Here is a 143,607-nt window from a genome sequence, read left to right as displayed (position 1 = left end):
CTTTGGAACTACCCCAAAACAGGCGCATCGGTAAGTTATTTCAACTTCTGTCCATTCCCAGAACCCAACATCTGAAACAGGTATAAAAAAATGAATTTATCTGCAAAGAACCAAATTACTTTTCCTTAGAAAAAAAAAAGTTTGTATTTTGGTAACAATTACCAATTGTCAAATTTAAGAAAACGGATTTTAATTAAAAATTAAATCAGAATCGTGTTTCATATTTCAGTCTTAAGCTTTTAACTTCTCCTCTGACCACAGGCCAGGTCAGTCTGTATGATGCTTTCCAGGGAGACAAGGGATGATGACCTAAGTCAGGCCCTTCAAATGTACCGCAGTTGTTTTACTGATCAATTAGACTTTTCATGACTACAGTGCAGTTTTAAGTTACGAGATTTTTCTATTTATAAAAACATGCTACTTTTAAAAATCAGTCTCAAATAAAAAATATAGATAAAAAAATCCATCTCAATTTCCCAACTCCTCAATTAGATTTATTGAAAATGGAAAACCACTGTTTTCATCCTTCTTGAGCAAGTCAGCCGTCAGTCAAGATGGATGGGGCCTTGGGTTCCTGACTCCGCAAGGCTCAGCTGTCCCACATGACACGAAAACGCCTAAGCTGCCACGTGGGCAGAGCCAACCCTCCATCCTGTTCTCTTCACAAGGTACATTTACATTATTATAGCAACTTTCAACACATTTGCCTACTAGGCCTCCTTCAAGTCAGTGTTCAGACTTAGAGTCGCTCGGTGCAGCAAGGAGGATTACCCAGCAGAAGGGCAGCTCCAGTGAGAGCAGCCAGCATTCCTCCCAGGCACATAAAGGCAATTTAATTGCACACCCTCACTGGGGAGGCCTCATGGCAGCAGTGGGCTTCAGAAGCCTTGGGGAAACACACAATCCTGGAGGGGGACCCCAGCTCCAACCCTACGGCTACACCCTTGAGCAAGTTTGGACCTTCCTGCATTCCTCCCTGCACAGAATTCCCAACTCCTCTCGTTTATTTTTCCCCATTTTTGGTTATGAAACAAAATCAGAGCTTAAAAAATGGGGGGGGGGGGAGTCCCTTCCTCCAGGCTTATCTCCCCAGGTGGATGCCAAGTCCCTAAGAACTCTTCCCTTGAAGTTACCTCCAGCCTGGACAAGAGGAGTTACCTGCCCTTCCTCCAGGCCTTTCTGGACATGCAATCCTGAGGATGGGGCTAACAGGCCAGTCACCCCAGCTACCCCTTGCACCCTGCAGATTTAACCGCCTGTCACAGCCCGTCAGGGCCCCAAGATGAGCTCCATTTTATAAGGAAACTCAAGCACAGGGAGGCAGCTTAACAGGTAGAGCTGGGATGTGCAGAGGACCCTGCTACCCAGACGCACACCCCTACTCCTCCAAAACATCCAAACTCACTAAAACCCTCCCACAGCACCTACCTGGAGTCTCTCCCACCACAAGCTCCCAACAAAGCTTGGACAGGGCAACATCCCAATGACACGGTCACCTTACTTTGGGGGCTCAACGGTCTCTCAAGCACTAGGAACAACTTTCTCTAGGATTTGTAGATGGGAAAGAGAGAGGATTTCAATTTTAACAAAACATTACTACAAGGGTAGGCTCCATTTTTATTAGAATACTGGATCTGGGATTGCCTGCGGAACTTGAAGTTCGGTTGGGCCCCAGAATCGCTTGCCTTGCTCCTAAAATATACCTAATAAAATCAGGTTAGGAATAGCTATAAATCAGTTTGCATGAACGAGATCTCTGACCTTCCCAATGTCTAGCTGGAAACACCTGTTAGACAGAAATATGCACCCCTGCCACTCCCAACACTCCCGGAGCCAACCATTTACAGAGTTTAACCAAGTGACAACTCCCCGAAAACTCTGAACACTCACCCTAACTCAACCTGTGATACTCAAGGATGACACCACCAAAGTTTCACATCATTGCAAGGCACCCACGGGAAGGGAAAGCCATCCTACAATGTGCAAGCATTTATGTTATCAGAACCACCACCCTAGACCAGAACAGTAGTTCCCAAATTGGAGATGGGCATTTGTTAAAATGTATGCATCGTGTTTATTTAAATGTGCATAAGGAAAAAAACTAGTTTATCAAATCTGCAATGATAAAGATATTGTTGCTTAAGATAAGGTGAAGCTAAAAGCTGGCTTGTTGACAGGTGGCACTTGGGAGACGGAGCACAAATCACGAAAGCACAATGCAATGCTTTCAGTGTGGGACACAGGATACAAGAAAATTACGAACTCCTCCTCTGTGGTTCACAGCATCTGTCAGTGACTTACTAGAGTTTGTTACGATTCCATTTCCATATACATTTTAAAGGTTTCACTTAAGCAATGATTTGTTTTAAATGGAAAAAAGAAATTCACGGACCAGTGCCCAAAGGAGACCCATCTAATTACACACACTGGCAAGGAAAGCCCCCATGACAGGTGTTGTCCTCCTACAGGAAGCATGAGGCCATGTCAGCTTTCGGGTTTTGTGCAGACTGCCCTCGGTCACATACACACAACAGAAGTCAGCATCCTCCTGCACACAATCAAACGAAGCAAGGGGACAGCCGGGTGCTCGAGCCCCAGTGAGAGGCTAACTTCCCTCTGGTTTCTCATGGGAACTGCTGACTTTTGCACCCCGTTCCTTACTCTACTGCCAGACACTTCTGTGGAGCCTCAACCGCCCAGACTGACAAGCTGGGAGAACCTAATGAGGGGGACATGTGTCATGGGCACTGAAGTCTAAGAACCGTGGAGGCGAATTCAGCCACCGGCTTAAAGTGCACCCAACAAAGGCCTAATGGGGCAACTATTTTTTAAACGTGTGAGATTCGGGATCTAAACTACTGTTGAAATTCTCATGGACCTCAGGATGTTCTCAGCCTATGTAAGGGCTAAATCAGCGCTTTTGATAGAATGATTAAGTTGTGGTGCGTAACACACTGACAGCACCCTCATGCCCGGTTCTTCTCCCTGTCGTGAAGAGCGTGAGGGCAGGAACACACTCAGGAGAGCCCATCTTCCTCTGAGCTGCCGCTTGCTAACACGCCCCTGGTACCTTCTGAAACGAGTTTCCGAATCTGCTGAGCCCTACGTCGCCTCTGCAATCTCACCGGAGCCATGCGCAGGGATGCGGTCAGGAACACATTTTCAGTTGAATTTTTCCAAGCTGTAAAGAGATCTTTGGCCATTGAGGGGAGCCACTGGTTTGGTATATGAGCTGTTCTAAATATGACTGTGGATTTCCGACGCCATCAACCTTCTGCGTCTTCTGAAGCCTGCCTATTTCTTAGCTGCTACAAGGTGCCCACAGAGTATGAAAAAGAAATTTAAAGTAGGTTAATTACTATATATTTAACATCACTATAAAAAAGACAGTTTTACACAAGTATTTTTAATCGGATTTGAAGATGTTTATTGCATACTGGTTTGATGAAAAACAAACAAAACATACATGTATTTATTTAGCACGAGCTGGTGGGATACACCGAGCCTAACTGGGTGCGCAGCAGTCTGAGAAAGGAGTCGTGAGCCGCCCCGCTGTGACGAAGGTTTCCTGCAGCAGTCAGGCACCGAGTGTAACAGTCCCTAGTTCTCTCCTTTCAGCACTGGCAGCAGCTCACCGTTGTCTCTCAGTTCCTAACAACGAAAACAGAAAGCAAAAATAACATGTATGCATAGAGATGAAAAACAGAAACCTCCGAACCATCCCAGATTGCACCCGAATCCAAGAACCAGAAGAAATACTGGACTGGAATAAAACTCCAGTCTACCAATACACTGAAACCAAATATCACGCCATAAAAACGGAGCGCACTATCAGATTACAAAATTGAAGTTAAAAGGCATTCAGAAACCAAGACTGTTCAGCATTAACGCACACAACAATTACAGCCTCCTGTCTAAACAGCAATAAACAGGGGGGACAACTGTGAGTAACGTGGGCAAACGGAAACGTGGAAGAAAGCAGCAATGTGCTCACCTGACTTCTCTCCGTCTGTGTCCCCTCATCTCAGGGTGATGTGAGGATGGCCTAAGCACTCGGGCAGTGTGGCTGGCACGCGGTGGGACCCTCGTCACCAGCACTAGCATGAGCTGACCTGAACTAAACATTCCCACTCTCTGAACAGTCTGCAGGGTTGAAGCAGGCACTGACTACTACAAATTAGCTGCCGTTCTTCTCAGGTCACTAGACTGACTGAGTCGTTGAATCACTGGGTAACTCCTTTATTCAACCATTCAACAAAAAAGGCTCTCAGTGCTCTTAAAGGCCAGCCAGAATTAACTCAAGTGGAACATCACTTATGTTTCCAGTGAACTAAAGATGAAGAACTGAACTCTGCAGGAAACAGACCAAAGTGGCAACCTAACTGTCCCCGGCTATCTTCTTGGGGGAAAATGTTACCAGCATCACACCTTCCCAAATGCGTGTTTTTAGCAGGTGAACAAGAGTCCTCTAACATCCCGTTACAGACCTACAACGAAGCTGCCTGTGAAGCTCAGCTTTAGAATTAAACGAGACTGACTGATTGTTATCTCCCCAGAGTCAGCGATGGCCCACCGCTACAGGCTATAAAACACTCACACAATACAGGCTCAGGAGTATTTGGGGTTTGAAGACTGCTTGGGTCTTAAACAAATAAAAAGTATATATAACACAACAAGTGCAGGTGTATTTTTGTTGCTTCCAGGCTATTCAAGAGCTACTATGTGAAACCTTGTTTTCTCCTCCAGGAATGAGACACTTTACGAGGAAAACTGCCTCTCCCCGTCCTGAGAAGTGTGAAGTCAAACAGGGAATGCTGCGGCAGCTGAGCTGCGTGGGGGAACAGCCGATGAGCAGCCTCTGCAGGGAATGGCGCTCGTGCCAGTGCCGATGAGACGTCCGGCCCACAGAGCTGGGGTCGCTCAGCACTGGGCTTGAGTCATCTCACGATATGAAAATAGAAGCTAAAACTTACTTTAAAACATAAGTAGAAGCAGCGCTACTTACTACTTGCTTTCCACTTATGAAGTCAGACATCTGCCCTCGGAGAAAGTTCTCCAAGCGGCAAGGCAAGACGAAGGCCGGCCGACACTGGAGCAGCCCCACCTTCCGTGGAGGCCCGAGCTTCCCGAGTGGAGCCTGGCATTCCTCCTCAGGCCCCGTCCTGGCCCCGCCCACTGCCCCCTCCTCCAACACCAGGATGCCCGCCTGGGCTGGAGGCTTGGAGGGAGTGGCTAAGAAAGAGAGCCATGGTGGTATCGGGCGGGCGTGCCCAGAGAAAAGTCATGCCCGCTGAAAAGTCACTGAGAGTTTATGGAAAGTAAACCAAAGAAGTACGCTAATCATCAAAGATGTATTCTCCAAACATGCTTACAATCTGACAGACCTAACCAAGCTGCAGCATCTGAGACCAGAGGTGGACCTGCAGATGGCCCACCGCAGTCTCACACTGTTCTGTGGGACCGGGGCCCGTGGGCTCAGGTCTGTCACATAGCTGGCAGGCCAGGCAGCACTGGGTGTCAGGCCTGCCCCCGGCCTGGTCCTCTCCATTCCATCACGCAAGTGCACACAGGCAAAATCAAAGAACACGAGAAATAATACAATATAAATTTAAAAGGACAGAAGAACTTCAGGAGCAGGAGCAAAACATTTCTATAAATGATTCAGAAACAAGAGGGGCCCTGAAGGACGCAGAAAACGTAAGTATGGAACATGCCAGCTATCCAAAGCAGAACGGATGAGGAAAGAAAAGCTAAAAACATGGAAGACTTAGCAAAGTGGGAGTAAAAATCAAATTTTGAGTTTGGCCATAATCAGAGCATCTCAGAATGCCAAGTTACAGTTTGGCCCTTAGTGGGCAGTCCCTCCGGAGATGAAGGAGGTCATGCAGAAGGCCCCACAGTAGGGGGATGATCTGACTGGCTCAGGGAAGGGGTGAGAACAGTCTGATCCACCAGGGGCAGTGAGAGAACACGGTACTACAGACAGAAATGGCAACGCAAGGTCAGAAGTGACTGGACAGGAGGCCAGGAAGGAAAGCACTCAAAGAAGCCACATAGTTACTGTTCAATATAAAATGATAATTTTCAAACATGCCAACATTTTCCGTCTTTAGGATACCAGATGAACTCCGACCTTACCTTAACAATATCCAGTCCTCCAATGAGCTCCCCTTTCACATACAGCTGAGGGTACGTGGGCCAATTTGAATAAGTTTTTAACCCCTGCCGAACCTACAGAAACAACAGGAACTCTGAAACCTTACTATAAGACCCTAATGAGTAAAACTAAGGCAAAGGACAAGAAACATAAAATACAGAACTTACTTCTTCATCCTCCAATATATCAAATGTCTCGTATTCAACACTACAAAAAGGAGAAAACATTTTAATAGGCAATAGTTTTATTAAACAAAAAATTGTAAAACCTACTTGGTGTTTTAAAAACAGTCAAGAAAAGTAAACAGTTTTGTTGCTACTGACACTGACGATGAAAAATGGAAATGACTTTACGTTTCAATCTGTCAGGTACCCCACAGAACAAGTCAGCCCAAGATACAAATTTATCTGGATTTTTCTCTAGACAACATTGGGTTAGAGAGGGGTCAGCAAACTTTGTCTCAAGGGCAAGACAGTCAACGTGTGGGCTCTGTAGGCCACGGTCTGCTGCAGATGCTCTACCCAGCTGCACAGCACAGAAGGAGCCTGACAAGGCAGACATGAGTGGGCGTGGCTGCGTGCCAATAAAACTTTATTTACAGAAGTCGGCGGCCAACTGCAGTGTGCCAACCCGCAGATTAGACTTGTATCCAAAGTTCACCCAAGTCTATCCTTAATACTGCGTTTCCAGCCCTCATCCCTGGGGCTGCTGCCTCTGACCTACTAGAAACTGCTCAGGGAGCAGGAGGGAGCAGCTCTGAGGCCCAGGGACACCCAGGGACACCCACAGCTGGACTGGAGGCTCACTAGCAGGACAACTACACTGCCAACAAATGCCACCTCACGGAGCTGTGCTTCCCCACATGAAAACAAGCTGATTTCAAAGCACACGTGCTGTTCTCGGTATGCATAAACCAGTGAGAGTGGTGTGGCTGCATGCTGTATAATGAACACCATTTGTATAATGAATGCAAAATCACTGCATGGAAACCCAACCACCACAGGTACTCGGAAGGACGGCACTATCAGGTATGATCAAGGAATTAGTATGAATGTCGGACTGATTCCCACAGGGAGACTGTGGAATAGGTGCAGTCCCAAAAACTGGCCAAAGAAAATGCCACATGTAAAAAATAAATTTCAGTTTTCATAAAACCAAAACCATCTTCGTAGGGAAATCTTGTTCACTTAGTAAACAAGTTTCCAAGAAAATTGTCCATGGTGCAGAAAACAGTCAAAAAAAATAAGATGACAGGATAAATCACCAACTACCAAAAAAGGAATGTCTGAAAGGGAAAAAAAAAAAAAAAAAAGACCCAATGGAAGTCTCCCTTCAAGGTGAGCTAAAGGAGGCAGATCCTAATCTGAACAGTGTGATAAAAATAGTAAGTTACAGAGCCATCTGAGGGACCTAGGATGTCCTGGGCCTGAGTATATGTAGGTGTGCCATGTAGTCACGATGGCCAATGCATCTCTGAGCAGTTCTTGTAAAGAGATGCATTGGCCATTCACACCTCAATGGACACTTGGCACACAGCCCCTCGAGGCATGTGTCGCTGGGCCAGTGAAGGAAAGTGTAAGAGTGGAGGGGCAGGAATACAAAGCCAGCAGTTTTTTCTCCACAGACTAATGGCTCTCAGCAAGATCACAGTCTGTTCAAGCTAAAGAGTCCCGCTCATCGCAAGTCTGCAGCTGGGAGGGCTCCATTTCCAAAGAAGCCCCTCTGCTCTGGGATGACCAGGACTTGCAAATCCAAACAGCATTAGACAGATGGGGGCAGAAAGCAACGTTATGGAGACCTTCCACCAAACACACAGGCTGAGACGGCCCAATGCTGTGCTGTTCTGTCCTCAACCTTGCAGAGGGACACCCTGAGGGACACACTGTCACGAGGGACAGGCAGACTGAGCATACCACGCCAAGGAGCTGTCACAGAAGGAAGACGGGGAAAGGGGGCCATAAAAGCTGACGACCAGAACCAAGCCGGCCTCAGACAACCTCGGGCAGGGTGAGCAAGGGGCAGGCGGGAGACCAGACTACAAAAGACTCTAGACTCTCCTCTGTAAAATGTCACAATCTGCTTTTGAAGAAATCAATCATTTTGCTTTTTATGTCCCTAGAGTTGTATTTAACATGTGCTACTCAACTACTTTCAACCCTGCCCATGAATATCTAAATATTTCAAAGATTACCTTCCCCATAACCTCATAGGTTTCATTAATCTATTTAAAGCTATGGCTAGGATACTTATAATATTAAAAAGAAGCTCTGGTGAGATAAGAAATAAGAAAAAAAAAAAAAAAAGCCAAAACATTTGATAAACTACAGAACATGGGTGAAGTATCTCCAACCAAGTGGTTTTGTTTTTAACCAGAAAAATCAACGCAGTTTTCTTAGCTGGCAGCGTTGCCACTGAGCAGATCAAAAGCATGAACACAGCCATTTAATTTCCCCCACGTCTCAGATGCACATAACGACCTCACATGTGCTCTAGCCATTTCATAAACTGTTTAGAAATGAGAATATTTTTGTAAGGAAAATTAAAAGCCTCTGATACACTTTCCTTAAAATATCTTAATGCATCTTAGTTAAGGACTTTCTTCTGGGAAAGTAGACAACTAGTTATTTTAATGATCGCCTTCTAAGAAGCTCCTTTATGTTACCAATCGGTTGACACTGGTCAGAAAATCCTGTTGTGGTCTCAGTTAAAGCATTCACAAAACACTGTAGCAAAAATAAATAAAAATATGTGGATATAGATGTAACAACAGACAGGCATCAGTGGCAGAACTGAAGAGTTGGAATTTCTTAAACACACCATTTGAAATCAGGATTTACGTACCCAGTATTATTTAGTATTTCCAGAATTTGTTTGCTGAATCCACATTTTGCTTCCTAAATTTATAAAAAGAAAAAAAGAAATGAGTAAAGATGTATTACATTTTCTACGCAGCCCCCCAGCATGGTCCCAAGGAACATCGCTCACCGAGATGGCATGGACCCGCCACAGTGCACTTCAGGCTCTGACCACCAGAGAGGACACGTGTCCTGGAACCTGACAAGCTCTATGGTCAAACGTTCCTCTGAGTGGAACCTCGGCGCTCCACAAAATTCAGTTCCTTCTCCATTTCACTCTCACAGATGACCTCAACTCACCTAACCTTTTTGTAATGATTGGGATCCCATCTTCCTGTTCCCAACTAAACGGTCACCCCCATTTTTTAAAATTTATCTTTACATTACAGAGCACCAACTTTTTTTTGAGGTTATGGCACTGTGACACATTTTTGTCAGGCCCCAAATCCCAGCAATCCCATGGGAAAGGCCAGGCACCACACAAACGTAACAGCACACATGATTCTGCTCCCAAGATGTATCAATACTGGCTGGGCTTCCAGAAAAAACTGTGTTTTGAGAATAAAAATCTGCTTTAAATAATCACCAAGAAAACATAAAAAGATAACTTTATCCTACTAAGAAGTATTAATTCCTCTATTTTGTTTTAATAAAATTAGTGAACCAGTCAAAGAATCTAGGTCCTAACCTAGTGATCCCAGCATGCTGAAACCTTTATTACCAGTTCCCTAGTCATTACCTTCACTGTAATAGTTACACTGACTAGTTAACTAGTTGGTTTCACTATATCAGTTATATTAACTCTCACACTAGTTATCACAACCTCATTCTCAATGACTCATGAGGCGCACCGTCCATTCACACATGGGGCAGTGAAGCCAGGGAGGTTAAGCAGGCAGCCCACAGGCCTGGGCAGCACCAGGGCCCGGGGGGAATGTAAATGCTCATCTCCGTTCCATCAGCCTCACCTCTCAGGGCTTTGGCCTCCCCTGTTCCCAAACAGACCAACCACACTGTCCCCCCTTGCCCACCTCCGTAACTGGTTGAGAATAAAGACAGGTAACAGAACCCACTGTCTGGAGATCTCTGTTCTGGTCCAAATATAAATGATCATCCTTCGTAAAGGCTTTTAATTTTCCTTACAAATGATTGCTCAAGCTGTTGGTGGGAGTGATCTATCAAACTTGATATTCAAAATGATGCCCAACCAATATGTACCTTCATCCAAAAAGCTACAGGAACCACCCCATTATAAATAAGAACTGCCAAACCATTTCACCATTCATCAAATGGTACTGACCACACACAATGCTGCGGGGTTTACTTCTCCGTCGCTGACTTCTTAAAGGGCAAGAGCTTCGAGGCTCCCCGTACTCGGGAAGTATCTGGACCAAGCTGCCCACTACATGAGCCCACAGCCTGGAATGGTGCCAGGACAGCAACTTACAGAACCAGGACCGAGTGACAGTGTTGACCAAGTTTGGCAGCAGAAAGAAATGCACCCCACTGAGATGCTGATGATAAAGTCAAGCAAAATGTAGATTACTTTGTTTGATCTCCATAAGCACCAATTAGGCCTGGATAACTTCCTGATGCTACTACAGCTTCATTAGCCATGGCTAGGAAAAAAGATTTAAGTGTCCTCTTGTTGCAGATGTTAACATCAAAAGAAATTACAAATAAAACCATTTTTGAGTTCTTTACCTGTTTGTTTCCTTTCATAAAGAGCATCACAGAAGCTTTATTTGTCAGTACTTTGAGCCTAAAGAGAGAAAATTGATATAAAATGGCTCAGCTCAATTATTAAACACCACTTTTGCTCCGCTTCAGGAGTAACATGCATATTTGAGGGATAGCAGGATGATAGTTCACAGCTCTGAGTGGCATTAAACAAGCAAATGCACTGACATTTTCCTTTATTTCATTCCCTCCCTGAGCCACCATAAAACACAATATGGCTTTTAAGGCAACGAATGTTCCTTCGAGTTGCAATTCAAGCCCATCAACTCACAGCACTAAAAAAATAATAATAACCAACTCAGTAAGGAATTGTTCGAGAAGGGGCCTGTCTAGGAGCCCACCCACAATTTCCAAAACCAGATCTCGTGTGCTCCCTTCTCCACCACGAGGCCGCACCCAGCTCCACACTCCCTGGCTTCCACAGGGTCATTCTGGGAGGGAAGTGCTCCGGGCTGCAACACCAGCCACCACCAGCCGCTCAAGTCAAACGCTCCCATCCTAACTTTGTTTCCCTCTTTCTGCAAGATTTCACACCCCGTGCTCTCACTTGCTGTCAAGAGCGCCAGCCGTCTGTGTCTAGCCTAAGGCCCAGTCACCCATCTCAGAACAGTCCGTGTCAGGAGAACGGGCTGAAGACCCTCTGAGCCCCGTGGTGGTCACATCACCGGATCTTCCTCCCACTGGTGCTCTGGGTCACTCACAGCTCAACACCCCTCAGAGAACAAAGTTATCACAAATGAAACACACAACTCATGCTCACAGCTAAGCCCCGTCCACTTCGGGGAGAGTACGCTAGGCTGATTCTCAGAAAAAGAAGAATGTGGTGCTGATCATCATCCATCACCTACAGTAACCCAACAATCTGAATCCAGGAAACCCAGATACTTCCCTCCGTCCCACATGCAGAGACATCGCCAGACCCGGAACTCAGGCTCTGGCTCTCCGCACTCTGGCAGCACTTTAGATGATCACTCAAAATACAAGAATATAGATCTCTACAGAATCTAACTAGCCAGTTAAATTGTGGTGCCTGAGGCCACAGGAAATAGACACGGCACACTAGGAAGGAGAGAGCAGGTGTGATGAAGACAGGGACACAAACGATAGCAAGAGTGTACTCAACAGAGAAAAATGGACTGAAAGCAGATGCAAGCACACACCAAGCACAGAGGACTTCGGAGGAGCACCGCCTCCATGAGCCACCCAGGGGATAGAGCAAAGAATGCAACTGGGGACACGCCTGGGCGGCTCAGTTGGTTGAGCATCTGACTCTTGATTTCGGCTCAGGTCATGATCTCAGGGTCGTGAGATCGAGCCCCGCATCGGGCTCTTCATTCGGTGCACAGCCTGCGTGAGATTCTCTCTCCCTCTGCCCCTCCCCCAAGAACGCAACTGGGAGCGCAGAGTCACAAGGGACTAGGAGCATCACTGTCCTATCAAAAAGGCAGGAAAGGGTACAAATCATTGGAGAAAATGTGGCACTTACAGGTCAGTTGGACATATATGGGATACTATTTATTAATCAAGGACAGATAAATGAGGTGTTTATTATTAAACAATTTTAGAAATTCTCAGAATGCTGAATAGCAAGAAAATTACAAGAGAAAGTTTCACCTCACGAACTCAAGCCCCAACTACGAATGGCTGATACGCTGATGTATTTCAAAATAAATTCTTCTTTAAACCTCTACATTAATTCAAATTTATTACAATAAAAATCCCTTTAAGCCTCCCTACAGGCCAAAGTCCAAAATTTCCATAAGATAAAATCTTTAAAAGCTGATTGAGATCCTACGTAAAACAAAGACCAATTTACAGCTCCAAAATCTCCTTGAATTCTAAGTTACCATGATTAGAAAGGCAGTGTGACAGCCCGAAGTGTTTACACATACCACACACACAGCCTGCACTCCTCAAACGAGGCACCCCTCACGCTCAGTGCTCTGACAATGCCGAGCAGGGACTGCTACTTGAGGACCAGGATTGCTGGATCCCGGCTCAGAAACACAGAGAAAGAGTAAAACTGAGTCATGCCACTGAGAAAATGATAAAATGATATTTCTATAAAAACAAAGAATACCCTCCACCTAATCATTAATTTGGTGTAAAAATTTCCCCAGTGCAAATGAGACCTTCCCAAGTTTGCATGGCTAATCTGACTGCAAACAACACAATTATGACCTTGGCACACAAAAACAAATCCCTGATTTCTATATGGAAAGAATAATGCAAAAACCAAGAATTAAATATTTTTGAAGTACTAAATGGTAGACTATTTGAAACTTTTAAAACACTTACCTTTCCTCTAATTTGGGAGCTTTAGGGCAAATTGTATCTAGTTCATCAGACGCTTCAAGCTCCTGAAATCAACACATGTGTAAGTTTAAGAAAACATTCACATCCATCTCCTTGGTTGTATGGTATTACAGAGTATCAAGCATCTCATCAGAAATACTTTATATTCCAGGTTCATTTTTGTAAATGCAGAGATTCTTAAGTAATTTATACTCTAGATTCATTACTGTACTTAGAAAAGTGTGTTCTAAATGAAAATTCTTTACAAGGTACAGACTTCTCAGTTCTAACCTTAATTATATCAAGTCCTCCTATGAGCTCTCCAGAAACATAGAGCTGGGGATAGGTGGGCCAGTTGGAATAGGTTTTGAGGCCCTGACGAACTTCTTCATCTGAGAAGATATCAAAACTGCTAAACTGAATATTATGTTTGTTAAGGATTTCCACCATCTGCTTGCTGAAACCTGCATAAGAAAAAGAAAATCAAGAACTTAGCTTCTCTCTCTCATACCCGTGATTTCATATTCCTTCACAGCACACATTAGCTACTGACCATAGAGTCTGCCTGTTTCACCGTGACTTAATCAGTACACCTATACAGCATGTAAAGAGAAAACAAATTCCAAGAACCCCTAATCTGACGTTGAACTATACCACGTGTTCAAGTATGGCTTAGCGTTTAGCACACTTGTGAGTTTAAAAAAGTCTGTGTATATTTATCAATGTTCCTCTTAATATTAGGCACATTTTTTTGTTGTAGGAGAAACAATGCTGGCCAGAAAGCCCTGGCACCTGCTCCATCCAGCAGGGAGACGAACAGTTGAGCCCTGGACAGGCCCCCTCCCCTCCCTGCACTTCCCCATCAATCAGGGGACTGACCTGGATACCCCAGACAGTCCCTCCCAGCTCTGCTGTCTGTGAATCTCTAAGAATCACCACTGGATGGAGGAAAAGCCCCACAACGGCCATCATTAGCCACTCCTTGCGCACGCAGACTGGAAACCCGACTGTTTGGTTTCTATTGCCTTGTATCAGGTCTGTGCGCTCGGTCTAGCACTTCTCCGTCTTTCGCCATCTCTAGTAGAATAAATTAAAAGTCAAGGAGGAATGTGTTCTTTCAGTTGAAACTGGTACATTGAATTTCAAAGCTGTCTTCTCTGTTGTTATATAGGCACTGTCAATAGACTGACAGTGTTCTTTCTCATCTGGTACCGTAACTTGACAGTCTCTTTTTTAAAACTATTTACATTCCCTAAAGTATGTAATGTGATTTTTTTTACTGCACTGTAGTGACAATCTTATGTTCCATGATTTTATTATACTTTTGTGACACATTTTTGTCCTGTACTTTTTTGACATCATTTTCTGATTATGACATTAGTACTGAAGTATAAGAGTGTGAATATCAGTCTTTTATAAATCTATTAGTCTTGTCTGAAAAGAGGATATTTTTCTTTCCATAAGCTAATTCTTCCCAATTGTTTTTCAATACTTTGTACCACTCCACTTTCACATTCCATCCTTCTTTTCAAACACAGTCATAATTCACTGGAAAATGACCTATTCTTTATGTGCAAAATTCCTGCAGGATTTCACAGCATCAGCATTTTGAAATCAAATCAAATCATAAAATTCAGTATAAGATTAATTGCAAGAATAGGCTTCACCTGATGCCATGCAAAAGCACCTTTACTCTTAAAACCTGGATGTATTACTGAGCTCCAGACATTTTTCAGATCTACAGTTTATTAAGATAAAGCACTGGTATTTATTTGTACAGCATATAAGTTGCTTTTCCTACAACTCAAGTGTTAAGTTCATGTACAGCCTGAAGTAAAACACTGATTCTGAAATTTTTTTCATTCATCTGGGAGTTCATTAGTAAACAGCTAACGGCTGATTGCTGATGGTTATTCTGCTGCCAATATATTAACTCATTTCTACTGTAACTGGCTGAGGAAAAGCTTTCCTTTAGCTTTAGGCAATTACATGCAGGCTAGAAAGATTGATGGGTAATGTTTCGTTTTTAAGGGTTAAAGTGGCAGACTGGAAATGTTATGCTTAAGGATAAAATAGTGAGAAGGCTTCCTTCTAATAACACAATATTTACACATTTTTTTTTTTTTAAGAAAAGTGCATGAATGCAATAAAAATATTTACAAGTGGAAAAACCATGTTTAGCTGCTACAGAACCAGCATTTCGGTCTGCAGTCGTTTGTACTCATGACAGGAGGCATGAATAGTACACCTAACTGGGCCATTTCATCACTATCTAGTCACAATAAAACCCTGAAGCCCACTTATGAACCAACGATGCTTGTGTCTGATTTAAAAAGAAAAACCTGCTAAGATAGACTTTTACTGCAGAAGAAAGGTCTGTCCCACGGTTCAAATACCCTGCTTTGCTAAAAGCTTTGTTAACTGAAACGGATACAAGAATTCCCAAATAACTTAATTAACCTGCATGTTCAAGGATTTAACATTCTGTTTAAAAAGATGGACATCTCGGTGCTTCTTGAAAATCTGCCTAAAACATGAGAGTCCTCTTTCCTGTCCTCCTGAGGAACACAGAATAAGGATAATCTAATTCTTTGATGACAGACACCCTATCAACGTGTCAGGCTCATAACACACGACACACTTCTGCCGGTAGAGCCCAAAAGTGAAAGCGACGAAGACAGAGTGTGAAGCGTGCAAGGGTCGGGCTGAGACCCAGCGGGCTCCACGGCAGACCCTGAAATGGCTTTCAGGGTTTCCTTGAGAGAAAATGTAATGTTATTCACTCATGGCTTTTGATTAATTGACATCAAGGTGGGGGCCACTGCAAAAATCAAAAACCACCATAGCGCCACTGCACAACGGGAGCCCAAGGGGAACACTGGGCGCTGCTAGCGGCCTTCCAAGGGAATTCTGTACAAAACACGGAAATACCAGCCAGTCGCGTCCAGGAGCACGAACGGTCACGGCTTTTATAAAGGAGGCTTTGCCTACACCTCGTCTCTGATGGGCCAACACAGAGCAAAACCTCTTTCCCACTAAGCAGCTCAGAAAGGAAGTGGGTGAAAGTCAAGTATGCGCCTATGTGAGAGAACAGTTTAAAGATGCAGACGGTGTGTGCGGCAGGGCACAGAGGAGGGGAAACAGAGCCAGGGGCGCAGCAGTGGAGCGAGTGGCCGGGAACAGCCACAGCAAAATACCTTCTACTCGATCCTTAAGTATTTTTTTAAAGAATACCTACATTCTAAAATAATCTATTCACCATATGTCACATGTTTATTGTATCTGACAGAAAGACATGCTGTTACAGAAATCAAGATATCAGGAAACAGAAAAGCCTGTTAAAAATGTAGTTCTAAAAATCATAAAGAATAGGGGCACCTGGGTGGCTCAGTCAGTTGAGTGTCCGACTCACGATTTGGGCACTGGTCATGATCTTGGGGTCGTGGGATCAGGCCCCCGAGTCGGGCTATGCGCTCAGCAGGGGGGTCTGCTTGAGATTCCCTCTGCCCCTCCCCCCAACTCAATCTCTCTCTCTCTCTCTCTCTCTCTAACAGATAAAATCTTTTTAAAAAATTACAAAGAATAAAACAAGTACTTGTTTGGAATGAAACTGTAACTGTTAAATCATATATATCTAAAAATCTCTTTTGAATTCCCTAATTATATCTTTTATTATCTAAATGTCTATAATACTGTGTTTTTCAGATTGTTCTAGCATGTTGTAAAGCTTCTTTTTTATTCTACCTTGTTACTTATAGTCTTCTAAATGCCAGTTAACATACAAATGGCTAGAAATATATTATAAATTAAGTCTAATAAAAAGGTAAGCAGGAAAACGACTATTTCTAAGTGTAATTCTAACTTACTTGAATAATCATACAACATCTGATCTGAAAAGGATCTCCAAGTCGGACTCTAACCCCAACACCACCAAGGAAGGACTGGGTGCAGAGGGAGAGTCACTCACCTGTACCTACATCCCCAGGGCAGGGGCATAAGGTGGTGTTGGGATGCGGCTCATCTGCCGTGACATCGGGCTACCACGCTTCCCAGTGCACGACCTCCCCCTCTGCTGCCTTAGCACCCCTTCCCAAGCTGCACTTTCACCACCTGCCAGTCTTGTTAGGTTCCCATTCAGAAAGGAGTGAGAGAATGCTCCTGTTCCATCCCAAAGAAGAGAGTATTCTGTCGGTTTTACTGTAGGTTTACTGCATAGAACCCTTCCTACAGGTTCATCCACATCTGACAACAGTTCACCCACACTTCAGATTGCAAGAAAGGCACTGAATAAAACCCATCAGACTCATGTTGTAAGTCCCTCTTCTCAGGTCACCAAAGAAAGTACCAGAAATGATTTTCCTGCCTGATGGGAGAAAGTAAACCAGTCGTAACCACTATTAAAAACAAACCACCACAACAAAGATGGGCTGTTGCTATCTGGGGTTAACTCCAGTAGAGACCAAGTTAGTTTTTCAACATACAAACAGCAGGCATTATCTGACATGTAAATACTAGCAAGGATATTTTTCAAGTAGAACTGAGAGAAAAAGGAACCATTTCTTTACCTTTTTAAGACAGGACTCAACATGAAACTTTATTTTTAAAACTAGACTTTCATAATCTAATATGTAATTTGTTAACCATATAGGGAAGAATTTACAATTAAATTTACACTGGAAGCTAGGTTATTTTTATAAAGCCACACTGGACATGCAGTAATCATATCAATAGCACACTCCATTTTACTGCTGCGTATCTTAATAAACTCCCTCCTGTATAGTTGAAACAAATACTCTCAGATTCTCAACAGCAACATCAAGGGGCATTAAATGCTCAATTATGAAGCATAATAATGTTGTACTAGGCATAGTAAAAAGAAAATAACATAAACCCAATACCAGAGGGGTCAAATAAACTCTAAAACTCACTTAAGGACAAAATTACAAGCATATATGTACAGAAAATAAGAGTGATTATAAGCCACAGAATTCAGAATCTTTCAATTATTAGCACCTATAAACAATAGGTGAACACTGCAGTCACATAATTCAACGTTGGGACAAGAAGGAAGGCAAAAGCACAGGGGGAGACACAGGAATGCCACCAAAATTCTGTAAATTTTTAAACTGTTGAATCTGGACTACATGAATCAAGAGAGACTGCCAAGAAAGACAGGAAACTGTTAATAGCAAAATGAGCAGACAAAAGCCCATTCAGGTGACAGCAATGTGATGGCTGGAACCTAATCCCAACTACACTCCGAGGTGACCTGAGCAAACTCCCCCTCTTTGGGTACTTAGGTATATAAAACAAAAATCTTCAATCAGATGATTTCTAAGATGCCTCTGGGTTCCAACATTCTCTGTGTGTGTGGCGCAACCTAATTCTCATCACCTCACGACAGAATGCCAGTGGGACTTAGGACCTTCCTGATTTTCTAAAGGTATCTCAACACAAGTGTAAGAGGAACGGACAGCAGGAACAGAGATGGGCACCTAGCCGCACCCCACACTGGTCAAGCACCCGTTCTGTCTGCGTCCTTGTGAAAGCAGCTTCTTACCGCAGCGCGGCTCCTGAGGAGTTCCTTTCATAAACAACATGCAAGGGGCGGCATGAGTTAATTTCTTCAGGCGAAGGTTGAGATCTTCTTTAGGATGCTCGTTACCACTGGGTGGGAAGGAGCCGCTAGATGCATGGCGCTGAACTTTTTTGGTCAACTCTGGGGCATGTGCACCATCTAATCGGTCAATTTTCTGAGAATTCTGAAGTTAAAAAAGTCGTTTAGAATATGTGTGGCATTCTTTCATCATCCCTTTTAAGATCCAAAATTTTAACAAGTATGAACTCATAGCTCTAGCCAATTTTTAAAGGGGTCAACACTATTATATGTTTTTAAAAACCTGATTACCAATTGCCAGATGCATCTTAATTTTAGAAATACGTAATTGTCTTCTTTTTTTCCCTTTTTGGGAACATACTAGGAAAACATCACAATACCTCAAACTCAAACCAGATCAGAGTCTAACCAAAAACAGAAAAGATTTCCCCACCCTCATGGGGATGAATCTATTACTAAGTATAAATGCGGTATTGGGGGGGAACTGTGGTAACACTCAGGGGTGCCCTAAAGCACAGATCTGCACCTGCTTCCTAAGAGAGTCATTAATCAAACCAGGACCAGCCAGATGTTCCATTACGCCCAGGCACATGCCCTAAGCAACCAACTTTGACCCAACTCAGGGAACATTTTGGGTCTATAGCCAAGTATCCGGATTGTTGTCTAGAAGCCCCAACTCTGACTGCCCATGACACTTCTGCAGGAACCCCAGGCCAAGCTTCGGCATCAGTGCAAACAAGGAGACTATGAGAAGACAGGGCAAAGCCAGGAACAACCAGTGCCAAGTGTTCAGGGATCAGGGGAGAGGGTAAAGGAACCAAGACAGAGCCCCATGGCCCACGACAGAAGCAGGATCTCTTGTGCCATCTTTATCCTTACCTTGAAAAACAGAAAGGTGGGAACAGAACTAATTTCATATTTTTCAGATACTTCAGGAACGGCTTCAGCTTCCAACTTTAAAATAAAAGAATTTAAAGCTTGATTATAAAAAGGTCCTTTCTTACTACTTCAGTATGTAAGTCAGCTTCACATGCATCATCCCTTCGAATAGTTGATGTTTTTAAAAAGTATGGTATAAACGTTTATGACACATTTACATTCAAATGAGACTCACTGGGCTGGCATGTCATCCACTGAGTCTGCAGTGTCAAAACAGGTTCAGAGGTTTTTATTTTGTTGCACATTTCAAAAGATGCCTGGAGGCTGTGAATAAAATTTTTGGTGCACTAGTGACCTAGTAAATTTTCAATCATATGCAGCTACTACTATATTGAAATCCATAAATCACTGACCCCAGTTATGTCATGATTACAGTGTTTATTTTCTGCCCACAGCAATTCTTGCTGTTTGCTCTATTGACTAATTTCAAGAGGCAGTACATCATGACTGACAGTTGTAGCCTTCTGCAAATTATGAAGCAAAAAGGAGTATTTCTTCAATAAACTATTGATGTCTGATAAATTTTACCGTTAACTCCTGCAAGGCTGCTGGACACTAAGCAGGTATCTTGCTAGGTTATTTGCTTCTGGGTCTATTCATACATTTAAATGCATTTTAAATAAGATGACTGCATTTTGCTTGATAATTTCCTTGAGGCCCCTCAACCAGATATGATGTGCTATCTGACATATGAATTTTAAACGTATTTAATAACTCAATTTCTAAATAATTAGAACACAATTCCTGTAAGCTATTTATGTAGGACTTTGTAAACCGTACACTTTGAGAAAAACCAAGACATAATATTATATCCTTCCCTCATAGGACTGTCAATTTAATATAAACTTTTTAAAACCAATAAAAATCTGTATTCACATTATACCTGTAGGAAATAAAATTTATTGATAAATTATATTGTTAAAAGATTTAAATATATATATCCTGTATTTTTCCAGGAATGAAAGATTTCCACTGGGCTTAAAACACTATTTTTATCTAGCACTTTCCCCGACCCGGTATATATCTATCCAAATGAACCTTGACGGTAAGTGGGAGGCAGAGTCATTTGTCTTTGGTTTGTATCTTCCATCTCATATATTTCTTGGGTGCTCTTTTCCTACTTTATTTTTTTTTTTCTTTAAAACACCCTTTTGAAACAATATTTGTAATTACTTTCATTTTTCAAAATGTACTAGGTGAAAATCATATACATTTTAAATCAACATCAACTGTCCAATAAACCCGAAAAAATGAAAAAAAGAAAAAGCATTTGGAGAGAGCTATTTAGAACACACTTTTTAAGTTTTTAAAACTTTTGTGCTGCTTTCTTTTATACAATTGCACACTCAGACCAAAGAGGAACAGAAAAGGCAATGATTAAGGCAGTTCATTATTTTCTCTCTTTCAAATAATCTCTCAAGTGCCCACCACATGTGGGCATTGGGTTAGGCTCAGTTACGATCCCTATCTTCGGTACTACTGGATTCTAACAGCAAATAAGACAAATTTTAAAAAGGGGCAATACTAAGAAAGAAAGAAAAAAAAAAAAAAAAAAAAAAACCCACAAGATAATAGTCTTAAGCCAAACCAAACCAGGAAGTATCTGGAGTCAAAAACACAGTCCTCTGTGTGGCCAAAAGTTGACCTCTTCTCATGTTCCTGCTGGTTTCCAACAGTCTCCCTTAATGACAATTCTTCCAGGAAGCAAACAATCCTCTTGAAATTCCTAAAGCCAGGAAGATCACCACATGCACCTCTCGAAAAACAGCTCCCAGGAAGATGAGATCTTAATAAGACAAAGGCAGTGGTGACAGACAAATCCTCCCGGGCACTGGCCAGGAGTGCCACTGAAGGCAAACCCATTCCCCCAGAACAAGGTTTCTGAGGTCCTAAAACCTTTGCACACTGAAATTCTTTGGGAACATTTTTATTGGATGTAAAACAACATGACAGTTCTATCAAAAGAAATAGAAAATACTGAAAACTGATCTGCATTCAGGAAAGACCAAAGATGATCGATAAGAGCGATCTTTCATGGAAAGCCTACCCTGTGCCACAAACCATGACAGGCCCTTTGCAGACAATGGCCTAAACTACTTAAAACCTGGAAAGGTGGGTAGTATATAATCAACTCAAACTTACAGGTGGCTAGGTAAAGATGTAACTTGTCCAAAGACACACAGATAATAAGTAGTAGAGCTGAGAAACAAACCCAAGTTTGTTTGACTATAAAACCTATGCTTTTTTTTCACTATACTGTGGTATACTTTTTCTACTGTATCAATCAAAAAGAAAGATTAAATTTCAAGATAGGATTTATACATGACTTTAGCATCCACCAAACATGAACATTTCCAGAATGGAATCTCAGACAGAACGAATGCCTTCGGTGGGAACCACTTGCTTGCTGAACCACGATTCTCGAAGTCAGACCCTTCCCCTGAGGTGTGCTGTATGTCTGTGGAGTGGGGTGAAGAGAGGCAGGGAGGTGTTACCACAGCAAGGTAAATCCAGAGGTAGGGAATTCACTCTCTCCAGGGTCACCAAAGACCACTACGACAGTAATGGCTAACAGCTATGATTAATCTAGGCCAGACACTGTTCTAAGTGCATTTTGTGTACTGACTCATTTAATCTGCCCGATAATGGATGCTGTTATCACACCTGACTTCCAGGAGAAACTGGAACTTAACAAGGTTAGGTAAGTCAGCCAAGATTACAACACTGTTGGCGGAGCACGGCAGTATGGCTCCAGAACCAAGCTCCACTCTACACTACCATGCTGCCATTTCAGCAAATCCAATGGCTACCCCTCTTTCCTCATTTTACTGACCTTTCAGTATCATCAGTCTGACCACACCCACCTTCTCGAGATACCACCTTCTCGACAACCCTTCACTTGGCTTCCCGATTTTTCTTTTTCCCAAATTCTGAGACTCAGTCTCTCTGGCTTCTTCCTTCACATCTGGCTAACCTCTACATGGCTGGCACATCCCAGGACTTGATGCTGAGTGCACTTCTCTTATTTATACTCATTCTCCCTGAGTGGTCTCATCCAACCCTGTGGCTCTAAGTAACACCAATATGGCAACAATGTCCAAGTTAATATCCATGCCAGACCTTCCCCCATCACCTCTCCAAGCTACACACTCAACACCTGCACTCAGATCTCTACTAAGTATCTCCCACTAAACCTGTTCCTCCCCAGGGCATCTTGATCTCTATAATCCATCCAAAGGATCAGATCAAAAAGGAGACAATTTTGATTAATCCATTTCCTTCACCGGACATCCACTCCATCAACAGGTCCTCCAGGTTCCCCCTTCAAAATATAAGCCAAATCAGAGCATCATCTCGATGCTCCCTCTCCACTAGACTCCAAGGCATCTCTAACCTGGCCTGTATTTGAAATAGCCTCCTAATGAGTGTACTTGCTTCTAGTCTGCATCCTTTCTTCCCCCACTTCGAACCACTGCCCACAGGACAGCTGGAGGAATCAACTTAACAAGAGAAATCCAATTGTGTGTCACTTCACTGCACTCAAAATAATACCCAAACTCGGGGCACCTGGGTGGCTCAGTCGGTTAAGCATCTGCCTTCGGCTCATGTCAGGATCCCAGTGTCCTGGGATCGAGCCCAACATCGGGCTCCCTGCTCAGCAGGAAGCTGCTTCTCCCTCTCCCTCTGCCTGCCTGTCTGCCTACTTATGATCTCTCTCTCTCTGTCAAATAAATAAATGAAATCTTAAAAAAATAGTAATAATACCCAAACTCTTCCAGTGCCCACAAGGTCATCTGGCTGTTGCCTCCCTCTCCAACCTCTTGCCAGAACCTCTCCTCCTTCACTAGCTCCACTGGCCTTCTGCCGGCCCTCCGACAGTGTTCACTTGCTGATCCACAGCCTAAAAGTTCATCCCAAGCTCTCCCAATGACAATTCCTTTTCACTTTCCAGCTTTCCCTTACCAGATACACCTCTCCAGCCCAACCCGAATAAAGTACCCACCCGCCGCCAAGTCCTCCTCTTCTACCACCTGTTTCTTTCTTTTCAGAACTTACTAGGATGTAAAATTACCTTGGTAATATGTGACTCGATGGCCCTACTGTTCTATACCCCCAGTGACTAGCATAATGGTGGCATATAAATAAGTGTTAGATAGATAAATTCTGACACACTACTGAACAAAGGCTGGTCACTATTGCTAAGCCTACAATGGGAATGACCACTGGCCAGGGTGGCCCTGAGAACAATTAAACCTCACATTCAGAGACATCTTGTTAAACTTCATTCTTTCTAACTCTGTGACATGATCTAAAAGGAAAATTTTTCATAATCAAATTCTCTGTCCAAAGAGATATTTAAATTAATGTTTTGGGTAGCTTTTTAAAAGACCTTTGCCAAACTTAGCCCAGGAACGGCTAATAAACTTTGTTAATTATTAGTATTTTATTATCAAGACAGCATAAATAAAAACTAGAATATTTTTAAGATTTAGCTATTCTACTTGAATTATGTGAGAGGCATTTATAGAGCTCCCCCAAAATGGAATCCTACATATGTTCTCTTTAAGTGCCATTATTAGTATTATTAGTATCATGTCAGTATTCTCTGCTGCTGAAAAATAGGAATTCAGCTAACTGGTACCTAGCTACACAGCTGGTCGTTCCCTTCTGGAGATTGCCCTGCATTGTCTGTTTACACAAGCTAATTGTACAGACATTTAGAATTAAACATTTCTATAACCATATAGAAATCATCTATACTGATTATGTAGACCCTTAGAAATTAAATACTATGAACTGTATTTTAAGATGCTTACACATTCAAGAATAAATCAAACTAAAACAATTCCCATTTTTTGAGAATCAAAAAATACAAATTTAAATATATAACTCCTTCTATACCTTTGCCTTTGTACCTGAAGTTACAATGGACATAATAAAATGCAAGTACACCGGTACTATACAAACAAGATCACTGCGAAATGAAACACAGTGGTACAAACCTCACCAACCAGGTGGCCGGTAAGCCTGACTTTGAGAATTTACGTACTAAAGTGCATTATAAGGTAAGATGATTACCACAGCCTAACTGGATCAGAATACCAAGCTGGAAGAGGGGTGGGGGAGGCTGACATAGAAGGTGGGAGCCACCTACACAAAGGAAAGCAATAAAAAAAATGAAAACAAGGTAAAGTAAAGGTCCCTATTTCAAGTATCCCACCATCTAGTCAAGAAGCCAATCAAGGGGCACCTGAGTAGGTCAGTTGGTTGGGTGTCCCACTCTTGATTTTGACTTACATCACAATCTCAGGGTTGTAAGATCAAGCCCCACATTGGGCTCCGTGATGGACATGGAGTCGGCTTGGGATTGTCTCTCTCCCTCCCCCTCTGCCCCTCCCCCCAAGTGCTCTCTCTCTTAAAAAAAAGAAAAAAAACAGCCAATCAAAACAGGGAATTAAATGACAGAACAGACAAAAACACAAGATATTCTCTAATAGTTGAACCAATGGCACAAAGTTTGGAGATGAAAGAAAAAAAAGCCACAGGAGTACACAGGAGACTTCATATAAAATGGATTTGAATTGAATCATCATGTTGTGCACCTAAACATACAACCTTCATTTGAAGAAAAATAAATAATAAATTTAATAATAAAAAACAAATTGAATAAAATTTCAATAATTAAGTCATAATAAAACCAAATGTAAAGTAAAAATGAATGGCCACTCCTATAAAAAAACGAATTTGATCTAGACCTCGAACAGAACTAATGGTACCCAACTTTCCCATCACAAAGAGCCTTGTGCTTCTCTTCCTCCTTCCTATCTTGCCACCAGACACTAGATCTTGAAAGATTCTATCTCTCAAACAAGTGATTAAATGATAAATGTGTTTTCCCATTTTAGTTAAAGATAAAGTGCTAACAAACTGACTTAACGTAATTTGAAAAGGGCATGTAACATTTTAATTAGCCATTTAATTTTATTCTGAACAAATGTTAAGTTTTCAATAAGATTTTTAGCAATAAGAATAACTTGTGTATCTCCTCTAAGCCCTGGGAGGCAGGCAAACCTCGGCATGGGGCCCAGAGCCTCAGGTAGGTCTAGACAGGGTGGCCAGCACAGGAGAGTGCCACCCCACAAGGCACAGACATGGTGCCGGGGAGCATTCAAGCACTCTGTCACTACATCATCAGTACAGGTGAGAGCGTGCTCATTCAGATGCAATAAACCTAAGAGTCCTGCCTTTCAGCAACCTGTTCCAATGAGCAGGAACTACTCAGGCCAAATGTATGCTCACTTTTCTCAGGTATTGCTTTTCCATCATCTACAAAATAAGAAATTGTTTATCGTCACAAAACTTTACACTCAAACTCTTAAAAACATCATGTTTAAGATCACCTACATAATGATTTTGTAAATTTAAATTATAGAATCAATTGATCTCTATAATTCACAAGTCAAAAATGCCAGACTAGGGGCACCCGGGTGGCTCAGTCAGTTAGGCGTCTGCCTTCGGCTCAGGTCATGATCTCAGGGTCCTGGGATGGAGTCCCATGTCAGGCTCCCTGCTCAGTGCAGTCTGCCTCTCCCTCTCCTTATGCCCCGCCTCCAGCTCGTGCGTGCATGCCCTCTCTCTCTCTCTCTCAAATAAATAATATCTTTAAAAAGAAAAAAACTAAAATAGAGCTACCATATGATCCAGCAATTGCACTACTGGGTATTTACCCCAAAGATACGGGATCCGAAGGGGTACATGCACCCCGATGTTTATAGCAGCTATGTCCACAATAGCCAAACTGTGGAAAGAGCCCAGATGTCCATCGACAGATGAATGGATAAAGAAGATGTGGTGTATATATACAATGGAATATTATGCAGCCATCAAAAGGAATGAGATCTTGCCATTTGCAACGACGTGGATGGAACTGGAGGGTATTATGTTGAGTGAAATAAGTCAAAAAGAGAAAGACATGTATCATATGATCTCACTGATATGAGGAATTCTTAATCGCAGGAATCAAACTGAGGGTTGCTGGAGTGGGGGGTGGGGTGGGAGGGATGGGGTGACTGGATGATAGACACTGGGGAGGGTATGTGCTCTGGTAAGCGCTGTGAATTGTGCAAGACTGTTGAATCTCAGATCTGTACCTCTGAAACAAATAATGCAATATATGTTAAGAAAAAAAAAAAAAAGAAGAAGAGGGTAGCGGGAGGGGAAGAGTGAAGCGGGGGAAATCGGAGGGGTAGACGAACCATGAGAGACGGTGGACTCTGAAAAACAAACGGGGTTCTAGAGGGGAGGGGGGTGGGAGGATGGATTAGCCTGGCGGTGGGTATTGAGGAGGGCACATTCTGCATGGAGCACTGGGTGTTATACACAAACAATGAATCATGGAACACTACATCTAAAACTAATGATGTAATGTATGGGGATTAACATAAGAATAAAAAAAAAAAAGAATGAAGACAGGAGTTTGAGGACTAGGAATGTACATATTAAAAAAAAATAAAAACAGAAATAATTAAAAAAAGAAAAAAACTGGGGCGCCTGGGTGGCTGAGTCGTTAAGCGTCTGCCTTCAGCTCAGGTCATGATCCCAGAGTCCTGGGATCGAGCCCCACGTCGGGCTCCCTGCTCAGTGGGGAGCCTGCTTCTCCCTCTCCCTCGCTCCCCCTGCTTGTGTTCCTGCTCTCGCTCTCTCTCTCGGTCAAATAAATAAATAAAATCTTTAAAATAAATAAATAAATAAAAAGAAAAAAACTAAGAAATCAAATTAAAAGACACAGAGGTGGCAGAACATCAGTTCCCTACCCTAGATGGCTCAAAAGCTCTCATTAACAAAAGCAAGCTCTCTTTAAATGAACTGCATCCTCTCTTACTGGGGCATGCCAACAGATCTCCCAAATATTTTACTTATTTACTCATCATTTAAATTACCTACCTTACAAACTCCATGCAAATTATCTTTGCCGTTTAAAAGAAACACTGCTGGGGCGCCTGAGTGCCTCAGTCGCTTAAGCGTCTGACTCTTGGCTTCAGCTCAGGTCATGATCTCAGGGTTGTGAGATCAAGCCCCATGTCAGGCTCCATGCTCAGTGCAGAGCTGTTTGAGATTTTGAGATTCTTTCCCCCTCCCTCTCTCTCCCCGCTGCAGCTCCCCTCCACTCACATGCTCTCTCTCTAAAATAAATAAAATCCTTAAAAAAAAAAAGGGTGGGGGGGAGAAAAGAAAAACTACTCCACAGAGTAAATTTCCAGAAAGTAATGCCTCCTGGAAGAACTACCCACCTCATGCTGTCAGCCTTCCCACGAACAGCAGGTGCGCTCAGGTTCAGGTGTCCCCGACAGATAAGGACTTCCCAACCCCTGGCTTACTCAGACACTTAAGCACTTGAACAACTTAAAATCTCACTGCCAAGTGTGGTACCAATGTGAGAAGTAATTCTACAGTTGCCTTAAATAAATCATTCAGATGGCAGCTAAGAACAATGTGTTACCTAAACCAGAAACATTATACACATAAAAGCAGACATGCAACAATTACCATCATCTTGACTAATCTTATGATTGAAATGTTTAATCATTCATTTCACTGGTAATCATTATCTTTTATCACTGACCAAACATGCAGTTTTAATGTCTCCTTCTATATTATTTATATTGGACATTTTAGGGTTACATTCTAAGGTTACATTACACATTTCATTGGAATTTTAAGTGAGTCCTTAAATTTTTTTTTTTTTTTTTTTTTTGATAGAGAAATAGCGAGAACAGGAACACAAGCAGGGGGAATGGGAGAGGGAGAAGCAGGCTTCCTGCCGAGCAGGGAGCCCGATGTGGGACTCGATCCCAGGACCCTGGGATCATGACCTGAGCTGAAGGCAGACGCTTAACAACTGAGCCACCCAGGCGCCCAAGTGAGTCCTTAAATTTTAAAAAGCTAACTATTACATCTATATTTGCTCTGTCTTCATAAAAAAAAAAAAACACTAAAAGGAATCATGCAAAATTAATATAAGCAGTCCCTTCTTCACAGGGTGGGACACCAGGGCTGGCAGGGAAGGTGTGGGGGAGCATTCTCACTGTACACCCCTTTCGCTGTTCTGATTTTGAGACATCTAACTGCAATACCTATTCAAAGCACACTTACCTATATAGAAATTGCCTGAAAATTACATCACCTATTACACGGATGAATTAGCCTGTCAGAATTCTGTTTTCAGTTTACATAAAAAGTGGAAAATACAGAAGATACCACTTTTAGCCCCATAAATGGGTATATTTGCCAACATGTGCTCTGAACTCACTAATTATAGTTTTAAAAAATAAGGATTTGGTACTTTTTGTTTCTTTAAATCCTAAGGATTTCAAGTCTTTGAATACAGGGTGTGCCTCCCTTCCCAAAAATTCATTTCTAAGATTCTTGACTCCTATTTGGGCTTTGTTGCCTCTAACCAAGACTAAGTCCTAATTGACAGCATTAAATGTGCTAAACCAAGTGAGCTAATCTACAGCCTCAACTATCACCTTCCTAGTACGTGCCCACCCAAGAGACAAACTAGGAATGTAGAGTGTGCACAGCCACGTGGAAACAAGGCAAGGCAAGGAGATGCTCGATTCCTTTCTCTTCTGCTTCCTAAAAATGTCAGAAAAGCTTTCAGTTTCTCCTCTAGGTCTGCATTTACGTGATCCAAGAAAGTTGCTTCTTCCTGTTCCCCTGGTTCCTAGCGGCCTCCACACACCCTTCCTTTACTCGCTTTCCATATCACACCTTGCTCTTCAATGAAGCAAGCTTTGTTAATATTTTTACTATATTCAAAACACGATGATCCACAGTGAATGATCTAGTTGCTTCTGCTGGCGAACATCCCCACTACCCATCCTGCAATTTACTAGTTCTGTCCTCCCACCACACACATGTTAGGGAAAGTGTGGTTGTTGTCACAGTATTTCATACTTGAGAAATGCAAAACAATTTTAAGGTTTTTAAGAATAATCTACTGCAAAAATAATAAAAAATAACACCAATTATAAACATGTGGAATTCCAAATCCCTCCTCCCTTATGTTAATAAAATGCAATCTGCCTCATAAAAGACGTGACACCAAAAATATAATACCTTCACAAACGAAACTTGAGGCTGTTCTTTGGCTAATTCTGCCATCACATCGTTCATCTGAGCACATTGTGGAGCCCACGGCGCCCAAAAATGGACCACAAGGAGGGACCTGGAAATCATCAAAATGCAATCTTTTAAAGTTACAGTATCTTTAGAAATAAGGAAATACTGACATCGATTAAATTCTATTACCAAAACAATCTTTACAAGAACTGCCTGAAATGTTTTTCTACTGCTAGAATTCTATCGTATTAAACCCAGACTGAAATATAAGGCTTATTACAAGGTCTTGGTAATCTTTTGGAGGAATTTTCAAGTTAATGATATTTCTTGAGTGAAGACTTAGCTCGTATGAAGTGGTTCTAAATATTCATCCATCTCAACTAATAGTCCTATAAATCAATTATGTTTTCAGACCCTTAGGAAAGGTGGAAACTAGACTTCTGCAGCCGAGGCACCACGTCTGTGACAAATGGCTACAGGTGCACAGGTACGATGGGGTATTCACGTTTTAAGCACAGTACTGTGATGCTGGGCTCTAACTGTGACCATAGGAACAGGAATAAAATGTTGAAAATGGAAGGCACACAGGCAGAAAACAAGGGAAACAAATGGAACTGATTTTCACAAAGACAGGCTTTTTTTATATTCTACCACAAAAGATTTTCTAAAAATTGATGGTATGAACAGACAGAACAGTGGATTAATAAATTATTGACTAAGTTCTTAGGCATCTCAGTATGTACTTATCAACTATTTTCATATAAAATGGTCTTGGCTAAGGTATCTTTTAAGTAAGTCTATCTTCATATTGAACTGAAAAACCCTTCTATAGGAGTCTAAGTACAAATTATAATTATCCCCAACCAAAAAAACCTGAAAAACCAGGAAGGAAACACATTGAAAAATATGTCACATAGAGAAAGGAACTAAGGACAACTAACCTGTGGGCAAGGAAAGGAGTGGCCAACTGTAAACAGTACAGCCACGAGAAGCATAAGCCTCCCACCCAGTGCTGGCGAGCAGAAGCAAAGGGAGGACTTCAGAGGTAGGAAGGACAGGATTTGGTGACCTTGGAAGCATGGTCTAGAGCCAACTCCAAGTTTCTGGCTCAGTGACTGATGACTAGTGGTGGCACGAGCCACGCATCATGTATAGAAGCTGCTAACCTGAGAGGAAAGGAAGCCTGAGGGGGGTGGGGGCTGTTAGTGATGGTCTGGAGCTCAGGAAAGAAGTCTGTGCTTCATCTGCAGATAGATTTGGGAATCAAGAAATGGAGCTGGCACCAAGCTCTCCTACCCTAGAGGATAAAAGACAGAGGTCAGAGCCTCTGAGCTCATCGACAGTAAGTTAGGACAGATGGAGGAAAAGGAACCCAGGCAGTAGACCAGAAAATGGAGCCTAAAAAGCACAGCAAGGTTAAAGGGCCTCCCAGAAGTCAAGAGAAAGATGTTAAGAAGGAAGAACTGACAACCATCCAATGCAGCTGGAAGGGCCCCAGCAATGCTGGAGGGCAGAAGAAGCACGCGTCAGACTGCAGGATGCGGGGACTGAATCTAAGATGAGGCTGTAGGCTGCTAGGAATCTACACTTGAAGAGATCTGGCTGTGAACAGAGAGAGTCCTAGGCAGAGGGAAAGACAGGATCAAGGGATTTGTGCTTTTTAATACAATAAAATCTTTATGTTTGTTTCATAGAGGGTAGTGCAAGTGGAGAGGGAAAGGATAAAGACACGAGAGGCTGAGGATGCAAAGGTCTTCGGGGGTGGCAGGAGGGGAAATCTAAGAGCAGAGAATTCACCATGAGGGAAGGGACAGCCTCCTCTGGGTCAGGAGTGAAGGAATCAAGAATGGGTAAAGCTACAAATAAATGTCAGATGTGTCCCGCATCAGGCTCCCTGCTGAGAGGGGAGTCTGCTTCACCCTCTGACCCTCCCCCGCTCATGCTCTCAAATGTCCACAAACTGGAGAAACTGTTGTATATTTATACAACAGAATACTACTGGGCAATAAAACGAAACCAACTATAGATGCATGCAACAATGTGCATCTTGAAAACATGATGAGGAAACCAACCCAGACATTCAAGACCATGAGCTGTGTAACTCCATTTACAAAAGTACAAAGAACAGGCAAAACTAACCTATAGTGCCAGAGAGTGGGTCAGTGGCGGGGATTACAGGGAAGGAGCTAAAGAACATTCTGGGGCTCTATATTGTTTTGAATGGTGGTTACTTGTGTATGTACAACTGTTAAAATTCATCACACCTAGCTATTAAAATCCGTGCATTTTATCATGGTATGTAAGTAATGCCTCATTTTTTTTAAAAAAGCTGGGATACCACTTCTAACTAAACTGAAAAAGGACTTTTTAAATAATAATATTCCACGATAAAAAAAAAAAAAAAGATCGAAGGAGCCAAGCATTTCCATATTCTACTGGTAAAAATTAAATTGGAACCTTTCAGAAATTTCTTACACACTGTCAAGTATCTATCCTAAGGAGTAAAGACACCTTCCCATTATCTTACACAGCCAAATAACAGGAAGAATCAATTCTTCAACAACACTATAGCTTTTTTAATGGTCCTATAACAAAATATTATCAAGTCATTAAAAATTTTATTTTTAATGACATGGATTTTAATGACATGGAAAAATGCTCACAATATGATTATATTTTTTAAAATTTAAATGTTACCAAATTTTTAACAGTATGAACTGACCTATGCAAAAAAGATAACATCTGAAACTAATATACTATTGTGTATTAATTATACTCTTAACAGTTTAAAAAAAAAGAAAAAAGGTATACCCACACAATTTAAATTCCATTACTACTAATATGGTTTTGAAGAGTAATTTAAATCATAATTTAAATGTGCAATCTTAACTTCCATATTGTAAAAGAGCAATAACTAGGGGCGCCTGGGTGGCTCAGTAGGGTAAGTGTCTGCCTTCGGCCCAGGTCGGGGTCCTGGGATGGAGCCCCACATTGGGCTCCCCGCCCCGCAGGAAGCCTGCTTCTCCCTCTCCCTCTGCCTGCTGCTCCCCCTGCTTGTGCTCACGCTCTGTCAAATAAATAAAATCTTTTAAAAATATTTTAAAAACAAAATAAATTAGAAATAACTAATACCCTGGGATACTGGGAAGATCAAACAAAAATATAAAAATATTTAAAAATAAAAGCATATTAATAGTAATTGTACATTATCCACAACAACCTCCTATTTAGATGCTCAGCTCTCTAAGTACACACTGCCTAGTAGCATAAGGACATAAACCTGAAACGAATATAAATGCTGCTACCCTCTCAGGTTACATGTCTGCATGAAGTAACCCAACTTGCATGGTGCACTGTTTGAGGAAAAACCTTAAAGGCCAGGTTCAAATCCTAACTAACATGATTTTAGACAATGTAATGAACGTCGGTTGCACATCAACAAAATAATCAGTGCGCAATGAAGAGCTGTCTCTCTATTACTAGGTGTTCTGCTGCTGCAGTTACTCGTCTGCAGGTAACAGCAGCTACAGTTTATTAAATGCTATCATACGCTAGACTCTTAAGTATTTTACAAATGGGTATTAACACCCCCACTGTATAGACCAGCTGGGGTTTCAGTGATATACAAACACCTGAGACGCTTTACGCAAAACAAAAATTTCTTGTTTAAGATTTTATCCATTTACTTGAAAGAGAGAGAAGGAGAGCACGAGCACAAGTCGGGGGAGGCAGAGAGAGAAGCAGACGCCCAGTTGAGCAGGGAGCCTGACACAGGGCTGGATCCCGGGACCCGGGGATCACGACCTGAGCAGAATGCAGACATTTAACGACTGAGCCACCCAGGTGCCCGCAAAAATGCCAATTCACATAAAATTTTAAAACTGAGAAATGGTATTTAGGAAGTAGATTTTTAAATGACTACGGTAACAAGTACTGTTTAATGTTTTCCAGTGCTTTCATTTTCACGAAATCGGCAGAGATTTATTCCTTCCAAGATGCCATCCATCATTCCAGGTGCCCTGTTTCAACTAATCACTACGGAAAAGGCACGCTGTTTTCTGGATCACTTCGAGTACAGACCACCGGGAAGAACACATCCAAATCGTATGGACCGTGTGACTTCAAGGATTTTTAAGATAAAGAATGAAACATAGGGGCGCCTGGGTGGCTCAGTCGTTAAGCGTCTGCCTTCGGCTCAGGTCATGATCCCGGGGTCCTGGGATCCAGGCCGGCATCGGGCTCCCTGCTCAGCCGGGAGCCTGCTTCTCCCTCTCCCGCTCCCCCTGCTTGTGTTCCCTCTCTCGCTGTGTCTATCTCTGGCAAATAAATAAAATAAAATAAAAAAGAAATTGGCAAACGGGGGGCGCCTGGGTGGCTCAGTCGTTAAGCGTCTGCCTTCGGCTCAGGTCATGATCCCGGGGTCCTGGGATCGAGCCCCACGGGGAGCCTGCTTCTCCCTCTCCCACTCCCCCTGCTTGTGTTCCCTCTCTCGCTGTGTCTCTCTCTTCAAATAAATAAATAAAATCTTAAAAAAAAAAAATTAAAAATCTAGGGGCGCCTGGGTGGCTCAGTCGTTAAGCGTCTGCCTTCGGCTCAGGTCATGGTCCCAGGGTCCTGGGATCGAGCCCCACATCGGGCTCCCTGCTCGGCGGGAAGCCTGCTTCTCCCTCTCCCGCTCCCCCTGCTTGTGTTCCCTCTCTGGCTGTGTCTGTCTCTGTCAAATAAATAAATAAAATCTTTAAAAAAAAAAAAAAAGAATGAAGCATAAAGACCAAAACGTGCAACACACGAGGCAAAACAGCCTTTCAGGCGACAGTAAGTTGAAACATTCAGGACGGGCAGGTGCACACAAGCCCGGCTCCTTTCGAGTCCACCTCTGGCGCCGTCCCTCCTTGCGCTGCCTGCACGCAGGGGCTGGATGAATCACCACCCACCCTTCATCATGAGTAATGGTCATCCCGCCCTTTCCCCCCTAAACAGTCTTCGAAGTAACCCTGAAACGTCAAACGGGCTGCTCTGGCTGACGCCTTTAGCTCCGTCACCTCCGCAAAGCGTGACCGACCAGAGTACGGAGATCGCCGTCGCCCCGCTCCGTTTCCAACACACACGACGCCCCGGTCCCACTCGCTCTGCCAAGCGGGGCACTACCTGCCGCTCCTCCAACTGGGGGGCACAACGCCACTGGCTGGGAGCGCCACGCAGGCACTGGGTTCCGCGCTCAAGAGCCGCGGGCCAGGGCCGCACGCGAGCCCAGCCCGGCGCCCGCACCGTCCCACGCACGCCCCACCGCCCCGCCCGGCGCAGCCACGACTCCCATGCGTTTCACCGCTGCGCAAACTGAGGCCCGGTTCCGAGACCTGCCCAGGGCTCCCAAGGCCAGTCAGAGGCAGGGCTGGGGCCGCCTCGCAGGCAATCGGACCTGGGGCCCCGGGCCCGGCGGGCTGCGGGCTGCGGGCTGCGGCGCCGGCCCGCAAGCGCCCCTCCCCAGCACGGTCCCCGTGCCCGCCCGGGGCCCCTCTGCACGGCGGCCCGACAGCCGAAGCACGCGTGCCAAGCCAGAGCCGAGCCCGGCCGGCAGGGGAGCTGCCCGAGCGAGCCCCGCCGGACTCCCCGCGCGCCGCGGACGCTCGGCGCCAACCGGGCACCGCCGCCCAGCGGCTAGGCCTCCCTGGACCGCGGGCCGCTGACAAAGCGGGCCGGGGGGTCTGCTCGCCCCCTCCCCCCGGCCCCGGGGCCGAGTCACCGCGTCGCCGGAGGCCCCGGGCCGGGGGCCGAGCTCGGGCCCCCGGCCCGCTCCCCTCCTGGGGCCAGGGGGCCGGCATCGGAAGCCGGGGACCCCACAAGTCTGCCGCCCCAACAGGCCCCGCCGGCGGGGCGCCAAGGAGCCGGGCCGCAAGCCGCCGCCGCCGGGGGGCCGCTCCCGCGCGCGTCGCCCCAGCCCCGCCGCCCGCCGCGCCGCTCACTTGGCTCTGAGGCGCAGCAGCTCCTCAAACTGCTGGGCCGAGCCGACCTCCACCACCGCCGCCGCCGCCGCCTCGGCCGCCCCCGCCGCCATGCTGCCGCCGCCAGACAGGAGCAATCGAGCGGGGCGGCCGGCGGGGGCGGGGCCTCGGGCCGCTGCGCGCGGAAGCCCCGCCCCGGCCCCGCCCCGGGCCTGCGCCAGCCGCGCGCGCGGAAGCCCCGCCCCGGCCCCGCCCCGCCCCGGGCCTGCGCCAGCCGCGCGCGCGGAAGCCCCGCCCCGGCCCCGCCCCGCCCCGGGCCTGCGCCAGCCGCGCGCGCGGAAGCCCCGCCCCGGCCCCGCCCCGCCCCGGGCCTGCGCCAGCCGCGCGCGCGGAAGCCCCGCCCCGGGCCTGCGCCAGCCGCGCGCGCGGGAGCGGGGCGGGGCTTCCGGGGGCGTGCCCGCGCGCCGGGCCCGCGTGCCCCCGGCTCCCCGGGCCTGTGCGCCCGCCCGGGAGTCCACGGCGCGGCGGCGGCGACTACAGCCGCTGGAGGAAGGGGTGCGCGCGTGGGGCGGAGTGCAGGTGAGGTCACGAGGTCTGGACGCTCAACGAGACGACGTCTTAACCTAAATGAACTTAAGTAAAAGGCGGGATGTTACTGAAAATGGGAGATCGCGTGCAGTAAGAGCCACGAGGAGCCGCTTCGTGTCCCAGCTGTGGCGGTACATATGCAAACCTAAACACAAAACCCGTGGGACAAAACCCATACACACGCAGATGAATTCAAGTAACGCTGCGCAATCCGAAGAGGAGGGGCGGATGGCGTGAATGGCGATCGACATCCTGGCTGTGGTTTTGTTCCATGGCTTTGCGAGATGTCGTCTTGGGGGGAGAATGGACACAGGATCTCTATTATTCCTTACCACTGCGCGTGACGCGAAATTATTTTAAAATGTAAAACAAGGTTTTTTGCAATAAATAAAATCTGGAGATTACTATACAAAAATGCAGTAGAAGGTGGGGGGAACAGCACCTTGCAAAACAGGGTGTATATACTCCGATGGCCACTTTAAACGGAATTACAGGTAAATAAAATAGCATAGCTCTATATAGATGAACGTAGCATAGAAAAAAAGGTCTTCAGAAGGATATGCCCCAAAGTGTTAGGAGAGCTCGCCCCCAGAAAGGAGGGGAGTCAAAGGGAGGACATTCCCTTTTTACATCATGTACTTCTTAGTATCATTTGCATTTTTTCAAAGAACATGGACTGGCTTTGTAATTTAAAAACTAATGAAATTGTAATGCACTAGGGAAATGTGCTGTAGTGATTCTTTTTCAAAAAGCAGCAGTATTCACTCCCTCTAATGTTTTAAAAATTCTGACTTTCCCTTCAAATGGAATTTGCTGAGAGCAGCGCACACCAGCTACAGAGCACCTATCTACTTTCAAAGAAGAATGTTAGGGAAACTCCCAGATTACATTTCCACTTCTGCCTCCTGCTCTCTCTGCAGCTCTCACTATTGACATCAACACGCCTAACGGTTAGAAGCTGACCTCTGAGCTTTAAAATGCTCTGACTTTGGGGCGCCTGGGTGGCTCAGTTGGTTAATCGACTGCCTTCGGCTCAGGTCATGATGCTGGAGTCCCGGGATCGAGTCCCGCATCGAGTCCCGCATCGGGCTCCCTGCTCGGCAGTCTGCTTCTCCCTCTGACCCTCCTCCCTCTCATGTGCTCTCTCTCAAATAAATAAATAAAATCTTTTAAAAATAAATAAAATAAAATAAAATAAAATGCTCTGACTTTGGCCACAAATACCACTCCACTGGGCCCTGAGCCCAAGCAGTATTTGGCTGTTGTGTCTGAGCTACAGGTCTGTACCATATATACATGCCTGTGGTGATTTTCAGCCTGCCAAAGCCTTCAACATGTGTCTGTATTTATGTAAAAACATCACTGCCTACCTACACCTTATAGCTAAGGCAACAACCAGACAGACCCACAGCAAGGAAGGGGCCGCATCAAGACTCGCCCTAGGCTTTCTGTTACTACCTCACGCCCATCTGGTGCCCCACCACAGCACCCCATCCCACCCAGGTGCTGTTAATACCCTGTCCTCTCTCTAAGCATGTTGCACCCAAAGGGAAAAACTCATTATCCTATCAAACTGGTGTAGCCTATTGCAGAGTACTCTGGACTTGGCTCTCCCAAAGGCCGCTGTTGGTGCTCAAAAGCTCAAAGACACAGGAAAGCAAGATATTGGGGCTGATTTTGGCCAATGTCCCCAATGTGTGTTCATCCCAGGCACCGAACTTCTGCTGACCTCGTAGGTAAGCATCACGTAGCCATGTCCTATTCCTTCAGGGCATCCCCTTTGGGAGCCCAGTGACATTTTACCTGAAGTGTCCCCTGGGTAGGAGCCTCTCCTAGGCTTCCAGACCCTGCTCATTCAGGAACCAGGAACAGCTCTCCCAGCACAGCCCTGAAAAGGACGTTAGGTTTCCCCAAGGGTGCTGTGTGGCAGCTCAGGGACCTGGAACGTGGGGACCCATGCTTGGGTTCTGGGCTGTGAAGACTGAAATCCTGGTCTGGGAGAGCCAAAGTTCCAGACAGAGCTGCAGGGGGCCTTCCTGGCAGCAAAGCAGCTCCACCCACTTGATGTTGGTAAGTTGACCCCATTTTAAAGGAGGGAGTGTGTGAGAGAGAGATGGAGGTATAATTATTTTTCCAGGTAATGACAGCTAACATTTGCTGCTCCTAAATAGGCAAGGAAATATTTTTTTTTTAAGATTTTATTTATTTATTTGACAGAGAGAATGAGAGAGAGAGCACATGAGAGGGGGGAGGGTCAGAGGGAGAAGCAGACTCCCTGCCGAGCAGGGAGCCCGATGCGGGACTCGATCCAGGGACTCCAGGATCATGACCTGAGCCGAAGGCAGTCGCTTAACCAACTGAGCCACCCAGGCGCCCTAGGCAAGGAAATATTTTAGCTGTGCATTTTTAATGACACATCCTTCCTTCCCGGGGCCAAGTGTCACTCCCTGGCAGGGCACAGGGCCGAGTGCTGGGCAGACGCCAATGAGCCACGGTGGAGAGGAATACCCGGTCACTGTAGAGGAGGACTGTGGAGGACAGGGAACGAAACCCCCGCCTGGCAGGGGTTTGTAAACCTCACCTCAAGGAGCCCAGAGACACAGGAGTACTGAGAGGGAGAGAAGGAGCCAGCATTTTTAATGGGCAAAGCATGGCATTAAAAAGTGTTGTTATTCAAGTGAAATGGCCAATGTTTCCTTTCTTTTAAGAGAGACTCTTAAATTCCAATTACTCCGCCCCTGAAGACCAGTTGAGAATAACCCCAACTGGAGGGAATTAATTTCCTTAGGAATTTCCTTGTTACAAGATTAATGGAGCCCCCCTGCAGAGAAACAGTAAAACTGTAAGTACAGTAGATTTGCACCTGAAGGATACATATTTTAATTTCTGTTCTCAAGCTGGGATAACATCTTCTCCAGCTACTATAAAAAGCATAAATGAACACCCGCACGTCTGCTGAGAACCCGCGAACATGGAGCTCCCCAGGAGGAGTCTGCACCTGGCTGGGGATGCCCAGGGGCCCATTCCTCCCCCCTCCCCCCACGGGCTCATGCTCTCTCCACACGCACTGGTGGCCAGGGCTCCTAAGAAGGGGCACAGTGACGGCCACTGGGTGCAGGGCTGGGAAGGACCCAAATAAGGCACTTCCAGAGAGCCCCGACAGGTGGACTAAAGGTGACCAAAATCCAGAGGAGAATCCCTGGGCCAGATTCTGCGAAATCCACCCTAATCCCTGTGCCCCCGCCCTGCCATCGCCCTGGTACCACCCTCTCGAGAGACCACAGCGCTGGATGCAGGATAGGGAGAACCAAAAGGCAGAGGGTCTGTGTCCTGCCCTGCAGAGCCCTCCAAGGAACTTCTCACCCCACTGTCCAACAGCTTTGGTGGCCCCTTCAAGAATGGGCCTTGGGGAGGGTGTCTCACAAACCATGTTGAAATATGCCAGCAGGTGGGATGCTCCAACTGTCCCCAACAGTCAGGGGCTATCCCAATGGGGAAATGGGAATAGGCTGTGAGGGTCTGTCTGTCAACCCTTAGGGACCCCAGCCTTGGATCTCGGCACCAGTCGGCCAATTTTCTGTGTTCCTTTCCTTACCAGAAACTGCTTTTATTGGAAGAACTCTATGTATATGCTGGCTGTAAAGGTTGTTTATGCTGTCATAGCTAGATTTTTATTGGTTGTATTTTTGCTGCACTTGTTTGAAAAATAATTATTTTCAAAGAAAAGAAGAATTACATATCCAGTAAACTAAATAAGACTCATGTTTATTAGGGACCCCTGACAGCTCCTCAAACGTGAAAAAAAGATTTCGAAGCAGTGAATGGACAATTTATGTGCAAGTTTATTTGTAAGACAGATTTCAAGACGTACTTCATCTTGGCTGTGCCAATAAAAATACATTCTATTTCTTTTCAGAAGTGTGCGTTATCTGATGGTTCCGCAGCAATCTGGTTTCTCCTAAGATACGACTACATGGATAACCATGTACCCGCTAACCTAATCTAGAATTGGGTTGAATGTTTTGGGCTTGCTACACACACAGAGACATGGGCATATCTCATAAGGTGCTCTCTAGAAGAAATATATTTATAAGAAATGTATTCACAAATCTTAATCCAATTACTGTGATCTCCAAAAACACTGTAGTCAGATAATTTTTAAACTCATGTTTAATTATTTATAATTTATCAAGAAAAAAATTCATCCTGAGCATTGACTGCCCATTTCCCTCCCCAGCATCAATCTAACCTCTTGTCTTCCATGGAGGGCCGGACAGGGTGGCCGGATCGGATGCAGAGCCAGTCTGCAGGCTGTAGGTGGCATCAGCTGCCTCCTCAGGCTGGGCAAGGAGCATCCTTTGTTGGTGGCTCCTTTATGCAACCTAGAGAGGCCACAACTCAGAATTTACACAAACTGGTTTCATATCTGTAAACACTCTGCTGATCCACCAAACAGGTGCTTTTCCCTGACCTGCCAACTTTGAGCACCTTCCCCCCCGCTTCTCAGTTGACATTCTGTAACAGTTACTAGGTCTGTACTGTACAGGGAAGGCATGCCAGGGCAGGGCTGGGGGAGAGGAGGACTCCATTGTCACTTGCACGCTCACATGCGTGCAGGTGCAGAGTCCAGGACACCCTGTTGATGATGAGTGTTCATAATCACTGTGTATGTCTATACGCAGCTGCCTATTGTCCTGGGTCAACCTTCTACATTACAGTATTGTCTGTGTGCCCATGTGTGTCTGTGTATGTATTCTCTAAGTCCATTGGTGTTAATTCTCTGCCCCTATTTATAATTCTTGCTTCAGTTTTGAGAAACTAAGGACACAGATGAACTTGATCTGGTGTCACAAACAAGATCACTTCTCAATCAGAAGTAATTCTTAAGGGGCGCCTGGCTCAGCCGTTAAGCGTCTGCCTTCAGCTCAGGTCATGATCCCGGGGTCCTGGGATTGAGCCCCACATCGGGCTCCCTGCTCCAAGGGGAACCTGCTTCTCCCTCTCCCACTCCCCCTGCTTGTGTTCCTTCTCTCGCTGTGTCTCTCTCTGTCAAATAAATAATCTTAAAAAAAAAAAAAAAAGGTAATTCTTAAGAGAGCTATGAAGTTTTAACCAAGCGAGCTCCTCGGGCTGTGTGGCTCCCACAGCTGACGTCTCAGCAAGCACCCTTCAAGACACTGGCTCCCCATCCGTGTGGTCTCATTTGAACGCATGGGCCTCTGTCCCGCCAACCTTGGCATTCTCTCACGGTCTGCCCTGGCATGGAGATGTCACGGCTGTCTGGAGCGTCCAATGGGCACTGTGAGTGGAGCTGGCCCTTCCTGCCCATGGAAGAAATTCAGGGTACAGAGGTCTGGGAAACACTGGGAACACACACACGTGTTCCTTAAAGACACAGCTCCATGACGCACAACTCATAGTCACTGGTTCTCAACACACGGCAGATGCCATCCCAACCTGGAAAGCTGATCCGTTTGGCTTTAGTTAAATCAATGACCACAATCTTACCCTTGCCTAAATTCCTCGAAAGTCGGCCTGAACGCTTCCTGCACCTTTTTTTTTTTATTATGTTATGTTAATCACCATACATTACATCATTAGTTTTTGATGTAGTGTTCCATGATTCATTGTTTGCGTATAACACCCAGTGCTCCATGCAGAACGTGCCCTCTTTAATACCCATCACCAGGCTAACCCATCCCCCCACCCGCCTCCCCTCTAGAACCCTCAGTTTGTTTCTCAGAGTCCATAGTCTGTCCTGCACTTTCTATTCTGTGAAACAGAACAATGACATTTTCCCCCAGGTGCAGGACAAAGGGACACCAGGATTCTGTTTTGTCATCTGAAATGTGTATTTGGACCTTTTCCAGAGTTGCTGTGTGAATTTTGGCCCAGCACAATGGCCCCCCGCTAGATCTGGCGGGCTGGTCAGGGCAGAAATGTAGGATGCTCAAGGCACCTGTACCCAGCCGACTCGGGAGCCTCCGCAACTGCCTACGGCAGCTGCTCTCCAGGAAGTCCGGGGGCAGTTTCGGGAGGGGGGGTGGCAAAAGAATGACATAACTCTGGGTGCGGGGACCAAATCTGGGTTTGCTTCAAATCCAGAAGGGATTCCCTGTTCGGTGGTCTCCAAACTGGCTTGCCCCTGTCGGCTTTCAATGGCTGGGACGGTTTTCCTGTGAAATCACTACTGACTTTAAATTCCTTCCTCCAGAACCAAACAAGCAAAAAAAGAAAGGGAAAAAAAAGCACACCACTGATATTTACACGCTGCATGGGCCCTGTTGCCCTGTAGTATGTATATAACATAAATGAGTCAGTGTTTCATGTTCTCATGACGAAGTAGCTAAGTTGACACCTCCATGGATGTGTCCTTCCATCAGGGGAAAGCAAACCTTGGGGTTAACTCCATCCCCAGTAGCCTACATTAAGTCAGCATCTATTACTCATTCATATGAAATACACTTTATTATTTCTTTAATACTTATTTAATTTATTGTTTATTTATTACTTATTTACTATTTAATTATTTAATCAGAATATCTCACTTAAAAATTCCAATGCCAACACCCCCTTTAGACTTTCCGACCAAGACATACATCCTTTTCTCAGTTCGATTGTGTTGAACTACAGAATGAATAACAGGAGATAGAGGTGAAAGTCTCCTTCCTAGGATAAGATGAAGAGGTATGGGAGCCCGGAAAGAGTAGCCCTTGATGCCCCATGTCTGAGGGAGACGGCACCGCTAAGCCGCATCTGGCCGGTTCTGCAGACCCTAAGGACAGCTCTGCCAGGTACCGAGCCTGGCAGAGGTCCAGCCGCAGCCGCCCTAGGGGCTGAGATGGAAGAGGACAGAGCTATCTGGCATCCTTGGCCCCTCCATGGGGGGAGCCCTGTCAGCCCCACCTTCTATCCTGCTGCGCTTTATTCCTATTGTCCCTGACTCTCGGGCTTTCTCTCAGGACTGGGGCAGACCAGGAGGGATGCTTTCCGCTATTTGGATGAAAGCCCAGTTTTCTAGTTTTCCATGCATTTTTTTATCCTTGAATCACAAGGAGCAGTGACTGGACCCCTCTTCAGGATGCACAGTGGGTTTCTGGGCACCCAGTTTTCTCTCCCCTTGAATCATCATTCCTCCACAGGACTGAGTTATTACTGGCCATACCGTATTTACCTTACAGAAATATGTCCTTTTATGATGGGACATAAATATGAAATGACAGTGTTCTAGCATACTTGGTCACTAACACGGCAGGATGAAGCCGAATTCCAAAAGAATCCCAAGGCCTAATCATATCCTTAAAGAGAATGTTCTAAGGGATGGTACAAACCTTTAACACTATTTAGCAATCTCTTCGGAGAGGGTCTGTCTCTTATTTACTGGAAGATGTAGTATATGAGCTTCCATGGTTTTGCTTTTGTTTTGAAATTTCAAATTGTATATAGTCAGGAAATATTGCATTCATGGGCAATCAATTTATTTTGATTGATAAAAAGGGGTTAATAAAAACCCCCTTAGAAATAACAAGAAAGGGCAGTAATATATCTCTCATAGTGCCTTCTTTCATGGTGCATAAAGAGAGCAAGCTTCTTTACTTCTCCTCAATAAGTCTTTTCCTTTATTTTCTATACCTAGTGAGTCATTTATAACCCTTATTACTTCCAACCCACACACAGTCATATTTCCACATGCAGGGGGTTCCCCTCGCTAGGTCGTGAGAGCCAAGAGGCCAAAACACCCTATAATTTATATGAAAATACATGCCAAAAATGGATTATCAAACGTAAGCAATGTGACTTCACACACTCGCAAATAAAAGAAATTTAGGATGAAATAGCAAACATCATGCTAAAAATTCAATCTATTGTTGAGACATAGCGTAGCACAGAGAGTACGCTGGTGTCTGGCGCCTGGCAAACATTGCCAAGTGATTAGGAGCAGAGATAAGTTAAGATGGGATACAATTAATACTTCCATTCAAACAGAAAGCTATTATTGACTTTATAAGGCACAGTTGTGGGTTTTTAATGTTTTTATTTTTTTACAGCACCTGTAAAGAAAATGCAAAACGACAGACCATGAAATGCTTGCCTTCTATACGTAGCAAGTGTTTACACTTACGTTATGGGATGGATTGGGGCACAAACATTGTATAGCATCATATACATCTCTAATTTGCACTGGTCATAAAGTCTTTCAGTATTAAATAATTATCTATTGTTGGTCACCCCTGAAGGGCACATTTACAATGCCAGGAAATAATTTAGGGAACTGGCTTAGATCACAAAATTCTCCATGTAGAGATATTATTTTGAAAGTTGAAATATGGTGGGTTATTTTTTTTTTTTTTTGCCTCAATGAAGTATTCCTGGATCATTATAAAGACTGCATTTAGAGAAATCTTACACCAGGTCTTGCCATAAAAGAAAATAGAGCCTGAGCTAAAAGGGCACTGGAGCAAACCCATGACCTGCAGGAAAACAAACATGCGCTGATCTTCTGGAGAGAGGTGCATCTCTCAGATTTGAATCCTCTAGGAATAAAACAGCCTGTCCACAGTGAGAGACCCTTACAAGTTGCCTGTTCACTGTAGAGTTGAACACCAAGGCTGACAACGAGGGCCAAGAGATAGGAAAGTTTGTCATTCCACTTAACATCCCAGCAACAATAAATGTTGTCAGCTGATAGCAACCCTGAAAAGGCAAGAGGCCACGGCACCTCTCTTGAAGGCCTCCTGGCCACGGCTGGAGCAAATAACACATTCACTCATTCATTGGCTTTGTTCTGAATCCCACCCTGGGTCCTGTCTGTGCTGGGTGGTGGGGACATAGAGATAAACACACTCCTAGAGCTTCCAGAGAACGGAGGGACAGCCACTGAGTTCACGGATGACAGATCTACATCTACTCAGAGAACCTTCCACTTTGTAGACAATGGAATGTTTCTGAATGGGTGAACAGGTGCACAGCAAGCGAGCCTCAGTCGCCCATCAGTACTGAACCTTTGCCCTTCTAGTTCTGTCTTTGTGATGTGCCCGAAAATGGTCTCACTTGTAAGATGGCTTCTTTCATGGACGGAGAGGAAAGCATCCTCAAGGCTTCCATATGAAGCACATATTCCATGTTAATTCACCAAGATGAACATTTGTCATATGCCAGCTCTATGCAGAAAACATCCAAGTCCAGATGGACGCAGATGGGAAGATAGGGACAGCATGACAGAAAGAAGGTGGCTTCTGTGAAGGACCAGGCCAGTCCCCACAGGTGGAGGGGAGGTCCCATGGGAGAAGATGGACAGCAGCTGTATCTCGAACAATGAGGAGAAAGAGAAAGGCAGGGAGAGAGAGGCCAGACATGCACAGGGCCCCTGGTCAGTGAAGGGGCCAGGTGGACCCAGGCTGCTAGGGCAGGAGGGACACAAGGAGGCAGAGACCTGACAGGTTCTCAGGGAGGAGAAAGCCCCTGACCACACACTCCCATGCACAAGCCACTTCTGGCACACAGGTGGGAATGCAGAGTAAGGATGTACAACAGAGCTGCACCTTGCAAAGGCCACCTCTGGGGGCCTGCACTTTACAGCAGGGGGCCTGGAAACTGAGCTGTGAAACCAAGGCCCTTGGGGTGAATAGCAGACTGGAGCCCTTGCGGGGGGAGGGTTTCTTACTTGTTTGATCCAACTCACCTGGTTTTCGGGAAGACCTGCAGCTTAATAAGGAGGCTTTCCGCAGGAAGGAAAGGCTACAGGGCAGCAAAAGGGTAGGCCATCCAGATGGAGCTGTGTCAGAATTCAGGGCTGCCACCCAGGCCTTCTGTAGCCCTGGGCACCGCGCACAACGTGTCTGAGCCTGGTTCTTTATCTGAACACGAAGATGGCCCAGCAGTGTTGCTGTGGGGATTCACTGACATCAGGGATGCCAAACAGACTGCTCTAGGCTCCAGGGCCTGTGTCCAGCTGCAGGCCTGTCCCTGGCCAGTGGAGAACAAGCACTCTGCAGTGGGGGAGTACAGAACCCCAGTCGTAAAAAAGAAAACTAACCCCTTGCGGCCCCTCTGAGACAGTTCAGTCGACATCTGAACAACAAGAAACAAGCCACTGCAGATTAGGGGGTAGTGTTTCCAGGCAAAGATGATGACCATTATTGTTATAATAATATCTAAAAACTGTAGATTTCAAAGAAAAAACATACCTTATACTAGTGCCCAAGGAAGTGTCAGGAATTTCTTTTAATAAGCAGGCAAGAAGGAAAAGAAGGGACATTTATTAAACACCTACTATGTGCCAGGCTCTGTGCTAGAGGCTTAATATGTTTTGCCTCTTTACATCCCAGCAAGATAAGCAGAGGTAGTAATTTTTAAAAGAGGTCATTGGAGGGACCTTGAAAGGGAGGATATTTAAGTCAATGGAAAAACAGGCATAGCTTTGCAACAAAACTGTTACTCAACCCTCTCCCTACAACACCACACACACATACACACACACACACACGTCTCCCTTGGCCAGGCTAAGCTGAGCATGTTTTTCTTTTCTTTTTTAAAATATATGTTTTATTTATTTACTTTCAGAGAGAGAGTGCATGAGTGGGGAGAAGGACAGAGGGAGAGGGAGAGAGAGAGAATCCTAAGCAGGCTCCATGTCCAGCGCAGAGCCCGAGGCGGGGCTCGATCTCATGACCCTGAGATTATGACCTGAGCTGAAATCCAGGGTCGGACACCTAACTGACTGAACCACCCAGGCCCGCCCTGAGCATGTTTTTCAAACAATCTGCAGCCACTCCTTGAAGCTCCCTCTTTCCTGGAAGGCAGGGGACAGGAGCAAGCTATTTTATTCCTACTGTACAGATGGGGAAACTGAGGCTCAGAAATGAACAGTTGCCCCAGTGTACATCACTAGTTAGGTTCTGCAGCCATAAGCAAACCAAAGCTCCAGAAACATCCAGCGCTCAGATGGGGACAGACCAGAGGTGGTCAGGCAGCTGCAGCGAGCTGACCACGTACTGCGTATCCTGCATCATGCCCTCCACTCTACAGACAGTATCTCACCGAAAACTCACAGCGCCCCATTGAGGTAGGCACCTCTCTTAGCATTCCACCTTTATACACTGAGAGGGACGGGGAATGAGAAGTTAAAGCAGCCTGCCTGGGAGCTGGAGATGAGCAGGGTGGAACTGGAACTCAGGTCACCTTCCTCCTGAGAGCCATTTCCCTGGAAGGCAGTGTGCAAGTGATGGTAAGTGGTGCACCGAAAAACACTTCACTTTTACTATTTAATATATTTATCTTTTTGTTGTGGTAAAATATACATAACATAAAACTCACCATTTTAAACATTTTCAAGTGCACAGTTCAGTGACATCAAGCGACCATCACCACCATCCACGTCTGGAACTCTCCACGTCTTTCTAAACTGAAGGTCTCCACCCATGAGCCACTGACTCCCCAGTCCCCTCCCCCAACCCCTGGAAGCCACCATCTGTCTGTCTTGGCGAGTTTGATTATTCCAGTACTTCATATAAGTAGGATTATACTTTGTCTTTTGTGACTGGCTCATTTCATTGAGCATAATGCCTTCAGGAGTCCATGTTGTAGCAGGTGTCAGAATGTCCTTCCTTAAGGCTAAATAATATTCCATTGTATGGACGGTCCACATTTTATTTATCTATTCATCTGTCTATGGACACTTGGGTTCTTTCCACCTTTTGGCTACTGTGTCTAGTGCTGCAATGAACATGGGTGCTCGAGCCCCAGCTTTCAGTTATTTTGTGTTATGTACCCAGAGGTGGAGTTACAGGATCATAATTTTATTCTTAAGTTTTTGAGGAAATGCCATATAGTTTTTTGTATGTTTTTAAGTTTTTATTTAAACTCTAGTTAGTTAACATACAGTGCAATATTGGTTTCAGGAGTAGAATTCAGTGATTCATCACTTACATACAACCCTCAGTGCTCATCATAACACCCCCTTAATGGCCATCCCCCATCTAGCCCATCCCCCACTCACCTCCCTCCATCAACCCTCAGTATGTTCTTTAGCGCTAAGAGTCTCTTACAGCTTGTTTTCCTCTCTGGTTTTTTTTTCTTTCCGCCTTCCCCTGTGTTCATCTCTTTTGTTTCTCAAATTCCATATATCAGTGAAATCATATGGTATTTGCCTTTCTCTGACTGACTTACTTTGCCAGACTGTTTTTAATAGTGCTGCACCATTTTACATTCTCACCAGCAGTGCTCAAGGCTTATAATTTCTCCACATTCTAGCCAACACTTGTGTTTTTATGATAGGCCTCCTAATGCGTGTGAGGTGGTATCTCACTGTGGTTTTGATTTGCATTTCCCTGATGATTAGTTGATGTTGTACATCTCTTCAAGTGGTTATTGGCCATTGTATATCATTTTTGGAGAGATGTCTATGTAAGTCCTTTGTCCACTTTTAATCAGGTTGTTTGTTTCTCTGGGGTCCAGTTGTAGGTGTTCTTTATGTAGTGTAGGTGTTCTTTATGTATTAACTCCTTATCAGAGACATGATTTGCAAATATTTAATCCATTTTGTGGGTTGCCTTATCACTGTGTTTATAGTGTCCTTTGATGCACAGAAGTGTTTAATTTTGATATAGTCCAAATTATTTTTGTTGTTGTTGACTCTGCTTTTGGAATCATATATATGCAAGAATCCGATGTCATGAGGATTTTCCAGTTTTTTTCCTAAAAATTAATGTATTTGCTTTAGTATATTAAAATGAGCACTATAAACATCATTTAACAGATGTTTTATATTATTTTTAGTTTAAAAAATTTACGACATTAAACAAATATACCAAGTTAAGTAATAGCAGAGTTTTGTATACATCTTGTAATTGGTACCCAAATGCTTGGTGTTTGGTAAACAGTGTATTACACTAAATTGCAGTCTATTAGATATATCTATTTCTGTACACAGTGCTAAAGAAAAAATTATTCATGACACTTGACATGAAGGTAAGGCAGACTTTATTCAGGGGGACCACTGTGACAGTCTTATTTCTAATAGTTAATGTATTGTGACAGTTATAGGAACTACTATATTGGAGTTTTGCAGCAGGGGAGGAAGAATAGGATCAATTCCCAATACAAAGCAGACTGGGAATTTATAGCCAAGGAGTGTGATGCGGGCAGGGGAAGGTCGGTGGGTGAAAAATTACTAGGAGGAAGCATCTGGGGTGAGGGACAATTCTTTTTAAATCAGCCTAACGGGATTCTTGCCGAAGGCAGGCCGGGTGATCAGACATCACCTAGGGGAATGTGGGGAATGAGGAGCCCCATCAGATATTGAGGCTGATCTCGCATCAAGGATAGGGGATTCTGGCAAACTGACTTAGCAGGATTCTTGCTTAAATTGGACAATGCAGAGACTAACATGGAAGCCCAAAAGTCAGGGACTGGTTGAGAAGAGAGTTCAGGGGAGCCTAAGCGCAGTTTGGTCAAGGAGAGTATCTGTCACTAGATTGTAGGCTAAGCTTTCCCTCATGACCCAACGGTGGACTCAGCATCTGAAAGAGCAGCGCCAACCACAAAGACCAGTGGTACTGAAATCAGGCGACACGGCACATCATTTAATCTAAACTGCAAGTCCGAAAAAAAAGTTTTTAAGGTAGAGGTAGTCATAGAGGTTCATGATAGCACCTTATTTTCAAAACTGAAATGCAAACAGTTCTAAAAATTCATTCTTCCTAAGGTTTGCGCAAACTCACATAAATATGAGACTAAAGCCGCTGTACATCCCACTTAGGGTGAATATTTGTGAACATTCACACATTTTGCCACAGAAATATTGTGTTTGACTAAAGGATGTTATCCCAGGCCCTGCTGAAGGTGTTTCACACGATATATACACTGCCCTTCAAAAAAACAAAAAACAAACAAACAAAAATCCTAGGGATTCTTTTTTTTTTTTTTTAAAGATTTTATTTATTTATTTGAGAGAGAGAATGAGAGACAGAGAGCACGAGAGGGAAGAGGGCAGAGGGAGAAGCAGACTCCTTGCTGAGCAGGGAGCCCGATGCGGGACTCGATCCAGGGACTCCAGGATCATGACCTGAGCCGAAGGCAGTGGCTTAACCGACTGAGCCACCCGGGCGCCCCTTATTTATTTATTTGAGAGAGAGAGATAGAGCATGAGAGGGGGGAGGGTCAGAGGCAGAAGCAGGCTCCCCGCCGAGCAGGGAGCCGGATGCGGGACTCGATCCCGGGACTCCAGGATCATGACCTGAGCCGAAGGCAGTCGCTTAACCAACTGAGCCACCCAGGCGCCCCAATCCTAGGGATTCTTAATTCCAAAAACACATCTGGCCCCAAGGTCCCCCCCCCGGCCCAGTTTATTGAGCTATAACTGGCATAGAACATTGTAGAACTGTAATGATGTGACATACATTTATTATATTTGATACATACTTATATTGCAAAATGATTACCATAACAGGGTCGGTTAGCACATCTGTTACCTCACACAGTTAACTTTTTTTTATGCTGAGAACTTTCAAAACCGACTCTCAGCAAACTGAGGTGGCTGAGCTCCCTAACTCGCCAAAGATCCAGCGGCAAGTAGCCCGAGGGAGGGGGGCTCACTCGTTTCACCGGAGTGGTTCGGAACTGGGCAGAGCAACCAAGGACGTCTTCGCTTGCAGCAGGGCACTCGGTGACTCAAAGAACAGAAACACAGCCATTAGTCTGGAGACTGGCGGGCACTTAGTTGTGGGTTGGTTCACAAGCTCAAAGGGTTCGGCCTCGGGGCTTTCCTCCCTTCCAGCAAGTTTCCCGCCAGCCGTCCTCATGGGGGCAGGAAGGCTGCAGCAGCGCCGGGAGGCTGACGCCTGGCCAGGAGAGGACGCAGCGCCCACGCGCCCTGTCTCCGTCCACCTCTGTCCCGGCGCCCTGCCCTCCGCAGACCAGCTTTACTCCCCGCTGGCCACAGCTCGGTGACCTGCCGCCGCGGGCCAGCCACCGACAGAGTCTCGGCTCAGACAGGTGTCTATTAATCGGAGTGTCGCACGGCCCGCTCTGGGCAGAGACGCCTGCTCCGGGCCCGGCTCCCTGAGGACGCGAGCGCAGCGGCGCCCCGGGCGGCGAGGCCTCCACCTCCCCTCTGCAAAGCCCCCCAGCCTGCGAGAAAGCCCCCGCCCAGGGCAGCACCCGGCCGGAGACCCGGAGCCGCCCCACGGCCGCGGCCGCCCGGAAGCGAGGCCCTCCCCGGGACTACAGCTCCCAGAGACCCGCGCTCCAACAGCCGCCCGCGCGGACTGGCTCGCTGCGCCATCCATCAGCCACCAGCCCGAGGACGACGCTGCCGACGGCGCCAACGGCCAATGACGAGAGCGAGGAGGCGGGAGCTTCCCCCAGCCGAGCCCCCGCCTGTAGACGAGGCGTGGCCAGACGCTAAAGGAGTAGGTTCTTCGGAGTGGTCCGAGGGGTGGCAGCCTGGCCCTCCGCGAAAGGATGACCTGGGACAGCAGCCCCCTCCTGCCCAGAAGACTCTGGCCTTCACTGCGCGGGCCTGCGGCCCCCGCGGGGCCACGCCCATCGGGCTTCTCCCCGCCCCCGTCTTTCATTGGCTCCCCCGGGACACGTGGGGAAGGAGGCGTGGACATAGTGGCTGGGACCGGCGTCCGGCGTCCGGCGGGGATGAGAGGCCCGCGGACTCGGGCTTGGGCCGCATGGACACCCTGGTGCCGGCTCGGTGGCGACGGCGGAGGGCGGAGGAGCTTCAGGTTCCGGGGGACGCGGTGAGCCCCCCGGGGCCTGGGCGTGAGGAACGGGATGGCGGAGTCCCTGGGCACGCCCCACTGGGCCTCGCGTCTGCCCGGGGGCCTTCCCGGGAGGAGGCCCGGCCGGGGTCGCGCCCGCGCCCTCCTGGCGGGGTGGGTGAGGCCAGGGCCAGGGGGCGGGGTCGGGGGCGCGGCCGCGGCGCTCCCCCCCCCCCGTCCCCGTCCGCCCGCGCCTGCGCGGAGGTGCGGGAGTTGGAGCTCTTGTTCCCCAGTGTCCGAAGGAGCGGACCCAGAGTCGTTCGCAGTGTCCCTGACCCTAGCGCGGCTCGGGGTGCGCGCGCGGCGCTCCCGAGTCACGCCCCACGTGCCGGCGGCGGACTGGGCGGGGTGGGGCTGCGGGGTGAGCAGACACGCCTGGGTGGGGTGCTTTGGGCGGAGAGAACTGGGTGAGGTGAGGTGACTGGTGGTGGGGGCCCCCGATCAAGGTCCGGCGGGCGCCGGACCTGCGCAAGCCTGGAGGGGAAGCAGGATGGGAGACCGGGGAGTGCTTAGCCTTTTAGGGAGCTGGAGGAAGTCCCGTCGGGGTGGAGCAGCGCTCTGTGACTTCCACCTTTGCCTGCGAATTGGCTGGTTCTCACCCCGCCTTTATTTCTCGGTTCCTTGCTGAGAGCACCGAGGAGCCGCCAACATACCCAGCGTTTGAGTTCCTCTGTTTCTTCTGCACCTACAGTCTTGATAAGCCCGGAACCTGCCCCCCGAGTTAATGCAGGCACTGTTGTCTCAGATGTTTTGCACAGCATAACAGAAGTGGCTAGTCTCCTTCCCTGCATGAGCTTCCTCACCCCCCACTGCCTGACCGCGAAGCCACTGTCACTTGAGGCCCTGTCACAGAAGCACCCCACTTCCAGGGTCCATGTTACCAGGGCACAGGTTAAGCTTCTGTAACGGAAGCTTCAAATCACATTGGCTCCAACACGGTGGAAGCTTGATTCTGCTGCTCATAATGTGTGAAGGTGAGCAGTCCAGAGCAGTGGAATGGGGACCCTAAATACAGGTATGGGGCTGGTGCTACCCGGCCAGAGACATCCAGGGACCCAGATTCCTCCAGTCTCCTGGCTCCTGCAGTCCCCAGTGTTGTCCTCTTTTGCGAGGTCAGCGCTAGGTCATCATTACATTGCTCACATTCCATACACTGGGAAGTAAATAGTGAAGTGACATGATCATACTGACATTTCAAGAGCTTATTCTGGGAACTCTGGGGAGAATAAAGGGTATGGTGGTCAGAGTGAAGGCAGGGAGGCAAGGAGTGTCTGAATTATGAGAGGTGACAGGCTTGGACAGAGAGGACAATGAGACAGTGAATGTCAACAGAAGGCTCTGTATGTTGCAGGAACAATGCACAGGTCTTGCTGATGGAGTGGATGTGGAAGGTCCTGGAAGGGGAGGAGTCTGGGCTGGCTCCCAGGGCTGTGACTGGAGCACCTGGGTGGGCAGTGGTAATGTTACTGAGAGAAAATTGGTGTGGAACTGCAGGAGAAAAGGAGCTCTGCTTGGGACACATGCATTTTCCGTCTTTGGGACGGTTAACAGGTTACAGATACTGCTAGGCATTGAGTGGTTACCAGGTGGATTATCTGAATTTCACAGTAACCTGTTACTGTTGCCAGATTACAAGTGAGGAAGCTGAGGCATAGAGAGGTTAATCAGCTGGCTTGAGGATACATAGCTAGTAGGGAAATGGGGCTTAGACCCCACCGTCTGCCTCCAGAGCCTGTCCTCTTAGCTATGGGGCTCTGTAGCCTCCCACATGGGGTTTCGCAACAAAGTCCTAAATTGGCCATAAAATGATGAATGAAAAGTGTGATGCCACAGGCTGTCAGGGACCAGGCACCAGAGGTCATTATTGATCGGAGAGGAAGAAAGGCTTAGAAGAGAAACCTGAATGATCTTTCAGATTGCAGTGCTGAAACTAAGTGCCCACCTTGAGGCTGCAGTACTTCCCTGCTGTTACCCAGGAGTAGTGAGTTCAGTGTCTAATTGCCAAGGTGTGTATGGCCTCTTAATCTGATAAAGTCCTTGTTTATATTGTGTTCTGCCTTGGTCTTTGTGATCTGATAATCTAGATTGAGTTCAATAAATTATCCAAGTCCTTGTCCCGAGTTTTCTGTTCTCTCTCTCACACACATACACACACACGCACACACATACACACACACGCCCCCTTCCAGAATTTGGTATATGGAAAGTGCAACCCATTTCCTACCTACAGATTAGTGACTCTACACCCTGTGCATGAGAACCACCAGTGGAGTTTTAGAAACTGCAGCTGCCAGGATCCATCTCTGTAATAGCTTCACAAGTGATTCTCAGGCAGAGCCAGAGGCAGCCACCTCCTGTAACCCCCCAAGGGTCCCGATTGTGGGAAGGGCACCTTATGTAGTGACGTGTGGAAGTGTTGGTAGGGTTTATCATTTCTGTTAGGTAGACAAGTTCTGAGCACCTGTGTGTAGCAAGCAGTATTCTAGGCTCTGCAGAAAGAAGAGTGAGATCCTTGGTTAGATTGACCCTGAGACCTGGGGGCATCCAGCGCTTGGCTCTCTCAGGCCCCCTGCCCACGGCACAGTCACCACACTACATGTTCCAGAAGGAAAGCGCGTGCCCGGGACACCTAGAGTCATGCATACTCAGCCTGTACCAGCCGTCAAGATGCTCTTTCCAGACGACCTCTGTAAAAACCAAGTTCTCTGGGAGAGCCAACACCGCAATGTCTGGGCTCACAGTCGACTTGGTATCTTTTCCGGTTTCCTCTGGGTTGATCCAAGATCCCATTTTCCAGCTTTTGATTTCTAGGGATAAGTGGCCATTTCCTCTATTGTAATTTCCTTTGAATCTTTGTCAATATCCAGTAGAAATAACATATCAGGATGCATTAATGAATTGGCTATTGACAGGCTTTTTTGCTTATCACTTGTTTTTTCTTTTTAAAAACATTTTCACCTTAGTATTTCTTTTTTGATATGTACTTTTTTTAGTTAATGAAGTATAATGTACATACAGTGTTACATTAGTTTCAGATATACAGTATAATTATTCAACAATTCTGTATGTTAGTGCTCATCACAGTAAGTGTACTCTTAATCCCCTTTATTTCACCTTTCCTCCCACCCACCTCCCCTGTGGCAACCACCAGTTTGTTCTCTTTATTTAAGAGGGTTTTTTTGGTCTCCTTTTGTTTGTTCCTTTGTTCTGTTTCTTGAATTCCACATATGCAAAAGCATATGGTATTTGTCTTCTTCTGACTTATTTCACTTAGCATTATATCCTCTAGGTCAATCCGTGTTGCAAATGGCATTCTTTTTTTGTGGCTAAGTAATATTCCATTGTGTATATATACCACATCTTCTTTATCCATTTGTATGTGGATGGACACTTGGGCTGCTTTCATATCTTGGCTTTTGTAGATGATGCTACTGCAAACATAGGGGTGCATGTATCTTTTTGCATTAGTGTTTTTTATTTCTTTGGGTAAATACCCAGTCATGGAATTACTGGATCATATACTAATTCTATTTTTAATTTTTTGAGGAACCCCCATACTGTTTTCCACAGTGGCTGCACCAGTTTGCATTCCCACCAATGGTGCACAAGTGTTCCTTTTTCTCCATATCCCTACTAACACTTGTTATTTCTTGTATTTTTTATTTTAACCATTCTGACAAGTTGTAGTTTTGATTTGCATTTTTGTGGTGATTAATGATGTTGAGCATCTTTTCATGTGTCTGTTGGCCATTTGTATGTCTACTTTGGAAAAATGTCTATTCGTGTCCTGCCCATTTAATTGAATTATTTGGGTTTTTTGTTGTTGAGTTGTATGAGTTCTTTGTATAGTTTGGATATTAACCCTTTATTGTATATATCATTTGCAGATATCTTCTCCCATTCAGTAGGTTGCCTTTTTGTTTTATTGGTGGTTTCCTTTGCTGTACAAGAGCTTTTTATTTTGATGTAGACTCAATAGGTTATTTTTGCTTTTGTGACCCTTGCCTCAGGAGACATATCTAGTAAGAAGTTCCTACAGCCAATGTCAAAAAGGTTGCTGCCTGTGTTTACTTCTAGGATTTTTATGGTTTCAGGTCTCACATTTAGATCTTTAATCCATTTTGAATTTATTTTTGTGTATGATGCCAGGAAGTGGTCCAGTTTCATTGTTTTGCATGTAGCTGTCCAGTTTTCCCAACACCATTTGTTGAAGAGGCTGTCTTTTCCCCATTGCATATTCTTGCCTCCTTTGTCATAGATTAATTGACCATATAACTGTGGTTTTATTTTTGGGTTCTCTAGTCTGTTCCATTGATCTCTGTGTCTGTTTTTGTGCCAGTACCATGCTGTTTTGATTACTAGAGCTTTGTAGAATATCTTGAAATCTGGGGTTGTGATCGCTCCAGTTTTGTTCTTCTTTCTCAAGATTGTTTTGGCTATTCGGGGTCTTTTTTGGTTTCTTACAAATTTTAATATTATCTGTTTTAGTTCTGTAAAAAATGTTCTTAGTATTTTGGTAAGGATTGCATTAAATTTATAGATTGCTTTGGGGTAGTATGGACATTGTAACAATATTGGTTCTTCCAATTCATGAGCATGGAATATCTTTCCATTTGTTTGTGTCATTAATTTCTTTCATCAGTTTTATAGTTTTCAGGGTACAGGTCTTTGACCTCTTTGGTTCAGTTTATTCCTAGGTATTTTATTATTTTTGGTGCAATTATAAATGGGATTGTTTTCTTAATTTCTCTTTCTGCTACTTCATTATTAGTGTATAGAAGTGCAACAGATTTCTGTATATTAATTTTGTATCCTGAGACTTTACTGAATGTTTTTGATGCAGCTGTGGAAGTTTAGATGTGAGTAAATTATGAAGTTCCAATCTACCATTTTCACCAATTTTTGGTATTATGAATAGTTGCCTCTAAAATCAAGGGCTGAGGATATCTTATATCCACTCTGCTCTGTTTTATAACTTTTAGACCTGCTTTTGCTAATACTTGAAAAATTATCCAGTAAATTTAGCTAGTAGTCCTTGTCAGCAAAACCACTTAGACATGTTGATGGCTTTAATTCCATTCAAGTAACCCTATGGGGTCTAACTTGTAAAGAGAGAAAATCCAGAGTTAAGTTTGGTTGTTTCACCTTGTAGGATGTAGATTTTATAGCTCATCTGCTAAGCAAGATCCCAACTGTGAGAACCTAAGGGGTATTGGCGGTGTGCTGACCTCAGCAAAACCTTTCACTCTGCCTTTCTGTGGTCACTCTTTTCATTCAAGATAATTGCAACCCATGCCTCAAGAAACAAGTTATTTAGTTCTCTCACTCTTTTGTAGTTTTAAGGTTCATCTGTTGAGCTACTTTTACTGTCTGTTCTACTCAGTTTAATTGTATTCAGCCATCTTCCTACCTAGATGAAGGGAGCTTACCAATAATTCACCTTTGGTTACATCTCTGATATACATGTTCACGCTGCCACCTGCATATAGCCTCGATCATGTCTAGTTTTTGGCAGATTTCCTTACATACAACACACAAAAGTCAAAATGAGGTAACGGTCACTTGGTGGGGGTACTTGACCATGCTTGGGGGGGCTCCGCAGTCATGGCTGGAGGACCATGATGTGGCTTCTGCTGCTTCAATTATCAGATGCCCAGAGTTGAGCAAGGCATGTAGTAGGTGTTCAGCAAATACTTTCTGACTGGTTAGCATGTTGGGGGTGGGTGTGTGTCCAACTGAAAAGAAACAAAGGGAGGATTACACTAATGCATAAATCCTTGGTGCTTTCAAAGTATCATTTACTTAGGGAAAACTATAACTCAGCTGTCAAAGCCCCAGCAGTGTGCCCCATCATCACCCTCACGGTCATGACTGCGGCTCATGTCTTTTCAATTTCTCTCGTGTTTATTATCAAAACAATGTTGCTTAGCTGCTTTTTTTCTTTCAAGTGTACAAAGAAGTGATTTTTTGGTAAACTTGCAATTGTGCAACCATAACCCCCAGTTTTAGAGCCCTTCCATTGCCTCATTTGTGCCCATTTTGCAGTAACTCCATCCCCCCCCCCCGCCCCACCCCAGCTCCAGGCAACTGCTAATCTTTTTATTTTTCTAGATTTGCCTTTTCTGGACTTTTCATATAAACAGAATCACATGTGCTTTTTCTTGCAGCTGGCTTCTTTCACTTAGTGTGGTGTTTTTCAGGTTCCTCCATGGTAGAACATGTATCTGTAGCTTGTTCCTTTTTATTGCTAAATAATACCCCATTGTACAAATATACCACGTTTTGTTTATCCATTTTTCATTTGATAGACATTGTGTTGTTTATCCTCTTTGGCCGTTATGAATAATGCTGAAAATTCGGAAAAGTCACACGCAGATGTTGGTTCCCTTTCTCTTAGACACCCAGGACTGTGGTTGCCAGCGCGTGTTGCCAGGGGAGCTGCAGGCTGTTTTCCGTAGTGGCACATTCTGCATCCCCACTGGCAACCCATAGAGGGCTCCAGTGAGTCCGCATTCTCTGTTGTCCTCTGTTGTCTGATACAGGCCTAGTAGGTCTGCAGTTGGGGGTCTCACTGGGATTCTAATCTGCATTTGCCTAGTGACTTGCTGTTGAACATCTTTTCATGTGCTTTTTTTTTTTTTTTAAAGATTTTATTTATTTATTTGAGAGAGAGAGAATGAGAGACAGAGAGCATGAGAGGGAAGAGGGCAGAGGGAGAAGCAGACCCCCTGCTGAGCAGGGAGCCCGATGCAGGACTCGATCCCGGGACTCCAGGATCATGACCTGAGCCGAAGGCAGTCGCTTAACCAACTGAGCCACCCAGGCGCCCTTCATGTGCTTTTTTATCACTCATAACTTTTTTTGGTGAATTATTCAAAACTTTTGCTCATATTTAAAAACAGCTTTGTTTATAATTTACATACCATAAAGTTCACTCTTTTAAAGTACACAGGTCAGTGGCTTTAATATATTTACAGAGCTGAGTAAATATCTCCATAATCTAAATAAAGAACATTTTCATGACCAAAAAGAAACTTGGTTCCCGTGGGCAGTCACTCTCTTTCACCCTCCCCTAGCCCTTAGCAACTACCTATTGACCTTCTATCTCTATCAGTTTGTCTATTCTAGACAATTCATATACACGGAATCACAATATTTGGTATTTTGTGACTCGTTTCTTTCAGTTGGCCTAATAATGTTTTTGAGGTTCACCCCTATTGAAACATTTATCAGTATCTTATTCCTTCCTGTTAGTAAATAATATGACATGATATGGCCATACCACATTTTGTTTATCTGTTATTCAGTTGGTAGACATTTGGGTTGTTTGTACTTCTGAGATTTTATAAGTAATGCTGCTGTGAATATTCACATACAGGTGTTTGCATGGGCATATGTTTTCATTTCTCTTGGGTAGTTGTTTAGTTGTGGAATTGCTGGGTCATATGGTAACCAGATGCTTAGCATTTTGAGGAATGGCCAAACTGTTTTCCAAAGCAGCTGTGCCATTTACGTTCCCACCAACATGGAATGAGGGTTCTAGTTTCTCCACAGCCTTGCCAACACTCATTACTGTCTCTTTTTGATTATAGCCATTCTAGTGATTGGGAACTGCTATCCCAATGTATTTTTTATTTGCATTTTTCTAATGACAAATGATGTTAAATGTCTTTTCATGTACTTACTGGCTTTTTGTATATCTTTGTTGGGGAAATCACTATTAAAATCCTTTGCCCAGGGGTGCCTGGGTGGCTCAGTTGGTTAAGCGACTGCCTTCGGCTCAGGTCATGATCCTGGAGTCCCGGGATCGAGTCCCGCATCGGGCTCCCTGCTGAGCAGGGAGTCTGCTTCTCCCTTTCCCGCTCCCCCCTCTTGTCCTCTTTCTCTCTCTCACTCTCTCTCTCAAATAAATAAATAAAATCTTTAAAAAAAAAAAATCCTTTGCCCACTTAAAAAATTATGTTGTCTTGTTGAATTGAAAGACTTTTTTATATAATCTGGATACATGTCTTTTAACATATAGATGATGTGTAAACATTTTCTCCAAGAATGTGACTTGTCTTTTTACTTTCTTAATGGTGCCTTTCGAAGCTCCAAAGTTTTGGATATTGATGAAGTCCAGTTTATCAATTTGTTTCTTTATAGATCATGCTTTTGGTGTCATATCTTAGAATTCTTTGCCTAAGATCACAGAAATCTTGTCCTATGTTCCCCTCTAAAGATGTTATGCTTTTAGCACTTATATTTAGCTCTCTGATCCCTTTTGTGTTAATGTTTGTGTATGGTGTGTAGGTAGGGCCTTAAGTCTCTCCTATTGCGTGTGGACCTTGAATCGTGCCCATATACCATTTTTAATGAAGACTGTGTTTTCTCCATTGAGTTGTCTTGGCACCTTTGTCAAAAGTCAGTTCACCGTAAGTGTCTGGGTTTATTTCTGGATTCTTCGTGCTGTTCCATTGATCTGTATGTTTATCCTATGCCAGGACCACACTGTCTTGATTATTGTAGATTTTTTTAAGTTTACTTTAAACTTTGAAATCTTTTTTCTTTTTTTCTTTTTTTTAAGATTTTATTTATTTATTCATGAGAGACAGGGAGAGAGAGGCAGAGGCAGAGGGAGAAGCAGGCTCTCCACAGAGCAGGGAGCCCGACGTGGGGCTCGACCCCAGGACCCTGAGATCATGACCCGAGCTGAAGGCAGATGCTTAACCCACTGAGCTACCCAGGTGCCCCTCGAATTCTTTTTCATACACTGTTTGGTTTTTAGTGCTTCTTTGGTTGTATTTTTCAGTCTTGTCTCCCCAGTTAGACTGAAAGCCCACTGAAGACCCAGCTCTGTCATTTCAGATCACCAGCCTCCACACAAGTTAGTTCAGGTTTTTGGATTTCATTTTTCTCATCTACAAAATAGAAATAAAATTTCTTACCCTTTCTATGTCATGAGGTTGTTAAAAGGATCAAATGAAGTAACAAGTGTGGAAACGCTCCTAAACTGTAGTTTTTATCATTGTGAGTGACCTTCATTAGCCCCACCTGTGGTGAGTAAATTTGTATACCTGCGTTCCTAAGATCCTTCACTTTAATCAGAGTGTAACTTCGGTTTATAGTGGACTTCGTAACTCTCGCAAGCCTGTGCTTGATCCTCAGTAAGTCTAGTAAGTTCATTCATGTTTTTTACTTTAATTGGAAGTATGAGTGTGGCTTTTTTTTTTTTTTTTCTCTGTTGTCTTCCTCTAGGTCGCTAGCCCGCCAGGAATTAAGTTGTCCCTCTTGCTTTTGACTATGGTCTTAGACTGCTCCTCTTCCCTAAACCTCCCTGTGTCCCAGCCAGACGGGGTGGAGGGTGTGGGCTGGGGAGCTCATGTACGGTAGGATGACACATCTTCCAAAAAGTGGTAGCAGCTGAGTGAAGCACAGCATCAAGATGTAAGATCCATGTGGTTAAAGTTTTAGTATGCCCTGAGAGCATGGAGTGGAGAGGAGGAATCCTAACTTCAGGTCTCCGTAGTGGACACTGTCAGGTTTCACTGTCCTCAACTCCCAAGAAAGCGACCCTCCCAAGAGGGCAAGATTGTTTTCCAAATGACAGTGTTATTGAAGAAGACTCTGTGCTTGATGGAAACTGTGTTTTCTCTCTAAATGACAGTCTGTAGGGCCTTATTCATCTTGCTGTTCCAGCATTAATAGTTCTGTATTCGGGGCTGGTGGACATGCTCCTCCAGCGGAAGTAAACTGTCTTTGCTGAACTATACAGTCTCACTCAGCAAACTGTTTCTGGTAACTAGGACTCAATTAGCCAGCATTACACATTGCTAATACAAATGATCTTTAGAAAAAAAGGCCATTAGTCAATAAAAATCCCCATAATACCTTCTGAATGAAAGATTAGATGTGTGTGTGTGTGTGTGTGTGTAGAGAGAGACTCACATTAACTGCATTCTGAGTTCCAGTGATTTACATTGGTATTCTGTCTGGAGTATGTGTGCGTAACTCGTATACTAGTGTATGTATTAAAGATGCTTAATTCAAGGTGTTTAATTTTTTAAGAATTAAGCCATTTTCTTGTGCAGATTAGAGAGAATACAGGGTGTTTCTCTGTAGAAGTGTTCAGGAAGTTGGCATCTTTTTTCTTCTCCACACTCCTCTGGGGCATAGAGTGGAGGAACAGGTTTCCAGAGGTGGCCCAGGCCTGTGATCTGTGGGCTTGTGCCCCCTCTTCTGGCTCACCAGTGTGTCCCAGGTGCGTCATGAACACATCCCCAGTCTGGTTTCTACAATTCTGCCAAATCGTGAAGCCTGTAACACTCCTCCCTCCCCCCACTTATCCAGCTGGGCCCCCATCGCTTCTAATAACGGAGAAAGTCCACGGCAACAAAGGTGGGCTTGCGCCTCCTCAGTGGTGGGCACCTCGTCTTTGCTGAGACCTGCCAGGGGTTTTGTTCTGTCATTGAGGCGACACAATACATATTTTATACTTTAATTTATGCATCTTATCAAGTGTCTTTTCTTAGCCAACTGTGTTTCTGTTTCAACTGTTCTCTAGTGTGGTTGCTATTCGATTGATATTCAGTTATTGTTAAGTAATGGGGTCTTTGTGTATACTTGGGATTTTAGTTTTGTTTATACAGTGCAAGTGTCTTCTTAGTTGGTTGGTAAATCTTCATCTGCCTTTATGAAGGCTGACATATCCTCTCCAGGAGGGAGTAAAAGTGAGCCATGTAACAGAATCCTAGAGTGAAATGTGTCTGCAGGCTTCATTTTCCTTTGGTCCAAGCCAATCTACAATAACTGGACAATTTGCCAAGTAAGTGTACAGGGCAATGGCATATGCAGTCAGCTCTCAATAATCCACCGTAAATAGCAGAAAATATGAATAATTTAATCCACTCAGCTGGTCGGGAGCCCCCAAGCAGGTAACCCCCACGTCCCCTAGAGGAGCCCAGCTCTTACCGACCACCTAGGTACCAGCATGACTCCCCCTTTTGCCTGCCCCCGGGTGTGGGGACCCAATTCCCCAACCGCCTGAGCCACTTAAAGAATGTCAGCTTGTCGCCATGGATGATCACAAGTCTGCTGACCTTAATGTGACAAATGTTATTTGACCCCACACAGAAATGGTTTAGAATGCACTTCCAGTGTTTTAGGTTTCATCCAGAAAGTATGGGTTCTAGCTCAGAGCCACATGTCCGTGCCCTTTTGCTCTCCTTTCTGGCAAGTCTGATGTTGTTCAGAAACAAGCAGGGAAATAATATCGCTGTCAGCCCGCTGTGGTGTAACTGTTGGGGGAAGCTTGAAGCCTGTGTGTAAAATGACGTGGGGTGTATTTAATATTTCCACTTTTTCCCTTTAGCCCAGATTGTGGGAAGTTGGCAGTAAACCAGTTTTATACATCGAGCTTGTGTTGACAGTGTAAAGATTGAGTACATCCTGAGTAACCGGAGATCTAGGTCCTCGGTCTTCCTGGGTGTTTTCTCGGACTTGGGCAAAAGCACAGAGGCTGCATTCTTTGCAAACGTCTTGAAGATGATTAGTAGGATTACTGCAGTATCCGGGAGAAGAAGGATTGGATGTACTCCGATAGACCGGAAAACCACACAGGTGTCAAATTAAGGTTAACGAGGGCGCCGAGGAGAGCCCTTCCATGCAGAGAAGAACACTCAGAAAGCACCAGGGCTGGGGCAGGTGCTTCACACGGAGAAGACTCGGGGGCCGTGCGGGATGCCCGCCTCTCTTGGACCTGCCACGCCATGTGGCCACTGCGCCAGCCCACTAGGGTGGGTTTCTTCTGTGCAGACACACTGGCTGAGCCACGGAAGGCGGTCATTCTTCTCTCCACGGTGGGGGCTGCTTGACTTTGCAGGTATTTTTTATGGTTTATTTTAAGAGGGATATTGACAGTTTAGAAACTCTGGAGCAGGATGTCTAAGGATGGGAAAAGTCTGGAATACATCTCAGGTGTGGGACAGTGAGAGGCAGTAGGAATGGTTGGTTGGAGAGAGGAAAGCTCACAAGTACCTGAGCGTGATCTACAAACATCTGGAAGGATGTTTATCTCCTGCTTGAGGGACTATTTATTTTATGTTGCTCAAGAGGGGAAAATTAGAATTAGTGGGTTGAGATTATGGGAAAGCAATTTGGCTTAAATCAGTATTTCTAGAAGTATGCTATACGCACCACCAGGGGTATGAGAGATTGTTTTTTCTTCATCTTTAAAAATCTTTATTTCAAAGTAGTTATAGATTTACAGAAAGGTTCCCCCCCAAAATAATATAGAGAATTCAGGTATGCCATCAGCTAAACAGCTTACCTGATGATAGTACAGTGAGCGCACTGTGAAATTAGCCCTGGTGAAGCGCTGCTAACTCTGCTAGACCTTCTCCTGTCTCACCTGTTTTCCCACTAACAGCCCTTCTCTGACCCAGACGGGATCCAGGGCCCACACTGCACGTAGTTCTTGTGCTTCTCGGTCTCTTCCAGTCTGCGTGTGATGCTAACCGGTGCTCATGACCTTGACACTTTGAGTGAATGGTAGTCAGTTACTCTGTAGAGTGTCAGTCAGTCTGGGTTGTCTGACATTTTCTGTGATTAGATGAAGGCCACGTGTTTGGCATGAAGACCACAGAGGTAATGTTACGCCTTCTCAGTGCATCAGATCAGGGCTGTGCGGTTCCAGTCATTACTGCTGGTGTTGACCTTGTCCCTCCATGACGGTCATTTCATCCACTGTAAAGCCACTATCTTTCTCTTTGTAATTAGTAAAAACCTTGGAGGAAATGCTTTGAGGCTGTGCCAATATCCTGTTTCTCCTTAAACTTTTGCCCAGTGATTTTAGCATCTACTGGTAAATCTTGTTTGAAATAACTTTCACTGTGGCATTTACTTAATGGTGGTTTTGTATTTTCCTCATTCCTTTACGCTTGTTAATTAGAATTGGACTGAAAAGGAGAACACTAACTCTTCTCCCCCAGTGATGTATTCATTTGTTGATGTCATGGTTAGACTCCCAGGTATTTACTTTATTCTCTGGATTACAATCCAGTGCTGTTGTTACTTATTTTATTGCCCAAGTTGTTCGGCTTTGGCTTTGGCCATTGGGAACTCCTTCAGGATGGCGTGCGTTTGTCTTTTTGACGTGTCCTCATCCTTTTTAAAGAAACTTATTTTGGGTGACACAAAATGTCTCAGGCTCATCTCATGCTTTCCCTGTTCCATGCCTGAACCAACGCCTCTCCATGAAGCCTAGATTCCTTCAACGGGAGAATGGTATTTAGAAAGCAGTATCTACGTGCTAGGTATAGTCTTGCTACCACCAGGATGCCACCATGACAGCAGACATAGCTAGAAAATGTACGTATGGGTGTATGCATACATCCTAGTGTGTAAGTATTCATATTTATGCTTCATATCATGTGCACATCCACACAGCTGTATGTTTTCTCTGCCACTGTCTGGATACCTACTGAAAACTGCATTCATGCTAATACTTTCAGTCCTGATCCAGCACCCCTGGGTTCTTTTTTTTTTTTTAAGGATTTATTTATTTGAGGTGGGAAGGAGGAGAGGGAGAGAGAGAATCTCAAGCAGACTCCACACCCAGCATGGAGTCCGATGTAGGGCTTGATCTCACGACCCTGAGATCACTACCTGAGCCAAAATCAGCAGTCAGCTGCTCAGCTGACTGAGCCACCAGGTGCCCCACCACTAGGTTCTTTAATAGCCTTCTCCCTTCCCTTATTTGTGACTTATCTCTTCAACAGAGAGAAACCTGGCTCTCCTTATTTACAATATGTTTACTTATTTATTCAATCCCAGTATACCAATAAAATAGTTTCGAAATTGCTAATCTGTGAGAAACAGATTAGCTAACTAGAGTCAGTATTTGCATACAGCTCTTTTTTGTCCTTAGACTTAAGAGTTTCTAGTGAAAATAGTATTTTCCAGAATTACTGAGGATCGTTCTGTATTTCAGTGTGACTATGTTATTTGTCTGTAAAATAGTTTCATTTGCTACCATTTGTGTTCCATTTGGGACTGATGTCCTGGTTGATTTAAATTTGGTACTTATTTTCGGGTATGTGAAGTGTTACTACGGTTCTAAGACTAGAGCTGTAGAATTTGCATCAAGTGTCTGCCCCCACTTTATACCTGTCGTCCCCCTTCTTTCGTACCTTTTCCCACCCACTCTCCATGGAAATCAGTGTCTTTAGTTCCTGGCACCTCCTCCCTGTATTTCCTTTGTACAGATGAGCAGATGGGTGCAGGTGTTCTCATCCCCCTTCTTGCATTGCACATCTTCTTTTGCACTTTGTCACTGTACGTCCTGGGAATCTCTGTGAGCCCATGCACAGAGGTCTTCCCCTATTTTTTACAGCTGCCTGGAGCCGCGTTGCTGAGATGGGCCGCGCTTCTCCAGCTACTCTCTAGCCTGTGCCTGTTCAGGTGGTTTCCAGTATCTTCCAGCTTAACCAGTGGTACAGGGAGTAGCCTCGTGCATTCTTTTTTCCCATGTCGTTGTAGGTATGCCTACCCGACAGGTTCCTGCAGGCATAATTTCTGGGTTAAAAAGTCTCTGTAGCTTTTGTTAGGTATCACCAACTTTCCTACAGGATATGCAGCCCAGGAGACACCTGTTTCCCTACAGCCTCGCCAGCAGAGTCCGCACCATGCCTCAGCATTTTGCCAGTCTGACAGATGACAAGTGCCCGGTGGGGTCTTCTCGTTTGCTCTTCTCTAAGTGTGAGTGAGCTTGAACTTGTAAACTTTTTTGTTAATTGTCTGTTCATGGCTTTTTCCCATTTTTCTTTTGTGTGTTTGGTCCTTTGTCCCTCATTTTCTAGGAGAGTTTCATATATTAAGGGGAGTGGCCCTTTTCCTGTGGTATGTGCTGCAAACATTTTCCTCCAGTTTGTCAGTTATCTTCTGTTTTGTCTAGGGCACCGTTTTGTTTTGTTTCATTTTGCCCAGCAGACATTTTTATTTTTATGTAGTCAAATTCATCAATTTTTGTTTCATTGCTTCTGGGTGTGGAGTCATAGTGAGAAAGTCTCCCTATACTAACGGCTCACCCATGTTTTCTTCTAGGAATTCTATAGTTTAATTTTCTTACATTTCTAGATCCTTAATACATTTGAGGTTTATTCTTATATATGATACAAAAGACACATCTGATTTCATCTTTTTCCAAATGGCTACCCAGTTGTCCCAGCACCATGTATTAAAAGGTCCCATCTTTATCCCAGTGACTTGTGATGGCAAATTTCCATATATATTCAGGCTTATTTCTGGACTTTTTATTCAGTCCCATTTGTCTATTTGTCTGTCAACAGCACCACCCTTTTTACATATAGAGTCTTTATAGTATGGTTTTATGTCCAGTAGTTTTAATTTTGTTTTTTTATTTTTATTGATAAAAATATTAGTCTAATGAATTTTTCTCTGATTACTGCTTTAAAGGCATCCCGTAGATGCTGATTTCCCCCCCTAGGGTTTTCTTGGCTATTCTTGCATGTTTGTTTTTCCACGTGACCTTTAGTATCAACTTGTGCAAGTCTACACTGTAGTCTATTGGCATTTTTACTGGCATTACATTGACTTTATAAGTTAACTTACGGGCAACTGTCATCTTTCTAATGTTAAGTCATCCTAACCAATAATAGATGCTTTTTCATTTGTTCATTTCTGCTTTCGTTGTCTTGCAAGAATGTTTTACATTATCCTTGTATATATGGGTTGAGTGCAATTACTATTAAACTTATTCCTAAACATTTACTCTTCCTTGTTGCAATGATCTAAAATGGGGTTTTCTCTAACACCTTATTATTTTATATTTCAAGGCAATTTTTGTATGTTAACTTTGTGTCCTACTATTCAATTGATTCTTTCATTGTTTGGGTTAGTTTTATCACTGATTCTCTGGGGGTTTCCAGATATATATTATGATATCTGCAAATAGTGATAGTTTTACTTCCTTACCCATTCTTATGCCTCTGCTTGATTTATCTTTTGTAATTATATAGGGTAATGTAATACGTCTAGGGTAGGGCAGTGGTAAGCAGAAATGGAGACTGGGCATCCTTGCCTTGATTTTAGTGGAAATGCCACTAGTCTTTTCCCATTAAATAAGATACTTGCATTAGGAATAAAGTATGTATATCTTATCATGTTAAGAATATATCTCTCAATTTCTGTTTTCTGTAATTTTTATAAATGGGTTTTAAATTTTGTCCAAGGGTTTTTCAGTATCTGGGTAGATGATCATATGTCTTTTCCTTAGGTTTATTAATATGAAGAATGATACTAGATTTCCTAATATTGAACCCAACTTTCATTTCTGGAAAAAATCCTACTTGGTCATGGTGTGTGGCTTCTTCCTGTGGTGTTAGATTCTGCTTGTTAATGTTTTATTTAATATTTGTGCATTGATATTCGTGAGGGATACTGGTCTGTGGTTTTCTTTCTTTGTTCTTCTTTATCTGGTGTATCAGTATTACACTTCTTCATAAAAGGACTTGGGGAGGGCGCCTGGGTGGCTCAGTCGTTAAGCGTCTGCCTTCGGCTCAGGTCATGGTCCCAGGGTCCTGGGATCAAGCCTCGCATCGGGCTCCCTGCTCCGCGCAGTAGCCTGCGTCTCCCTCTCCCACTCCCCCTGCTTCTGTTCCCTCTCTCGCTGTATCTCTCTCTGACAAATAAATAAATAAAATCTTTAAAAAAAAAAAAAAAAGGACTTGGGGACTTTTCCATCATCGTCAGTGCTCTTTAGTAGTTTATGTAGAGCATTGGAACTCTGGGTCTTGAGCATTTGGTAGAACCCCCTGTGAAGGTGTCTGCCCTGGTGCTCCTTGGGGAGGTGCCGCTTAGGAACCTTTGTCTTCTCTGACTTTCGTCTGGTTCGGCTCTCTCTAACTGCAGTGGAGTCAGTCTTGGTCGTGGCCATCTGAGCTCCTCGGGGAGTTGTCCATGCCAGCGACGTGTTCAAGTCTGTTTGCATGAGGTCTATAAAAGAGTCTCTTAGGATTTTTAAAATTTCTTGTTTCACTGGCCACTTCCCCTGTGTCATCTCTTATTTTCTGTAACTGTGCTTTCTCCCCTTTTTTCTTGATCAAGTAGCTGGTAGATTGTCTACTTTGTTAATTTCTACCCCCACCCCTGCAAAAAACTATAAGACTTAGAATTACGGGTTAGCTCTGATGTTTTTAATGGAAAACCTCCCCTCATGAGTCAGCATTTCCCTCCATTGTTTCTTCCTTGCATTTTCTTCTGGGTTACTAACAAGCTAAGACTTATTGATTGATTGATTTTATTTTTTCATTTTTATTGGTAAAAATATTAGCATAATGAATTTTTCTCTGATTACCACTTTAAATGAATTCCATGGATTCTGATACATAGCGTTTTCTGTGTAATTATTTTTTTAAAATTCTATACTTTTAGTTTGTATTTACTCTTTCACTAAAAGTCAATAATAGGTTTTTTAAATATCCAAGTGGAGATGACTTTGTTGTTGTTGTTGTTGTTGTTGTTAATAATGTATACTTCTATTGCATTGTGATCAGAAAGTATTGTTTGCAGTATTTCTACATTATGGAAATGGTTGATGTTTTCTTTGTGACCTAATATATGACCATTTGTAGGGAATGTGCGATAGATTCTTTTTTTTTTTTTTTTAAAGATTTTATTTATTTGAAAGCAAGGCAAGAGAGAGAGAAGGAGCTGGGGGAGGGGCAGAGGTAGAGGGAGAAGCAGGTTTCCCGCTGAGCAGGGAGCCCGACACGGGGCTTGATCCCAGGACCCTGGGATCATGACCTGAGCCGAAGGCAGACGCTTAACTGACTGAGCCAGCCAGGCGCCCCTGTGCTATAGATTCTTGAGAAAAATGTGTATTCTCTATTATCAGGGTACGGACTTCACTGTATATCTATGAGCTCTACCTTGGTTGTTGGTGTTGCTTAGATCTGTCTCTGTGCTTATTTATTGTGTACTTGCTCTGCCTTGTATGGAGATGGTGTATTAGATCTCCCATTTTTAGTACGTGCCTATGTGCATCTCCTTGCATATGCTGTCACCTTTGTTTCGTAAAGGTGGTGGTTATTTATTTATTTATTTTTAAAGATTTTATTTATTTGAGGCGGGGGGAGCACAGAGGGAGAAGCAGACTTCCCGTTGAGCAGGGAGCCCGACGTGGGGCTCCATCCCAGGACCCTGGGATCATGACCTGAGCCGAAGGCAGACGCTTAACCGACTGAGCCCCCCAGGCCCCCCAAGGTGGTGGTTGTATTACTTGGTGTGTAGATGTTCGTGAGCATTATGTCTTCGTTGCAGACTGTGGCTTTTAACATTAAATATATCCCCTTGTGTTTAACCCTTTGTGACGTGAGTTCTACGTGGTCTCCTTCTCTCTCTTTGTTTCATTTACCTTGGTCTGGCCATTTGCTTTCTGGCCTTTCTGACTGACTTTATTTTAGGTACGTCTCTTGTGTACAGGATACAGTTGGGTCTTGTGCTGTGAACTCAATTAAAAACCTTTTTCTCTAAATACATAAATTAAGTCCATTAATATTTTTTGACATGACTGATTTATTTGCTTGTAACTATCATAATATTTTATAATATGCATATTTTGTTGTATTTGCCATTCCTTTAGGAGATCTATATTCTTTGCTTTTATATTTTTGATTTTGGATTTAGATAGATTTGTATTTTCTAGTCATTACCTGTGTATTTAAACCTATTTTTATGTCCTTAGTAACCCGTTTTGTTAAACTCTTTATTGTCTGATTTGTTTTTTTCCCTCGTATTCTTTAATGCACACCTGTTTCTTACACAGTAATGACCTATACATTAATCAGAGTTTTTGCTCTTTACCTCTTCCTTCATCTCACATTTAGTTGAATAATTTCTGTTTTGTCACTGTATGTAATATTTGCACATCAGTCTTCCACCTTAATTGCACCTTTATTTTGGTCTAATATGTACATCTAAATATTTTTAAATGTGTCTCATAAATCCTTTTGCTGAAATTCTCCCACTCATCACTAGGCAGATAAAGTTTACCCTCACATAGAATCCTCAAGAAGGGCTGACTGGGTGTAGTATTCTCCAAATTCATGGATGTTAAAAACTGATTTTCTGTAGTCTTCGTAATTGAAGGATGGCTTGCTGGATTTAAAATTCTTGGTTCATACTTGCATTGAATTTATAATGTTGCTCCATTGTTGCCTTGCTTGTGTGTTGGTTTTGAAAGTCTGCTGTTAGTCTGCTTCCTTTGCGTATTCATTGATTGGTGCCCCGGGCCTTGAGGACTTTGTCCTTACCTTTGAAATCCCATAGTTTCATTAGGCTGCATCTCAGAGTTGATCCTTCTGGGTTATTTTTCCTGGGTACCCAGTGAGTCCTTTCTTTTGAAGATTTGGGCCTTTGTCTATTCTGGAAATTTTCTTGCAGAGTTAAATGTTAGCTTTGCTATACTGTTTTGTTTTCCTCTTTCAGGAAGTCTGATTTATGGACATCACTCCTTTGTCTTCTCTCCCCGCCACTTGCTTTCCTCCCCTTTCCCGTCTTTCTCAGTGTCGCTGTCCTCCTCTTGGTTGTGGTCCTGTCTGTCCTCAGTGCCCTTTGTTAGTTTTCATTTGAATTGATTCTCCTTGGGTGCTCTGTAATTGATTCCTCATTTCTGAGGTAATTTTGTTTTCCTTCCATAACTTCCCTGAGTCTGCTCACCTCTCCCCTGCTTTCTCTGTTTTTGTCCTTTTCTGTTTTTAATTCTTTTACGTTTCTAATTCAGGGTGGTATATTTAATTATGTTTTTGGGAGTGTAAATTCCAATTTTCTTTTGACTCGTGGTAGTTTTCAGGAGGACATTTTTATGGTATTGAGTGTTTAAAAGATTGCGAGTCTAGCAGCAGCCTCTTCGGTTGGTTTGGCCAAGTGCAGGGGCCGCCGAGGCAGCTGTTGGCTGGCTGCTCGGCTTTGGTGAGGACAGGCCAGGGTGAATCTAATGATATTCCTCTTTACTCCTAGGACCCTACACTTTTCCTCTTTCTCTTTTAGCTTTACCACTCAGTTGCCGAAGGGTGCTTCTCCCCTCCTCTTTTGTCTGTTTTCTTCCCCGGAATGCCTCTGTAAATGGTGTCTGTCCCCTTATGCTGCATGTGTGGGCCTTGAAGTCCCTTCCCTGACACGGGCAGTCAGGCATGTCATAGCTTCTTCATGTTCGTATGGACTTTCTCACCCTTCTGCTGTGTTCCTCTCTGTCTTGTGGTCTTTCCTTCTGCCCTGGCTCACCGGAGCTCATGACGGCCGGTGTGAGCTGGGGGCACGAGGGGCCTACACCAGGACCTGGTGGCTTTTCTCTTACCCTTTTCTTCGTATTTCACATTATCTGGCTTCATGTTATGCCCGGGGTGTGGTTTGTTGGAGAATTTGTAGTTTCATTTGGGGAACCATAAGGAAGTCAGTGACTGCGTAGCCAGCCTTGTCTTCAGCCATCCAGAGGTCAAGCACTCACCCAAGAAATTCTTCTCAGTGGGCTGAGGGGCTCAGAGCTCAGCATTTTCCAGTTTAATCCTAAAATTTCCATGTAATCTTTAAGGTATATTAGAGAACAGTAAAACTAGCACTCTAAACCCATGATATAAGGCTTCTATATTGAATAAATCCATTAAGGGAAAAAAAGTCAATTTAGAAAATACAAATAAGTAATAGTACGGATAAGAAACAAATTTGGTAGAAACCATGTTAATGGTTTGCAAGAGACCAGAGAGGCGGAGGGAGCCACAGTGTGTAAGGGCCATGTTTACTGCCCTGGCGGGAGCTGTCCAGCAGCAGGGCCCACAGGCTGGCCCAGGGAGCAAGGGATGGACTTCACGACCCTTTGCAAAGGTCTTCCGGCTTCTCAACTTTGTGTCACTGAAAACATTGTTACCCTTCAAAATGCACAAAGTCTTGGGATTTTGAGAGTGAATAATTTTTTTTTTCCTTTAGCATTAGAGGATTGCTTTTGTAATTTATCTTTTTTAGTTCGTGGGAAAGCAAAAACCAAATGCTAACTTTCCCAGAGGTTATCAGTTATGGAGTATATGTGCAACCTGAAAATAAGTGAAATTAATGTACTCTTCAGTGTCAGTAAGACAAAGAATTATTCACATGTGAATTATTTACATTGTATTAAGAAAGTATGGAACTCGAAACTAGGCAAAATGTGTTGAAGCATGTAACTAGTTTCCTGAACAAAATTGATAGATTTTGTATATTTTCAATATCAGTAAACCAGTCACAATAGTTTATTATAAGAGTTTTGACCAAAATTGTTTCAAATGTCTATTTTAAATCCATAAAGCCAAGTAAACCCCAAACAGTGCTAGAAATAATGAGGTTAAATGTAATTGATGGAACGCGTTCCTGAAAGATGATGTTTAAAGTCACCCCTCAGATGTCCTATAAACTCCCTCAGCTCTACAGGGGTCTGTGTTTGCAGCTTAAGTTTGCAGAAAGCAAATCCAATTAGTGTCCTGTGCTCCCGGAGCCATCTCCAGTGAAGTTTCGTGTCTTTCAGAAACGGGCATGCAAGAGAGTAGAAGCGGCCGGGCCGGAATGGGGCTGCGGCCCCGCGAAGCTCAGCGCCCTGGTGTCCTGGAGTGGCGGGGGGCTGCCACGTGTGGGGGTAGGTTCCCGTTCCCACCAAACCAGCTGTGATCCGTTTAAATATTTTAATAAAAAGTGTAAATAATGACTGTCCTGATGCATCTGCGGCTGTGATTTGTTAAATAGATTCCTCAGAACGGTGGAAGGAGCTCAGCCCAGCCTTGCCCGAGATGTATTGCGGGGGAGTCTGTAAGTGCATTCACCTTCTTGCTGTGACATGAAAGACAGACTTGCTCTTAAATATTAGATCCATAAAACAAAGTTAATAAAAACAGCAATTACATTTCTAAGGAATGAGGGATGTAAATAAAAAGATGCAGATTGAGTTAAGCTTTTCTTGGCATTGTGCTGGGGTGCAAACTGATTTGTTTCCAGGTTCAGATTGGAAATAGAAATGAAAATACACTTAAAATTTTTTCTTAACACAGGGTTCAGGGGAGGGAACAGGCCACTGGATACAGTTAATAGAGATCATGTGAGGACATCTTGAAGAGAAGCCCTGACCTCAGTTAATTATCCAAATAGGAATGGATGTTGTTTTCTCCTTTCCCTGGTTAAGCTTTCTTTGGTGTTCCCATAAACTTCACAGAAACCACAGATTTCAGAAGGAGAAATGCAGTGTTCACAACATTAATTCAAAGTAAAGGAGGTCTAAGATGACCAGAGTCAGATTCTCAGTTTCCTGAGAATATTGGGCAGAATATCATAAAGAATACACCGGCATAATAATACCTTTGTTATTAATTTTGCACTTACTCTAAGAACAAGTTAATGTCTTTGATAACCTCTGTAATTCTTGTTTTTTTATTTTAAATTTAGAATCTTAATATTGTAGTAAAATAGAATTACGCTTAATTGCCACATAGAAACCAGGAGAGAGAGAGAGTGTGTGTGTGTGTGTGTGTGTGTGTGTGTGTGTGTTTAGAAACCAGGTGTGTGTGTATCTCTGTATATGTGAGTATTTCTTGGGTTGCCCTCTAAAGAGGTTAGAGAAACGTATTGCTCTGCTTTTGATCAGCAAAAGATTGAGTTGATCCATCCTAAGTTTTTGAATAGGCATATCGCCGGCTACTGTGTTTTACAATGAGAGGCAATGATTTTGTTTTAAATGAAGACCTAATGCTGTGTCAGTTATTGCCCACATGAACCTGATTCTCTGAAGTCACTGGAGAAATACAAAACAAAGCTTAGTGTGCGACTCATTCCACGAAGGTGTGCTTTTCGTACTCTTCAGGAGAATGTCTGCATGTTACGCGGCATTCCATGGTGTAATCCTGAACAATGGTGAAGTCAAAGATCTATCAGTTGGAACTTACTGTATTTTAGGTTGATTCCTATAAGAGCCACATATGCCCTAGAATACAAATACATAATGTTTACCTTGAGAAATGTGGCCTCATTATGACTAAAGTGTGTTAGTGTGGTGACTAACTGGTAACCTTCCTTGTTCTCATCCCATTTCCATGGACTGTGTCTTTCAAATCCCCCCGTCTGTTGGGCAAACACTTGGAACGTAATATGGATTCTTTATGCTCTGAGACGTTGAGTTCTGTCATGAATGGCTTAAAGAAGAAAATTTGGCTCAAGCAACTGATTGGATCATTTTAGCTAATATTCTGTTTGAACAACAGTTTCTATTTGATTAGGATTTTTCCTTCCTTTGTAACTCCCCAAGCTTGCCTCTGTTCTGTTTCATAGGAAATGAATCTGTGAGCAGAGAACCTATATTGATATGTAAATATATCATTTTTTCCTTAGTGCTCAATATTCTTTTCATCTAAATTTCAGAAACCGACTTTAAAAAATCAGTTTCCCTTTATCTGTAGTTATTCTCAATAAAATTTCACCCAGGCTTGGGTGATTTAATATTTACACCCACTGTTACAGAAGTCTTATGTAAATAAAGATTGAAATGTGAATTTGAAAAGTCACACCTTTGATATTTGAACAGACTATAGGTGCATATATCTTCTTTTTCTAATAATATGGCTAGTTTGTCTCCTAAGCTTTTAAAATAATAAGACACTATTTTTATATTCTGGAGCATCAGAAGGTTCAGTGCTAAATAAAAAGCAAATAGTATTTTTAGAAATGCGAGATCCCAGGGAGAAGTGCTTAACAGTAAATCACCGATGGGCAGCAATTCCAAATTTCAGAAGACTTTATTAGACACACAGCTCCATTCACAAATGTGCACCTGTGTGCATTAGTGTGCCCCGTCCTGTACCATTGTTCCTAGAGCAGACCCAGGGTGGTGACCTGGGCTCAAAGACAAAGGTTGCATTGAGGGGTCTGTGGAGTCCTAACAGGAGACTTGCCTATGAGTCTCAGCTTCTTTGGTGCTTCGCTCACCATAACCTCCCTTGGTGCTCTCCCCCAGCGCCTCCCTTGGTGCTCCCCCCCATCGCCTCCCTTGGTGCTCCTCCCGCATCGCCTCCCTTGGTGCTCCCCCATCGCCTCCCTTAGTGCTCCCCCATCGCCTCCCTTGGTGCTCCTCCCGCATCGCCTCCCTTGGTGCTCTCCCCCATCGCCTCCCTTGGTGCTCCCCCATCGCCTCCCTTGGTGCTCCCCCATCGCCTCCCTTGGTGCTCCTCCCGCATCGCCTCCCTTGGTGCTCTCCCCCATCGCCTCCCTTGGTGCTCCCCCATCGCCTCCCTTAGTGCTCCCCCATCGCCTCCCTTGGTGCTCCTCCCGCATCGCCTCCCTTGGTGCTCTCCCCCATCGCCTCCCTTGGTGCTCCCCCATCGCCTCCCTTGGTGCTCCCCCATCGCCTCCCTTGGTGCTCCCCCATCGCCTCCCTTGGTGCTCCCCCAGCGCCTCCCTTGGTGCTCCCCCAGCGCCTCCCTTAGTGCTCCCCCCATCGCCTCCCTTGCACCTAGTTTTCTGGTGTGCTTCTGATCCGGCAGGTCCTGCTCTGAATCCTCACACAGCTGTCAGCTCAGTGCCTGAGCATCTGCTGTCTCTCCTGAGCTTTTCCTCATTTTTAACATGGATCGTTTCTCATGCATGCAGGGTCATGGCTTCTCAAGTATGCGGGGACGTTTTTAGTTGACCTCCCCGCCTCGTTTTCCAGGTTGGCACATGGCCCCCTCGCCGTGTGGTCTGTGCTGGCTGCCTTTGCAGTGACCACGGCTCCGACCCGCCATGAGGTTCCTGCCGGGGCGTGCGCGGCTCCGTAGAGGTGCCTCCTCTTAGCCCTGCCTCGTCCTGCTCAGGTTACTGACAACTGCAGGGAGACGGTCCCCGTCCTTGCGGTGGGACGTGGTGCTCCATCCTCCAGGGTGTCCGCGCTGCCCCTCTCTGCTGCCCCATCCGGGGCTGCGAGCCTAGAAGCGGTGCTGATGGCCGATGGCCGCCGTCCGCGGGCCCCCTTTCCCTCACAGGTGGTTGCTCAGCTGGGCCCGGCCTCACCAGCCGCTTCCTTCCTCGGGTCAGCTCAGCTGGCCTGGCATAGGGTGCGCCGCGGCCGCAGGGAGGGTGGAGACCGCGCCGTCCTTTGCAGATTCTGACCCACTAAATGAAACCTGACAGGGCTTCACAAGCTCTCGAAGCAACTGAATGAAGCTCCGTGGTGGTGGTGGTGGGGGGGGGTTGCAGTATAAGGCAGAAAACTCTAGGAAGGACAGATTGCCCTCGTTTGCTGAGGCAGAGATGCTGGGTTCCCGCCACCATGTTTTCCGAGTGGTGTCTGGTCTCTGACACCAAAGGTGCCCAGTGCAGGAGCCCTTCAGGAGCAGCGCCGCCCTCAGATTTTATTGGGTCAGCATGATGGTCAGCTGCCTGTTCTGTCTCAGCTCTGTTCCCCACCGTTGCTCTGTCTTGTGGAGACTCCTTCTCCTTGGCTTCTGGTTTCTGACCCTGGACGCTGGAGTGGGGCGGGGGGTGGGCTGGGAGCCAGAGCATCTCTCCCTCTGTCCCCTCCCTCCAAGGTGCCAGCTTCTACAGAGTTGTCCCCCGTGGTCCCAGCTCCTGCGGGCAGCATGGGCTCCCGGGCTCTGGGCCACGCTGCTGCCTCCCTTGGTCCTCCCCACCGGGGGAGACTGTGGCTGTCTGGGGGGGTGGCAGTATCTGGTTGCCTTGCCCTCCCCCACGTGGCTTTTCAGCTCTTCCATTGTTAGTGTGCTGGAAGCCACATTAAATTCCATGTGAGGTACCTAGATTCCTCTCTGACTAGACCCTTTTGGCCTTAATTACCTAATGAGTGGACAAGTCCTCCTGGGACAAAAAAGAAAGAGATTGCTGTTTTAAACCTGGGCCTCTGGATCTTTGTTGCTCACCCTCAGGTCTCTGGGTGGAGTCCAGCAAGCTCGGCGTTCAGGAGTGTGAGCAGAACCTGCCCCAGCTCGGAGTCACCTGGGCGGTGTGGTGAGCCTGGGTGTTAGATTGAAAAAGAGTCAGGCCCTTTCATATTGCTCACTTGTGTGTTGTTCTGTTATCTGGGGTTAACTGGGTTTTATTACCCAGACTGGTAGTGAATTGCCATATAAAGGCCAATGTGCAAAGCATGATGTTTTGGTTTTATGGACCCCCCTCCCCCACATACACACACCAACAAGTTAATTTTGGATAGCAGCCCGTTCATTAGCGTTGAGGGCAAATACTAAGGGAGAAGTCTCAATAAGCCTCTATACTACTCACTTTTTTTTTTTTTTTAGATTTTATTTATTTACTTGAGAGAGAGAGAATGAGAGAGACAGAGAGAGCATGAGAGGGGGGAGGGTCAGAGGGAGAAGCAGACTCCCTGCCGAGCAGGGAGCCCGATGTGGGCTCGATCCTGGGAGTCCAGGATCATGACCTGAGCCGAAGGCAGTCGCCCAACCAACTGAGCCACCCAGGCGACCTATGCTACTCACTTTTTGACATTGAAACACACTGCCTGACCGCGGTGAGGAGGGGCGGGAGCAGAAATCGAGGGCAGGGCATCCAGGATTTGGTCCATGCCTGCTGGCTGGTGGCCCCGCAGGGACAGCAGGGGCAGCCCACATGTGATTATTCTGATTCTAAAGGGATACACTTGTTTTCTTTGCACTTTTTATCTCCAAATGGGGGACCTTTAAAGTATTTGTTTTATTTTATTTACCTATCTGACTTACTGGTAATTGCTTCCTGCATCTGTAGCATCTATAAACAAAGCTCTGGAGCAGGAACCGCCCAGAAGCTGGTGTGCACGAGTCTGCCTTTCCCCGGGCCTGCGTCACAGCAGGGGGATGGGTGTTGTGGTCAAGCTCAGTGGCCCAGGTGTCAAGCTGCCGACGAGGCGGAGATGAAAACGTAATGTTCTGACACAGATTAGGGAAGATCGATGTGCAGTGGTTTGCTCTTTGTGTCCTGTTTCAGCAAGAGCTAGTCCTTGTCAGTCCTTTATTCTTACGTCCTGAGAGGAGAAAACACCATCAGGTGGGATCAAGGGAAATTTCATTGATTCTTCTGTGAGAATCAAATTGTACTTGTCCGTTTTCCCCAGGTTTGTCAAGGATCCTAGAGTTCATTGAACCCCGTCCATTTACAGATAAGGAGAGTCAGGTCCGCCGTGGTTGATGGGCAGGTTCCCGGCCCGCTCTGCTCCTCTTGGCTAGTCCGCGGGCTCGTGGCCAGACTGCCAGCCTCCCTGCCCCGCGCCGGGCGCACCGAGCGGCCGCTGTGAGGCGCTGCAGCCAGGGTGTGGGTCTTTGCGGCATCACACCCGACGCAGGGAGAGCTCCCTGGCGAAGGCACAGCGCTGGATCGCTCAGACGGAAGAGCACGCCGGCCGAGGGAAGAGCCCGGCTGTGTTGGTACAACCAAGTGTGAATCCCAAAATAGAGGCGTTTGAGTAGACTTGCTTACAAAACCTTCAGATTTAGCTTCTGACGGTAAATGTTTTCTCTAGAGTATGGGAACCAGGAAAATAGTTTTGTTTGTTCTTTTTTTTAAAACTATGTTATTGAGATCATTTCCAGGCTCTGAAGGAACACAGAGCCTTCAGATGACTGGAAAAACAAAACGAATGCTTCGTTCTCTATAAATAAAGTGAGTGAAACTATGAGGAGATGGTGCTGTGGATTAAAAGCACTTTAAGGAAAACGTCACGTAGACTTGCTGGGAGCCCGCTCAGCTGCGCGGATGGATGCTCACCGCCTTCTGCTGCGGGTGGACCACGGTGTCAGGTACACAGTCAGTCTGTCGTGAGTGCAGGCAGAGCACAGAGCAGTGCGTCCAGACACATCCCTGGTGGCCATGGCGAGGTTCTCCTTTGTTGGGTTTGGTCCTGGAATGGGCTGGGCAGGGGGGCTGGGGGCTAGGGGTTGGAATTCTAATGCCCAGAGGCAGATGTGACTGACTGGTGGAGGTGTGGGAGCCAGAATCTGGACCCTTGCAGAAAGTTCTGAGTCTGGGAGCTCTGCCTGTACCTTAAGGACATTAGAAATTAAAATACCAGGCCATACACGGGTGTGGGTTCCAAGCTTATTCTGTCCCAGTGGTACGAGAACCGAAAGGAAAGCATGAACATAAAAATAGATACAGACTCTTGAAGTCCTTTAAGGCCTTGGACAGTGGCAAATGCAGAATCATCTTGCGGGCACATCTCCACCGTCCAAGGCACACGGGATTCAGAGCTGAGACCGTCTGCACAGAGAATGTCACATCAGAACAATATAAATAACATAACATCTACCACTGCAGGTGGGGGGGGGCACATCAGGAATTATAACAAACAGGAGAACAAACCTCCAAGATTCTGAAATGTATTATAAAAGAACTTCACTATATGAAGTTCACTATAAAGTTAATTATTTTAAATTGCAAAAACAAATGATTAAGAAGAAATAGAGCCAGGGGCATCTGGGTGGCACAGTGGGTTAAGTGACTGACTCTCAGTTTCGGCTCAGGACATGATCTCAGGGTCATGAGATCAAGCCCCATGTTGGGCTCTGTGCTCAACGAGGACTCTGCTTGAGATAATCTCTCTCTCCCTCTCCCTCTGCCCTTCCCCCTGCTCCTGGACTCTCTCTCTCAAAATAAAAATAATAAGATTTAAGATAGAAGAAATAGAGCCATAATGAAAGGAGAGGACAGTGTGAAAAAAGAATTGGAAGGTCAAAAAAAACCCCAAAAATCCTTCTAAAAGTGAATGATACAATCATTGAAGTGAGACATAGTTAAAGACAGAATTAGTGAACTAGATTTATCTGGGGAGGTCATCCAAAACAGCATGAGATGGAAAGATATGGAAAGTATGAAACTGTGATTGGGAGTCAGAGGAAAGAATGGAAGGTCTGTCAGGAAATCCAGAAGGAACGAATTTACAGAACAGGAGAGGAAAGGATAATGAAAAGACCTGACTTGAGAAGACTTACAGCTTTTGAAAAGATAGTGGCTGAGAATTTCCCAGAATTGAAGAAAGACATGTGTAGCCAGACAATTTTGAAGCAGAAGAACAAGGTGACAGAGATTACCTGTCAGATGTCAAGATACATTACAAAGTTGTGAGAATTCCAACAATGTGCTGTTGGCCCAGGGACAGGGAAATAGACCAATGCAATAAATTTGAGGGCTTTAAACTTGGGTATATGGCAGCTCAGTGCATTGCAGAGATGGTATAGCAAGTCATTTGAGAAGGACAGGGTCCTCTAACTGTGCTAAGATGTGTGACCATCTATATGAGGGAAAATAAGATTAGATCTCTACCTCACACAAATCAATCCTGGGAGGTGGGGGGAAGGTTAAAGACCCTAAATGTGCAAAGTACAAAATCTAATAAAGCCACAGGGAAAAGATTGATATATTTGACTATGTACATAAGACACATTGCATACCAAAATTCCTCATCACTAAGAAGATCCTTCCATAAAGCAGGGAAGACATTGGTGACATACCAAATGGAGTGTAGCAGATACGTGGATAAAGTCTATGAATTGGCAATTCAGAGAAGAGGAAACCAAACTAGCCAGTAAACGTAAACGGACGTTAAGCCTTGCTAGTAATCAGGGGTATCAACTCAAAGCATCAAATTATCAGGAAAAAAAAAATAGTAACAAAGCTCCAAAGTATGGAGAAGGATATGGGACATCCTCTATCCTCTGGCCCTAGTCCACCTCCCCCCGTTTCAGTCCTACCCACTTATCCCTTCCCCTGATCTAAAAGGAATTACTTGCCAAACCTGAGCCCTTTAAAGATGATCCATAGGAGACTGAGTATGAACAGTGTGCTGAGTCGCTCGTTAGAAGCTGATGATGGAAGTGTGGGCAAGAATGTGGAGTGAAAGGATCTGCCCACCTCGTTGGAGGCCGTGCACCTTGGCTTTGTGACTTACAGAGCAAATACCTACTAAGGGTGGTGGTAGATGTTCCCTGTGACCCAGGAGATTCCTTCCTGAGAAGGCACCGTAACAGATGCCCAAAGAGATGTGTACAAAATAATTACAGTGACATTGTTTGCTTAGCAAAAAGCCAGAAACAACCCACCTGTCCAATAGGACAATGGATAAGTCAGTTTGGGTATATCAATTCAGTGAAATATACACAGTAAAAATGGATGAATTAAGGAAATGGCAGAAGACTGTGTATAGAATGATGCCATTTAGATACAATTTTAAACATGTAAAACATTGATATTAACTAAAAGAGTAAAAGATGGTTCTGAGAATGAGAGACCTCAAGTTTAGAACTATGAGCTTACTTCTCCTTAGGGCGTGAGGGCTCAGGATATGCAGGGTGTTTCATTCGTATCTCAAATGTGCTCTCTCCCAAGCTGTGCGGTGTGTTATGTTTTTGTCTATAGCTTTTTTGTTCTCCTGAAATCATGGCGGGTGGGACTTGGGTGTGATGTCTCTGCAAATCCATCATGGTGAAGGGGAAGGACAGTAAAGAGGAAATTCTGTGGAGCTGCTGGGGAGACATGATGGATTATCCAGGGTGGGATGATGCTTTGACCACAGGCCTCAGAAGACCTTGGCATGACATCTTTGATGTGCTCAGGGGACAGTGCCTGTGTGAACGTGTGGGCCGGCTGTACGAACCACAGGGCCAGGACGACCAGCGCCAGTGGGAGCCCCCCTGCCCCCCACATACAGGAAGTGCGGCCACCAAAATTGACTCCAGAAGAGAATATAAACGGACCAGTAATAGTGATGAGTGAGAAGAGCTGGGAAAGTGATCCAAAAGCTACCACCACAGATGGCTTTATAGGTTAAAAAAAATCCTGTGAAGTAACACATGGGTGAGTTAACATTAGAAAAACTACTACATTGATCAAAGGAGGAAAAAAACCCCAAAGGATCATCTAAATTGATGCAGAAACAGCATCCAGTTACTCCAAATCCTACCCATGATAAAAACTCAGCAAACCAGAAATAGAAGTGTTTATCCTGGGGAGGTTTGGGGTTTGTCCTACTTCATGGAAGCATTTCCGTTGACGAAGAGGGAAGCACGGGTTCGCTTGCTGTCTCCACTTCTGTCTAGTGCACTGAGTGTGCTCGTGTGCTGGGGTGCCTGACTGTCCAGGGAGGGATGATGCTTTGACCTTTGGCGCGTTAAGACAAGAAAAAAGAAGCAATGGTGTGAGAATTGGAAAGGAAAAACATAAACTGTTATTTCCAGATGATAGAATTATCTACACAGAAAATCCAAGAAAAGCTATAGATAAAGTGCTAGGACTAATATTCATCATCCTTGTTGGATATAAGATGAACATTCAAACATAGGATGGATGAATGAATAGAGAAACTGTATATATACAAAGTGGATGTTATTCAGCCATAAAAAAAGAATGAAATCCTGCCATTTGCAACAATACGGATGAACCTCAAGGGCATTATACCGAGTGAGATAAGTCAGAAAAAGACTCCTACTGTATGATCCCAGTTATGTGTGGAATCTTTTATTTAGAAAAAGAAAAAGTGGCTCGTAGATACAGAGAGCAGGTGGGTGGATGCCAAAGGTAGGGGATAGGGCGTTGGAGAAATGGGTTAAAGGGGTCAAATGGTGTAAAATTAAAATTAAAACAAAAATTTAAAAAGACAGCAGCAGGGGCACCTGGGTGGCTCAGTCGGTTAAGCAACTGCCTTCGGCTCAGGTCATGATCCTGGAGTCCCGGGATCGAGTCCCGCATCGGGCTCCCTGCTCGGCGGGGAGTCTGCTTCTCCCTCTGACCCTCCCCCCTCTCATGTACTCTCTCTCATTCTCGCTCTCTCAAATAAATAAATAAATCTTAAAAAAAAAAAAAAAAAAAGACAGCAGCAGCCCCGGTAAGTGGGTTCTTTTAAAGTCCTCAGGCTCCTCATGGGGGAGCCAGCTTGTGACATCAGCATCCCCTCCGAGCGCCAGATGCCCCTCCACTAGAGCCCGGATCCATGAGTTCGAGCTAAAACGATTTTATGTAAAAGAACAGCCTGATAACTGGATTTTGGAGAGTCTGGCCTTAGTGCCTGCTTCCAAAGTCCACGAAAGCTGTGCGTGCAATTTGTTTTTTAGTTTTAAACTCCAGGCTTTTCCTAGAATGCACATTCCTCCACATACCCTGTTTTTAAAATGACCTGTTTGTGTCCAGCTCAACAGTATTCTGTGATACTCCCGATCCTCGCACATCTGGGATGTGAGTGTTGTAAGTCGCCCTGCTCGGGCAGGTGGAGCTGTGCCCAGCTCGAGCCTCAGCCTGGATTCAGCCCTAGATCTTCTTCCCCAGCGCGAGCACCTGACTCAACCTCAGAAGCGTGAGCAAGGTTATGGGATGCCACCTGGCCAACTCCACCTCCCCTGACTTCAGTCCTACCCACTTACCCTTCCCCCTGCTCTAAGTGGAGTGTTTCTCCAACTTGGTCCCTTCGAAGATAATCAGTGGGAAACAGGTTATAAAGTTTGCTCACTGTTGTTCTAAGTGGCTTGCTTGAAGCTGTTACTGAGTACTGCCAAGTACTGAGCTTTGTTCCTATTGTCCACTCCCACCCCCTAGAAGGGTCCTACATGGATGAGGCTAGGGCAAGTTCCAGGGCCTCTGAACTATGGGAAAATCTGGAACGGAGGCCAAAAAAAGGTCATCTCAAGAATCAAGTGTCCTTTGCCTTGATGTGGGCCCTGCTCTCCTCAACTACTTCAGACACATGCTGACAATTAAGCCTTGAAGGAAGGCCAGGAGTAGGGCAGTAATGGGGTGGTCTGCCCTCAGGAGAACATACCTGGAGAAAAGGCTGGCCCCAAGAAGTAGGCTCTGGAAGAGGAACAGGGGCTTTGGGTGGGGACATCCTATTGGCCCTGTGGATTCTTTACCCCATGGAGAGGTACAGCCGAAATGGGCCAAATGGGGGCCCTCTGCAGCATGAGGCCCAAGGCTGTGGGTGCACTGGAAGCGTAGCTCGGATGGAGGGAGAGATAGATGAACTCTACTCTGGTAATAATTAGGAAACAAGTCGCATTCATGCTATTTCTTCCTGATGTGAGGAGCAGCAAATCTTCAGATGATTAGACGAACAGAACAAAATCTTCTCAAAGAGTAAAATCTGTTCCACCCCGAGGAGAGGGTGAACTGCGTTAAAAGGCAAGTTAGCATTTTCAGAAAAATATGAAGGTCTGGCTTTGAGTTCCTGACCAGTATCCTTTCAGTTGGGCCTGCAGGATTCCCTTCAGCATTTGTCGCAGGCTAGGTCTGCTAGCCACAGCTTGTCTCTGTGCACCTGGGGCTGGCTCAGGGGTGCCTTCATTTCTGGGGGCTAGTTTGACTGGATCTAGAACTCTCGATGGACCATCATTCAGCACTTTGCATACGTCCTTTCACTGCCTCCTGACTTCTGTGTTTCTGATGGGAAGTCAGCTGTTAATCTTCCGGAAGTTCCCTTGTATGGGACACAACGCTTCTCTCCTTCTGCCTCCAAGAGGGTCTGAGCTTTGACACTTACTCTGCTGTGTCCAAACGTGGACACCTTTGGGCCTGAGGCCTCTTTGATCCTGGTATTAGAAATGAATAAAAGCTATGTTCAAAACACATCTTTCTTTGGTGGAAAACTGATGGAAGTGTATTTTATCAAAAGTGATGTGTTCCTACTGTATCTTACGAGATGACTTTTCAAGCCTGATCAGGCAACAGGGCATCGTCAGTGAGCACAAGCCTATGGGCACAACTAACCTCTTCACTCCTGTCGAGTCGGAGACGCAGTCAGTGCCCAGACCCCACTGTCACACGCGCCTCTGGGGGCTGGCGTGCGCCACAGGACGCTGCAGGGTCCAGGGGCTGCACTCCCGACCTCTCGGTCAGGGATAGATAGGCTCCTCTTTGGGTGTCACTGTGGCTCTGTGCTGCGAGAGGGACGTTGACAAGCAAAGGTGTCGAGAGGAGTGAATAGGATGGTGTGGGAACCTGACAGGGCACTGGGAGGCAGGCTTTAAGGAGCAGTTTCTGCAGGTCCTTTTGTGCTTGAGATCCTGGATCTCAGTTTTCATAGTGACATGGCTCTATGTAATTGTTAAGAGTCTGGTCATTCTCGCTCCAACACATCTTCAGATAACCCCATTGCATGGGGAGGGTGGGGACAGGGGCTAGATGGAGACCTCTCAGTGAAGACCTTAAAAGGAAAATTTGGTTTTTGAGCCACATGCTGGTGGTGCTATTGGCAACAGTGATGACGACGAGGATGATGATGATGAAGTTAATTAAAGAGCATTGTCCAATCCCCCCCCCCCCACCAGCCAGTCTCACTGTCCCTCCCCTGAGAGAGGCCCCGTCCTCTCTGGAGTCTGGCCTCCTGAGCCTGTCCACTGCATTCCTTCTCCCACAGGCCCTGAGAGGGAGCTTCCCAAGCTCTGTCTGACCTCATCACTGCAGTTTCCTGTGTCTGGAGCAGTGCTCCCTCACCCAGGCTCCTGCTGCCAAGGCTCTCACGACAGGAGCTTCCTGGCCAAAAACATCTGGGAAGTGCTAAGTCCTTTCCCCACCTTTTGGAGATTTAATGCATAGTAGATGATTAAAGAACCCAAGAATCACAGTAAAGACATTCGTTTAATTTTATTCAATCCAGTGTTTGGAAAATGTCCCTTTTATGAAGGGATGCCTGTTACACATGCATTTCTGGGACTGTTTTGGGAAACACCGGCCCGTTGAATAAATTCAGCACCTGTATTCACAATCTGGGCGCAGCCTGACTATCCAAATAGATCCCCTGTCCCTGCCTGTGTGTGCCGTGAACCCTGCCTTCTGTCATCCCAGATGGCTTCTCTCGTTCTGGAACATTCTCACCTGCTGTTCTCATTGCCTGGGAGGCTCTCTCCCACCTTGTAAGATTCTATTCTGTCTTCTTGGTCCACTCAAGATACCTCTCCTACGTGAAGCCTTCCAGACCCCTCCTTAGGTAGAATCAGCAGCCTCCAGAGCATCCCCTTCTGGTCCACCTGAATGATTCATCTTTGTGACACACGTGCTCACAAGCCTGGGTGCCACCTCCCTGACTCTTTGCCAGTCCCAGGTCTCTCAGGCTGGGTCCCCATGGCTCAGGACAGCACCGCCTTCTAGGAAATGGACACCTGGCCCAACCCAGCCTTCCTGGCCTCCACCAGCCTAGGGAGCCCACTGGCATCATGATGTGGTCTTGGAGAGCAGGGCTCCCCTGCTGGCTCCTGCCATTGGGCCACAGATCCACTGCTCTCTGCCCGGATCATGGCCAAGTGGGATAAAGGTTTCTAGATGCTGGACATCACCTCTCATTTCACAGTGGCTCAGTGTCTGGCCACCTGTCTGCCCCTAGCCATCTGGTCCTCCCAGTTCCTTCTGTGGGTAAAGGTGAGGAGGCATGAGACGAGGTGGGCAGAGGACTGTTACAAACCTGGGTCACTTCCAAAGCCTGGTCCGCCTGAGAGCGGCTGCTACAGTGCCTTTGTGTTGGATCCCTACTCAATATTTAGACATCATTTTAAAAAATTCTGTTTTATGAATATATAAATTATATTTTCACTCTTTTTTTTCCCCTCATAGCACTGTAGGGGAGAAGAAAAATAATGTTTATTGAGAACATTCTATGTAACAGGCACTGTAGGAAGTGCTTTAAATATCTTTTTTATTATATGTTTTATATATAGTCTATAAATGTGTATTTACCTCAGAAATAAAACATTCTTTACAAGTGGTGGCCCTGTCATTTTAAATGCAAGTGCTGCGTGTGGGTGAACAGACAGCCTCGGTAAATCCATTCCCATGATGTGTTTTTGTATCATTGTAGGGACATCTTAACCACACCGAGAGCCAATAGAAGGTGCAAGTTGGAAGGTTCCGTCCATGTGCCAACGAGGGTCGCCCTCATGATGGACCTGGGTGCCCACCTGTTCAAATCACAGCCCGTGTCCCCTGTCCAGGAGATCCCACCACCTGCTGTGTGAGAGCCAGGAGGACCCCGTCACCTCAGAGGAGCCCTCAAACCGTTGTCCCCTGCTACACCTTCCAGATGTATCTTTCTTGACAAGGAAATCGTTTGCGTCATTTAAAAGTTAAAAAAAAATGTCACTATCAACTTTCCTGTGAGGTTTGAGAACCGTGTGGCTTCTGGAACCACGTATCCAGATGCAGCCCTGTTTTCACACTTTCCAGTTGTTTTGTGGATGGATTCAGGGCTGCTTATGTGTTCTTTTTTAATTAAAAGACTTATTTTTATATTTAAAATGCTCTATAATCTTACACTGAATTTCACTAAATGCTGGTATCCAATCTGTTCTGTGTAATTCCCCAAATGAAGTTATCAGGCACGGGCCTCTTTTGTATTAAAATGGAAATTTCTCATTTCTCTTGGGTTTTCCGTGCATCGTCTGATGGCGTCCTCTTCCCTGGGTCTGAAGGTTTCCTGAGATGTCCCAGTACTTAACAGACAAGGTCCTCACAGAACCGCTGGGTTATAGGGCTGTGCCAGGTTCTTCACCCTTCCAAAGCCAGAGGGGGACAGAGACCCCGCAGTCCCCGTGTTGTTCTTGTGTCATCCCCAGGGCCCCGTTCTCTGCCAGTGGCCGCCCCTCAGCACGACGGTCTGAAGGGCCAGTCCACCCATGGCCACGGCACGTGGTCGTGGAGGGACTTCATGTGGCACGGAAGGGCAGAAGCCCGCACCGTCCTAGCTGGGATGTGGGTTACCCGGAATCGCAGGGCACGCTGGTGTGTTGGGGAGCGAGATGAGCCTTTTCTGCCCCCGGCATCTTGGGAGGTCACCGGCGTTCGGCCCCGGGTCAGGTCGCCGACCGCCTGAGACGCGGCGGCCAAGGCCCCGAGCAGCGAGGCTCAGGTCCGCGGCCTTCGGTCTGTGCTGCTCAGCAGCTTTCGTGGGCCCCTCTCTCCAAGAGCAGACACATCTCGGTTCGCAGGGAGGCCGGGAATTGGGGCGTTCTGAGGTTCGCAACATTTCTTTGTGTGTGTGAGCTCCCCCCTTCCCCCAGAGCCGTGGGGAGAGGAGTGGCCCCGCACGGACTGGTGCTTGTCCACCGAGTGGCTAGAGGGGAGTGGCGCACCGTCGCTGGCCACGTGGTGAATGGAAAGCGTCTTCTGCGGGGACGAGGCCCCACGCGTCTTCCTGCCCGCGGGGAAGCACGCCGAGTGGAGCCGGGCACTCGGGGCGCGGGGCTCACGCCCCCCAGCGCCTCGCCGCGTCGCCCGGCCCCGGCGCCTTGGAGCCTCGGCCCGTCTGTGGCCGGGGGACGGCCCACGGGGCCTGCGGGGGCAGGGGACACGCACGGCGGCCTTGGTGACGCTCCTGTGCGGCCCCAGGCCCCAAAGCAGGCCCTCCTCCGGAAAGCCCCAGGGCGCGCAAGGTTGGGGCCGCGGTGACAAGGACAGAGGTGGGGCTGACGCTGGAGCCGGCCGCGGGAGCGCGAATTCCCCGGGTTCCCGGATGCGGAGGGAGCGTGTCGGCCGGGCGCTTGCGAGGTGTGGCCTCCGTATGGCCTCACCACGTGTGGTCCGCCAGGCCGGGTCGCTGCAGGCCGCAGGCCGCCGCGGGCCGACCAGAATCCCCTCCCAGCCCGCCGCCCGCGCCCGGCCGCCGCCCGCGCCCGCGGCTCCGCCCCGCGCGCCTCGGGCTGCGCTTGGAGCCGGGAGGGAAGCCCACGTGAGGCCGGGGCAGTGGCGGGCTCCGGGCTGTCCGCGCGCTGCTTGTTCGCTGTGGCGGAGCGCGGGAGGCGGAGCGGCGGGCGCAGACGCGGCGGGCGGCGCGGAGGGCGGCCGTGGGGCGCGCGGGGAGGGCGGCCGTGGGGCGCGCGGGGAGGGCGGCCGTGGGGTGCCCGCGGAGGGCGGCCTGTGGGCGGCGCGGAGGGGGGGCCGTGGGCGCGCGCGGAGGGCGGCCGTGGGCGCGCGGGGGAGGGCGGCCGTGGGGCGCGCGGGGAGGGCGGCCGTGGGGCGCGCGGAGGGCGGCCGTGGGCGCGCAGGGAGGGCGGCCGTGGGGTGCCCGCGGAGGGCGGCCTGTGGGCGGCGCGGAGGGGGGGCCGTGGGCGCGCGCGGAGGGCGGCCGTGGGCGCGCGGGGAGGGCGGCCGTGGGGCGCGCGGAGGGCGGCCTGTGGGCGGCGCGGAGGGGGGGGCCGTGGGCGCGCGGGGAGGGCGGCCGTGGGCGCGCGGGGAGGGCGGCCGTGGGGCGCCCGCGGAGGGCGGCCTGTGGGCGGCGCGGAGGGGGGGGCCGTGGGCGCGCGCGGAGGGCGGCCGTGGGCGCGCGGGGAGGGCGGCCGTGGGCGGCGCGGAGGGGGGGCCGTGGGCGCGCGCGGAGGGCGGCCTGTGGGCGGCGCGGAGGGGGGGCCGTGGGCGCGCGCGGAGGGCGGCCGTGGGGCGCGCGCGGAGGGCGGCCGTGGGCGCGCGCGGGGAGGGCGGCCGTGGGCGCGCGCGGGGAGGGCGGCCGTGGGCGCGCGCGGGGAGGGCGGCCGTGGGCGCGCGCGGGGAGGGCGGCCGTGGGCGCGCGCGGGGAGGGCGGCCGTGGGCGCGCGCGGGGAGGGCGGCCGTGGGCGCGCGCGGGGAGGGCGGCCGTGGGCGGCGCGGAGGGGGGGCCGTGGGCGCGCGGGGAGGGCGGCCGTGGGGCGCCCGCGGAGGGGGGGCCGTGGGCGCGCGGGGAGGGCGGCCGTGGGGCGCCCGCGGAGGGCGGCCTGTGGGCGGCGCGGAGGGGGGGGCCGTGGGCGCGCGCGGAGGGCGGCCGTGGGGCGCGCGGGGAGGGCGGCCGTGGGGCGCGCGGAGGGCGGCCTGTGGGCGGCGCGGAGGGGGGCCGTGGGCGCGCGCGGAGGGCGGCCGTGGGCGGCGCGGAGGGGGGGCCGTGGGCGGCGCGGAGGGGGGGGCCGTGGGCGCGCGCGGTGAGGGCGGCCGTGGGCGCGCGCGGTGAGGGCGGCCGTGGGCGCGCGCGGTGAGGGCGGCCGTGGGCGCGCGCGGTGAGGGCGGCCGTGGGCGGCGCGGAGGGGGGGCCGTGGGCGCGCGCGGAGGGCGGCCGTGGGCGCGCGGGGAGGGCGGCCGTGGGGCGCGCGGAGGGCGGCCGTGGGGCGCGCGGAGGGCGGCCTGTGGGCGGCGCGGAGGGGGTGCCGTGGGCGCGCGCGGAGGGGGTGCCGTGGGCGCGCGCGGAGGGGGTGCCGTGGGGCGCCCGCGGAGGGCGGCCGTGGGCGGCGCGGAGGGCGGCCGTGGGGCGCGCGGGGAGGGGGGCCGTGGGGCGCGCGGGGAGGGGGGCCGTGGGGCGCGCGGGGAGGGGGGCCGTGGGGCGCGCGGGGAGGGGGGCCGTGGGGCGCGCGCGGAGGGCGGCCGTGGGGCGCGCGCGGAGGGCGGCCGTGGGGCGCGCGGAGGGCGGCCTGTGGGCGGCGCGGAGGGGGGGCCGTGGGCGCGCGGGGAGGGCGGCCGTGGGCGCGCGGAGGGCGGCCTGTGGGCGGCGCGGAGGGGGGGCCGTGGGCGCGCGCGGAGGGCGGCCGTGGGCGCGCGGGGAGGGCGGCCGTGGGGCGCGCGGAGGGCGGCCTGTGGGCGGCGCGGAGGGGGTGCCGTGGGCGCGCGCGGAGGGCGGCCGTGGGCGCGCGGGGAGGGCGGCCGTGGGGCGCGCGGAGGGCGGCCTGTGGGCGGCGCGGAGGGCGGCCTGTGGGCGGCGCGGAGGGGGGGCCGTGGGGCGCGCGCGGAGGGCGGCCGTGGGCGCGCGGGGAGGGCGGCCGTGGGGGGCGCGCGGAGGGCGGCCGTGGGCCGCGCGGGGTGGGGGGCCGTGGGGGGCGCGCGGAGGGCGGCCTGTGGGCGGCGCGGAGGGGAGGCCGTGGGCGCGCGGGGAGGGCGGCCGTGGGCGCGCGCGGAGGGCGGCCGTGGGCGCGCGGGGAGGGCGGCCGTGGGGCGCGCGGAGGGCGGCCTGTGGGCGGCGCGGAGGGGGGGCCGTGGGGCGCGCGGAGGGCGGCCGTGGGCGCGCGGGGAGGGCGGCCGTGGGGGGCGCGCGGAGGGCGGCTGTGGCGGGGGGCCGCTCGCGGCCCGCAAACGTCGCCCGGGGCGGCGGCGGGGACGCCGTCCCGGAGCGCGCGGCGCTTCGTTTTGGGGGCTCCGGCTCCGAGTCCGCCCGTTTTGCCGGAAAAGGTTGCTTGTGGAGTCTGTAGGTGAGTGTGGCGGTGCCTTTTCCCCCTTCGGAAGGGAAGGCCGGGACGCGCAGCGCGGCAGGCTCGAGGCCCGCCCGTGGCGCCGGATTCCCCGGAGGACTGTCGGGGCGGCCCCACGCCGCCGCCCGGCAGCCCCCTCCCGGCCACCAGAGCTGTCGCGCCCGAGTCCGGAGCAGTCGGCCGACCGGCCAGACCTGCGCGCACGCCACCCGTAAGGCCCACGGCTGTGCGCTCATCGCTTTAAAGCGCTTCATCTGTGTTTTCCTTTTTTTCTTAAGTTTTATTTATTTGAGAGCGCGCGCGCGCCAGTGGGGGGAGGGGCAGGGAGAGAAACAGAAGCAGACCCCCCGCTGAGCGGGGAGCCCGCCGGGGACTCGATCCCGTGCCCGGGGATCACACCGGAGCCGAAGGCAGAGGCTCAACCGACTGAGCCACCGGCGCCTGTCTGTTCTCTTGTCAAGAGTAGACAAAGACCTGCCCGTGTCCCTCGAGGAGGCCGACTAGCGCCTGTGTCCGCGCAGTGCCGTTAGATTCGTTTTCAGTTTGTCCTTGAACCCACAACCCCCCACTGTTCGTATTTCGGCATGTCCCTCTTGTCATTTCACAAAATGATCTATGGTGGCTGAAAACCGACCAACTCAAGCTCATTTCGGAAAACTCAAAGGTGTGGTAAGTGGTGAAGGAAGAGATACTAACATCCTTCGAAATGTTTGCCTCCTTTTAAAATACAGTATATTCACAAATTTCCTTCTAAAACATTTAAAATTTTGCCTCAAATCCATACTGAGGACAGAAAAAATTTAAGACTATACATCAAGGAAAATGAAATACAAATATGAAAGTCCCCCAGGACCCCATCATCCCAGTCCCACCACTGATGGTAGCATGTGTCCCTGTAAAACTTTCTTCATAAACATATATGCCCATAGACGGTGTCCTTCTGATGTTAACACCATGCGCGTGTTTTCATGTTCATGAATGTGTACGGGGTCCTCTCCTTAAATGGCTGCACATCGTCCCCTTGAATGGAAGTGCCCCAGTGCCTTTGTCCAGTCCCTCTGGAATGTGTGTGTATGTTCTTCTCATTCCTTCATCCGTTTTATCTACCTGCTATTACAAAAATTGCTGGATAACCATTCTTACACGTTTTTATAAAGTTTTCCAATTATTTTCATAAGAGGACATTCTACAAGTTGAACTGGTGGGACGGAGGGTACATTCTGGTTTTCTGCCCTCTAGAAAGTTGGTCCCAAGAGCCCACCTCCCTTCTCTTTCACCAAGACTAGGTAGAGCCTGCTCTGTTCTTTCTTTAAACTTGGAACATTATGAACGTGCCCAAAAGTTGGCAGAAGAAACAGTACAAGGGACTCCTTCAACCGCGTTCATCTCTGGCAATGCCCAGCCCGTGGCCAGCTCTGGCTACCCACCCGCTCCACACACTGGAAGCAGGTCCCAGATGTAATGTCAGTTCACCTGTAATTATTTCCGAGTGGCCCTCCCAGAGGCATTTAAAGAGCATAACCACAAAAGATTGTTAGTCCTCAAAAAAACCATTTACAATAGTTCCTTCTATAGTCTCTGCTTAAATTCCTGTGTACTTTATCAATTTCATAAATGATTGATTTGGGTTTTTTATATGACTTATTTCGAATTGGGATCCAAATAAGGTCTACATATCCGATGGGCTGATGAGTTCTGTCTCTTCTGATCGAGGGTCTCCCACTTTTTTCCCCCTTGGACTGTGTTTTCAAGAAGCTGGTTTGTTCATAGAGTTTGTCAAGATTTTGCTAATCGTGTCTCTCTTGTGTTTTACCTAGTCCTCTGACCTCTGTGTTTCCTATAAATTGGTAGTTGATCAGAAAGCTTGATCAGATTCGATTTTGATTTTTTGGCAAAAGTTGTTTTTTGATCCTTGCCTTTCTGATCTTTGCTGCTGACATTGTTCTTTTCATCTGGGTATCCTGCATTCCGTTTCTGATATGTTTATTGGTCATGTGCATATCTTCTTTTATGAACTTCCCGTCTTTGCCCGTTTTTCTATTGGGACCTGTATCTTTTTGTTATTTATTTTTAAGACTTCTTTATATATAAAGGCTAATAAGTATGTTTTTCTCTCAAATACAAATATTTTTCCCACTTTATAATTTTTCACTTTCTTCTCAGTGATGCTTATGGTCCCCTTAGCTGCATGTAGGACTTTCCTGTCTGTCAGCCTCTTTTTCTCTGGTTTCTAGCTTGAGATTTACTCAAGAAAGGCCTTCCTTTCCCCCAAATTCTGTACAGTGTTTACACTGATATGTAATTATGCATCTTCAACTTTGCATGATTTTTCTTTCATTCTTAACATTTAAAACTTTGGTCTACCTAAAAATTTGGGGGGGCAAAGGATATGTCTAGCTCGATTTCTTCCCCAGATATTAACCAGTTATTCTAACACATTTTTCTCCACTGATTGTAAATTCCATTTCTACCATATATGGGATTGCTTCTGTGCTTTCTCTTCTGTTCTTTGATCTGTCATTCTCATCTGGTGGCTGTAGCACTGTGTGTGTGTGTGTGTACATGGGGGGGGGGGCGCGTGCATGTATGTGGATTTATTATTAAAACATAACACATGCAGAAAAGTGAAAAGTCAGGGTCCAGGCCCAGTGCACATCCTCATGTGGACAGCCTACTTCTCCATTGTCCCCTGTTATTTCTTAGAAAGCTCCTGGCTTTTTTCACACGCTTATTCGTGCAAATCAACCTCAGAATCATTTTATCAGATTTTAAAAATAAAAGCCACATAAGACATCGATTAGATTTCTGCTGAATTTACTGATTAATTGCAGGATAAGCAGTAGCTTTCCAGTCTTGAGACTTACCACTCAGAGACACGGAGTATTTTACCATGATAAATACTTTTTATGTATCTAAGGGCTTCCTTTTCTTTCTGTTTTTGGTTTTTTGTTTTGTTAGACAGGTCTTGCACTTGTAGCTCAACCCTAGGTATCTTTTTTCCATTACATTTTCTGATTATAACTGTTTTACCAGATCATTTCCTGGAATATTGCTGTTTAAAACTGAACAGTGCATTTTTTCCCTCAAATGCAATGAGAAGGAAACTACTCTGTACTTAGTGACACTGTATGTCAGTGTACTGAATGGTCATTTTTAACAATCTAAAACCGTTTGAGGGAATAATTATCCTCACTCTACTATTAAGGACAGAGGCTTGTCCAAACTGGGCTTCTCTGACCCCAACAGCTGCCTCTCCAGACCCATGCTCCTCAAACTACACATGGGTCTCAGGGGTAGGAGGGTCTTGTTAACATGGGGACACTAGGTCTGGGAGGATCCCTGAAGTCTGCCTTTTTTTTTTTTTTTAAAGATTTATTTATTTATTTGAGAGAGCGAGAATGAAAGAGAGAGACAGAGTACATGAGAGGGGGGAGGGTTAGAGGGAGAAGCAGGCTCCTCGCCGAGCAGGGAGCCCGATGCGGGACTCAATCCAGGGACTCCAGGATCATGACCTCTGTATTTCCTATAAATTGGTAGTTGATCAGAAAGCTTGAAGCTGAAGGCAGTCGCTTAACTGAGCCACCCAGGCGCCCTGAAGTCTGCCTTTTGATAAGCTCCCAGGAGATGCCGCCAACCACGTTCTGAATATCTGGGCGTCCCTGAGTCATTGAGGTTGTGAGAAAATGGGACCTTTGTGGAGGGGCAGGGAGTTCCCTTGTTCTATGTGGGAAGTACTTCCGATTTTCCGGAGAAATTTGAATAGTATATTTAGCCAGACGAGGCAGGCCTCAAACCCAGTACATGAAGTAGTGGTGTCTGGTGGATCGCAGGGCTGGGGTAGTTGCCTGCCTGGGACTCCCCTGCTTCTCCCATCACTGACCCTGTGCCTCGGTTTCCTCTTCTGGAAAAAGCAGTGAGCGATGGAATGATGCATTTGAGGTGCTTTGAATGGGGCCTGGCAGTAGTGACTGCGACTGCATATCTGTGCATGGGGCCTTGGAGCCCAGCGCCCTGTCCCAGGATGTCAGTGACAGGGTGTAAAGCTGGGCCCTCTCTGCCTCTGACGTTGACCTTGACCCCGTGGTGAAGCCCCCTCCCCTTACAGGGGCAGGCCGCGTGGAGAGCACCATTCCAGACGTCATCCCGGGGCCGCTGGCCTCTGCTCATGTCTAGTACTCGTGATTTCTGTGCACATTTTAAAGCACCTTTAGAAACTTCTGGCCCTCAGTTCCTTACAAATCCGTATGCATATTTGTTGAGGATTTCCGGCCAGCCATCACACAGGATCTCGTACTTCTGCAGCCTGGCAGGAAGGCAGGGCTGTCTGGCTCAGACTTAGCAGGGCTCAGCAGGGCGGGCGCTGAGTTGCTCCTCGGGGACAGACTTCCAGCTGGAGAAGATAAAACAGCTCTGGGGACAGGTGGAGTTGCTGTTGTGCAACAGGGTGGACATGTTTCATGCCACAGACGGGGATGCTTAAAAATAGCACAATTTAGGTCCTGTGTATTTTACCACAATAAAAAAAAACAAATCCAATCAAGGCTTACAACAGCTCAGTCTCTTCCCTCTCTGTGAGAAATGGAAGCATTTCTTCCTCTCGTCTCCCGTGATCATCGGCTGTGGATGGTCCCGACACTAATCACTCATTCTCCAGTTCCCCTTCTTCCGCCAGCCACTGGAAACCCCGGAATAATCTGGGGACTCAGGCAAGCCCCCCCACCCCAGGTTCAATGGGCAGATGGTCAGAGAGAGTTGGGGATGAGTCTTCGATCCCCACGTTTGGGGATCTGGAGCCAGGGTGGGAAGTAGGTTGGATTTACTGAGCTGTTTCTGAGGAGCCCAGACAGTGGGCTGCTTGGCAGCCGTGTGCACGTTCCCTAACTGGAGGTGGCAGGTGACTGGGTCCCTCATTGACCGATGGGGGTGGAATGCAGAGTGTGCGTTTGTGCTCCCCACCTCCCCCGGACTCAGCAGGGGCTTCTGTCTGACCATCCCTTTCTCCACTGTATTTTGGGCCTACCGTCTCCTTACAGAGGCATGGTCAGCTGTGAGCCGCCTCAGGGGAATGCCTGTGCGAAATGCTCCCCGCGGGGTAACTGCCACTTTTGAACCGTGCACGTGTGGCTCCCCGGGGTGCCCTCCCTGTCCTACTGGTGACAGTGCTCCCACTTCCAGCTTCCCGGTGGACGGGAGAGTCTGGGAGCTTTGGAGGCTGGGGAGCAGCCCTGGGAATGGCTTGCTCGGGTCAGTCAGGGTTAATTGTACGTTTACAAATACACAGTGACTTTTTAGCTGAAATTCAGGACAGACAAGATTTGGTTAGTGACATCTAAATTCACTTATGTGAAAATAATTACACAAATACAAACTTAAATCACATTTAGTTATGACCTTTATTAAAAAAAAGAGTAAAATCATAAGAAAAGATGGAACCATCAACCACAAATGTATATATCAATTAAAGTGATGTTTTTGGCCGTTCTTCTGGTGAGACCCACTTAGTCATGTTTCAGGAAAGCCAGTTGAGTGATGAGCTAAATCTTTTAATTTTTAAAAACATTCTTGACAAGCCTCTTAGTAACTAATTTGAATTAGCAAAAGAAATCTCACCTCAGGGCTCATAAAGGCCTTTGCCGGTCCCTGAAAGTTGTCGATCGTGAAAAATGACCTGTGGCCGTTTGCACGTCTCCTTTGGAGACGTGTCTGTTCAAGTCCTTAGTCCATTTGCAAATTGAGTTATTAGCTTTGTGCTGTTGAGTGAGGTACTGAAGTCCCTTACTCATCTTTGAAATTAGCCTCTTATCAGATGGGCGGGGTGCAAACCTTTCCCGCCCTCCTGCAGGATGCCTTTCCGCTGGGCTGGGGCTTCCTCTGCTGGGCAGAAGCTGTTTAGGTTCGTGTGCTCCCACTGTTGATGTTTTCTCCGTTGCCGGTGCGCTTGGTGTCCTGCCCACGCCATGTGATGTCATCCCCAGAGTCAGTGTCCCGGTGCTTTCCTGGTGTTCTCCTCTGGAAGTTCAAGTTTCAGGCCTTACCTTTGGGTTTCCAGTCCATGTGGAGTGGATTTTTGTGTGTGATGTAAGATAGGGCTGCACTTTCGTTCTTCTGACCGTCGTTTCCAGTCCCCTGAGCACCGTTTGTTGAAGAGACTTCCCCGTTGTGTGTTCTTGGGGCCGCTGGTGAAGGCCCCTTGACCGTATATGTGTTTGTTTCTGGCTCTCTGTTCTGCCCACGGGTCTCCATGTCTGTCTGTATGCCGGGGCATACTTTCGTGGTGCCTGTGGCTTTGTAATGTATTTCGAAGTCAGAAAGTGGGATGCCTTCAATGGGCACGTGAGAAGGTGCTGCACGTCACTCATCATCAGGGAAATGCAAACCCAAACCACGATGAGATCTCACCTCACGCCTGCTGGGATGGCCGTTCATAAAACAACAGAAGACAATGAGTGCTGGTGAGGATGTGGAGCCACCTGGAGCCTTCGTGGACTGTGGCTGGGGACACAAACGTGTGGCCGCTGTGGAGAACAGTACAGAGGGTTCTCAAAAAGTTAAAAATAGAGCTGCCACATGACCTGACAGCTCCACTTCTGGGTATATGCCCGAAAGAGTTGAAAGTGGGATCCAAAGTGATATTTGCACTCCCACATTCATAGCAGTATGACTCACAAGACATGGAAACAGTCCTAATGTCCATCAACAGATACATGGATAGAGAAAATGTGGTCCATACACACAGTGGAATATTATTCAGCCTTAAAAAAGAAGGAGATCCTGCATTATCTGACAACTGGGAAGAAGCTGGAAGACATTATGCTGAGTGAAACGAGCCAGTCACCGAGGGACGAATACTGCACGATTCCTCTTAAGGGAAGCGTCTACAATAGACTCCGGGAAGCAAACGGTAAAATGGTGCTTGGACATGAGGAGCTGTTGCTCAGCGTGTTCAGCTCCAGCTGCGCAAGACGGATACACTGGGGAGCTCTGCTCCCAATGGCGTACCTATAGCCAATAATACGTGTTGCACACTTAGACATCTGAAAGGCTAGAGCTCATGTTAAGTATTCTTACCACAATAAAAATTTAACCCCCCCACCAAAACAAAAAACCGACCGGTCACTGCAGCAGCACTCTGGAGAGAGGGTTGTGCTCGCTCTCTCCGTCTTTCCCTTTAGATCCAGACACTGCTGCTTCCCCGGGAGGGTCCTCTGTTCCGTGGTCACCGCTGGAGGGTGTTCTCCCACTCCCCGGGGCCAGCAGCTTCTCCCTGAGGTTAGGGCAGCACCCTAACGACAGAAGAGGGGGAGACTTCTCACAAAGACCCTTTGTCTCCCCAGATGGTTCCACTTACAGTGCGGTTTCACTGGCATCCCGGGTAATTGATAGATGCACTGGAGACCTGTGGTCCCAGAGTTCAGGCTGCAGAGAAGCCCACGTTGGCTGCCGCCCCATCTAGACTGTAGAGTCCCGCAGCTGGCCGTGTGTCCCCTCAATCCTCACGTCCCACAGCAAAGTCCTGACACGAGTGGAAAGGCTCCCACCAGGCCCCAGCGGGCTCCGGGCCTCATTCTAGAAAACACCTCCCTGGACATAGAGGCTAGACCCGGAAGACCTGACTCAGTGTCCCCGAAAACCCCAAGAATGGCAGTTGTGGCCTCCACAGCCTCCAGATGTCCCACAGCAGCCGAGCAGTGTTTACAAGCTGTCTTGGTCTGCACCAGTCCAAGAACCTTTGGGTCTTAACAAGAAGGGACATTTTGAAGCAATTCGTATAAATTGTAAGATCGTATGATCTGCCCCCAGATGTGGTATTCGGATATGGTGGCAAATGTTTATTACACAAATGATCTCCACCAATATCTGACTGGCATTTTAGCAAACATGCTTGGAAAATGTTCTTAGGACATGTATTCTTTCCTCAAAATTAGTGCAAGAATTGTCAAACACTCCACTGATACTTAATTTATCTATGAGGCTGTTGGGACTCCTCTGATCCTCAGGTGTCCTGGTCTAAACTCCTACTTCAATCCTGTATTCTAGTAGGAATACTCGTAATATGGGAATAGGCGGTGGTATCTAGGATTACACCGGCCTGATGAGACCGTGCAGACCGGAGGCCAGGCCTGGGGCTCGGGCGCTTAGGCACTTCCTCTGGGGCATTTTCTCCTTCCACTGCCTGTCCTGGGGAAGCCCTGGATGTCAGCGGGCTGTGGCTAGTACTCCTGCCTCCCGCCGGGGCTCAGACCCAATGACTGACCTGTGTGGGGTCCACAGACCCCTGCTCCCTCACCGTCAGGTGCTCAGACTGCAGAGCAGGTGCCCGAGCTCTGGGTGGGATCAGGCCCCGACCTCTTCTGCTGCTTTGCCCCGGCTTCTCCCATCTTGCCCCTACTCCCACAGGTTTCTCCCAAGGGGCCTGTCCACACTCCCTGATGCAAGTGCCCCTGCCTTGGGCTCCTTCCCAGTGGACCTGGCTGGACGTCAGGACAGAGCAAGTTCTGGTGGGTGGGAAGGATGCTGTCGGCCGGGCAGCGAGAGGGTGGACAGCAGGGGACAAGCGCTTGTGATTAAAGGAACCTCAGCTGCTGCTGTCATGATTAACTTAATTTAAAAATCTAACACAAATGTAACCCAGTGCTGACACTTAATTCTGGTGAGAACGTGCATGTGTGTGATGCACTGTATTTTTCTTTTGTCTTTTTGTATTTCTTAAGATGTTCTTTCACAAATTAACTTTGAATAAGGAGCACATTGGCTTCGTAGTACAACCCAAGGTCTGCAATGAGAGCTGCGCCTGGCTCTGTCCATGCAAGTCCCAGATGCTTTGCACGGAGCAGCTCAGGAAGTCCCCACACAGTCCCCTGAGGCAGGAAGGGTCATCCGCTCTGGAGACAAGGAGGCCAGGTGTCTGGCTGAGGCCGCGGCGCAGGCGGCGCAGGTCGGTGCTGAGGGCAGGGCTTGCCCCCTGGCTGAGGGGCTCCGAAGCTCCTGTTCACACAGTTTTGCTTGCCGCATGCTCCCTGTATTGAAAACAGTCTCTTAGAGTAATTTTTAAAATGGAATCTGAGTGCCAACTCATGTTTCTTTGGTAGCTTACTTGAACTTAATTCAGATGTCCCCTGTGTTATTTGAGGTAGAAAATGTCATGTGTTGATTTCCAAGTTTCTTTAAAACATGTTACAAAGCTTTACTAGGATTGCATTTTTCTTTTCCATAGTTTGCCTTTATTTTGTGGGTGAACTGACTTTTATGTTTCAACGATGACGACAAGGTCGCCGTCCTGCTGCCCCCACATCCAGTCACACTGGCCCAGCCATCTGCCTAGGACGGCCCCCACCCCGCCTACCCAGGTCCTCCTCCCAGACACCCGGAGGGGGCTGCTGGTAGCTCTGTTCACCCCCTATGGGCCGGAGGCAGGTGCTCTCATCCATTTTGGAGATGAGGAAGTGGGTCGTAAAACCGAATGGCGTAGCTGAGCGAGGTTTGCACTGGGCTTGAAGGGGAGGCAGGGAGCGTGCCAGGGCTGGGAAGAGCTCCCTGGCGCCCACGCAGGTTTGGGGCGCATCTGCAGGGTCAGTTTGAACTGATTTTAATGACCTTTGAAAGCTTCAGGAGCTCCGGCCACCATGACGCCTGCCATGTGCTTGGCCAGTCGGGCTCTGTGAGGTGTGTGAGGGTCCTGAGGAGGTGGGAGCACCACTGAGCGTCCCCTTCCTGCTCCTGGGCCCTGCGGCCACAGATTCCAGAGGTCCGTCTTTCCCAGCTCAGAGTCCACCACCCACCACCTGGTTCTGAACCGCCCTGAGTGTCTCCTCTGTCTTGATGACTCTCTCCTGGGTGAGAGCTTCGTGTGCAGGCTGAGAAAGCACAGAACGCCTACCATGAGATTTGAACTCACCCCTAATTTTATCACCGATAGTCCCTAAGTGTTGCTATGTTTGTCTCTTTCTCAGCTTTGGTCCTGAGCAAAGTCCTCAAAGTCTAAAAACCCAGACTCATCCCAGCCGAGGGAATGATCTCCCTCCCAGAATTGGAAATGGCACGTACTGCATGTGGCCTGAGGAAGACTTGTCACTCTGGCAGCAAAAACTCCAAACAAACAAGGCCGACTGCTAAGTCAGAAACTGTCTTGGGGGCGCCTGGGTGGCTCAGCTGGCTGAGCACCTGACTTGGTTTCAGTTCAGGTCATGATCTTGGGGTCATGGGATTGGGCCCTGCATTGGGCTCTGCTGGGAGTCCTCCTGAGATGCTCTCTCGCCCTCTGCCCCCTCCCTGCTCATGTTTGCCCTCTCTCTCTCTCTCTCTCTCAAATGAATGGATAAATCTTAAAAAAAAAAAAAAAAAGAAAAGAAAAAAGAAACTGTCTTTGGCCGCAGCGTGAGCCGGGATGCCTCTGCAGGTTCCCTGCCCAGACCCGCCTGCGTGACAGTGGGGTGCCTGAGCATCTTCCAGGAGCTGGGGAATAGCAGCTCCCTGGGCAGGGCCCCTGACCCCAATGTGGGGAGGGAGATCTGGACCTGCCCACTGTGTTGCACACCAAGCTCGGGGAGTCACTGCCCGGCCTGGAGGGCACGCTCAGCACAAGGGAAAGAAGCAAGCAGCAAAGACAGAACACAGTGTGGAGGAAAGGGAGCTCCCACCCACTGGGCTTCCTGCCCCACTGGCCACTGGCGGGTGGGGCCAGGGCAGGAGCACAGCCATTCCAGCTCTGACCTAGCCCCATTGTCCTACGGCGTTGAGACAAATCATGTTGCCCTGGAGGGGAGGACCAGAAAGCCAGCCACCAGCCTTGAGCACAAACTCTCTGGGCTTCTAAGGCAACAAGAAGGACGGTCTGATGTATATCCCCATGGTCGGGAGGAAGGAAGCGCGCTTGTTCTTTAGGAAAAACTGCCTTATTTCCCTGGAGCTAAATCAGAAAAAATACTTCCAGTGGATCTTTGTGTAAATTACATTGATGGGGGGTGGGGAACATCCCTGACTTGGGGCACCAGAGGCCAAGGCCAGGGTGTTGTAATATGAATGCATGAAGGTATGTCTCCAGGAGCCAGGTTGATGTGGCCACCGTGTCAGCGATCTCAGCTGATGCAGGGACAGGAGTTAGAGAAAGTGGGTCTCTCTCTCTCTCCATTCCCTTTGCCCTCCCCCAGCTTTGTGGGGATCTGCTGGCTTTGCAGTGGGGGTGCCTGGCTGTTTGGGTTGCTCATTGAGGGGAGATCAAGGTCCTTGAGAAAGACTACAGGTTACAGAGCTGTGGGCCCTGCTGGGGCACTAAGGCAGTCTTTGGAAGGGCTGGGCTCCTGGAGGCCGGGTCTCCCCCATGCCTGGCTGCTTCCCCATCATGCACCCAGGCCCTTCATGCCTTGACAGACCCTCAGATGTCCTGAGCCGACACTCGGGATGAGCAAGAGCTGACTGCCTTTATTCCATATGCAATAGTAATGATGCTAACAAAATAGCAGTAGTGAGCTCTTAGGTGCAAGCAGGACTTCTCTGGCACATCGCCTTGATGGCTCCTGATCCCCACGATGACACCACGGGCCCATCCCAGCCCTGTCCCCACTTTACAGATGAGAACAGCAAGCCAGAGAAGCTGCGGGATGCACGCACTGGCTGTTCCCGGCGCCCACCTGGATCTCAGCCGGAGTCTGGGCCGACTTCAGAGGCGCGTGGCGACAAGCCAGGTGGCCATCCTCTGTGCAGGCACCTGGGTAAGGACGCGTGGGCCTTTCCTTGTGATCAGAAAGCTGTAGTGCCTGTTGTTTAGAATGCAGAGCGTTAAGGTGTACAGACACATAGCTGAGCGGGGTCTCACATGGCCCTCCTCCCCCTGCCCCTGCAAAGGGAAGGGGACGCCCCCTGGGAGATGGAACTGCCTCAGGGAGACCTTAGGTCCCAGGCAGTGCACCTCGGGGCCATTGTTTCAGGCTCACGAGAGGGGCTGGAGCAGGTGGGGCCTGGCGCCTCCAGAAACACGGCCGGTCGGGGCTGGCAGCGGGCACCACCCGTGGCTCACACGGAGATGGCAACTGTACATATTTAAAAGGAGCATGGCCGGCTTCCTAGCTGAAGGATGTTTCCCCGGAGGGACCACCACCATTTGATCTATTTTTGATTAAAATGTAAAAATTAAAAATTAAATCAAATGGTAGTAGAACTCCTTGGGGAAAACACACTTCGGTTATGAAGTATTCCCCACAGTAACCTTGAGACTCTTACAGCAGCATTGTCTCATCTGTAGGTGGTCTTTTTATGACACACATAATTAAAATGAATTGCAGTGAGAACCACCAAATGCCTCCTTCAGAGGTGTGGACTGCGGGCTGGCGCTTCTGGAACAGGTCCTGGTCGGGGAGGCACCAGGCGGAGGGGACAGATGGGGCTGCCCAGCCAGAACGGGACCCTTCCCCCTGCCTGTCCCCAGTGCCGCCTCATCCCGCCCACATTGGCCAAGGATCTCACCTGCTTCTCCTGCCCAAACAGCCGATGCGCATTTCGAGTCATGTCACCCAAGTAGGTGCAACTGGATTTCCTAGGAAAATGTGTTTGCAGAATCCAATCTGCAGCTTATTTGTATCAGGCTACTTTGTCAGTCTGCCTTGGAAATGGGAAAGCACCTTTGAGAGGTAGAGGGTGCCCGCCTTGAATTTGCATTCCCGACCCCGTGGCTGACGGATACGCGGCACTCTGGTTTGAAGGGATGTGACCTTCTGAGGTCGTGACTTCATCACCATTAGCGTGGGGTGTGACTGGACATGCCGTGGCTGCCTAATGACAATTTCTGGTCTGCATTCATGTTTTGAGACCTCTGCTTCGGATGAAAATGCCGCAGAATAACAGCATTTCCTCCCTAAAGATCTTTTTTTTTTTTTTTTTTAAGATTTTATTTATTTATTTGACAGAAAGACAGCCAGAGAGGGAACACAAGCAGGGGGAGCGGGGGAGGGAGAAGCAGGCTTCCTGAGGAGCAGGGAGCCCGACGCGGGGCTCGATCCCAGGACCCTGGGATCATGACCTGAGCCGAAGGCAGCCGCTTAATGACTGAGCCACCCAGGCGCCGCTAAAGGTCTTAAGCTTTAGACAGCTACCAGCGACGCTGTGCCATGGTTTCTAGGCAAACAAACATGCAAGGGTGCCAGGCCCAGAGGTGCCGATCCAGGGTCGGAGGCACAGGGCCTGTGCCGGCCCCATCTCAGAGCACACTCAGGTGGGGCCCCCACCTTTCTGATTACCTGCTGGTGTCATCCTGCCAATATGTGACACATGGTGATTTTCCTTTCTGTTCTCAAAAGTTGTGGCAGCCAGTGACAGGCGTAGTGATTTGGGATGGAAGTGCTCTGATGAGCATGCAGCACAAGCCCCGGGCAGGACAGAAGAAGCCCACCTCAGAACCTGCCCTGCTGGGAAGCACCTTCAGGGTCCCCAGTGGCCAGGCCTGGCCCGAGGATCAAGCTGGTCCCTACCCTCCAGGGAAACCCAACTCCCTGGGTCAGGTCCAAAACTTTCTTCAAGGGTGGGTCTTATTCACCTCCACGGGCCCGTGGGCCCTGGCCATAGTTCTGTGGGAGCCATCATCACAGCGGGTGTGACCATCTCCCACCAAGCTCAAGGTCCTGAGGGGAGAGAGCTGCAGGTAAGAGCTGGGTGCCTGGAGTCTGCAGGCTGAGAGGTGCCGCTCACGGGAGGCCCTGGGAGCTCTGCCCCTCACATGGCTGATGTGCTGTTGGGTGCTACGGACTGCGAGGGCCCGCTGGGTTGGGTGCCTGTGAGCCCCAACCCTCAGAATTTCAAATCTATCATGTGCAAACTAAAAAACTGCCCTCCATCTACAAGCTGCAAGCAGGTCCTCCCTGCAGGAGGCTGAGCTCTGCACTGCCCTGGGGTGTCAGTCCTTCCTTTTGGTTTAAGCAGTGGGTGGACAGATGGCCTGGTTATGAAGAGGCAGGGCTCAAGCAGCTCGTAGTTCAGAGGCAAGGAGATGCAGGGTCTTCTGGAAGATCACAAGTCTCAGCTGCTCAGGGACCCAGAAAGCAAAGGGCAGCACAAGGGCAGGGGGCTTTCTCCCACATGCACATGGGACCCAGCACATGTTATAAACGACATCTTTTTAAAAATCTGTTTTCCAGTGGTATTTCCCATGGCTGGTATTTGGGAGGAGTTTTAGATCTTTATAGATGTGTTTGATCTGGCTGGCTGGTACACCTTCTTACTCATTTTTAATACTTTCTTTTTTTTTAAGATTAAAAAATTTTTTTTTTAAATTTTTTATTCATTTGACACACAGAGACACGGCGAGAGAGGGAAAACAAGCAGGGGGAATGGGAGAGGGAGAAGCAGGCTTCCCATTGAGCAGGGAGCCCGATGCAGGGCCTCTGGGATCATGACCTGAGCCGAAGGCAGACGTTTAACAACTGAGCCACCCAGGCGCCCCCCGTTTTTAATATTTTAACAAATTAATTCTCCTGGATTTTCTAAGAATACCAACATGTTTATAATGATAACTGATTTTGGTTTTAAGTGTATTGGACCCTCAACTCCCTTGTTTATTTATTTTTATTTTTTACTATTGGCAGGTGCTTTCAAAAACTTCGTGTTGTGGGAGATTCAAACCTGCTTACATGTAGAACCGGAGCCTGGGCTCCCCTGTGCATCATCCAGCTTCATCAAGTGCTGACTCAGCCCGTCTTGCTGCTTCTCTCTCCGTGAGGGCTTCTGTCCTGGGGTAGATGAAGCAAAACCAAGGCATTGTTTTATGTCATCCTAAAGACTCCAGCATGTATCTTTAGCAGGTGAGGATATCTTGGTCACACTTTAACTTCCCTACATCTCACAAAACAGTGACTCCCTCGTATCATCTGACACCATTCACACTCACTTTTCCTCCAGGTGATGAGGTCTGCCCTCCTTCCTTCCTAGACCTTCTTCTGTGGCCGGTTTCCTGCCTGTCACACCAGTTAGACGTAGGCTTTCTACATCCGGTTGGAGTGATGAAGATGCGTGTGCCTCTGAGTAGTTATGGGTCTGAGAGGGCAGGAGCGGATACAGAACAGAGTGGATTTCAGGCTTTCGGGGTGAGGGGGCAGCCCAGCTGCGGGGAGAGCGGAGGGGCTGGCGCTGAAGGAGTCTCCATGCTGAGGGGCTGGTGTAGGCGGCTTGGGCAGCCCCAAGGAGAAGCGCCAGAGGCTCTAAGGCTTCAGCCTGAAACACACCAGCCCTGAGACACACGGGGCCAAGACTGTTCTAGAAAACGGAGGGTAAAATGGATCACAGAGTTGCTTCTGAAGAAACGAGCTGAAGAAAGCACTTACCCATCTATAAACTCTTCTAAGAATGTAGATTCAATCCAAGGAGCAGAGTTTTTGTTTTCTAATATATTTCCTTGGTCAGTTAACGTAGTTCCATCCAGACTGCTCTGAGTGGCTAACACTTGCAGAATGATCTTTCCATCGACCTGGCGACCACGCAGTGTCTGGCTTAGCACAAACCCTGGTCCGGCCCTGAAACCCAGGCAGTGCTCTGTCTCATGTCTCCCCCCACCCCACCCCCTACACGGATGCCCACAACACTCTGCCTGGTGGGGTGTGTGTGTGTGTGTGTGTGTGTGTATGCATGTGAGTGTGTATCAGCGCAGATCTGGCTCATCATTTTAAGAGGAACAATAATTCTCATAGCCAGTATGCTATTGAGAGACACTGAGGTTGCTTTTGAATTTTGCCTATGGCAAAAATGATAAAATTCATAGGCTAGAGTATGCAAATCCAATCTAGATAGTTTACTATAAAATTAGCAAGAATTTTTTAAAAGCATAATACTTAGTGCTGGTGAAGATGTGGAAAAGGCACTCAGTCACTCTTGGTAGCTGTAAACGGTGTTACGATCATTTTGGATGACAATTTGGCAAATTCTATTAATATGTAAAATGCTCCTGCTCTTTGGTTAATTTGTGGCTTTCCTGGGAAGTGAGTCTATGTATAGATTTGTGCCCAAAGGTGCCTTTTGAGCCTTGCTCCCCAGACCTCCGAAAGGACCTCCTGAGCCCAGACCCTGTATGTGGAAACTTTGGCGTCCCGAGAGGCTTCAGCACGTGGAACCGTGTGTGCTCGGAGGTGAGAGCACCGGCATGTAGGGGTTTGCTGCTTCGCTTTCTGTCTCCAGCACAGCTTCTCCCGGGCAAGACGTCAGCTCCGGAGCGCTGTCTCTTTCCAAGTGAAGCCAGTGTCGCAGACTGCCCTTCAGGGGTCAGAAGGAGGTGATGCCGTTCGGGACCGTGCAGCACCTCCTGCCCACCTCAGAGGTCTGGGGGTGGCCATGGGGTCCTCACCAAGGCTTAGCATCCTTTTGTATGTTGGCTCCTGCCCCGGAGTGTTCCCCTGAGTAAGGGGGCCTGCGCAGTTCCCCAAAGCCCTCCTAGCCCTCAGTGCCCCCCAAACGCTGGGCCTCCTGCTTCTCCACAGTGGCCTCTACATTCTGTTCCTTTGAGTAAGGTGCAGGGTGGGGTGGGGCAGGGGAGAATCACCAGAGGCTTTTATTGCCGTCTTACTTCTCTTTGGAAGAGTAAGAATTTTAAGAATTGACACCATTACTTGGTGTCCGTGAACCAAATGACCCACTGCCTCAGCTGCTTTGCCAAAGGAGGCTTGACATGGCCTTCCCCTTGGAGAGAGTCAGATGTCCACACGTGCCTTGCACAGCAGGCAAGCAGATGTTAGGATGCAGTTATGGGAGTTCTGTGGGCTGCTTGGCAAGCCGCTGGCTGGCACCAGGGGAGCGTCTCTAGCCCCAAGGGAGCGGGGTCTGGGGCCCCCGACCCCAGGCCTGCTGATGCTGCTGGCAGCCAGATTTCCCAGCATTCCCTTACAGAGGTGGCACCCAGGCCCAGACTGCTCCAACCGCAGCTCCTGGCGTCCCCACGGATGCATCCACTCTCACGATCGTCCCAGGAGAAGGGAGAGGGGCAGAGGACGGGGGTCCCTTCCTGGAGCACCCGCACAGCCTACCCTTGGCTTTGGAGCGAGTGTCCCCCAGCAGGCCAGTTTCTCATCCCAAACCCCGTGCCCTCGACGCTGTGCACTTTGCCACATCTGTCACTGGATCATGCCATTAGCTCTCCGGGAACAGCAATTCATGGTCACCCCAAGTGCCTGTACCCAAACAAAATAGTGTATGAGAGGCCATGAGGTTTCTTAGCGGTAAAGAGGCATCCTTATCATCCACGGTTTACGAATGAGACAACAGGCCCAGGTTGTAAGCTGCCTGAGGGCTCAGCCATATGGGACAGAGCAGCACTGGTCAGGGCTTCTGTCTCCATTCCTGGCTACTAGGTGACTGACTCTCCCAATCTGTCTGTGACTGAGGGTCTCCCGGGACACATGGTTTTCGGTGCTAACATGGGGACATTCCAGACAAACTGGCGGCAGTTACTCACTGTGCCCAGCCTCTCCCAGGCTTCTCCTGGGTCCTCCCTGCCAGCTGGGACCCTGTCTCCGAGCTCAGAACCCCGCGGTTCATGGCTTTCTTCCAGGTTGCCTCACCCGCCTCCTCCCCCTGTGGAGGCCTATCACGGGAGAGCACACACAGTTGATGCTCAGTGGTTGTGTCCCAAGGAGCACTGAATGGGTGGCGGGCAGGGCCTGCAGATGATAGTCAGGAGGGCAGCCTAGTGCCAACCTCGTGAACTGGGCAGTCTGAGGCCAGGGCGGGGGGCAGGGAGGGACTGGGGCTGCGGCTGGGCACCCTCCAGGCCCTGGACCTCGCCCATACCTCCCGACTGCCCTGGCTGGTCTTTGTATCCCATCATTTAAATTGAACAAATGCTAATTAAGAAAATAATCCCCCCCGAATCATTTTCCTCCCAGCCTGCATGCCTGTGTCCAGAGGCCAAGTCTGGAGGAAATGTTAACACAGGCTAATGAAGACCTTGACTGTGACTTGAAGGACTACCCTGCTGGGGCAGAATCCTGGGCAGGAGATGGCAGCCAGCAGATGCATGCTCCTGACTGACTTAGAACAGAAGTGGGGGCCTGTGGCGAAAGTCGAGGGGCCGGGGATCTTTCCTAGACCTGTTATTCTCTAATGAATGTATTTCTCTTCCCGTGACCACATGCAACTGAGGATTTATCCGCAATCAACAAATGAGAAGTTCTGAGCCAGAAACCCGAGTCCGTGCTGGTCCTCCACCTGGGGCGCTCCCGCCACCCGCTGGCCCAGACATCTGGGGACCCATGCCGTCCTGCTCTGCCCATACCTGCCCATCGCATGTTTCTCCCTGTCACCAAAGAATTAAAGACAACATCTTGGGTAGGAAGCTATTGTGGAGGGTGGAAGTTTCTGGCCAGGCAAATAAATTGGATTTAAGTATATTACAGTCATAATCTTTTTCTGCCTCTCTCCAGACGGTCTCTGTACATGGAGAAATGAGAATGTATTCTCAGACAAAGCGTGACCTGAGGGAGAAGCCTGCCGGAATCTGGATTTTCAATAACATAAGACAATAAAGCTTAGACTTCTAACCTGCTGCAATATGGTCAGAGTATAAAGAGCTTAGCTCCTAATAAAAGGGCAGGGCTTCCGCTCATATCTGAAGATCCGGACCCCCCAGAAGGACACTTCATAAAGATCGTAACGGGTTAGCCTGGATCACACAGACACGAGGCCTTGTTGACCGATTGTCTGACAGTTGTCACCTATGGATCTGATATTAATAAGTCCCGTGTTGATTTCCTCAGGGTATTTTTGTCCCTGTAATTGCACCTCTTCCTGTTGTGACCCTACACTGGGTGGCATGTTGCGTGCACGTTGCACCCTTTTTTCTGGGGTTTGCCCACCGTGATATGGCACCTCCCTGAGTGGGGCGATGAACTGGCAGCAGCTGGACAATGGCAAGGGCAAGCTCGTAGAACACAGGACAGAGCCACCTGAGCCACCTGCTTCTCCCTGGGAGCTCGAGTACTCTGACACCTTCCACAGGAGGAGAGCAGGTGAAATTCGGTATCGTCAGCCATTCTTCTGTGAATTTGTTTGCCTCTCAGAGACTGCCAGGGGATTAATGGGTTGCCAGGTGGTTCCCCTGACAGCGTAATTGAGGCAAAGTATGTGAATCTACTGCATGAATATAATTGCATGAATGAAGCTGAGGGACAATAGTGGAGCTTGGTTAAAAATCTCTGACACATAAAATGCCACTGAGCCAGCAACAGAGAAGTGGAGAATTGGACCAGCCAGCAGCCCCTCTGGCTATGCGTCCTCTCCCATGGTGCCAATGGCATCGCCCTGACTCCTGCCCCCTTCCGTTTCCACCCAGACTTTCTGGTGGCCCCAAGGCAGGTCCATGCCACGCTCTGCAGTATCATCTGCACTTTAAAATGACATTGAGGCCAAGTATTCCAGAGCATTTCAATTCTGTTCACTCCAGGTGCTGCTTTATTCCCCTGGCTGCACCTCAGAAGAGCCCACCCCTCTCATGTGGGACACATCTCTGCAGAAGTTTTCATTTCTGGGGTGTACCCAGTGGGGAGAGGCAAGTGTGGGATGCTGGATGCTCTAGGACAGGACTGTAGACTCTGCTAGGCTCCTTCCTTCTCTGGGAACCCTGCCCTGGTCCATGTGGAGAAGGACGACAAAGGAAAGCACCTACTGAGGTAAGGCACGTACCTGTGTGCAGCCATGCCATACTTTGGGAACTCAGAACACCTTCTGTAGTGATTTACACCAATCAGGGAGCCATGTCTGTTTCTCCCTTTGATTGTTAAGTCAAAGACCATTGAAAATGTGGCATATTCACAGCAACACACAGCCATGGGGAGGCTGATGATGAGAAAGGGGCTACCCCTCAGGTAAAGTGCTGGATAGGGTGTCAGAGGGGCTTGGAGAGGAAACTGCCCACCTCAGGGCCAGGCTCTTGGGGCTGCCGGGAGCTGGTGCTGAGCCACAGACCAGGCCCACAAAAACCATCTGGTGCCCTCATCCAGTATGGGAACTGTCCCTACAGATGCTTATGGTCCTGTGACAGGAGGTCCCGGGGTCTGTGGGTGGTGCCCATGACCTATTGATCTTGGAAGACCAGAGCCCAAGACCCAAAGTGGGTTCCTGGTCAGACAGGCCTGATGTTGGAGGTTGGTATCAGACATGCTGCTCACTAGCTCCATGACTGTATCTTCCTGACCTCAGGTTTCTCATCAGAATATGATAATGACATGGGTGCCATTGAGTTTATCAACTGAATTAATCACAGCCTTTTAAGAGAGGGTGGTCCTCAGCTTTTACAGGGCATTGTTACAAGATTAATTGTTTTCCTCCCAAATTCATATGTTGGAGTCCTAACCTCCGGTACCTCTGAATATGACTATATTTGGAGATAGAGTCTTTAAAGGTAATTAAGGTTAAATGAGGTCATAGGGTGGGCCCTAATCCAACGTAACTGTTGTCCTTATAAGAATAGGAGGAGATCAGGACACGGGCACAGAGGGAAAACTGTGAAGAGACAGGGAAACAATGGCCATCTACATACCAAGGAGAGAGGCCTTAGGAGAAACCAAATGTACTGACACCTTGATTTTGGACTTCTACAGTCCACAACTGTGAGAAAATAGATTTCTGTTGTTTAAACTACATAGTATGTGGTATTTTGTTATTGTATCCCGGACAAACTGATGAAGACAGGTTTGCTCACAGCTGCCTCTGCCCTTAGCCCAGAGAGAGTTGGCCTTTTATTCCTGCTCAGAGGCCTCTGAGCTTTGTGACAGGTGGGCAAAATACTGGTGTGTTAGAAACAAGCATAAGGGAAACTCCTATGGACCTAGCCCTCTTGTAAATAAAATCTACAAACTGTGGACCAAAACAAACAACCAAACAAAAAACAGCTCTACCCAAGTCTCTGGTCAGCCCCTAAAGTACACATGCTTTTAGGCAGATTCAGAGCAGTTAAAATAAAAGCAGATCTGAACTATGATTTGACCTGACATGAAAGAGAGTTTGCAGTTTAAGTTTGGTCAAAACAAAAACAAAAACAAAACAAAAAAAATCAACATTCTCTGGAGGATGAAAACAGCTTACTAAAACAAAAAAATCAACATTCTCTAGAGGATTAAAACAGCCCAGAATCTCTGCACCATAACATTCCCAATACACAACATTCCAGGATACGATCTAAACTTGCTTAAAAATGTGATCCAGATTCAAGAGAAAAGTCAGTCAACTGAGAACAATCCTAGATGGTCTCAAGATGTTGGAATTAAGAAGACAAGGATTTTTAAGGAGCTATTATAATTGTATTAGATGAAATAAAATATGCTGGCAGTGAAAGAAGAGAGAAGAAATCTCAGCTAAGAAATAGAAATTATGAGAAAAATCAAATAGAATTGTAGAACTGAAAAAATGTAATCGCTAAAACTAAAAATTCAGTGGATTGGCTTATTACTAGAATGGAGACCACAGATGAAAGAGTCAGCAGACTTGAATATAAAAAGTATCAATGCCCAATCTGAAGAAGAGAGAGAAAATAGATTGGAAATAATGAACAGAGTGTCAGGAAAACTATCAGAAGGTCTAATATATGTGCAATTTGCGTCCCAAGTGAAGCAACAGAGAATGTAGCAGAAAAAGTATCTAAAGACATAGAGGCCAAGAAATTTCCTAAATTTGGTGAACACATAAATTTGAGTTTCAAAAGCTCAGTGAACCCTAAGCAGGATAAATATATATAAAACCACATCTAAGCCTCCTAATCAAACTGCTGAAAATCCAAAGAAAGAAAAAACCTTTAAGGTAGTCAGAAAAAAACTATACACATTGTACCTGGAGGAAGATGATTTGGAAATACGGCAGACTTCTCGTCCAAAACTATGGAGGCCAAAAGGCAGTGGAACAACATCTCCAAAATGCTTACAGAAAAACCTGCCCACCTAGGATTCTATAACCAGGGACAGTATCCTTCAAAAATGAAAATATTTTCAGATTAAAGAACACATAGAAAATGTGTTGCTATTCCTGAGAAATGCTAAAAGAAGTACTTGAAGGGAGGTGATAACAGTTGGAAATTCAGTTTTTAAGGGATTAGTGAAGAGTATCAAAACTGGGATATATGTGAATAAACATAAAAGACTTCAAAAATCTTAATTTCTTTAAAATACATAAGGCTGTTTAAAACAAAAAGTCACAACATTGTCTTCTGGAGTTTATTATGTATGTGGATATCATACCCATGGCAACTATAGCATGAAGGACTGGGGAGCAAATGGACCTATACAATTATAGGTTTTCTACATTTTACATATGATGGAACAGTATCAACTCTAAGTAGATTGAAAAGCTGAAGTTGTATATTATGGATATTTTAATCCCTAAGCAACCACTAATAGTGTAATGTAAAGAGATATAGCTAAAACACAGTAGATTAATTAAAATGGAATTTTAAACAATATTCAAATAATCCAGAAGAAAGAAAATGAGGAACAGAGGAACATGAAACAGAGGGAACAAACAGAAAACAAATAATAAATTAGCATACCTAAATCCAACCATATCCCAAATTACATTAAATATTAGTGAACTGAGTATGCCACTTACAAGGCACAGATTGTCAGAATGGATTTTGAAAAGCAAAACCCACATCTTATACTCATTCGGAGGCTACAGTAAGAAAAAGAACAGAAAATAACATGTGTTGGCAAAGGTGTGGAGAAATCAGAACCCTTTGCACGCTATTAGTGGGAATATAAAATAGTACAGCTGGTATATAAGCCAGTACAGCAATTCCTCAAAAATTAAAAAATAAAATTACCATATGATCCAGCAATTCCATTTCTGAGAACATACCCAAAAGAAAAAGCAAGCAAAAAGAAAGCACGAACATGAAGAAACATTTGTACATACATCTGTTCATTAAAGGACTATTCACAGTAGCCAAAACATGGCAGCAACCCAGATGTCCATCTGTGGATGAACAGATACAGAAAATGTGGTAAATCCATACAATGGAATATTATCCTTAAAAGGAAGGAAATTCTGAAGCAGGCTACAATATGTATGAACCTCAAAGACATCACGCCAAGTGAAGTAAGCCAGCCAGTCACAAAAGACAAATACTGGATGATTCCACTTATGTGAGTTACCTAGAATAGTCAAACTCATAGAGATGAAAGTAAAATGGTAGTTTCAAGGGGTTGGAAGTAGTGGTGGGAGTGGAGAAATAGGAGTTGTGTAGTGGGTATAGAATTTCAGTTTTGCAAGATGGAAACATTCTGGAGATTGGTTGCAGAACAATGCGGATATATTTAGCACTACTGAACTGTATACTTAAAAATGGTAATTTACACTTAAAGATGGTCATGGTACATTTAAGATGGTAAATTTTATGTTACGTGTATTTTACCACAATTAAAAATAAAAATTAAAAATAGCAAGACCGAGCTGAAGTAGTTATTTTAAATATATTACTTTAAAATCGTTATTTTAAATATGAAAACCCAGATAGGTTGAGCATAAATACATGGAAAAAAGGTATATCATGCAACCAGTAAGCATAAGAACACTGGAATGGCTACATTAATATCAGACAAAATAGACCTCCAGACAGAGAGCATTAAGAGATAAAGAGGGACATTTTCATAATGATAAAAGGGTCAATTCATCAGGAAAACATAGTTATAAATGTATATGTACCTAATAAGTAAAAATTCTATAATCTTAGAGACTTTAACAGCCATTTCTCAGCACTTGATAGAAATAGAGAAATAATTTCATTTAAAATATGGGTGATATGAGAACATTATCAGCTACCTTGATCTAATTGATATTTCTACCATACCTGCAACTTCAGAATACATGGTATGTTCTGCAAGATGGATGACCACACACTGGACCACATAACAAGTCGTACTAAATTTAAGGAACTGAATTAATGCAGAGGATGCACACTGACAAGTATGGAGTGAGATTAGGTATCAAGAGCAGGAAGATATCTAGGAAAACCCCTGTGGTAAACAGAGCGATGTATAAACCCACCACCCCAAGTTGTCCATGTCCTAATTCCTGGAACCCATGAATACATTAGGTTACGTGAAAAGAGAAATTCAGATTACAGATGGAATTACGGTTGCTAATCTGCTGATTTTAGGATAGGGAGATGATCCTGGATTGTCTGAGTGGGCCTGGTATCCTCACCAAGGTCCTGCTAAGTAGAAAAGGGAAGCTGAAAAGGAAGTCAGAGTGATGTGATGTGAAGAGGACTCAATCTGCCTTTGCTGGCCTTGAGGATGGAGGAAGGAGGCCACAGCCAAGGATCACGGGCAGCCTGGAGCAGTCAGAGAAGACACACACATGGATTCTCCCCTAGAGCCTCTGGAAAGGAGCCCAGCCCTGCAGATATACTTTGACTGTCATCCACTGAGACCCACATTGGCCTTCTGACTTACAGAACTGTACAATAGTTTGGGTTGTTTTAAGCAACTAAGTTTGTGGTCATTTATTACAATGGCAATAAAAAACTAAAAAAATCCTTGATTTCAATTCACCAGGGTTGTTGCAATAATTGGACTTAATTAAAATAAAAATTAAGGAGGTTATAAAATAAAGGGAGGTCTGCCTTGGAGGAGAGCTGGATCCGTGTCCTTTTGGGCCTTCCTGCCCCAACCCTGGATGGGTGTGGACACAGTGTCCATACTGTTCACTGCGGACTGGACAAACAATCCCCACACCCACTCTAGTGTGTTGAATAGTTCCCCTAAAAATTCATTTGCACTCAGAACCTCAGAATTCAGCCTTATTTGGAAATAAGGTCTTTGCAGATGTCATCAAGGATCAAGACAAGATCCAACTGGATCAAGGCAGGCTCTAAGTCCAAGGAGAGGGTTGTTATCAGACCCAGGTGGGGACTCAGACAGAGAAGACCATCCGAAGATGGAGACAGAGTTTGGAGGGAAGAATCTGCAAATATAGGACGCCAAGGACTGTGGGCAGCCGCCAGAAGCTGGGAGGAAGTCGTAAAGTGACGGAAGGAAACAACCCTACTGACACCTTGGCTTTGGACTTCCGACCTCAGAGCTGTAAGAAGGTCCATTTCTCTTGGTTTAAGTCACCCAGTTGGTGACAGCCTGTTGCAGCAGCTCCAGGTCACTAATACGCCCAGAGTGTCAGTCCCTGGAACCATTACAACCAGAAGCAGGTGCTCAAAGGCTCCAGGGAGCACCTGGCAAAAGGACCGGCTGACAGGAGTTGGGCCCCAGGAATCAGACCTGCTTCCTTCTCGTGCTCCTCTGGATTCATTCTGCTCCCGTGAGACTCGAGGCACGAGGGGTCTCCCCTCACCTCCTGGGCGCTGGCCCAGGCCCTGAGAGCTGCTCCTCCTGGGGCCTCACACCTGCTGTGATAAATACCGTCATGGCTGCACCCCCTCAGAGCCCTGCAGTCACCCAGGCCTCGGGACGTGGCTGTGTGGCCTCTGGGCCCACGCCCTGGCTGGCAAAGACTTGCCCAGAACCCGCGTCTCACTCCGGCCAGGTGGTATGTCTGGGGGGGTTGGAGGGCGATGCCGGCAGGCTGCGGAGCTGCCCCTCGGCAGGGCTGACCGGCCTGTGTGCCCGGCGCATGGCCCCCACTCACAGCACTGCCAGCCGAAGCTGCGGCGCCCAGCGGGGCTGGGAGGGCCTGCCCGAGGAAGGGAGTTCCTGGCATGTCAGCCGGGAGGTAGAGTCCCAGTCTTCGCTTCGGGGTCGTTGTTTTGGTTTCTTGTCAATGCGGACGATGGCATGTGAGCAGGGCAGAGTGCCTGAAGTGGAGGAGACAGCTGTCGTCACGAAAATGCAGTTGTTCTCGGGACCCTGAGTCTGGGGTGCGTGGGGGTCCCCCTGACTCGGGACCCTCGGGGTCTGGGAGCCATCACTGAGTGCTCAGTCCTTTTGCTCTGCTGCTCTGAAGCACAGCCTGTGGAGCTGTGTTTGGCCAAAGTCGCGTCCCCAGGTGGTTGCTCACAGAGGGTTCTGCTCCCTGGAGCACCTTGGGCCTGGGTTCCTGGCCATGGGCACCTGTTCCTACTCAGTGGTTTCAGGATTCATGGGACCTTCTTTGTGGCCAACAAGCATCAGAAGTGGGGAAGGCCCCAGGCACTGTTCTCGGTGCCCAGGAGGTTGGAAGGAGAGGTGGGGGGCCCAGTGGATCTTGCACCCAGTCCAGGCTCCCTGGGTCACCTGCCAAGGCCCAACAGGCCTATTTTTCATTGTTGCCCCACAAGGAAATGCTCGCATGCTGCTGACTGCCGAGTCCCTGCTCCTTTTGTATATTTCAATATGCAGAAAGAGGTTTTTATTGCCTTAATGGGGTGTCTAAATTGCCTGCTCCACCTCTTGCTGCAACAGCCAGCGCTGGAGCTCTGATCCAAACCTGAACAGTGGGATCATTTGTGCAAATTTTTGGGAGCTGTGAGAGGAAAACATTTCAAATTAGGGAGAACATTCCAGTGATTGGGAGTGCTTGGAATCCCCAGCTTACCAACACAGCCATTCCTAAGTGCATTTTAAAAGAGAGGAAAAAATCTCCTCTGCACATCCCTTGGAATTGCCCAGTGGAGAATACGCTGCTGAGGACTGTGGACATGTCCCAGATGCTTTGGGAGAAGGGCTTGAGGAGCTCCAAGGTCGGCACCATCTATGTAGCATTGTCCAAGCAGTGTGCGGTGAGGAAGCCCCGACCAGGCTCTGGACAGAGCATGGTGTCCCCCACGCCAAAGACGTCACAGCAGCTTCCCAGTGCGAACCGGCGCCACTAACTCCGAGGCCCCCCCTTCCTGGAACGGGAGCTTGAGGAGCCAGGCACCTGTAAATGCGAAAGGCTCATCCTCACAGCCTTGCGGGTGGCTCCTGAAAATGTCCATGGAGACCACTGCCCTGGAAACATAGATTCTGAAACCCTTGTGTCTATCTCGGAACATGGCAGGGTACCGATCAAGGAGTCGATTTGAAAAATTGAATTTTAAAAGCCAGTAAGTAAGATCAGGGATGCTTGCCGTATATTTGTCTGCTAGGGCTGCTGAATGAAGTACCACCCACCGGAGGTCTTCAACAGGAATTTATCTTCTCCCAGTCCTGGAGGCTAGAACCCCGAGATCAAGGTATTGGCGGAGTTGGTTCTTCTCTCCTTGCTTTGCAGATGGTCGTGTGTCCGCCGTGTCCTCGCGTAGTCTGTGCTCCATGCACATGCGTCCCTACTGTCTCTCTTGTAAGGACTCCGGTCCTACTGACCACCTAGAACCTCAGTCACCCCATCTCCAAAGACAGCCCCATGAAGGCTCGGCCTTCACTCTGGGCAATATAAGGGGGCCACATTTCCATCCATAGCACACTCTTGAATTTCGAGTTTGAATTTCGGTTACGGTTTGTGCTTTGGTTTGGTCACAGGTCCCTAGAAGAGAGCCTTCCTCCATCACTCCGCGACAGGGCGCGGAACCGACGAGCCCATTCTGAGGCTGCCTGCATGCCGGCCCATCTTTGATCCTCACAGCACCTTGCAAGCCCGGCGATGAGCTCCTGTTCACAGAGGGCAGCACCAGGGGGCAGGGAGCAAGGCCGTTTGCTGGCACTGGCTAGTCGTGCCAGGCCTGGAGACAACAGACGGATAGAAAAGACCATGAACTTCCAGCCACCTCTTCGTGTGTCCTCCATCACCAGGAGGCCGCATGGATCCAACAAGTTAGTCTTATTATGAGCTAACTATGCTCCAGAAACACGATCTATAATTGTCCAGACTTAGGGAAGTCACAGATGCGAGTGGCCGTTTCCAGCTGCCCATTCCCACAGTGAGGGTGGGGCCGGGTGCCTTGGAGAGGAGACTGCCATGGGCTTTGTCCCGCGGGTGCAAGGGAGACAGCCCAGGGGGCCGGGGTGCACCTGAGTGTCAGGGGTGGCACAGGGGGAGGCCAGCCGCCCTTGGACGCGGTGCCGCCAGTCACCTCACCCATCCAATGGGAGCCGAGCATGTCCCCCATGGATTGTGAGGAGAAAGGATCCATGCGGGCAGCAAGAGTCAGGTCCAGTGTTGCTATCCATCAAGCCCGTGGTCGACAGGAACTATGGTTCTCAAATCCCTGCTCTGCCGGCAAAGCCCCAGCTGCTGCTTCTTGTGCACATTCAAGGTTTGTCTCTACCGAGTGCTCGCACTGGGCACCCCGTCCACGAACTGCCTCTCTGGGCTGGCATGGAGTTGGCGGGGGCCCTGGGCGGCCTCCAGGAGCTCGCTGCAGGAGAGGGAGGCTCCCTGCAGACAGAGGTGCCACCGTCCTTGGAAATCATCGTGATGGGGCCTTCTGCGCGGGCACGGAACCCCGAGGAAGGAGCTCTCTGGGCCGGTGGGTGCCGGCGGGGTGGCCCCCCCGGGACAGAGAGGGGCCCGTGGAGCATGGGACCGAGGGAGGCTTTTGTGTGGCCGCTAGGAAGGAGCAGACCAGAGTTCAGGGTGGGCGCTGGGGCCCCAGTGAGGGGGACCACCCGACTAAGGGGTTTCTTTCCACTGGGAGGCCCACTGCATTAGTTTCTTGGGGTTGCCGTAACAAATTACCACAAATTTGGATGGCTTAAAGCAACAGAAATTTACTCTCTTTCGGAGGCTGAAAGTTGGAGATCAGTGTGTCAGCAGGGTACTTCCTCTGCAGGCTCTGGGGGGAGGGTCCCTGTCTTTCCCTGGTTTGTGGTGTTGGCAGTCACTCCTTGGCTTGTAACTGCACGCCTCTGACCTCTGCCCCCACCATCGTCCCCGTGTGTTCTGTCGTCTCCTCTCCTTATAAGGACACCAGTCACTAGATTTGGGACCCACACTAATCTGGCCTAACCCTGTCCTAACTAAATACACCTGCAAAGATCTATGTCCAAATCGTGTCACAGTCCACAGTTCTGGGGGGACGATTCAACCCTATCCAGAAGTTTGTCCCAGATTGTTGTGACTTTGTTGTTCATTCCCCAAGTCATGCCTATAATGCCCCAAACGGCATGTGATATTTACAAGTCACAAGTGTTTTCTGGAGAAAAGTGCCGGGGAAGGGAATTCTCTTCAGGTTAACGTCTCATCTCATTCCAGCTGGCCCAGCCCTCAGATTCCCAGACAGTCTACTCGGGTTGAGTCAGCAAACCTTCTGCTCCCCCACCTGGCAGACTTGCTCGGGTGTCCCGAGGGGAGCAGGTAGAGCAGCCTACCCAGGAAGGTGAGCAGGGCCTTCCTCCCCTGGGCAGGAGAGGCACTGCCCCACAGCTAAACTAAGCCCTGAGACAGTGGGACCGTTGGAGGCCTCCGGCCTCAGACAGGCTGCTGCCCCTTCAGGACTGAGCCACCCGGGTGTCCCTTGCCTTTCTCACCTCAGTGTATTCACTGTGACTCCGGACCACCTGAGTTAGATCAGGCTTATGTAGTAGGACTCAGCAGGACTCATTTGCCTGTACTGGTTGGAACAAACTGGGAACCGCTGAAGCAGAAAGGGGCTTATTGAGAGACTTGGAGATGCCCCTACGAGCCACTGAGCCACTAGGAAAGCAGGAGCGGGCCAGATCTGGATATGAGATCCAGGGACATGCATGCCCACGGGTCCCCTGGCTGCGTCCCCACTGGCTTCACTTGGCGTTTCAGCCACTGTCTTCCTTCGCTCTCCCTGCAAATTGGCTTTCTCCAAGTCCAGAATCCTCAGGACAATGGCTCATTGGTCTGGTGTCCCCCAGTCATTGGAGACCAACTGGGGACAACCCACGGGAAAGCGAGGGATGGGCAGGCAAACCTGCGGAGGCCTGCTACGTGCCTTGATTCCATGATGAACACTTGGCTCCAAGAATGGCACTGGAAACCTCTAGGCTAATGGTTGTCATTTGGAAATCATTTCCTGGGCAGGGCTGGGTGAGTGCCTCTCCCGGAGCTGAGGTCAGATGCTGGCGCGATTTGGCTGAAACTGTGCGGTGTTTGTGAGAGCTGCCATGGCCCTGGGTCCACCAGCTCCTCCTGCAGCCTCAAGGCAGCTGTGACCAGGGAGGGAAGGAGTGGATGCTTTTCTGTAGACCCTGGAAGCCTATGCACGTGGAGGGCCCTTCCGCCCACCTGGCCAGCTTGCTCTAAACCAGCCTGACGATTTTCCCTGCTCCCTGGATTGGGGGTTCCAAATCCATGAGAGACAATGCGGCTGTCACGGAAGCCAACCTCACATCCCTCCAGGCTTTTCAAATGCAAGAGGACCCAGCCAATGCCTCAGAGAAGAGAAAGGGAAATGAGTGGAGGTGCCAGGCTCTCTGCAAGACAGCGGACGGGCAGCGCAGGCTGAGAAGTGCTCTCCGAAGAACGAACGAGAAGGCTGGGTGGAAATGGACCCAGAGGACCCAGAGGACCTCTGAGAGCCACCCAACGCCCCTCAGTGGGGGCAGGAGCCTCAGACGGCAGCCACCTTCCTCGAATCATCATAAGTGAATTGAAGAAGAGGGTTTGTTGGCTTGAGCCAGAGGGTCTGGAGGTATTGATGGCTTCAGGCATGGAATGACCCACATCAGAGGGTGGCACGCTTCAGCCTGAGGGCCGATCGGTTCTGCCGCCTGTTCTTGTAAATGCATTTTTATTCGAACATAACCACAGCCGTTTGTTTAAGTATTATCTGTGTCTGCCCTCCCACAATGGCAGAGTTGAGGAGTCCTGCCAAAGACCATCACTGGCAGAGCCTAAAATCGTTATTATCTGGCCTTTTCCACAAAAGGTTTGCTGCTCCCGGCTTTAGAGCTGTGTTGCCCAACATGGTGGCCACATGTGGCTCTTGTCTTTTAGATGCATGAACTGGGTCTAGTCTGAATTAGGAGGGGCTGTCAGTGTACCCAAGGCACGACTTCAGAGACAGTATGAAGAAAAGGACGTAGAGTGGCTCATGGAGAATTTTTACTATTGATTGCTTGAGATGATATTTTTTAATATGTTGGGCTAAACAAAACATACTACTAAAATTAATTTCACCTTCTGCTTCTTACACTTTTCACGTGGCTACTGGAAAATTGTCTACTGCAGCTGCAGCTCCCGTTGTGTTTCTGTCAGATGGCACCGAGTCAGACACCGGATGACGTCACGCCTCCTGCCCGCCTCTCCGGTGGGCTTCCTGCACGTGGCAGACGAGATGCCTGCTAGCGCCATCCTTTGAAATTGCAGGTCACAGTCTGTTAAATGGGCCAGGAAATCAATGTAGTAGGTCATGGCCGGAGTTTTTAAAAAATGAAGAAGAAGAAAATCGAAAATGTTTACAGTGCCTTGCACACTACAGGTGAGTGTTGGCTTGCAAAATGTGTTTCAGTTGTGTGTTCTTTTTTTTTTTTTTTTTAAGATTTTATTTATTTATTTGAGAGAGAGCACATGAGAGGGGGAGGGTCAGAGGGAGAAGCAGACTCCCCGCCAAGCAGGGAGCCCTATGCGGGACTCGATCCCGGGACTCCAGGATCATGACCTGAGCCGAAGGCAGTCGCTTAACCAACTGAGCCACCCAGGCGCCCAGTTGTGTGTTCTTTAGTGCATCAGGGAGTGCCTTGATCTGCAAGATGTACTATGATTTTTATGAATAAGAAGAAGACATACAGCCAATCACACCACAATGAATGGCGGCAAACAGCAGACTCTTGAAACACCGGAATCTGTCACAACAGCTTCTTGGTGCTTTGAATTTCTCTTCCATCCTGAGAGACGTGGCCATTTCTCCTGCCTTTGGCTGCATGGCGGGGTGCGTTCTAGTCCTTCCTTTTGCACGTGTCTCGGTCACCAAACGACCCAACTTCAACTATTTGTGGGAGACTTCCCTTCTTAAGTCTCATAAAACACTTGGTGGTTGTTTTGGGAAAAAACCAGCTTGTGGCCTCAAGGTCATTCTCCCTGTGATGAATATTTGCTCCCCTAATACTGAATCTGGTTTTTGTGACCTAATGCCCTGCTTTGGCATTTTTCTGCATACTCAAAATCCTTTCATTTCGATGTGGAATCCTAGCAACTCCCTGTGAAGACATTCTAACAAAAATGAAATTCACCCCATGTGGTCCCAATAAGATGGACAATCCCGGTGATGTGTGGAGGGCCCAGGGAGCTTTTGACTGCAAGAATACATTTTTAGAGATGCCAAAAGGTTAGAATAGACAACAAGTAATGTGTAAATATGTGAGTAGTGGTCCAGTGCAAAATGCATTTCCCGTTGTGGGTTGTGAAAAGCGTCGAGAAGCACCAGGCACGTGGAGTGCTCCCTGTGAGGAATCCCAGCCTTCCATAAACCCTTGGGGCTCAGACCTCCATGGGCTGGAGGCTGAGTCACATGCACCTTCCCCTGAAGTCAGCGGGACCCACACCACCTACGATTCATACAGGAACAGTAGCAGCTGGGGCTGCTGAGCCTGGGCCAGGCAGACACCTTCTGTGGGGTGAGCTATGTGGATTTCAAGACTGCACCTCCTTTACTGTTTTGTTCCCACTTCATCCTAACGTTGGCTGGAAGGAAGGTGGGATGCGGCGTGCTCATCCATTACTTCGTAAGCCACATCTTGGTTCATTTGTTCTTTAAGTCATTCAGGAGATAGTCACTGAGCATCTACTGCATGCAAGGCACACACAGGCTAGCACCAAAGAAGAGGGCAGAACTCGGGATGGGGAGAGGGAGAAGCCCAAAGGGAAGCTGCCAATCCTGGAATGTTCTGCTAGGCGTGGGAGTTAAAGAGCATCACTGGGCTGAAGGCACCACAGTGAGTGGAGATCCTTTGCAGAGAGATACCGGGGTGTTAGCAATGCTGTGCAGATGGAGGAGGGAACATACAACAGATTAGTTGACCAACCAACCGACCAAGCAACTCATCAGCCGCCAAGTGCTATCAGAAGCCCTGTGTGCCCCACCCCACCCCCTCCCTGCCCAGCTACTTCTCATGCTGAGTAGCTGAGGTTCGTGGGAAGGGTTCCGGGTATCTATGCAGTAGTAGGAATGGCTCTGAGACCAGCCAGCCTCCTGTCCTCTTTACTGTGTCCCCACACAACCGTGGGGCTCCTCTCCCGCGTGGGACTCATCTCCCCAGTGCCCCTGCTGCCTGCAGTTTCCCCCTGCACGTAGCTAGCTGGCCTGCAGGGTGCTGACGGCTTGGGAAGCTCATAGGTCTGGGCCAGTGGTCCACGTGCCCTGCTCCATGCTGTGGGAGCCACTGCGACCCCAAGCATGGACACATCTGGGTTAGCTCTGGTAGTGAAGCCTGAAAGTTCTTTGAACTGACCACACAGTTTCTCTTGGGGACACACAGAACTGGCAAAGCTTTATTTCCTGTTTCTCCTGGCTAGCAGTGGTACTTTCTGCCCCGTCTCCGGCATGTTTCTCACATGCCTGCAGCCCGAATGCCGCAGCTTCAAGAAGAGGCTATGGGACTCCGACACATCTTTGGTGGCAAGGGTTGAGCACACAGCTTTATAATGAGGTTGGAAAGTTTGGGGCTATGCATTTAATGAAGTTTGTATTAAGATCTAACACAGCTGCTTCCGTTCGCACTTCGCAGCATTATTTAGAACAGATGTTTAATACTTAATGGATTGAATATTTAGGTATGGCGATGCATTTGACACCCACCATTAAAGAAGAGAGCTTCAAATGCAGTGAAGTCCTCCTCAAGCAGTGGTTATGGGGTTTAGGCAGTGAACTCTCCAGATGGGCCGAAGGGGAATGGAGATCTTGAAGGAGATGCCTTCCTGCACCCCGGCTTCCTGTGCTGTCTCCAGGGGCTCCCTGAAGGGCTCTGCAAGCCACCTCCATCCCAACCGACTGTCAAGGTTGCTCCCGACCGACACTCCACCTCCTTCAGGTGAAGCATTGGGTAAGTTTTCCTCTCCAACAGAGATTGTTCTAGAAAGGCATCCATCCCTTACAGACCAATTCAGGAAGTTCAAACAAAGTTATGGATCTCCAAGAGCCTTCTGTATATTATGAAGTCTACTATGCTCCATGGAACACTGTGGTGTGCTTATTATAGTTTATTCCATAAGTAGATGCACCTTAAGAACAATTTATTTGAATATTAATACCTCTTAAGGGAGACATCATCAGGCTGTCTAGAAAACATTATCATGGTAAAGTTCTGGGGAAAATATCACATAGCAAGTCCACAAAACCAATAAAAATCCCCACCATGTGACCCATGTGATGAAAAACACGGGGTTTCTCCCTGCTGTTGCCGAGTCGCCTCGGGGGTGGGGGTGCACACACCTGCCCCCCCGAACCCCCCAGGCCCCCTGCCCAGGGGACTGCTGGCTCGCTGACTGGTGCCCATAGAGACAAAAGCCAGCCAGGGCCCAGCTGGGTGGCCGGGTGGACCCCGCCTTCCTGGTGACGGCTGCTGGCCTCAGTGGGGCCCATGCATGGCGGGAGGGGCCTCACCAGCTGAGCCCCCATCTGGGGTGGCAGGTGGAGGGTCGGGGAGGGAACCTGAGGAGGGCAGGAGTCCACCAACAGCCCTCTGCCAGGAAAGTGTCTGGCCTACACTTCTCGACACAAGAGGCTGGAGCCTGGGCCCCCTGGGGTAAGCTGCAGCCTCGGAGTGGCGTCGGGCACAGAGGAAACATCTCGGAGGCACAGGTCGCTACCACGGAAGAAGTCGCTGCCGGGCTCTCTCTGGGCTTCAGATTCCTCATCTGCACAATTAATAATAATAATAATAGCAGCATCCTCATAAACACAGTAAATATGATGATGAGTTGTGGGACCGACCCCTGGCCCGTGGTGACATTGGGGTTCTGCAGTGGGGCCCCCTCCCACATGGAGGGCCCCACCGCTCGCTGCCCACACCTTCGCACTCACCTGCCTGGAAAGAGGCAGGCCAGCTGTAGCCTCAGCCGATAGGCTCATTTGGAAAATGGAAATGTGCATCCTAACCCCATTTGTCATGTTATCAGTGCCCGTTGACAGCCGCATGGCACAATCCAAAGGAAAGATTTAGACCTAACAGGGAAAAATCAGTTAAAATTGACATATCCATTAGAAGATTTTAGAACTGAAAACATATTCTTCATGGAGTGTTAGGATGACTTCTTAGGTGATGCTAAATCAATAGCTCATACCTGGGATGAATTCATTTTTTTGTTTTATGAGAACTGTCTGGTTCCTCAATTCTCTCCTGTTCTGCCTTTTCAGAAGTGCCCCAGGAAAGCCGCAGATGAATCTTGAAGACACCAGCTGCAGTTGCAGCCTGAAACCCCGTCAGCCATGTCGCCCCCCACCCGGGTCCTGGGTGTGATGCCACCCCAGCAATTTGTTGACCGACGCACTCCTCGCCCGCATCTGCCCCTGCGAGCCTCGGATGCATTGCAGGCCGAGGCCCCTTCAGCCTCCTCCAGCTCTCGTGGTCCCTGGGCCCTCTGGTCATCACCACGCATGAGAGACTCACATGGCGCCACAGGAGGGGTGGCCATGCCCTTGGCCAGGTTTTCCACGTCCTCTGACCCAGGGCAGTGGAGGGACGCAGGGGCGGGGCCAGTGCTAAAGGGAAGGAATGGCAGCAGCAGACCCCAGACCACCAGCCTGCCACCCCTGGGCCTGTGTCGCCCTGGTCCCTGGCCCACCCACGACCGAGCCCTGAATTCAGCAGCTACGAGAGATTACCGCCCTTGACGGGGAAACGGAGGTTTCCTGATGACTTTTGTGTCCGAAGCAACGCTCTCATTCACATCTAAGGACATACCACATCTTGGAAAAACATGGACCTGGGTATAAAATATAAGCCCTGGGAGGAAACACCTCTGCTGCTAAGTATACAAGAATTCTCAGGGCAACAGCCCCGGATGGCGGCCAAGAGTGTGGGCCGGGGAACCCCGCTCCTGGGCTAAGTTTCGGCCGGTGCCCGGTCTAGCTGCGGCCGGGGCAGGCGGCGCCCGCTCCGTGCCACTTGGAGGTGGGGACACAGTCCGTCCACCTCGTAGGGCTGCAGCAGAGCGGTGAGCATCCGTGAGTGACAGCCACCACCACCACCATCACAGCTGCTGTCTCTGACCCCTGAGACAAGGAGAGGGGCGCACCGCTGGTCAGCGGCTGGAGGTTTGTGACAGGCCAGTGTCCCCGGGCCAGTGCCCCCTCTCCAACACTGCGGCTCCATCCTGCCAGCCCAGCCCCAGGCCCTGCTGCGAACACCAGCGCTGCCCGGGCTCCCCCGTGGACACTCCATCCTCCAGGGTCAGGTAATAAACCCGACCGAGGTCACCCCTCCCATGGAGGGACCTGCAAAGCCTTGTGTCTCAGGGCTCTGTCAGGCCGTCCTAGACATGACCCAGTGAAATCTCAAGAAGAAAACCAAAAAACTAGGTCAACACAAAAAGCCAGGAGAACTTTTGTTGTTCTTTTGGGCTGCTTTACCCCAAGACAGCGCCTCCTGTCTGCCCTCCGCCCACTCTGACCTCTGCTAGCCGCGCTGTGTCAGCAGAGGTCAGGGAGACCCAGGAGGGAAGGAGGCAGCAGAAGCCACCACAGGTGGTGACTGGCAGTGACCGCTGAGCCAGGAAGGCTCAGGAAGGCCTGTTGCGGGGGTGGGAGGGAGGGTCCCGGTGCCACCAGCATCCGGCTCTGCGGCCTCAGCAAGGTACTCAGCGTCCGTGGGCCGGAAATCCTCATCGCCGGATGAGCACCCCACCTGCATGCCTTCCCGTGGCTGCAGTAACGACTCACTACAAACTTATTTCATTTAAATTCAGTTTAAATCAACAGAGATTTCTTCCGTCACAGTTCTGGAGGCCAGGAGTGTGACATCAAGGTGTGGCGGGGCCGTGTCCTTGTGCAGGCTCCAGCATAGGGTCCTTCCTACCTCCCAGAGCTTCTGGAGGTTGCTGGCAATCCCCGGGGCTCCTCGGCTCGTGGCCACAGAGCTGCACTTGCTGCCCCGCTCTGTGGAACTGTACTCGTCTCCCGCCGTGTCCCTCGAGAAGGACACACGATGGCGTGTAGGGCCCACCTGGATAATCCAAACTCGTCTCAAGAAACTTAACTTACGGTAAGTTAGGACCTTTTGCCATAAAGGTAATAGTTGCTTGTTTGCCATATAGGGTCACATTTGAGGATCCGGAGATTAGGATATGGACACACTTTTGGGGGGCCCCATTCTGCCTGCTCCCCACCTCTCAGAGTGAAGTGGGGATTAGACACTGGGTCACCTGGCTCCTGGCCAGACACCATGGTCGTCATGGTTCAGCCTGCATGAGGCTGAGCCTCCAAACCTGGGTGTGAAATCACGGGGACATCGCTCCTCACTACACACCTGGCTCTGAGCCCCGACATTGCCCTGGGAGGCAGGGACCCCATTCCTGTCCTTGGGGCCTGCTAGGCTGCGCTGGTCATGCTTTTCTCGAAGTCTCACTTCTAAGAACCCTTCTAGACCCTGGCCAGCTTTGGAACTGAAAGTCTGTCTTGTCAAAAGTGAACAACTCAGAATACATGTGAAGTGCTATTAATTTCCGCCCCAACCATGTTCATCTTACCTGAGACACTAGCCAAGACCCACACGTCATGATGATTATGACGAGCCACCTAGCAGCAGGCCCGCCTCTGAGTTCTCTGCAGCAGGAACAGGTGACAGTGCTCTCTGTCTAATACATCTTTAAATTATCCTCTTGGAGGACAATGTCTATAACCAGACCCTCTCAGTAGTGATAGCATCGATATGGGGCCATTCAGAGTTGATGAGCTTGCCATGTTGACTTAGGGGAACGTATGTGTGTTTTTCCGGTTGTGCACTAGTGTGTTTGCCGTGGTTTTGAGCCCTGCCCTTTCCAGCCAGGCAGGCAGACATGGAGGTTATTCACGGCAGCAAAGCTTTTTTAAACAGCAGGAAGAGATGTCTGGATTTGCAGAACACTGGGCTAGCAGAGACGGGCTGTGGGTTCCTTTCCTTTTTTTCTCCTTCTTCCTCCTCCTTATTGGGTCCCTAAATAACAATTGCTCATTGCAAAAATTCATCCAATTCAGAAATAAAACAAAGTTTAAGGTTCAAAGCAAAAACTTCCTGTTCTCCCTTCTCTGCCCCACCTCTGTCCCACTCCCTGGAGCCAATGATATTAGCAGCTCTTTGGCAAAATACAAGACAGTCTAGCTGTGTCGAACCAAAAGGCACCAAGGATGCATGTCCTGGGGTGTCACCACAGTCCAACTGACACCCAAGGGAGCCCTGGGTGCCATTTGGCAAATCTTCCAGGCTCAGAGGAAATGTCAGCACAAATACCCACATTTCTCTTTTTAGCTAGTTTTATTGAGATACAATTCACCCATTTAAAGCATTCAATTCCATGGTTTTTAGTCCGTTCACAGAGATGTGCCACCCTCACCTCCATCAAGCTTAGAACATTTATCAACTCAAAGAGAATCCTGTGCCCTTTAGCCATCATCCCCAACCGGCCCCCCATATCTGCCATCCCTAAGCAAACTATTGTTGGACGACTTTCTGTCTATAGATTTCCCTGCTCTGGACATTTCACGTAAACGGAATCATACAATTTGTGACCTTTGGGGCCTGGCTCCTTTCACGGAGCATCCTATTTCAAGGTTCATCCATATTAGAGTGCGTGTCAGGGCTTCACTCCTTTCTATGGCTGAGTAATATGCCATCGTATGGAGAGACCAGTTTGTCGATGCATTGTGTATGTGCAAATACCCACACTTCTTTATCTGTACGTTTGCTTTAGACGGGATCCTACATTCCTGCAGCTTGTGGATACTGTACCATGCTGGTACGCGCAGGTGGAGCCTATTCTTTCTCCTGGCCCCAGAGCGCCCCTTGAGGCACACACCTTCCTTTCTGTGATGCTCAGGTTCCATTTGGTGGCCAGTGTGCCACGTCTGACCCACCACGGTGTATCGTTCTGCTTGCTTGGTGGTCAGAAAGCACATGGGATCTGCAGCCTGGCTTCCGTGGAAGAGCTACAGGACGTAGCCGCTCCGCGTGCCCTGGCCGTGTGGCCTTGGACATTGCCCAGCGGCTATGAAGGGCCCGCTGCCAATCACCTCGGTGGCCGCACTCCTGACCATGTCACCTGCCTGCTGCCTGGTGTGGGACATCTGGCCCTGTATGCATGGGGCTGCAATCTTCACTGAGGTACTCCTCAGCTGATGCAGGTGTAGTTGTCCCCATTGGTCGTTAGGCTGAGCCAGGTAATAACACCAACTCCCAAGTCATAGTGACTTAAAATAATCCAAGCTCTCTCTTGCTCACACTGAGTCCAGGCGAACCCGGATCCTCAGAGGGTCCCAGGCCAGCCCACCTCCGGCAACAGTCGCCGCAGGGTCCAGAGAGAGAAGCAAATGGCCCATGACACTAGAACTTGGCCCTTAAAGTGTTTGCCAGGAAGTGAAACATGCTGGCTACCTTTGCATGGCTATGACAAAGGTCAAAGGGATGTGTTCACCTCTGAGCTTGGAAGATTTGCCAAATGGCACCCAGGGCTCCCTTGGGTGTCAGTTGGACTGTGGTGACACCCCAGGACGTGCATCCTTGGTGCCTTTTGGTTCGACACAGCTAGACTGTCTTGTATTTTGCCTTTCTCACCAGAGCTAAGAGGAAATGCATCAGCTTCTAAATATGGTATAAAGTTCCTATGTGACCCACTTTTAAAAGAAAGTAAGAAAAGAGGGGCGCCTGGGTGGCTCCATTGGTAAAGCGTCTGCCTTCGGCTCAGGTCGTGATCTCAGGGTCCTGGGATCGAGCCCCGCATCGGGCTCCCTACTCAGTGGGGAGTCTGCTTCTCCGTCTGCCTCTTCCCCTGCTCATGATCTTTCTCTCTCTCTCAAATAAATAAATAAAATCTTAAAAAAAAAAAGAAAGGAAGGAAGAAAAGAGAGGTGTTGGCTTTCAGATAAGCCAGGAACAGTCTGAAGCATCACTGTCTGCTGGGCTTCTCCTCTCACTTGCACCACTGAGCTGGGAAGCCCTCCTTCCTCCAAGGACCTAAGCCCCACTCCTTGGGTGGTCCCAGGAGCCATCATCCGGGCCATGGTTGACCAGATGGGGGAGGGGAGCAACCAAGATGACCCAAACCACCCCTGGATCCATCTTTTTTGGAATGGAAGCCGGGCAGTCCCAGTGGGGACCCTGTCACCTGGCAGAGTCTGCCTTGCACAGGCCCCTAGCCACTGGGGTGGTCGGGGCCCCGTCGCCCAGCCTGGGCAGCCATGACAGTGCCACCACTGTGTAGGCTTCTTATGGACAAAGCAGCCCCTCAGACGTCTTCTTCCTTGCTTGCTGACCCAGAAACAGGGGCATTGGTGGGAGCTGCTCTGGACCAGGGTGGTGCCTGGGTGCCCTTGTCCCACCCGAGACTGCCGGCTTGTCTCAGCCTCAGGGCCTTTGCAGAAGAGCATTCATTTCCTAGGCCTGTGTGGCCAGGTGCCTCAAACTGGTGGCTTCCCGCAGCTCCAGTCGGCAGGGCCACCCTCCCTCTGAAGGCTTCGTTGTGGACATCCCGTGTGGCCTCTGTTGCAGCTCCTGGCGGTGCTGACGTTCCCTGCTTTCCTCGGCTTACAGCTGCATCTCTTCCATCTCTGCCTCTGTATTCTCTTCTGGTAATGACACTAGTCATTGGTTTGAAATACAGCTTTGTACACTCACCCAACTGTGCCCAGTTTCACTGCTGGACTTTTGATCATGTTATCCAGTTGGCCCATGGAAAGCTATGCCTCCAACTGCAGAGCCTAGCGGGTCTGACTCCCCATGCATGGCCCCCCACATCATTATTAGCTGCTCCCCTCCCCCTCCTCCTCCTCTCCCCTTCCTCCTCCTCTTCCCCTCCCACTTTCCCTCCTCTTACTCTTCCTTCCCCTCCCCCTCTCCTCTTCCCCCACCTGCTCCCCCTACTCTTCCTTCCCCTCCTGCTCCTCTTCCCCTTCCTCCTGCTTCTCCTCCTCCTCTTCTTTCTTCCTCAATTTTGCAAGCCTGAGAGATAAAAATATTAATTCACTGTTTTATTTGACTATTTTTTATTTGGTGAAATACTTTGTATCCTTTATCCACTTTTTGCCTATGAGGTATTTAGGGAGATTTTTTTTTTTTACTTTTTTTATTGTTATGTTAATCCCCATACATTACATCATTAGTTTTAGATGTAGTGTTCCATGATTCATTGTTTGTGCATAACACCCAGTGCTCCATGCAGAACGTGCCCTCCTCAATACCCATCACCAGCCTAACCCATCCTCCCACCCCCCTCCCCTCTAGGACCCTCAGTTTGTTTTTCAGAGTCCATCATCTCTCATGGTTCGTCTCCCCCTCCGTTTTCCCCCCCTTCATTCTTCCCCTCCTGCTATCTTCTTCTTCTTTTTTTCTTAACATATATTGCATTATTTGTTTTAGAGGTACAGATCTGAGATTCAACAGTCTTGCATGATTCACAGCGCTTACCAGAGCACATACCCTCCCCAGTGTCTATCACGAATCACCCCATCCCTCCCACCCCACCCCCCACTCCAGCAACCCTCAGTTTGTTTCCTGAGATTAACAATTCCTCATATCGGGGCGCCTGGGTGGCTCAGTTGGTTAAGCGACTGCCTTCGGCTCAGGTCATGATCCTGGAGTCCCGGGATCGAGTCCCGCATCGGGCTCCCTGTTCAGCAGGAAGTCTGCTTCTCCCTCTGACCCTCCTCCCTCTCATGCTCTCTGTCTCAAAAAAAAAAAGAATTCCTCATATCAGTGAGGTCATATGATACATGTCTTTCTCTGTTTGACTTATTTTGCTCAGCATAATACCCTCCAGTTCCATCCACGTCGTTGCAAATGGCAAGATCTCATTCTTTTTGATGGCTGCATAATATTCCATTGTATATATATACCACATCTTCCTTATCCATTCATCTGTCAATGGACATCTTGGCTCTTTCCACAGTTTGGCTATTGTGAACACTGCTGCTATAAACATCGGGGTGCACGTACCCTTTCGGATCCCTACTTTTGTATCTTTGGGGTAAATACACAGTAGTGCAATTGCTGGATCATATGGTAGCTCTATTTTCAACTTTTTGAGGAACCTCCATACTGTTTTCCAGAGTGGCTGCACCAGCTTGCATTCCCACCAACAGTGTAGGAGGGTTCCCCTTTCTCCGCATCCCCGCCAACATGTCATTTCCTCACTTGTTAATTTTAGCCATTCTGACTGGTGTGAGGTGGTATCTCATTGAGGTTTTGATTTGGATTTCCCTGATGCCGAGCGATGTTGAGCACTTTTTCATGTGTCTGTTGGCCATTTGGATGTCTTCTTTGGAAAAATGTCTGTTCATGTCTTTGGCCCATTTCTTGATTGGATTCTTTGTTCTTTGGGTGTTGAGTTTGATGAGTTCTTTATAGATTTTGGATACTAGCCCTTTATCTGATATGTCATTTGCAAATATCTTCTCCCATTCTGTTGGTTGTCTTTTGGTTTTGTGGACTGTTTCCTTTGCTTTGCAAAAGCTTTTTATCTTAATGAAGTCCCAATAGTTTCATTTTTGCCCTTGCTTCCCTTCCCTTTGGCGATGTTTCTAGGAAGAAGTTGCTGCGGCTGAGGTTGAAGAGGTTGCTGCCTGTGTTCTCCTTTAGGATTTTGATGGACTCCTGTCTCACACTGAGGTCTTTCAACCATTTTGAGTCTATCTCTGTGTGTGGTGTAAGGAAATGGTCCAGTTTCATTCTTCTGCATGTGGCTATCCAATTTTCCCAACACCATTTGTTGAAGAGACTGCCTTTTTTCCATTGGACATTCTTTCCTGCTTTGTCAAAGATTAGTTGACCATAGAGTTAAGGGTCCATTTCTGGGCTCTCTATTCTGTTCCATTGATCTATGAGTCTGTTTTTGTGCCAGTACCATACTGTCTTGATGATGACAGCTTTGTAATAGAGCTGGAAGTCCGGAATTGTGATGCTGCCAGCTTTGCTTTACTTTTTCAACATTCCTCTGGCTATTCGGGGTCTTTTCTGGTTCCATAAAAGTTTTAGGATTATTTGTTCCATTTCTTTGAAAAAAGTGGATGGTATTTTAATGGGGATTGCATTGAATGTGTAGATTGCTCTAGGTAGCATTGACGTCTCCACAATATTTGTCCTTCCAATCCATGAGCATGGAACGTTTTCCCATTTCTTTGTGTCTTCCTCAATTTGTTTCATGAGTATTTTATAGTTTTCTGAGTACAGATCCTTTGCCTCTTTGGTTAGATTTATTCCTAGGTATCTTATGGTTTTGGGTGCAATTGTAAATGGGATCGACTCCTTAATTTCTCTTTCTTCTGTCTTGTTGTTGGTGTATAGGAATGCCACTGACTTCTGTGCATGGATTTTATATCCTGCCACTTTACTGAATTCCTGTATGAGTTCTAGCAGTTTTGGGGTGGAGTCTTTGGGGTTTTCCACATAAAGTATCACATCATCTGCAAAGAGTGAGAGTTTGACTTCTTCTTTGCCGATTTGGATGCCTTTTATTTCTTTTTGTTGTCTGATTGCTGTGGCTAGGACTCCTAATATTATGTTGAATAGCAGTGGTGATAGCGGACATCCCTGCCGCGTTCCTGACCTTAGGGGGAAAGCTCTCAGTTTTTCCCCATTGAGAATGATATTCGCTGTAGGTTTTTCATAGATGGCTTTTATGATATTGAGGTATGTACCCTCTATGCCTATACTCTGAAGAGTTTTGATCAAGAAAGGAGGCTGTACTTTGTCAAATGCTTTTTCTGCATCTATTGAGAGGATCATATGATTCTTGTTCTTTCTTTTGTTAATGTATTGTATCACATTGATTGATTTGTGGATGTTGAACCAGTCTTGCAGCCCAGGGATAAATCCCACTTGGTCGTGGTGAATAATCCTTTTAATGTACTGTTGGATCCTATTGGCTAGTATTTTGGTGAGAATTTTTGCATCCATGTTCATCAGGGATATTGGTCTGTAGTTCTTCTTTTTGATGGGGTCTTTGTCTGGTTTTGGGATCAAGGTAATAGTGGCCTCATAAGATGAGTTTGGAAGTTTTCCTTCTATTTCTATTTTCTGGAACAGTTTCAGAAGAATAGGTATTAATTCTTCTTTAAATGTTTGGTAGAATTCCTCTGGGAAGCCATCTGGCCCTGGGCTCTTGTTGGGAGATTTTTGATGACTGCTTCAATTTCCTTAGTGGTTATAGGTCTGTTCAGGTTTTCTATTTCTTCCTGGTTCAGTTTTGGTAGTTTATAGGTTTCTAGGAATGCATCCATTTCTTCCAGGTTATGTAATTTGCTGGCATAGAGTTGCTCATAATATGTTCTTATAATTGTTTGTATTTCTTTGGTGTAGGTTGTGATCTCTCCTCTTTCATTCATGATTTTGTTGATTTGGGTCATTTCTCTTTTCTTTTTGATGAGTCTGGCCAGGGGTTTATCAATCTTGTTAATTCTTTCAAAGAACCAGCTCCTAGTTTTGTTCATCTGTTCTATTGTTCTTTTGGTTTCTATTTCATTGCTTTCTGCTCTGATCTTTATTATTTCTCTTCTCCACTGGGTTTAGGCTTTATTTGCTGTTCTTTCTCCAGCTCCTTTAGGTGTAGGGTTACATTGTGTACTTGAGACCTTTCTTGTTTCTTGAGAAAGGCTTGTATTGCTATATACTTTTCTCTTAGGACTGCCTTTGCTGCATCCCAAAGATTTTGAATAGTTGTGTTTTCATTTTCATTGGTTTCCATGAATGTTTTAAATTCTTCTTTAATTTCCTGGTTGACCCATTCATTCTTCAGTAGGATGCTCTTTAGCCTCCATGTATTTGAGTTCTTTCCGACTTTCTTCTTGTGATTGAGTTCTAGTTTCAAAGCAGCGTGGTCTGAAAATAGGCACAGAATGATCCCAATCTTTTGGTACCCTTTGAGACCTGATTTGTGACCTAGGATGTGATCTATTCTGGAGAATGTTCCATGGGCACTAGAGAAGAGTGTGTATTCTGTTGCTTTGGGATGGAATGTTCTGAATATGGCTGTGAAGTCCATTTGGTCCAGTGTGTCATTTAAAGTCTTTATTTCCTTGTTGATCTTTTGCTTAGACGATCTGTCCATTTCAGTGAGGCGGGTGTTAAAGTCCCCCACTATTATTGTATTGTTGTCAGTGTGTTTCTTTGCTTTTGTTATTAATTGCCTTATATAATTGGCTGCTCCCATGTTAGGGGCATAGATATTTACAAATGTTAGATCTTGTTGGATAGACCCTTTAAGTAGGATATAGTGTCCTTCCTCATCTCTTATTACAGTCTTTGGTTTAAAATCTAATTTGTCTGATATAAGGATTGCCACCCCAGCTTTCTTTTGATGTCCATTAGCATGGTAAATGGTTTTCCACCCCCTCACTTTCAATCTGGGGGTGTCTTTGGGTCTAAAATGAGTCTCTTGCAGACAGCATATCAATGGGTCTTGTTTTTTAATCCAATCTGATAGCCTGTGTCTTTTGATTGGGGCATTTAGCCCATTTACATTCAGGGTAACTATTGAAAGATAGGAATTTAGTACTATTGTATTGCCTGTAAGGTGACTGTTACTGTATGTTGTCTTTGTTCCTTTCTGGTCTGTGTTACTTTTAGGCTCTCTCTTTGCTTAGAGAACCCCTTTCAATATTTCTTGTAGGGCTGGTTTCGTGTTTGCAAATTCCTTTAGTTTTTGTTTGTCCTGGAAGCTTTTTCTCTCTCCTATTTTCAGTGACAGCCTAGCTGGATATAGTATTCTTGGCTGCATATTTTTCTCATTTAGTGCTCTGAATATATCCTGCCAGTCCTTTCTGGCCTGCCAGGTCTCTGTGGATAGGTCTGTTGCCAATCTAATGCTTCTACCCTTTTAGGTTACATATCTCTTCTCCCGAGCTGCTTTCAGGATTTACTCTTTGTCTCTGAGACTCGTAAGTTTTACTATTAGATGTCGGGGTGTTGACCTATTTTTATTGATTTTGAGAGGGGTTCTCTGTGCTTCCTGGATTTTGATGCCTGTTTCCTTCCCCAAATTAGGGAAGTTCTCTGCTATAATTTGCTCCATTATACCTTCTGCCCCTCTCTCTCTTTCTTCTTCTTCTGGGATCCCAATTATTCTAATGTTGTTTCATCTTATGGTATCGCTTATCTCTTGAATTCTGCCCTCGTAATCCAGTAGTTGTTTATCTCTCTTTTTCTCAGCTTCTTTATTTTCCATCATTTGGTCTTCTATATCACTGATTCTCTCTTCTGCCTCATTTATCCTAGCAGTTAGTGCCCCCATATTTGATTGCACCTCATTAATAGGCTTTTTGATTTCTACTTGGTTAGATTTTAGTTCTTTTACTTCTCCAGAAAGGGTTTCTCTAATAACTTCCATGCTTTTTTCAAGCCCAGCTAGTATCTTTAAAGTGATGATTCTGAACTCTAGATCTGACATCGTACTAATGTCCGTATTGAGTAGGTCCCTGGCCATCAGTACTACCTCTTGTTCTTTTTGTTGAAGTGATTTTTTCTATCTTGTCATTTTGTCCAGAGGAGAATAGATTAATGAGAGAACAAAATGCTAAAAGGGTAACAACATTCCCAGAAAATATACTCTAAACAAATCAGAAAAGACCTGAAGCAGTGGGAAAAGAAAGGGAAAGAGAGAAAAAAGAAAAAGAAAAAAAGAAGGAGAAGAAAAAGATAAAGATAAAAACAAACAGTAACAGAAGAAAACAAAACAAAAAAAACAGAATGTGATCAAATATGATCAGGCTGCTATATAGGTCAGTGCCACACACTAGATTTTGGGTGTATTTGGTCTGTTTGAAGAAAGTGCCTCCCAAAGTTTTAAAGAAAGGAAAACTTATATATGTACAAAAATAAGGGTTGATATGATGAAGGGATGGAATATGACTGTAAAGATGGAAATTATAAAAAATTTTATAAAAGGAATTGATAAGAAGTTGTTTGAAAAAAGGAAGAAGAGGATTAAAAAAAAGGAAAAAAAAAAGGGAGAGAATGTGATCAGGCAGGGGAGTAGAAAAAAAAACCATACAATAGAGATTTAGGGTATATTTTGATCTGTTAGAAGAAACTATCTCAAAATTTTAAAGAGAGAACAACTTATATATATATGCCAAAAATACAGGTAACTACTATGAAGGGATAGAATATGACTCTAAAAATGAAAAATAAAAATGTTTTTTTTAAAAAAGGGATTGATAAGATGTTGGTTGAAAAAGGGAAAAAGAAAAATTCAAAAGAAAAAAAAAGACAGTTAAAAAAAATTAACTTTGAAAGACTAAAGAATCATGGGGAAAAAGCCGTGAATTCTATGTGCATATTCCCCTAGCGCTGGAGTTCTGCCGTTCTCATTGATCGGTGAACTTGGTCTTGGCTGGCTGTTCTCGCTGATCTTCTGGGGAGGGGCCTGTTGCCGTGGTTTCCAAATGTCTCTGCCGGAGGCGGAAGTGCCCCGCCCTTGCCCCCTCCCGGCTGAGTCATCTGCTCGGGTTTGCTCTCCGGGGCTTTTGTTCCCTGCGAGCTTTCCCTACAGCTTTGGAGGCGGAGAGTGAAATGGCGGCCTCCCAATCTCCACCCCAGAGGAGCCGAGAACTCGGGGCCCCGCTCCTTAGTGAGCCCCCAGAGAAAAGCAGTCAGTCACTCCCGTCTCCCTGGTCTCTGGCCACACTCCGTCCTCAGCTGGCCTGTGACCGCGCGTTTCTATCTCCGGCACCCGACCCCGGGCGGAGTCTCCAAACCCAGCAGATCCCTGCGGTGCCCTCCCGCGCGGCTCCTCCCGGGGGAGGAAGGTGAGTCTCCCCGGATCTGCCGCTTGTGGGGTCCCTGCTGGAGGAGCAGGGGCCCAACTGTGCCGCAGATCACGGTTTATGGCCCCCCGAGCTGAGAGCCCGCGCCTGGGCTCCGTTTCTGCATCCTGCTTCCCTGCTCCGATCCCCGGGAGCTCTGCCACCCTCAGGCACCCCTGGTCTTTCTGTGACCCCGAGGGTCCTGAGACCACACTGTCCCGGAGGGTTCCACCCCCCACTTAGCCACCAGAGTGACGTCCCTCGGCGGAGCAGACTTTTAAAGGTTCCGATTTTGTGCTCCGTCTATCAGTTGCCAGAAGCAGCCGACGGAGGCCCCTCCCCCGCCGTCTATCCTCCCGAATATCGCCTCGGATTCACCTCTCCGCTCGTCCTACCTTCCAGAAAGTGGTCGCTTTTCTGTTCAGAGAATTGTTGCTCTTCTTTTCCTCGATCTCCTGTTGAGTTCCTAGGTGTTCAGATTGGTTTGATCCCTATCCAGCTGAATTCCTGAGAGGAGACAAAACCCAGGTCTCCTACTCTTCTGCCATCTTGCTCCGCTATATGTTACGCTTCTTGAAAATGTTTTCGCCTTCTAGTAATGTGCCATGAATGACAGAATCCTTTGTTTCTGACCAAGGAGTTTCATGTCTTCTGTCAACATCCTCTACTTCCCGAGCTGCAAGGTAAGTTGCCTGCCTGACAAATGAATAGGAAGTTTTTTTATTAATTTGAGAAAGTTTCTCTATATAAAAATGGGTCAGTCCCTTTGTCCTTCATATCTGTTGTAGGTATTTTTCCCTGGTTGAGACAAACTTTTTTCAGGTGTGAAATTCCGGGAGAAGTTTGTGGCATGAATCCTTGTATTGGGGACATTAGGTGACATAATAGACATAATGTCTTTTATTGCAGTTTTCAAACAGTATAGATATACTCTTCAGATGGCCATTTTTTTTATATTGACCCTCTATAAAGTCCAGTGGCATAAGACTAAGTCATAAATAAGTGAAGACATTTTTACAGGAAACAAGGACATTGAACTCTGTGTACATGACTTTTTTCCCCACATTTTTTAAAATTATAAAAGTAATAGACAAAAAGCAAAAATATTAAAGCAGTGTAGACTGATACTAAATAAAAAAGAAAAGTTTCCCACACCATTACCACTCTCAGGAGAGAACCATTTTAACAGTTTATGTTTTCAGATCTTGTTGTTACCACCGTAATTCTAAATAAAATGCTTCTACTTCTGTTTCTGCATTTGTCAGTTTTAAACAATTTCTATTTGACTTTTCAGTGTGATATAGAAGTTTAAGTCATTTCCACTTGCTATATTCTCCCTTTAATTTTATTACATTATTTTTCATTCTTCCATTTTTCATTGATGGCTTAGAATCGTGCACAGATCTCTATTTCTGTAAGCAGCTTTGAACATGATCTCAGCACCCCTTTCTCTGTCAGGTGATGAGGTGAGGGCTCCTCTGCTCTGTGTCATTTCCCTCACACCAACCTGTGTCAATGATTCCCTTACATTTAGATTGTTTAGATGTTGTTTCTCCACAGAACATAGTGAGCACCTGCTAAATGGGAGGCACCATTGTAGGCAGCAAATAATACTGACAGAGTTCCTAGACTTACAGAGCTCACTTTCTATTGGAGAGACAGACAATGAACAAAGGCAATAAATAAAATCTACAGTGTATCAGATGGTAAGAGCTATGGGTAAAAAAGGAGGGGAGTGAGGAGTTGCAAATCAATAAATGGCCAGGGAAGAATTTATAACATTTATTCTCTGTTCCAAATCTGTAACTGTAAATGCCAATGTTCTGTAAATGCCAATATGTTTAGTCTATAATTCTATAGCTAGTAAACATATAGTATGACTTCATAAATATTATTCCTTTCTGTACTCAGGAAGGAAATGAAACTTTATACTGCTAGGTATAGTTGCCAGCAGGGGTGATGATCCAGGAGCCAATGTTAAAATGCATATGTATTTTTTACATTCTATTGGTTGCTCATCATGTCATGATGTTTTATCTGGGCCCATGACACTCTTCTATAACTCTTTGTTTATCCTGGGATTGCTAATTGCCTTTATGTTTTCATATTGATGGTACAAGTATGCTTTCCTCACCACATTAGGAAGATTATTCAGCTTCTTCATTACACTGTTCTGAATGGCTAATTTGTACCAGCTGCTTTCTAAGCTCTCAGACTAGAATTTCTTTTCATACTGCACTCTTGGGTTAATGCAACTGTTTTTTGGATCCTAGCTTTTTCTTTTTCTTAAAGTTCTTTTGTTGCTGTTGTTGGCTAAATTGGAGTACATCCTCAAGCGATTTTTCACAGAAAGAGCACAAAAGGTGAAGCAAGAGGTAAATTTCCCCAAAACTTGCATATCTGGAAAATCATCCCCAAATATAATTTCTGGTTTGTCTGGGCATAGATTCTGAATTCAAAATACTCTCTTCACCACTCTAAAGATCAGCTCCATTATTTTCTGGCATTCACTGTGGCTGATGAACTTGTTACCAATTGTATCCTCATTTCTCTATGGTTAACTTGTCTTTTCCTTCTCGAAATGCTCCAGAGATCTCTCTTTAATCCTTGATGTCTTAGAATTCCACAAAGCTGGTACTGAGTCTGAGTCTCCTCTGGGTGGAAGAATCAGGATCTCATAGGACCAACAGGGTTGGGTGGGCCTGAAACATGAGTTGCAGGTTGCTTTGATTGCCATGCTGGGAGAGAAGCTGTGGATAGGGTAAACAATTTCATACTATGGTGTGAATGGCTGATAGGCTGGCAGTTCCCAGGAGAGGTGGTAAAAGGAGAATTGTGGCAAAAGGAGAATTGTAGAGTTCAAGGAAACTAGTTTTTGTTGTTGTTGTTTGGTTGGTTTTGTTGTTGTTTTTTGTTTTTTGTTTGTTTGTTTGTTTGTTTTTGTATCTGTGTAAAGCTCTTCTTTGTAGGGAACCCCTCCTTTCACCCCACCCCTCACCTGCTCTCAGCACCCTAGCACAGTCACCCGCAGAATGAGAGACAGCAGTCTGGCACCCTAGTTCTAAAGGCAAGCCAGCCAGCCACAGTTGATTAACAAGCGTGTTACAAAGAAGGAGCTCAGACCATGAAGTCAAGCCCATGATATCACATGTACAGCTGTGAAGTCAGGATCACGTTTGTGTGGGTGTGTCACAGGATCCGGTCATCCCCTGGGATCTGGGTGTGGGCTGGACACCTTGCCTTGTGGTGCAAGCCCCACCTGGCTGAAGGGCAGACAGGAAATTCCCACACACTTCAGTGGACGGCCATGCCCCGGCCCTGTCTCTGCAGGCAGCTAAGCTAATTGGCTCAGTGCTGCCAACCACAGTTGTCTGGAGGCCAGCCCAGCCTCAGAATCCAGCCTGGGCCTGAGAGTCGGGCCAGGTGCTGGCAGTGCCTGGCGTGCCCGGCAGAACAGCCTGGCCTCTGTCCTGTACCAGCCTCTCCTCCTCAGAGGGCAGACATGTCCACCTCTTAGCCATGGGGCTTCTGGATAAGCTGATGCCCTGGGGCTCCCAGCTCAGATGTATGGCCACCACCTCTTGGCAGAAAAGCTGGTCCTCTCCCCATCTGTACCCAGGTGACAGCAGTGTCCCTGTTCAGGGGCACAGAGTGAGGCTGGCAGGGCTCATGGCAGGAGGGGAGCCAGCCCCAGGCCAAGGACAAACCCCGGGCTTGTGGTTTCTGT

At 47.5% G+C, this 143,607-nt stretch overlaps 1 protein-coding gene, 1 long non-coding RNA gene and 1 other non-coding gene across 6 annotated transcripts; 2 read left to right on the top strand and 1 right to left on the bottom strand.

The window, feature by feature from the left end:
* Positions 1-3,403: 3,403 nt before the first annotated feature.
* GLRX3 (glutaredoxin 3) lies at positions 3,404-35,848 on the bottom strand. Of its 2 annotated transcripts, none has more exons than XR_010412626.1 (11): positions 35,692-35,848; positions 29,726-29,834; positions 19,544-19,618; positions 18,608-18,809; positions 13,339-13,511; positions 13,051-13,112; positions 10,717-10,774; positions 8,999-9,051; positions 6,325-6,364; positions 6,139-6,251; positions 3,404-3,651 (listed from the first exon to the last, which is right to left on the bottom strand). XR_010412626.1 is itself a non-coding variant. In XM_064595469.1 (11 exons), the coding sequence occupies exons 1-11, from the start codon at positions 35,781-35,783 to the stop codon at positions 3,601-3,603; spliced, it is 1,008 nt and encodes a 335-aa protein (XP_064451539.1). In that variant the 5' UTR covers positions 35,784-35,848; the 3' UTR covers positions 3,404-3,600. The 2 variants fall into 2 exon arrangements, 1 of the variants encoding a protein (XP_064451539.1); XM_064595469.1 differs by having other exon boundaries at positions 6,139-6,231.
* Positions 35,849-51,867: 16,019 nt separating this feature from the next.
* LOC123846954 (uncharacterized) lies at positions 51,868-88,402 on the top strand. 3 transcript variants are annotated; one of them, XR_010412624.1, is made up of 4 exons: positions 51,868-52,007; positions 63,379-63,888; positions 73,579-73,686; positions 87,847-87,867. It is a non-coding gene; the product is annotated as an uncharacterized LOC123846954 (transcript). The 3 variants fall into 3 exon arrangements; XR_010412623.1 differs by lacking the exon at positions 87,847-87,867 and adding an exon at positions 73,794-73,822; XR_010412622.1 differs by lacking the exons at positions 63,379-63,888; positions 73,579-73,686 and having other exon boundaries at positions 51,870-52,007; positions 87,847-88,402.
* Positions 88,403-101,737: 13,335 nt separating this feature from the next.
* LOC135364816 (uncharacterized) lies at positions 101,738-123,415 on the top strand. Its single transcript, XR_010412625.1, has 5 exons — positions 101,738-103,893; positions 106,756-110,479; positions 110,575-111,819; positions 119,569-119,859; positions 123,188-123,415. It is a non-coding gene; the product is annotated as an uncharacterized LOC135364816 (long non-coding RNA).
* Positions 123,416-143,607: the final 20,192 nt, after the last annotated feature.

The sequence above is a fragment of the Mirounga angustirostris genome, unplaced genomic scaffold, assembly GCF_029215605.1.
Source record: "Mirounga angustirostris isolate CCGP_5_RB_7025 unplaced genomic scaffold, mMirAng1.0.hap1 SCAF_6, whole genome shotgun sequence".
Classification (NCBI taxonomy): Eukaryota; Metazoa; Chordata; class Mammalia; order Carnivora; family Phocidae; genus Mirounga; species Mirounga angustirostris.
Note: the sequence above shows the minus strand (reverse complement) of the source record. Positions and strands in the feature narration are given on the sequence as shown.

Bases quoted from the DNA above. Each gene is read 5' to 3' on its own strand.
- GLRX3 (XM_064595469.1), bottom strand. From the start codon at position 35,783: ATGGCGGCGGGGGCGGCCGAGGCGGCGGCGGCGGCGGTGGTGGAGGTC. The intron at 13,512-18,607 runs GTAAGAAGCTGC...TTTCTTATGCAG, and splicing joins TCCTCAGGAGCCGCGCTGCG to GTTTCAGCAAGCAGATGGTG. The intron at 3,652-6,138 runs GTAAGGTCGGAG...TTTCGTTGTTAG, and splicing joins GAGGACTGGATATTGTTAAG to GAACTGAGAGACAACGGTGA.